A 144,179-nucleotide genomic window follows, 5' to 3' on the forward strand; every position below is an offset into this window, starting at 1 on the left:
CATTTCAAATGTCCAAAGTATGAAACAATAAATTGGAAATTTCACCCTTAATTGATATTAAATAAAAAAAAACAGTTTTTTAAACTGAAAGTAAGGAGCGACATTAAAACTTAAAACGAACAGAAATTATTCCGTATATGAAAGGGGCTGTCCCCTCCTCAGCGCCTTGCTCTTTGCGCTAAATTTTTTTATTGTTTTAAAAAATAAAGTTGTGATAAAGAGTCAAAATTTAGTGTAAAGAGCAGGGCGTTGAGGAGGGGACAGCGCCTTTCGTATACGGACTAATTTCTGTTCGTTTTAAGTTTTAATGTCGCTCCTTACTTTCAGTTGAAAAAGCTTGTCTTTTTTATTCAATTTCTGATCGTTTTTTAGTTAATTCATCTTTTATTTTGGTTCATTGAAAAAGTAAACGAAATTTTTCTCCAATTCTTCAAAAATGACCCCTTAATCACAAAGGCCGTTAATTAGAATAAATAGCTCTTATGAAAGTACTAAAAAATCTTTAGCTTAAAGAGCGAGGCACTGAATTGAAGGTGAACCCAATCATATAGCTAATTTTTTTTGTTCGTTTTAAGTTTTGATGTTGCTCCTTACTTTCAGTAGAGAAACTTGTTTTTTTATATTTAATTTCTGATTTTTTTTTTAAATAATGTTGGGAAATCCGGCGGCCCCTTCATAGCAATGTCCCTTCCCCCATGAAAACTTCCTTCATGAAAATATCCCCCCATATAACCCCCGACCCACCCCCACCCCCTCCCCCTACCAGAAAAAAATTCCCCTGAAAACTTCTGTATACTTCGCAATAACCAATACTATATGTTAACATTGGGGAAAGTTCATTACTTTCAGCCCTCCCCCTGGGGGCTTTGAGGGATTAAGTTATCGTAAAAGACATAGTTATAATATTTTTGACCATGCTGAACAAAATGGCTATCTCAAAATTTTGATTGGGTGACTTGGGGAAAAAATTAAGCGTGGGAGGGGGCCTAGTCGCCCTCCATTTTTTTTTAACTTGAAAATGGCACTAAAAATTCTAATTTCCGTTCCAATGTTCCCTCCCACGATATTCTAGGCTCACTGGTTCGATACGAACACAGATTGGAAAAAAAAAAAAAAAAAACACGCATCTATGATCTTTCTTCTGGAAAGAATACAAAATTTCTCATTTTTGCAGATAGGAGCTTGAAACCTCTGCAGTAGTGTTCTCTGATACGCTTAATTTGGTGGTGTGATTCTATAATTCCATTAAGATTCTATAAATTTTAGGTGGTCTTTCCCCCTTTTTTTGAAAATCTGCCAAATTTTCTCAGGCGCGTAACTTTTGATAGGTAGGATTAAACTTGATGAAACTTATATATTTGAAATCAGAATTAAAATCTGATTCTTTTGATGTATCTATTGGTATCAAAATTCCGTTTTTTAGGGTTTCAGTTACCATTGAGCCGGGTTACTCCTTACTTACAGTTACCACGAACTGTTTGATTTTTTGCATTTTAATGTAAAAATTGTTATAAAAAATATATTTTACACAATACAGCATAAACTCGGCACAATTTTCCAATTGGACTTAATATAAAAAGAAACTAATTGCAATATGTCGTTTGTAGAACTTCATTGGATGAAAAGTTATTTTCTAAGTTCATGTTTTTGTTTAATATCAAGTATCATAATCATATACTTCAGAATGCTGAACTGACTGAAGGTCGATACTCTGACTCTGATCTTCACAAATCGGCATGCTCAATGGAGTCGCCACCAAACATTGTAAGAAGGGCTTTTGCCCAATAAAGTCTGTCCGTGAATTTGCTGTAGGGTGTATTGTCAGGTTGGGCTATTTCCCGCAAATTTCAGTATTAAATTTTCAGCTTCGTCATCAAAAATTCGCGGGGCGGGTTATTGGGCTACAATGTTTGAAATCTCGCTACTTCTGGGCTAGAAATTGAATTGACTTGAAATAAAGAAAAATAATCCCGTTTGTTATATCAATTACAAACGTTATATCAATTACAAAGAATTTACCTTCTTTGCAGTCTTAGACTACAATATAGTTATAATAAGAAAGCCAAAAGATCTTGCAGAATTTTTCTTTTTCTTTTTCAGTCATACATTAACTTCGAAGAAGGAATTTACTAAAGTTAGGAAGATACATAATTTCAAATAATACACAAAACATAGGTATATGGTACAATTTATAATACTTTCAGTTAAACTTTCAGTTTCAGTTAAACTTACTTTCAGTTAAAGTTTTTAACTGAAAGTAAGGAGCAACATCAAAACTTAAAACGACAGAAAACATTACGTATATGATTGGGTTCACCCCCTAGTTAAAATACCTCGCTCTTTAAGCCAAAGATTAGTTAGTACTTTCATAAGAGCTATTTATTCTAATTAACGGCATTTGTGATTAAGGGGTCATTTTTAAAGAATTGGGACAAATTCCAACTTTAGCTTAAAGAGCAAGGGGGCGAACCCTCTAATATACGTAATAAAAATGTATGAATATTGAAGTTCGCTACGTAAGTTAATTCGTAAGTTACGTATATTTATTACTAATAAAAACGTTCGTAATTAAAATTAAAAAAGTTTCGAGAAAGCCATTTAACCAAATAAAATTTAGATTAATATACAAATTTATTTTTAATTATTCATGTACGGTGAGCCAAAATCAAAACCTGCATTAATTCAAAAACGTTCAAAAATTGAATAAAAAAAAACAAGTTTTTTTAACTGTAAGTAAGGAACGACGTTAAAACTTAACGAACAGAAATTATTCTATATGAAAGGGACTGTCCCCTCCTCAACGCCTCGCTCTTTACGCTAAAGTTTGACTTTCTCACAACTCTTTTTTTTTTTAACAATGAAAAACTATGAGAGCTGAACGACAGTAAACTTGAACGACTTTCAGATTTGAATGCATACAATTTTATGTAGGATATGTCCGAGATACACTGGTATCTCGTATAGATACACTGGTATAGATACACTGGTAGAAATTATAAATGAAGCGAAATGTTGATCAAATTTTAAAAAACCAACACATAAAAGAGTTGGTAACCCAATATCATAAATTTATATAAAATGCTAAACTGTTATTATATTTTGAGAGTCAGATGTAAACAGGAATTTATTAAACAAAACGACATAAAGTGCACAACAAATACTGCAAGTTAAAAACTATCACTTTATCCCTAGAGACTTGAATGAGTTCTGTTTTAAGTTTTTACCTCATAATTATAATTTAGGAGTTCTTACCACATGATTATAATTTTTGTTTTCTATTCATTGGTTTCCTAACCATATTTATTAATAATGAGGTAATGATTCCGCTGAAGCCATCCACTGATTATTTTAAGTGAAACTTCAACAACTTACAGCTTAATGACGAAACTGGGTAAAAAAAAGTAGAGTATGAGCCATTTTTACCGAGTCATGTCCAACACATGACTTGATTTGAATTTTCGAAATCAAATTTCCCCATTTCAATATCATGCCCTTCAAACTTCTCTGTCAAATAGTTTTGTTCTTTTCTCATTTTTAATATGGATAAATCGATAAACTACTAAAAAAAAAAAAAAAATTAAACCCCTGAAGTGTAAGGTTTGGTGTGAGTGTTGTGCAAAAAACGAAAGATTCTACCCAGCAGAACATAAATTCTAGAATAAAAGCTCACGAGATAATTTCTCAAGGATAAGTTTTTGCCATTAAATAAAAAAGAACTATTTTCTTTTCCAGCTTTAATGAATAAACCAAGATGAATTCATTAAAAAAATGAATCTCATATCTTCCACCAAACCTCATACAGAAGGAAAGATAAAAAGTTCAATGACATTCGCAACCACAGAAGCTCAATTATTGAATGGCATACTAAATCCTTATTTAGCTTGTCCAAATATCCCTGAAACAAGAACACAAATAAGGTCTACTCTCTAAGGGACCTTCTAACAAGCAAAAAACACAGTCTCTCTTAAAGAATATTGCTTACAAGAAACAAACGAAAAAATTTAATAATAGAACAACTTGACAAGACTAAATTCACCTTTTTCTAATACTTTCCATAAATAGCTTGGTTTTATACATGAACGGGACACAGTTGCTTCTAATTTTCTCCACTTCTAAATTTCTTTTGAAGCCATCACAGCTTATAACCACTTGAGGAATGTTTCCTGTCGTAGACTGCTTCCTAACTTCTTGTTTTTGAAAGACAAAGTTCAATTTTCTTCGATGAAATCCTTGTAACATCCTCAGGAGTGAAAATATCGACTAAATTGTAACCACAGGTAGAGGATATTCAACCGCCTGAAGGGTTTACTTTCGCGTTTATTAATTCTTAAGTCATCATCTTTAAGCCCTTTATCCAAAGAGAAAAAAAGATTTATTTCCTATAAAGCTGTGGTTAAGTGTGCTTGAATTTAATTTGTTTACACTTGTAACGCATTATTGTGATCCAATTACGTATCCCTTAATTGTATGCCAGAAAGAGAAACCAATAGCCCAGCCTATTTGAAACCTAAATAACTCGGCTTATTTGAAACCTGATTGGTTCCTGTGTGGAAATTTCCACCTGATAAAAAGCCGGTGGAAATTTCCACCAGCTAAAATCCACCTGATTGGTTCCCTTGTGTTAAATACTGATGTGACGAGAAAGTACATGAGCTTTTTAAGTCATAAGTTGTATTACAAATAATATTCTGTATTTTTCTGTGTTGCCTTTTTGTCATCTTCTCAGGGAGGGAAGTTTGTGCATTAACGTTACTAGCAACTCGTATATAGGGATGCTGTCTTATTGCACATCCATGATAAATATTCTATTTCTTTATTAGAATACATACGACACCGAGCAAGTGAGCGAGGTCAATAATGAAAAGGAAGAACAAAGACACACACGGTTAGAAGAAAAGCGGCGGCATGTCAAAAATAAAACTAAAGGGCAAAGACACAAGCAGCTAGACGGCATGCGACAGCCAGCATATCAGCAAGTCAAAAATGAAAATGAAGAGCAAATAAACACGCTGTTGAAAAAACAGCTGAGGCTTGTCAAAAATGACAATGAAGAGCAAAAACATGTAGCTGGAAGACATACAGCACTAATCTAGTGAAGCCAGTTAAAAATGAAAATGAAGAGCAAAGACACACACGGTTAGAAGATATGCGACACCGAACATGTAAGCGAATCAATTAAAATCAACCTGGACAGCGAGAATAGAACGTGTCAAAACTGAAAATGATAGCGATGATTATTGGGTTTGGGATTTTTACTTGGATTAGGTCATCAAGTGCCTACCATATCTTTGATGAAAAAAAACAAAGGTTCGGCAATATATATTTCATAATGACGAAAGATAAGCCTAGGTAAAACGAACCAAACAAGTTGAAAATAACAGCGATGATGATCGGGTTTTGGATTTTGACATTGATAAGGTCATCAATGCCTACCGTAACAAAGGTGGTCGTCAACGCCTTCCATACCTTTGAAAATCAAAAACCTGAACTAGATAAATCGTTAAAAGAAAAAGGGGGTTTCGTCCCACCACCTGAACAACTAACAGAAACAAAGGTTCGGGGATATGTCTTTCATAATGACAAAGACAAGCCGAGGCAAAATTTAAAGTTCCAATAAAAAAAATGTAATTTTACAAGGGCACAACTTCTAATTTAAGATCCCTTTGGTTGGACGTCATGACATCAAGAAAAGGCTCAAATTGTCTGCGCTTAGAAGACAAGCGATAGTGAGAATCTATATATAGAAGCCTGTCGCGTGATGAGTGCCAGGGCCCGGAGGAGACGCCACCGGGCTCCCGGTACTATATATATAAATATATATTCATATATATATATATATATATATATATATATATATATATATATATATATATATATATATATATATATATATAAATGGGCAGACACCATTTTATGTCTAAAAGTCACTTACCCGAGGGAAGCTGGCTCCCTGGTACTAAATTTTAAAGAAAACACACAGCAAACTCAATTATCTACAAAGTTTAAAGCTAATAACTAGTGATTTTAGGGAATTAAATAGTGATTTTATTACCTAATGATTCTAGGAAACCTTTAAATAAACCCATCAGTAAGTAAGGTAATAAGAGTGAGCGTGGTAATTATAGGGGCATTAGCTTGGTTTGTGTAGGAAGCAAATTATTCAGTATGATAATACTTTTTAGACTTAAAGATGTTGTAGATAATTTTTTAAGAAAAGAATAGTGTGATTTTAGGAAGGTTTTAAGGATGCATCGACCAAATTTTCCCTCTCAGATTAACTGATCAAACATCTTTAGTTAGTCTTATGTTTCATGGATTACAGACAGGCGTTTGATGCAACTGATAGAAGAGCTTTAGCGAAGGGCTTATCCTTGTATGGTATACCAGATAAATATTTTAAAGTGGTAGGAAATGAGTGGTACCACTTAAGGTAGGAAATGAGGTTAGTAGCTGCTTTCGTATTAAACCCTAAGACCATAATCCCTAAGCAGTTTTTATTCCAAAAATCATCATGCAAGAACTATAGGTTTCAAGATTTATAGTTTCTGGAAATATCTAAGCCTCTTGAATCTACATTGATAATGCAGAATTACAGAGAAATTACAACCCTACCAAACGTAGAGCATAGCTCGATCTGGTATCTTATCAGAGGCAATGCTCTTACGTTGTCTCACTTAAAAGTGATGTGCATTCAACGTTATTTTTCCGGCTGCTTTGTATAGAAGAGAGATAGTGGAAACTTGATAGAAGGCTCTTTTGAATAGAAATAGGAAGCTCTAATGCTGTTTTTTAAGTCAAAGTATTCTTGGCTTTTTTTTATAACCAGGGCCAAGAAATGTTCCGTTAAGACAGAAATATTTATGACACAAATCAGGTTGCATTAATTCGTGACGTTTGATTTTTTTTTATTTTTTTTTTCAAGAAAACAGAATTCTTTGTTATAAATGAGTATGGGATGCCTTTATTTAAACAAACATATAGTTACAACAAAAAAGAAGATTCATAGATTTTTTTTTAATTTCATATTAAGATGAAGAGTATATTCAACGGTGTCTACAGATTGGCTTCGGCCGTACAAAAACTAAAATTTACGGAAAATTACAATCAATATAAACAAAAAAAAAAACATCATCCACACAAAACTTTAAAGCATATATATTAGTAAAAAAAAATTACTGTTCATATATATACCTCGTCAAACAATTTGACTGTATGTTCAAATTTTCACCAAAAGTTTAATTTCAATCCAATATTCTGGTTCTTAAGAAGAAACAGAGGAAACTCTTACATATATTCCTACAATTAGCGAACAGTAAAACTATTCCAACCAAAAAACAAAACAAAATTAATTTTTAAAACACATTTTCAGAAAAAGAAATTTTGCTACGAAATGTAAAGAGCAAAAATCTGCCTAAAAGAGGCAGAAATAACGTCACATAATAACTCAAACTTAAAACAAACAGGTGGTACTATGAATAGATTAATAGAACCCAAAAAAGAACAGAAGCTAAAATGAATAATCAAGCATAATCATGCTTAAACCCAACTTAAATCAATCTTAAAACGCACAGAAATTTGCAAATGTTTCTCAATTTATATCGGAAACATTTTGAAATATAAAAATCTTCTGGAGGACCTTCAGCACCCTAAACCTCCCTTCTCTAGGTACACCTCTCACTTCAGATAAAACAGTTCGTCGTAACGAACTATAAGTAATTAGCACCTCGGCCAAATATTAACTAAGACATACAAAAAAGGAATTTTGATAACAATTAATACATTAAAAGAATCGATTTTTATGCTGATTTTTAGATATATAAAATTGATTCAGTTTAATGTTACCAATCAAAAACTACTAGCCTGAGAAAATTTGCCGTATTTTCGTAAAAGGGAGTAACGCCCCAAACTGTCAAGCAATTTTTAAGGAAATCCACAGCACCAGAAACAGCCTATCAGAGAACCCGACTGTCGAGGTTTCAAGCTCCATTCTATAAAAATTTCTTGTTTTTTTTTAGAAAAAAGATCATGGAAGCGTGTTTATTTGTTTTTTCTCCAGGGGCGGTCGGATCGAACCAATGCTCCTAGAAGATCGGGATAAGACTCATTTGAATGAAGATCTAGTGCTTTTTTCGTTACCAAAAACACTGAAAGGCAACTAGCCCCCCACACCACAACCCTTTTATCTATAAGGCATCCCATCGAGATTTTGATATAGCTATTTAATTCAGCATATTTGAAAGGACCAATAGCTATGACATTGGGAATGACACAACCCCACAGCCTCTGGGGAAAGGGCTACAAGTTATGCAATTTGCCCATTGTTTACATATGGTATTTGTTATTGGGGAATATATAGAAATCTTTTGGAGGGAGATTTTATGGGGAGGAGTTTCCGTGGGTAGGAAAGTGTCCAGATGAATTTTCCGGGGTAAATTTTCCATTAGAGGGGGTATTTCCTGATATGATTTAAAAAATGGTAGGAAATTAAATTAAAAAAAATACAATTGAAAGCAAGGAGCAGCATTAAAACTTAGAACAAACAGAAATTAACGTGTATATACGGGGGACTGTCCCTTTCTCATCCCTCTATCTTTACACCAAAGTTTGACCTTTTGTCATTCTTCTTTAAGAAAGACTGCTCAAAAATAAGACTCTATGCAATTTGAATATTTCTAAAGAACTTGGAGAAATATTTTTAAACAACTTAGATACTTTAGCGTAAAGAGCGAGAATTGAGGAAGCGGCGGTCCATCTTATGTACGGAATAGTTTCTGTTCGTTTTTATGTCTAATGTTGCTCCTAACTTTCAGGTGAAAAAGTTTTTTTTTTTTTTTTTATGATACGATAATAGACCTGTTCATTCGACCAAGAATCGGTATTAATTATGCTCGACAACGAATATAAAATTTTTGCTTCAGCAATTTTCCTTATCAAGGCGGTCTATGAATGAATCTACTTGTGAAATTGATAACACGTACGCCTTCACGTATTACTTCCTAGCAACTGCTTATAAAACAATTCTTTTTTCCTTTAAAAAGCAATTAGGAACTCAATCAATCAATATATTATAAAAGAAAATTACGAAATGATAAACAGATGGAAAGAACTAATTAAGACACGTCAATTGTACTATTAAAACTCTAATTAGAAGAAACACCCATATTCATATTTTAGTACTACACAGTCAAAACCTTATAAATATTTTGCAGGGTGGGATTGGTATCGGAAGCTGTTTCATTGGAGTGGCTCATTATTAATAAATATGGTTAGGAAACCAAAGAATAGAAAAAAATTATAATTATGAGGTAAAAACTTAAAAGAGACGTCATTCAGGTCTCTAGGGATAAAGTGATAGATTGTAACTTGCAGTATTTGTTGTGCACTTTATGTCGTTTTTTTTAATAATTGCCTCTGTATATCTCCCTGACTCTCAAAATATAATAACAGTTGGGCATTTTATATGGCGTTATGACATTAGGTTTCCAACTATTTTTTTATGTTTTTGTTTTTGCAATTTTGATCAATATTTCGCTTCATTTTCAATTTTTTTAAACGTATCTCGGACGCAACCTACGCAGAATTGTATGCATCCAAATATAACAACCGTTCAAGTTCACATCGTTCAACCCTCAGTAAGAGCTAAATTACAGAATCATATACTCAAAACAGTACATGGGTACAAAAAAGTTACGCAAAATTCACAAATTGCACAAAATAAGTTTTTCTGCACGGTTTCACATCACAGTTCTGAACTGGCTCCATATTCAACACATCTTGAAGGATCTGTCGGGAAGAAAATCTGACATCTTGTCATCAGCCTCTTTAAACCCTTAAAGAAAGTTAGAAGACATAAGTCAATAAAGCCATGTGTTTTATGCACCTTAGTAGCTCAGACAAGACGAAAATAAATGATGAAAAACCTAAAAAATAGTGTTGCAATCGTCAAGCAATGTCACTTTTATGCGCAATTACAAGTTCTTTCTTCTACAAGAAAATTGTTCAATTTCCCGCACCACTGGTTGGCTGATCTACGGAATTTGATGATTGTTGTTATAAAGAAAGAAGAAAGAAAAAAAGACATAAAAAGGGAATTCTAAGACATTCGGTTCTAGAAATTTCTAACGTTAAAAAGCTAAGGAGTCTGTGATTAGGCAGGTCTTCAGTGACATAAGATGCTACCCATGCTAGACGTTCAATTATTTTTTTGTTCAACAAATCAAAAAAGGAAATTAAATGAGGGAAATGATACGAAATAGAAAGCGCATAAATTTTACTCAATTTTAATAGGGCGATTTAGCTTTCCTATAGTTAAGAACACGTTATTTTTTCTTCTGCCACTTCAACTTTTGAATTAAATTAGATTTAAAAAACACCTTTTTTCAATCGAAAGTAAGGAGAATTATTGAAAATTAAAACGAACAGAAATTAATCCGTGTATCAGGGGAGCTGTCTCTTCATCAATCCCTCACTCGTTACGCTAAAGATTTTTAATTCTTTAAAAAAAAACTTCTAATTCCAATTCAACGGCCCTTGATTTTCAGCAGTCGTTCTCAAAGAATTGAGACGAAAAATCAAACTTTAGCGTAAAGAGGGATGGCTTCAGGAGTCGCAGTCCCCCTCATATACGGAATAATTTCTGTTTGTTTTAAGTTCCAATGCTGCTCTCTACTTTCAGTTAAAACAAATTGTTTCTTTTTATTTAATTTCTGATCGTTTTTCAAATCATGCCCAGGCCTATCCGAGATATGGTGTGGTACTCGCCCCACACCTCCCATTTCTTGCTATTAACTTTTATGTATTCATAATTTTCGATTGATTGGTAGGATTCGTAGCGTTCGGCTTTTTCAGTTTTTCTGCCTAAGAATTAAAATGTTAGATTATAATTGAAATTTTTGAAAAAAATTTGAACATTTAGTCAAATTTTTGATGAACAGTCTATTGTTGAATAAATTCTTAACAATTTTTTCACTACATAATTCCATATGGACGCAAAGAGGTATTATTGTTCATATGGATAGAAACCCTGCGTGTCCTTTGATCTTCTACGCGGCTGAAACTCGTGACCTCTAAAATAGGGCTCTCGTGATGTTTACTTACTCTCCATACACATGTTTAAATACATTGTATATAAACAAAAAAAGGAAATATAACCATTTCAAATCACTGAAAACAAAGCTCCTGGTTGCACTTGCATACACCCCCCCCCCCCAAGAAATTTCCTGGTGAGGCTCATGATGCCTTGCCTCATCTTTTTGGCCTCTGTAAAATTAGGTATGTGAATGTTACATCTTGTACAATGTAGAAAATGGAGGAGCTTTGCAATAGGAGGAGCACGTTTTACACCCTCTCCCCTCTCGGCTAGCATCAATAATATATATGTGGACCAGAATTTTTGCAGGAATCAAGGGGAATTGGTGGTCAATCTCACCCCCTCCCTCCTTTTCCAAAACTCATTCAATATTTATCTAGAGGCTTAATGAAATTTGTGATATTTGGACTTTAAAATCGGTTCTTTAAGGCACTTACCCCCTCCCCTACAAAATGACCTACTACCCCTCCTTTATAAAAGCTGATGCGCGCTTACAAATCACTAGCTCCCCCCCAGTCTCCTGTCAAAAAAACACATATGCAAATCAGCTGCAGTTATTTAAATTCCGTTGTACGATGTTTTTGTAAAAAAATTATTTAATTTCCATCCTCTCAAAAAAACAAGTTCCATTGTATAGATCAAACCGCTTCCTCCTTATGCTGTTTAGTTTCCAAGAAAAATGGAATTTTTTTTTCTCTTAACTGGGTTTCGTCCTCTTTTCTCACTCACGAGATTCTAAAAAAATTTGAACTTTTTATGCCAGAATTATTTTTATTATATTTAAGATAGGCCTCATAAAACTTCGGCAAATGGACTTTTGAATTAGCACACACATAATGCAACCATTTTCGATCAATTAGAGGAATCTTTCGTACATTCTCAATCATTCTCGAAGACAATGTGCGATTTATCCTCTCGCTTTGGGTACGACATTGCCATGTATATTTTCCATAGAAGAAATCACGGAATTAGTTTAATGGCAGTTTACGGTTCGGAAAACGGGATGAAGTTGAAACTTTCAGGTACTACAGGGGAAAAGTGGGACAAAAGCAGTTCAATTATGTATTTAAGAGAGGGAGATGGGGTTAAATAACGTTTTGTCTCTGATCCACGAAATACTTTTGCACTACTTCAACAAGATTAATCTCGCACAGTTAAGTAGCAAGGTACATAAAAAGACTGCATGTCTTGCCAAATTATCAAAATAGCGTTTTTACAATACCTCGGGTACGGCTTGGGGTATCAATTTGAAACTTTCAGAAACTGCTAAAAGGGAGGGGAGGAGTGAAAATTGAACAATTACTTTGGGGGACAGATGGAGGCAAATCAAAAGAGACTATATGCACCTAAGCAATCAAAATACAATGTGTGCAATCTCTCATAAACGGCTCGAGGAATGGAATTGAAGCTTTCAGGTAGTGTAGGAAAAGGAAGTAGAGAGGGGCAGTCGGAAATTCAATTTTGTGTTGGGGAAAGGTGCTTAATGTGTTTTGCCTCCGGTCAACTTCTACGTTTTCACGCTATAAGCTGCTATAGGACTTAGAATCTATTATCATTTAAGTATGTGTTGATAGGTTATCAAAATAGCATATCTAGATTATCTTGGGGACGACTTGAGAGATCAAACTTAAACTTCCACAGTATCTTCTTTTTTGGAAGGGGCATTTAGACCTTGAATTTTAACTTGGGGAAGGGGCAAAGAAGAGCTAAACATATTTTGTCTAAAATTTGCCTGAAAGCATTGGCACTTTAAGCCCCTGTGGGACTAGGCCCTGTGGGATCTATTCACGGTGGAGTAGCAGCGTAAATCGAAAGATACTCTATCTACCCCGGTTAACAAAATAGTGCATGTACAACACCTCATGAACGGCTTAGGAGATCGAGTTGAAACTTTGAGAGATGATGCACGGTGAGGTGGACCTATAGTTTTCACTTCGAGAGGGGCAGAGGTAAATCTAAAAAGACACGATGCACATCCAAATTATCAAAACACCGTATTCATAATGCCTTAGGAACGGGGTTGAGGAATCACCTCAAATTTTAGTAGGGGAGGGGGCTTATTTTTTTTTTTTTTAGTGGGAAGAGTGGTTAAAATTGTTGTATACAATCCATTTAAGCGTTTATGCAATAAAGGTCTATATAAGAATTAGAACTTATTCCACGCTTAACTAGCGAGGTAAGTCCAAAGACACTGCGTACCACAAGGTGAGCAAAATACCATATCTGCAATATCTCTGGATTAGGTTGGGAATGAAGTTTAAACTTTCAGAAAGTGTTACGGAGTGCATGTAGACCTAAGATTCAGAATTGAGGAGAGGAGACAAAGGCGGAGGCCTAAAAAGCAGATTCCCCTAACGTTTACTGTACTATAATTCTCTATAGGACCTATAATCTGTTCACAGATAAGTAGGAAAGTAAAAAAAAACTATGTTCAGCCAGGTGATCAAAACGGCGTTTTATTTCCGAATGAAGTAATTCGGAATTTTGATAATAAATAATAAACCTCTCCTAAAAGGCTTTTCACGCTGGTTCTGTACTTGAATCTCCCTCTCCATTCAACATTATTAATTTTTGAATAGCTTACTTATAATTATGCGATGACTGTAAAATATGATTATGATGGTTTTACGGATTTTCACAGTGGCGTGGTGTGAAAGAGCTAGTTTAAGCAGAATAATGTTATACGTTATTTAACGTAACTTATCCACTGGGTATCCTAACTGAGTAAGGAGTTTATATAAAAGACAAGAGGGAGCTAGGATAAATCCATGCTACTGAATCAACTACTCGGCAGTAAACTCAATTTTAGGATAATGTCAATTTCAATCTCAGGACAGAAAAAATCAAAAAGCTGAAAAATAAAACTCGAAATACCATCCAACTAAATTTTATTATAATGACTGAGTTTGACTCAATTTGGTATACCTCAATTAGTACTAATTACTCAATTTGGCAAGCCTATAACTCAATTGGTGCAACTCAGTTAGTATTACAGATTCAATTGGTATCAATGACTCATTCCAGTATAACTCAAATGAGTACAATAATTGAGATTATAGTTTGCACAAACGACATAAGAGAGCAATAGTAAATCCATTCAGCACCATCAGCTACAGGATAGATAGTTTAATTTCAGACTATGGAGAGTGAAATTAAAGAACTGAAAAAATTAAAGTGAACACACAATCCTACATAAATTTATTATTTACTATATTACTCATTGCGCGTTGTTGTATTCTCAAAACAAAGAAAATTCAAGAAAAATTTCCACATGGCAAATTCCCCGGCGTATTAATAATGAGCTTTGAACTTCCAAAATATTTGAAAATTTGCCCCGTGGACACTTCTCTCCCCACGAAATTTTCCCTCTCCATGCTAATCCAACCCGCAAAATATTCCTCTTCATTGGGGAATCGAATCCACTAATCTGAAAACACGATAATGCACTGAATCGATAACCCCGAAGATCCATTTTTTCAAACGCCATGCTTTCCAAAATAGTTAATTCCGGACTGAAGAAAGTTGTCCTCTATCCTACATTTAAATAAACTACATAATTAATTTATTTTGGTTAAATATGCGTCGTAAAAAGTCGCAAGAGTCGTAAAAAGATTTGCAAATCGAATTCATTTTTATCTGAAAAATTTTATTTCAGTTTATGTTTCGTATCATTCCAGGGATGTTTAATGGGCCGTAGTCCAAATTGCCATTCTCTCTGCAGGTCGCAGCAGAAATACAGCCCTGATTCATACCAAAAGCCTCCTTGCGTGTTTGCATTTGCGTTTTGCATTTCATGTACTTGGCCACTAGGGACCAGACCAAAAATATCCTAGATTTGATCAGTTATTTAACAGTATTAAACACAACATTTGCTTTAGAGTTCAAACGATCGCGTCCACTTAACACTTAAGTTACCCTAAAAGAGCACATATTTCAAAATATCTAAAAATAGTTTAAAAATAAATCGTTCCTATTAAAGCAAAAAAAGATACAAAATCAATCAACAGGTCCAAAAGAATACAATAGCACATCAAGAATTTACATCTCGTTTTAAGTAGTAAAAACTATCCATTTCAATTATATCTTATTTCGAAATCGATCCAGAACGCCAGCCTCTGAACTGAAGTTGAAGAAAAAATACAAAGACTTCCATTTCAATAAGTTCAATCTTGTGTGGAATTGGACACTAAGAGAGAGATGAGCACAAAAACAATTTTTCAAGAAGTTTCTCCCAAAGAAAACAAAAAGACAAAAGATTTTGCAATGACAAAAATAGATGAAAGCGTCATGTAATAGGTCATTGTTAGAACATACAAGAATTCTAGAACATGGAAAAAATGAACCAGGACTGAAATGGGACAATTTCAGAAAAGAAGCTATTTTTTTCCAAGAATTGGTTTACATTTGACAGATCAAGGAAATATATAAAGCACTTTCAAGGACTGTAATTTGAAGGGCGACAAAGATAAGCCACAAGAGCAATAGATTGACTGCTGGTTGACCAGAATAGGTTTCTACAGCAGAATCCGCACAGTTTCAGTTACTTGACAAGTCATCATTCTTCCGATTTTACCTCGCCCAATGATATAAAAGAAAATGGATCGCTTCTGTTTCAGAACAGAGTTGAATATACCATGGACAAACGTAGCTTCTTCTCTAGGAGGGGGGATAAATAAATAATGAAATAAATAACAAATAACGACAAAAATGAACATAGCAAAATAGTTTAGCAAAATAGGTGTCAATTTTCTACATTAGTTTCAAGTGCTTCGAATTTATATAGAACTATTATCATACAAAACTAAATAAAGGTAATATTTTCCCCATAATTAAGATATTCCAATATGTACTGTTGGTTAAATTCTTCACCTGAAATATTTGTTCCCATGCTCAGTTTATTCTCATTGCCTATTGATTGTCAGGTATATTCAAATTTTCAACAGCAATTCAAGTCCTTCCCCAAAGTGATCGGTTTGAATATAAATATAATGCAGGCTTCACATTTTACTATCCTTTTTACTAACATCGAGGAACTGTATGTATGAATGTACTGTAAGGAATATTTTATTACTGATCAAAACGTACAAAACTATATTACTGATGGCATAGAAAAGAAGAAAGAGAAGGAAAAAGGAAAAAACCACAATTTTCATGATACAGGAAACAATTTTCAACAATCTTCCCAAAAGGAAACCTATTACTTAAGTAATATTAAGCAAATTACGAATAGGAAAATAAATAATTTTTATCAAGAGTAAGCAATTGGAATGTATTGATTATTGAGAAAGTATTCCTTTTATTTAATTTTTATGGTAGTTATTCTATACATTCCTCACTCTTATATATTTTATTTGCATAAAAGCTATGTCTTTATGCTTCGTTGGCATCGGACGGGCGGTTTGGTGTTGCAGTAGGTTTTTAGTAAAAGTAGCATAAATCTGAATACAAATATACATATATATAATATGTATATGTATATGTATATATATATATATATATATATATATATATATATATATATATATATATATATATATATATATATATATATATATATATATATATATATATATATATATATATATATATATATGTATATATATATATATATATATATATATATATATATATATATATATATATATATATATATCCATAGTTTTTAAAGTATAACACGTAACAATATATATGTATTATAAAATATATACTGGGAAGTAGTTTACGCTGCGTAGTGCTTCTTAGTCTCTGCCATTCAACTGAACATTACCTGTATATATTTTCGCTGAGTTTCGTCGTTTAGCACATGGGCGACTTTCTGTGAGAAAATACCCTCTCTCCCTGGTCGAGCGTGGATACCAACCATAGTGACACCAATAGGCCAAGCAGCGTTGCCAATAGCCATCCTTAAATAAGCATCATTTGCCTGAAATTTGAGAAATAGTTTTAAGGAGCTAGACAGGACCACTTTTTTTTCAAGCTCATTACTTTGGTCGAGAGAAGGAACCTCCTGTGCCTTCGTTTCAGAACAAAGGCCCTGTCTGTTGCCCCATTACGTTCCATCATCACTAAACCCTACTCCCCGCCCGCAACAGACTATCCCGTATAAAATCCCAAAAAGTCCACAAACTGACTCCCATCCCAGCAAAACATGATAGACATCGCAAGAGTTTTGTTCCCAGTTTTGTTAAGTTGTATAATAGCCAGGGAAACTAGTCATTACTTTTATTGCTATCTATTTATCTTTTTATTTTTGACTTTTTAACTTATTTTTGACTCATCTTTTTTTGTTTTTGTTTTTTGTATTTTGTTTGGATTATGTTTGACGTGAAGGCCAATGGATTATGTTTGACGTGAAGGTCAAATTCTTTCGATATGATTTATACATATATATACTAGTGCTATTTGTGAAGCAAAATTCAAATTTGGCAGCCATTCTGTGAAAGAAATTTTTAAATTAAATTCTATTCTATTTTACAGGACAGGAAAACAAAAAATTTTCTAGACGAAAAATATACAAAGCTTTAATTACCTGAAACCACTCTGTGTCAAAATAGCATAGCAAGAATATCTTGATACGACTAAATTAAACAGGCCATTATGTCAAGAGCTTAGCATTAAAATGAGCCATGTCCATTTTTACTTTCCACCCCATTTTCACTTTCCACCAAGACTTCGGAAAAAGGATTTTAACTGTAGTTATTTAACCTCTAGATCACTTATTTCAAGTTTTTTTGACTTGGGTAACGTAAACTGAATGTTATGAAGACCCAATTGTAATACTCAAAAGTTGAATAGGTTATCAATTAAATTTATTACACTTTGATAAAAATTTATCGAAAGTAGAATTCCTGTTCATAAGCAGATTGATAGAGTTAGAATATTTTATGGAGATGAATCTGGAAGCACGGAAGGCAGTGACTTAATTTTTTTCTGTTTAATTTTTTTGGCAGGTAGAGGGGGGGGGTATATGGTCCCTGAATTTTAAATATGTATATTTATCTATCTAGTCTTAACCCTGACTCTTGTTGTGCATTTTCCTGCAGAGTAATATTCATGTTTTATATATTTGTTGGGATTTGAATGTCTGACGGTTTCAAAACATTAGTAATTCAAAAGTTCCTGCATTCAAAACATCTCAAAGTCCATCCTTGGCACTGAGAGTTTTCATTAGTGTTTTGTTTGCCAAAAAAAAAAAAAAACTTCAAAGTACGCGAGAACTTGTTGAGACATTACGACTGGTACCTATAAAAAATTTCACCCTAATTCATAGTTTAGGTAAATTAAATAGGAAATAAAATATAACTAGCACCATTACACGAATGCACCTCGCAATTATCGGCGATGGAGTGAGGCCAAAATTGTTCCTGACTCTAAACTCGATTTTCATTCACTTGGTTGGAGCTACCGTTGAACTTGTGGTATAAATACATTAGTGCATAATATTTGTTTCCAGTTCAGTACAGTTTGGAGGGGAGGCGATGAAATTATCCCTCAATAGTTTTTTTAAAATACATTCTTCTTTTTTAAAGCTATTTTTCTCTTTTAAAATCTCCCTTTTCTGCTCCCCCCCCCCCCTCCCTAGGGTTTGGATAGGTTAGGCAACAATTTCTCCAAGCAGCGAAGTCCCCACTACGCATTATTAAGGTATTTTTGTCAATAATGTTCAGTTATTTTTTATATCTTCATTTTTAATAATCGAAAAAATCAACACCCTACATTTTAGTAAATTGGTGGCATTGGTTAAGTATCTTGATCATTAGTCAATATTTGAATTTTTTTTCAAGCATAAGGAATAGGTGCTGAGCTATGGTGTCACTAAATCTTTCTGAGAGTTTTAATATATGGCGTATATGATTCAGTTCATTTGTTTATGTTTGGTGTGGGTCATACTCAAATAGAAGTGCTGAACAGTTTCTCCAGTAGTCATACACTTGCGGGTTCCGCAGGTGAAAAAAAGCTGTAGATACCAGTGAATAGATTTTCTTTTCTTGTTTTTTTTTAGTATTACTATAGTTTATTTAATCCTAATCTAAGATTTGTACTATAATCCGATACTGGTCCCGATCTGTTCCGATACCCAAATAAAATCCCTTTGCCACTCTGTTAAAGAGGTGTCTGTGAACGTTTTTGGGGTGAACATCCAGAGTTTTAGCTATTAAAATTCTTTCTAATCGTTGACGAATTGGATAGCTTACAAGCAGAGGATGTCAGGGCCACATGATTGACGCAAACTTTTCCATGATTTCCCTTAGAGTTAGGTAACTTGAGTATGCGACTTTTAGCATGAGGTGAACAAACCCAGGGCCAAATTTTTATGCAAAATCAACTGAAAACAAGATTCAACAGATACTTGGCTATAGAGTCTTTAGAATACTTATTACTATTGGATCTGATTCCCGAAATAGCATACTTACACGGCTTTAGTAGAGTGCACAAGGTCACAAAAAAGGTCATAACAACTACATAAAATTAGAAAAGCTTTTCCACAAACTTCCCAAAGACGCCTGGAGTTAAATTTAAGTCGATATACTTTTTTTCCATTCTTTCTTTTCATCTCTTTTTTTTCTAATCCCTTCTTTTGAACTTCTCTCCGTTTCATATGTTCAAAAAATGTGTAGTTTTGTCGTTATTTTTTTCATCCTGATTATGCTCTTTTCCCCAAAACTCGATAATCTTCACTTCTTAAAGAAAACTAAGCCATTTTTTACATCTTCCTATAATAATTAATGACACAGCCCGCGCCCCATCACATGCCCCCAGGTAGTCGCAGGCGCGCTTATATACAATCCAAATATACTTTAAAAACTCATTTTTAGGCAAATCTGCCGGATGTATGTTCAACACATAGATGCGGACGCCGTTCCAATGAATTAAGGCAGAGTTCTTTCTCTTCCCCCATGTATACACAGGCAGAAATACGCGAATATCCTGCACGAATTGGCTGACTGCAAATATATATAATACTGTATTGAATAAAGTTGTTTGTTTTTTTAGATTCTGGTCACAGCTTTGACTTTATATTTGAAACACAGAAATTATAAGACAGGTAATATTTACTGCTATATAATTCCTGTCCAACAAGTGTCCAATGATTTCTGTCAGACTTTCTTGAATGTCAGGAGGGAGATTATTCTGTCTAAGTTTCTTCATCAAAGGCCTCAAATATGATTGGGTTTGGGCATAGGTCGCAGACTGTAGCTTTCCCTTCACTGCTCGTTTCACCACTTCTGTTCGGTTATTGAGACCAATTCCCCATTTCTGAAGAAGAAGCTGAAAAATAAACAAAGACTAATGGAACGCTCCAAAATTCAATTATCATTAACGGTAACTAACTATTTCTTCTATTTTTGTTCCAAGACTTCAGATTACAAAAAAAATATATAGACAATTTGTTTTACTCTAAGTGCAGAACAGACTACAATGCATTATAAGGAACTTAGAGGATAAATTTTGTGTAATATATCACTCTCGGCTGAAGGTACTAACCGTTAATTAATAATAATGGAAAGTCTCCTTAATAATTTGCTCTGTCATTTTCTGTCAACGAGTAACCCTACATTTGCTTTAAAAGGCATAATTAGCAAAAATAAATTTACTTTCAGAGGAAAATAGAAATTACAAAATTTAACACTTGCACATCATGGCAAATGACAATTTTAATGGCAGAACGACCCTTTTTCTCAATTAAAAAAACAGTTGAACAGTTTCTGTTCTATTCTATTTTCATTAAGATTACTTGATTTCTTAGGCCCCCCCCCCCTTTTTTCAAAAATCAGGCAAAATTTCTCAGGCTCGTGCTTCAGTTTTGAGGAGGTATCTAAACAGCACGATAGAAATTGGTTTTCCCCGTTCACTCTTTAATTTCACCCTTAATTAGTGTTGGGCGATAATTTGATTAAACGATATATCGATATTTTTAATATTGATTTCGATATTTCTTATCATTTTTTTTTTTGCTCAGATTAACTAAAGGGTTTGCCAAAATTCAGAAACAAAGCAATTCAATAACAAAGAAAACATTTTACACAGTTTTTTTCAAAATTTTGAATAAAATACAGAAAACCCTCTATTTCATTAACGAACATAACAAAAAACACTTATTTGGAATTTCTCGGGCTCGAGATAACGAAAAATAAGCCCCTGGCTACTTTTGGCTGTTCATATTAGCAACATGTCAATATTTTCCACTGAGAATTGGTTCATCCTTTTAATGATTAAATAAATAAAAAATCGTTTTTTTTTTCAACTGAAAGTAACGAGCAACACTAAAACTTAAAAGAATATAAATCGTTCCGTATATGAGGAGTATAACCCCTCCTCAATACCTTGCTCGTCATGTCAAAGTTTATTTTTGTATTACAACAATGTCATTACTCTAATTAGATAGCTCTTGTGTTTCAGGAGTTCTTTTTAAGTAATTGGGGCAAAAAGTAAAAATTAGCGTAAAGAGCGAGGCATTGAAGACGGGGATTGGCCCTCATATACGGGATAATATTTATTCGTTTTAAGTTTTAATGGTGTTCCTTAAGTTTAGTTGAAAAATTAGTTTTTTATTTAATTTGTGATCATTTTTCAAATAATTCCAGAAAATTCGCCTTTTGTGTCCATGGAATATCCCCCCCCCCCCCAAGATAATTCCTCCTTGGAAAGCTCCTCTCACGTAAGATGCCCCAGACAATTCCATCCCTGCTGAAAACTCACCCAAAAAACTTCTTGCCGACAATTCCGCCAGGAAAATTATTTTTAGCCTACTTATTTTTCTTCTAATTTTTAACCGTTTTTACAAAAACACACCGGAACTTTACTGGAAATTCTCCCCTCCGAATTTCTCAACGGAAAGTTTGTCCGCATGAAATTCCCGCATGGAGAATCTCTCCCGCGGAAAATCTCCTCCCCCCCCCCCCACACACAGAAAAATCCCCTAGACAATAGCAACTCCTTTTAAAGTTTTCCCTGGACATTTTTCCCAGAATATCTCTATATGTAAAATTAAATTTGCAAAGAGAAAATAAATCAAATGAAAGAATTTTGTATAAGAATTCTGGTAAATTCCCCTTGTATAGCTACCCTTTGAAAGTTCTTCCTCGGAAACCTCCCTCCCCATGGAAAATTCTTCCTTGGAAAATCCCCATAAAATTAACTCTCCCCAAAAACGTCTGTTAACTTCCCAATAACAAAAACTATATGTAAACACTAGACAAATTTCATAACTTACAACCCTTTTCTCCACGGACTTAAAGGGTCGTGTCATCTCCAGAGGTATAATACTTGATACTTGGAATGATATTTAACCTTTCAACTATGCTGATCAAAATGGCTATCTCAAAATTTTGAGCGGATGACTTTGGTAAAAGAAGGAGCATGTGAGGGAGGGGAAATCTAGTTGCACTCCAATCCGTTCGGTCACGAAATGGTAAGCTAGAACTGTAACTTCCGTTCGAGCAAGGCCTCTTCTGATTTTATCTGAATGTTAGTTAGATAAAATCATCCTTTTAAAAAAAAAAAAAAAAAAAAAAAAAAAACAGAACAAATAAACACCCATCCGTGATCTTTCTTCTGGCAAAACCTACAAATTTTAAAATATTTTCAGATGGAAGCAAGAAAACCTTACAGTATGATTCTCTGATATGCCGAATCTGTGATTTTTATTAAGATGCGTTGACTTTTTAAGGGCGTTCCCGCCCTTTCTCATAAATCATACAAGTTTTCTCAGTCCAATAACTTCTGATGGGTACATAAAACTTGATGAGTGTTATATATCTGGAGTCTGCATAAAAATCCAATTCAGTTTATATCTGTTATTATAAAAATTTCGTGCTTTACAGTTTTTGGTGCTATTTGTCCGAGTTGCTCCTTACTTACAGTATGTTTCCACGAACAATTTGTTTAGCTAACCAGGCTTGGAATCCATTTTCAGAAAGGACATTGATGGCGGTCATAAACAATAATTTTATGACAACTTTGTATTGGTATTTCTGGGACCCATATTACATTACTTCCACGACTTGAGTGGCTCAATTTTTCTTGGAACTGAAGACTCCCTACTGAAAATCTAGAGCCGTGACGGATGCAGCTGCTGCCGAAGCTTGTCTTGCATTGACTACTAAAACTTCATTATGTGGTCCCCACAAACTGGCTTGATTCTGTAGTGGCTGAATCACAGGGACTGTCACAGCACTTGCATCTGCTGATACATATTCAAGTGAGGCCAAATCCATGTATTTTGCTATGTTACTCACAACTTGGAAAAGATCGTCAGGGTAATATATAATTTCTTGAAACGCGAATTGAGGTATGCGTCAATCATGAAGTGTGTTCTGAACAAGGCCTATAAGCTAAGAAGGTATTTTATCTAGCAAAGCCTTTTGGAGATTCTCAGCAACATTTGAGAGCCCACCCTCACTAAACGTAGTTTAAGAACGGGCTATGCCATCTTATGGATACAGTTGTGCATGCTATGTATCTTCATATATGAGTCGGTATGCTGAATTGATTATTCTTCTTCTCGGCCATTTCCGAAACAATTTCTATGTTGGATCTTTTCTCCTGGACGTTCACTAGTAGATACCAGAAAAAGCCGAAATAATATCGTTTTCAATATCGATATTTACGTTTCGATATTCGAGTACGATATTTGGTGCGACATATCTATATATATATATATCAATATCGATATCCGATATCGCCCAACAGTACCCTTAATTGGTCCTAAAAGTTTCAACTTAATACTCCGAGCAGTTCTTTGGAAATTTTTGATCCACCCTTTTGACAGCCGTTTGAAAAACAAAATATGTGTGAAATGTATTCACCTTTCTTACTTTCATAAATAATAAATTATTAAAACCTTAAGGAAGAAATGTCAGTATATGTCAATTAAACTGACAATTCACGGTCATCTGTTTTTTTTTCTTTTTTTTTCAGTAAAGCGCAAATTATGTTCTGGTCTTCAGAAGGCATGTGGGTTATCAGCCCTACTCATGTTGATTTTTGCTTGCTTTGAGTTTGAATCGGCTATTTGTTGACACTTCTGTTCGTTTTGAGCTTCACTTATTTATTGATATTGATTTGTGGTAGTTTTACACTTGAAAGAATGTTTTACCTTATTTTTGCTCATTCTTGGCTTAATGGAGCTCTTTACTTTTCTTTAAAACATACTTGTCTTGTGGAAAAAGTTTTTTAAAGTAATGTTGAACAAAACACAACCTTTGAACCAACTTACAAAAGGATGTATAATAAGCTTCCGGTAAAAAACGGAGAAAAAAATAAGCTTCCCGTGAAAAACAGAGAAGCCGAATAAAGACATTTATCTTGTTACCAGTTGCTTTTAAAGGGGAAATAGCATTATATGAGCACTATAGTAGCTGCAAGTACATGTCGGCTAATGCATTAATAATAATTTCATTTGTTATTCATCTCAAAATAGTGATCTTCAGCCATGTTACTCATCTGTAGTTTAAAATGGCCAAAAATATTTGATATTTTTAATACTCCCCCTCCCTCCCCAATTACAACGAAAGAATAATACCATAAAAAAACACGCATCTAAATTACATACAAATCTACTAACCTTCAAATACTGATATATAATCTTACAGTCCAACTCTCCATCTCCAGAGCCTAAATTCTTTGCCATATCCAGTATTTCTTCAATACTGACCACATCACTTTGAAATTTTACATCAGCAGATGTGGCTGGCTTTGGACCCTCTGAGTTACCTGCTTCATCCCCAGATGATGTTTCATCTTTGACCAACATGTCGTTGAGGTAGACCATGTCGACACGTTCCATAGCTTCTTGGAAGTCGTTTCTTTGTCCCTATTAGACAGATAGCGTAAAATTTTACATCTTTGAAATTGGGTCTAAACAGTAAAAGTCCACTTTTAAATATCGAGGGGAAGACCAAAAAATTCCTAAATTTTTAAATTCTAAGTTCTTAAATTTCTTCTTAGATATTGAGGATATGAGAAAAAATTCTTAAAGTTCGTGGTAAGATTAAAATAACGATAATAATGTTTTGTCACATCGACCACGTAAAGGGAGGATCTTTTTTTCCTTTTTTTTCCTTTAATTCCGACGATTTTTTTTTATCTGCAAATGATTTGCATGCATATGACAATGCATCACAGATAAGATTCCAACTTACATAAATTCGTCTAGTTTGTAGTAACTAAATGAAGCTTTATTTATTAACTTCAAAATTTTGATCATGTTTTCCAGTGTCCCGTGAATCTGGTGTAGTTTTGTGTCACTATTTTTCTTCTTTTTTTTAAGTGCTTGGCCGTATTTTTGGTATTTCAATGAAAAAAAAAGTTCCCGAAAAACTATGACGATTAAACGTAAAAGTTTAACTTATAGAAATGTTATATTGTAGTTTATTTATTTATTTCTAGCAATTAGTATAATTTTGATTTGTATAATTTTTAAATCAACTATATTAAAATACGCAAGGTAAAATGCTACATGATTGGTAACCCAAGTCAAATTGTTCCAACTGTTTTGGAGGATTTTCCCAATTATACGAAACTGTGCATTCATTAACTCTATTCACACATGCGCAATTCCCCCAAAACATATTAAGTCAAAACAAAGTATGTTTCACTTTTGTTGTTTGTGTTTGTTGTCTTTAATGTTATAATGTTTAGTGCGACAAGTTTTGTAGAGCTTACCGCATTTGGCAGTAATAAATAACTAGTAAATATTTTTACGTGATATATCTTTCATAATTAATTCACAAGAACATAGAAATTTTACCAGCATCATCGGTCAAAATTTGGTTGTATTACGATGCGTCTATTTCTGGTTCATGACAATACTGAGTTCACGTACACCATTTTTGCCATATGAAAAAAAATTCTATTTAATTTTTCCTAAAAGAATTAAATATACACATAGTAGGGAACCGAATCTGGATTGTCTTCGCAGGCTAATTCTTGCTTGCTTATTCTTCATCTTTTTTGTGACTAATGCAATGATTCACAACGTTGGGCACTAGCCCCATCCGCAGAGCATATAAGTATTTTAGTAGGACATGAGTTCAACATGAAATTTTCCCAATTTGTTATGGTTTTCTTTCCTTTTACTGCAATCATTAGGACAATAAATGTTTAATCGAATATGGGTTTAGTGCAGCGAATAATTTGTCATTGAAAAAAAGAAATGAACTGGATATGACCAAACACAGAGAGATTAGGCTTAGGCAGACTGAATTTGGGCATAATATAAAATTAGTTCGTAACTAACACAATACACAAGGACCTCACTAACTAACTAATTTTCACGATCAAATTACAATGCAAAATGAAAAACTTTTATTCAAAGAGTATTTTTGTTTTTCACCACAATTGATGTAAATTTTGTAACTATGAAAAATGAAATTTCGCAGGGAAGAATGAAGATTTTCAAAAATACCCAAAATTGGTTGGGAACTACTGGGTTAATGGGATTAATGGTGCAGAATACAAAATCTGTCGGTAGCAAGTATAGCACACAAGGATCCCATTAACAGTGATTTTGCGGCGATTTGATGAACAAAATATTATACAATGTAAAAAACGTTCATTAAAATAACTTTCGGTTTCACCCGAATTATAGCGAATATTGTAATTTATAGAAAGGAAATATTGGAGGAGGATATGAGGATTTCCAAAAATACCAAAGTGGGGCAAGACGCGAAATCGGTCGGGTCATGACAATGACGATTCAATGACGACAGAGGTCAGGTGCGGTAGCAGGAATTCATTTTGAGGACCAAAATTCCTGGAGGGGGATATACAAATAGAAAAAGTCGAATTATATAGGAAATAGAAGAAACTGTAAGAAAAATAGTATAAGACTCTAGATTATGGGGGACGAGATGCAAATTTCAGAATTTGGAAATGAAAGTTGTATTAGGCTATCTTGCATTATCGTGATCGGTTAAAGCAAAAAATCGGGTCGGGTGAGCACAGTCTGGCTGTAGTACTCTGCCCATTATTACGTGTTAAATATACTTGTTACCAACTTAACATTATAAGCCCTGCTTTATCAAATTTAATTCTAGAAACATGTACTGCCACCTGTTTTCATGAGATACGCTAGATGGGAGTAGAGTTTCTTGAGAAGCGATTTCCACTCTTCTGTTTTAAGTTATTTGGTTGTTCCTAATCGACAGAAAAAATCTATCTTGAAAACAAGCCTAGTGATGGCACCACACACGACCAGTGTTAAAACCTGCAGCACACGTGTACTATTTTCAGAACTTTAGTGCAAAAATAGAGAATTAATAGTACTAAAAAAAAGTAGTTCTTTTAGTCAAATTTTATTTTTGAAAGCAGTACAGTTCTTTAAACAAATCTATTTTTTTATACATTGATATAGATAAAAAGAATAGAGACCAGCAAAATATCACGGTCACAGAACCGCACCAACAACTGGATTCAAGCTATAATCCAGTTTGTATTTAGTATTTAGGATTTAGGACGAGTATTTAGGATTTAATTTTCAGAATGAAAAAATAAAATAAATAGACATCAACAAGCGAGAACCTGGCCTCTGTTCCTTTTTGATCTAATAGCACTTAGGGCTTTATTTTAGTGGAAAGGCAATTCTACTCAGGATTAACTGAAAAATGGCTTAGAAAATTCAAACTACTAAGAATAGTGAAAATGAAACAGGATTGTTGTTATGTAGAAACCTAAACAACCGTATACATCTTTAAATATTAGCAAAAATCGAGAATTCAGCCTTAAATCAAAAAGACATCAATATAACAATGTCGTTCGGTAGTAACAGGCACCGAATTTGAAAAAAAGAAACATGGGCGAAAAATCAGCACAAAATAAGATGAAAACATATTGGATGAAATAGCTTCAGAAAGTTTAGCTTTCCTTTGAAGGTATAGTTGTCACTGGGAATCAAAATTGTTTATACAGGATTTTTTTTACAGACGAATAACGTTGTCAAATTTAGCTAGCTAGTCTTGTTTATTTATTTTCACTCATCAACACGGCAAAATTGGACAAGTGGCACAAGATTAGTAATATCATAATCTTGGAACAGTCAAAAGAAAAATCTTAGATAATCACGGTTTTCAGGCATAAATAGACGGAAGATGGGTCCACGGGGTAATTTTTATGTTCTTGGCCAGTTAACAAAAAGTCTGACCCTCCCATCAATAAAGCTGATCTGAAGAACAGTTCTCATTAATTTCCCCATCCTCACAATAAGTGAATAAACAAACTTAGACTCCAACGGAACTATTTGAGAAGGAGTCTCTATAATGCTCAATGACAAATGACAGTGGCAAACACTTGAATTTGATGTCTCTTACTATCCTTTTTAGCAATACTTGGTAATATGATTTGCTTAACGTCAAATTGGATTCTAATCTCAAGAGAGAAATAGGAAATACATTAAGTAATTCAACATTTAGCAGTGTTCAAATTTTCTTTTTCTCTTTTTTTATTAAGAAAAAAAAATATTAGGATATGAAAACACTGAAAAAGAAACGGTTTTTGAAGAAGAAATTAATAAGCATTATTCTTGAAGTTATTTGACGAGTAAATTCCTCGGGAGAACTAAAATGTTTCTCAGTGCTTCTATTCTAAACTTTTTTTTTTTTTTAGAACGACATTTATCAACACAAGTAAAAAGGTTATCACTGAAAGCAATAAAATTTTGAAAGACAAAATAAATACTTAAATGAAAACAAGGTTATGTCGATCTAGTATATGCCAGGAATGATAAAAAATGTCATATATTAGAATCAATTTCAAGCTAAAACTTTGAATAAAAGCAATCAATCACAAGAAACGATTATTATTTAACGAATTATGCTTTGCGAAATAATTCTGAATCTATTTCTTTCAAAAATTTATACACTGATAGTTGGCATGGACTGCAAATGACAGGAGTACTAAGACAATGACCTTGTCAAAACTTGTCTACGACTTAAAAGAACAAATTTAAACAAATAGAAACACTGCCTTACCCAGGGGTTTGGTTACCCGGTTTAACCCAAAGATTTTGCCCGATTCATAAAAAAAGTAACCAAAATGTATTCAAACAAAGTTTTGTTGCATTTTGTAAAGTTTTTGCTACCCCCTCCCCCTAAAAAAAATGCCCCCCCCCCCTGAACAAAAATCCTGGATGCAGTCTTGAATAGAAAGGGTCATCTATATACCGGAGCAACATAAGTAAATATAAACTAACACTGTCAGAACACTTCCCACTCAAATAGATGCAATAGCTATTTCCAAAATAACCTTAGTTTTCTGACGATATTATTTCTTGAAGAGTAAGCGATTATACGGATCGAAAAATTAAAGCCAAATCTAATTTTTGAATATTTCTCAATAGATAATAAAAACGAAAAATTTATAACCAACACAGTTAAAAACCTGCCAAATCAAATACAAAACAAAACGTTCATAAGTTATATTATCGGCATAATTGATTTCAGACTTGTCAAAAAGTAGTTGAATATAGTTTTAAAACAAAGGAAGTCTGAACAACGGATTTCTTGAATCTGCATAATCGGTGAATTATATAGACAAGAAATTATAGCAACAATTTTGTCAATCTATTAACTTTCGGGAGGGACACAAAGACCCAAAGACCCGCTTCCATCCTACCAAATGAATATTGGATGGAATTTGCAGCAACAAAATGAACCAAATTTCAGAACTAGAACGCTTTCTTTCAGTTTTACTTTTTTAAGCTCAGTATAAGACTCATTTGCTATAAGAAGTAAGATAGCTTTCTAGAAAGGGGAAAAGAATATGGGGGAGGGCAATTAACACCTATACTCTATATTTGGAAAATTACCATTTTGTATATTTTTTTCAAAGAAACTGAACAAATATACTAGATTTTCGTGAGATGGAGCCACTGTCTTGCGTTCAAGTGCACTGAGAATAACGTATTGACTTTTTCAGATATTAAGCTTTGTGAAAAAAAAACTATGAATGAAACTGGCATCTAATAAATCCAGGTCCGTCTAAAGAAAGATGGCTCTCCAGGCAATTGCAATAGATATCAAAGAGGTTTCTTTAACAGGTTGTGTACCGAGCAGAAGTTGTTTAAGTGGCCATAAACTAAGATTCAATACCAAGGCTTCTAAACCTCTGTAAAATCTAATATATTTTTCGCACTGAATAAATTAGATAAAGCAAAATATGAAGGGAGGGAGACAGAGAGCAAAAGAGAGGGAGATATTAGCACCCCGTCAAGCTGATATGTACACTCAACAACTCGGTTTAATTTTTTTCCCGCCTCAGACCAACTAAAATTAAAAAGAAGTTCGTTTTATTCCCTTGCACGGTTTTTCCCCCAAGACGTTAGAATTTGGATTCCTCCCGCCAAGTTTGGATTCTATTCAACAACTGAGTCGGGCTTTAAAGTCAATTAAATAGCAATGATGACCAGTGTCTACCGAGAAGCGCAGAAAAGTGTGACGGGAACCTCCCATCTTCAATTACTGTCCTGGTTGCAATGTAACAAATTACTGTCCGGTTCAAATTACGCCACTCCAGATAATCTACTCTTATTTCTTAAGAAAAAAACAAATTCTGTTGTTCTAGGGCAGTATAAACTATCATCAAACTTGCCCTAGGATTTGCATAACACTAATAGTTTCTGCTGCAACTTGGCTCTTTTTTCTCTTTCTTTTCTAAATCCAAAATCTACGAAACAGCAAAAAATAAATAGAACATTACATGTATTAATTCAGGTTCCTGAATCTCTAACCTTCGCAACCTCCTGAAGGAATCTATTTCGAGTTCACCAAACAATGTAATAGGCTCATTTCTGTCTCGCAGCCGTCGCATCACCTCTTTTCGAGGAAGCTCAGAAGCTTCAACGTCTTCCTCCCTAGCTGCAGAAACTGAAACGATATAGGCAAATTATTTGTCATATAGAAAGAATAAAATACGAAGCGTGGCCCAAATTTAAGGGGAATACTCCAGAAATTGCATTTTTGTGGCTTAATGTCTGCATTTTCGAACAATCCCAAGCTCTTCATGTACCCCCTATGGGGGAGGAAAGCCTTGGACACTCCTTAAGGAAGGGGGTCTATGTGAAGACATGAAAGAGTCAGATAAGCTTAATAGAATGATTATTTAAAATATGACACCGTTTATTATTTCTATCATCTTCACACTATTATTATAAATATCATCTTCACACTAAGCCTTGTTTTCAAACTGTTCTTCAATAAAAAAAAGGTTATCATAGTCTGTCTTTCCTTTTCAGTACTTCCATTAATTAGAACTATCTGCCATGGTAATTCAGAAGGTTAGCTACAAAAGATAACTTTTACAGAAGAATCGCAAAGAAAACTGTCAAAGTTGTTAGAATGGATGATAATAATCCTTCTTTTAAGGGAAAGATGAAAGGGCCTATCCCCCCCCCCAAAAAAAGGAAAATTCACTATTAGAGTCAAATTTAATTTTGGGAGATGGGGGCTTTAAATTGGTCTTAAGGGACTTTTCATAATCCTGCTATTTGCAGGTACATATCGTCACTGTTATGCCTAGAAGTCACATCTTACATTTTCATACTTCTGACATAATTGCCAAAGGCCGTTTGCTAAGCTGCTCTTAAAGGAAGGAGCAGCAGGGCAAATTGTGTATTAGAAGAACCAAAGTGTAGTTGAGCATACATTGCCCAGCTGACACTCCCTTCACGAACAACTTAGCAAATGGTTTTGGTAATCATATTGATAATTGGTATGTTTACGTAATTATATCAGAAGTGTGAAAATGCATGATACAACCTTTAGGCGTGACAGCAACTTTGAGTTCCTTATATACAGCACTGCTTCCCGAGCTTTGATTTTACGAGTTGGCAGTATTTTGACAGTTTGGCACTTATTCCCTGTCTCTTTTAACATTAACTGCAATTCTTGGATTTCATTTTCAACCCAAAGGAAAAAAAGACCCTTGATCAGTAAGCCCTCTATTTTCCTAAAAAGGTATGACAGGTTAACAGTGAGGCAAAATGATCTTTTACGCCAGTCTGATTGCTGGCCATAGTTAGAAAAAGGTGTTTAAGCTCATCTGGAGCTATGGTTTATCAGTTATCAATTGGTCATCCGATTTTCCATCCTCAAGACACAACAATTGGTCTCTTAAAAACAAAACGAATTGATGCAATTTCAGGCTCTCCAAAGATAGGTCAATCTACATTTTTTAAATTTGTATTTCTTCTGTGTTGTGTTTCGTTTTTGATGATTAAATTCTGGACCTTCAGCAATTTTATTTTCGGTTCATGTTTTGGCAGATAGTTTAAATTTAAACCAACCTGACGATGACAATCAGATCTTATTCCGATAAATAAAAACCTAATTAACAATCATGCGGTGCAGACTATTTTTGGCGGACAGATTTCAAAACATTACCCTAATCATAGGAAAATTTATACAAATGGACCTGTCCATGGTGAGAGATGGAGCAGCAGCATGCATTCCATCCCTGGACTTTAATCTTTGTTTTCTCCTTCCTTTGGGATCCTTCATTTTGTCTGCTAAATTGTGTGCCATCCACCTTGCACTAGATGCCCTTATAAATTATTGCTTAAGAGTCTGAAAATATACTTTGTTTAACTGACTCCAAACCTGCAAAGCTTTTGCTCCAAAATATTAATAGAATCGCCAATGATAATGACATATGTAATATAAGAAGACAGCTACTGAACCTTCAGGATAAATTCCATCAGATATATTTTCAATATGTCCTAAGCCATAAATGCACCAAATTTAATGATACTGCTGCTTTACTAGCAACCAAGGCCTCCTCCTCAAACCGAAGCCCTTCCCCTAACCTCGATACAAGAGACATAATTAGGCGAAGATACAAATTAAGTCACAGTAAACTGATATCATCATCCTTCCCCACAAGACTGAATACTGTGCTGTATTTCTGACTGAAATCAGGCACCCTTCTTCTCAACAGTGTGCTATTTAAATGGAGGTTACATCATCCTCTGTTAGGTCGTATCTGCTTCTCAACAGATGAAACAATCCACCATGTCTTGTTTGAACGCCAGCCATAGGACAAGGAGACTATTACCCTCAAGCGCCTCTGCTCCATGGCTAAGATACCTAACGCTTCCATACTTTCATCCCAGTGCTGTAGCCAGTGTAAAAAAGAGGTGACAGAACTTGCTTTTTGTTTTCATGGACCTCCTGCTTTATAAAGAAGAAGACACGGAAAAGAACAGGTCAGAATATTGCTCAATCGAAGCCTGAAAATTTTTTGCTCCAGGTGAGCTTAAATACACGCAATATAATCCTACGTAAGTTTAGAAAAAAAAACACTGTAGGCCTAAATGAAAAATTCAAAATCTCGGGTAATAAGTTGGTAAAAGGATATTTTTTGATGAAGTAGAAACACATCTAGCTGAGCCTTTGTTATAGAATGTCAATCGGATGATTCAGTTGTTTTTGTGTTGGTGTCATATAATAGAGTTAGGCTACAGTACGTTTTCCTGGAATCCTTGCACTTCCACATCAAAGGTTTCATATAAGGTTCAAAGCAGAAGAATTATTTAGGCCGTTTCTCAAAATTAATTATTTAGTATTAATCTCCATCCTTCTTTTTAGATGGGTGGTGGATGTTCACCTCCTCGTGCATTCCAATTTCTTTTCCGCATTATCTGATATCTAATCAGGCAATAAAATTATGCTTGAAGTGCAGTAGCAAACAAAAAATTAATGTTAAGTCTATATATGAACTTGAAATATCGGATTTTATTAGTAGATCATTAAAGCTAATTAGAAGCATCTTTAGAGTTTTTTAAGACACTGTGTTTTTCCCTGAAAACTAAAGAGCAAATTATAAACATAAAACGAGCAGACATTTAGCTGTAGCTTCCCTTGGTTATGTTCTAAGGGTGGTGCCCACCTCCCCACAAACCCCAGAGAAGCTAGAGTGTCCTTTACATTTTATCGAAAACTAAATAAATAGCTAAAATTGAGAGTTCAATTTAGCCATTTGGGCTTTCAATACACAAGAAAGTGATGGATTTAAAAGGAGAAAGAATGATAAAAACTTATTACATATTAAATCAGTAATAGTTAGAAGACAGTGTGCTTAAGCTCACCTACACCTATAGATATGAGGCATCAACTCTTCTTTCAAGCTTTAAAGAAGAATTAATGCCTGAATATCTGAAATTGTAGGTTGGCTTAAACACCTTCTCGTAGCCTTTAACGGTGTCGAACAATCACACTGGCCAAACAAATTATTTCAGACCAGTAAAACAAACTGATTTATTCAAACATGCTGATATTAAAAAAGAAAATCGTGTAAGGTTTTTTTTGTGTTTTTTTTTAGGGTTAAACAAAGAAAACTGTAAAAAAAAATTGTTCTAGGTAAAGATTACCCTTATTTGTAACAGTTCCGGTTTATTTTAAGTTTGGCTTAAAAGTGTGGCCTTAGCACCAACTGTTAGCCCTTTAACGATTCAGATTGAAATTCCTTGTATGACTCTGATTTACAACAAGGTGCAACATGCTCATCATTTGTGAAACATGTGTTTAATATGTTATGACCTTGGATGTACAGGTTGTATTACAATGTAGGCTACATAGGCCATAGGTTAATAATCTACAAGGTCAGAATCATTTTGGTACAAACTTTGTTAGATACCCAATACCATTGGTGAAATATATACAGTGTGCATTTTGATCTTAGATTCCTACATTTCATGATTAGACTCAGATTTGTAATCAGTCAGCTCCGAAGCCCTTGACCATCAACTTTGTGAAGATAAAATACTATTTGAGAAATATACACTTATTTATTTATTATTATTATCATTACTTAGGAAAGACGAATGGTTGAGACGAGTCTCAACCATTTTCAACCACTAATACTTAATCATTACGATCATTTCTTAAATAATTAAAGAATGATTATTAAAAGTCAAAAGGTATAGAATAAGTCTATATGATTGGACTTGCAGAGGGGGATGTCAACCGGGCACGGGGTCATTGATCACACTTTCAGCTATCAACCCTGAAAATATTTACATGACTCTCGTTTCAAGAATGTCCAACAACAAGATAAATTCACCGGCAACTCAGAAGTAATAGACTTGAAATCAATAATCTAAGAATATTCAATTGCCGGCTGTTGTGAAACTAAACACTACTAGTGAAAAACGTACTTATTATGTTTCAGTTTTGGGTTTCTAGATAGCAATTTTAGCCTCAGATTTATATTTAACTGAAAACGTGAAAACTTTTTCCACTGGCTAAAAATCGCCATTGTCTTGGCTTATTAATATATTTTTTTTTTTTTTCAAACACAAACAACCTGCAATTACATACCATCTTTCTCGTTTCCATTGTCTTCTCCGCGTTTAGTAGTCAAAAGACCATGCCTCTTCAAATAGTCTTCCTCTTGTTTAGCCACAAGGTCTGCCCTCCTAAAATATTTCTTATTTGGTGCCTACAAGACAAAAAGATTAAAAGAAAAAAAGGATACTAAGCTGAATAAAACTAAGATATAGTAAAGATAACTGTTTTTTCATGAAGATGCACAGCAGTGTTAAGCACCTATTGATGATTAGCATTAATTTGCTGTAAATCAGGTAGAATTGGGTAATGTTAAAGGAGTGCAACAGTGGCCAGTCTGGGGACTATTTCTTGTGAGATGCAAATCTATATGGTTGCTAATAAAATTAGATGGAGTTAAATGAAATGACCATTAATTGAATGATGCTTTCAGATAAATGTCCCTTCCTATTTTTTTTTTTTTTTTTTTTTTTTTTTTAATTTATGTAACCAGAACAAAAAGGTGATTAATAATGAGTGGAAGATGTCAGATTACAACAAGTTATTATTAATACCTTCTTCTATTTAACAGCAGGCGGGCTTTTCAGTATAACTATTTAGCCCTTTTCCTTTTGCTTCACTCTGTGGGCTACAGAGCTACTGGCTTGATTGCCTCATATTTATTAGATATATTCAGATATCTTTCAGCAGATCTTTCGACTCTAGGAGTTCAAACATAAGATGATAGATGTCGATTTCTATGCTCTGCGTGCAGGTACAGTTGGCTAGGCTCTTGGCTGATAGTGGGATTTTGTGGTGTTTGAAGTATTTTAACAGTTTACAAAGCAAGGTATGTTGTGCAGACGTCAGCATATTACATTCAAATAGGCAATGGTCAATTGTTTCATTATTCATATTACAATGCCTGCAAAGAGGGGACAGGGGAATTGAACCACTTGAATTAGAAAGCTTATATGAGAATGCAAGGAAATTTAGTCCATTTGTTCCAGAACGAATTCTATGATAAATTTTAGAAAGATACTTATTGGGAAAGGGGGAAAGGATAGGATTAATCTTATTAAAATTAATATCTGATAGCCTCCATCGGTAAATATCTCTAATTGGGATTGGTCTCCCACTTGGCTGGTCAATATTTATAGAATTTTTTGCTATTTCATCAACCTGATGATTACCACTTATGCCAGAGTGGCTAGGAATGTACTGAAAGTAAGTTTTTATGCCACTTGAAGCAAGATTATCAATAATACTGAGACAATGATAAGTGTCAATGTCCAACTTATATTGAGGAGCTGAGGCCAGCAACTCAAGGCTTGATAAAGAGTCGGAATAGATGATAATATTATTCGAATTTTCAATCAAAGGTTGGTTTTGCTTAAGGTGTTCTAATGCCATGATTATGGCATTTAACTCAGCAGACATTATAGATAAATTATTAAATAATCTCTCTCCCATTGCAATGTTCAGGTGAGGAAGGAAAACACCACTTGCAACTTTCTCATCCATTTTTGACCCATCAACAAATATTTGGAAGTGATTTTTATAGGTAATTGTATTAAGTTCTGCAAATTTTTTCTGGACTAAAGCAATGGGGGTTAAATCTTTATTCCATTTTGAAAATTCAGTATTTATTATGGGAAATGACCAATTCCATGGAGGGGATTGGGGGAAAGTAGGTGCAATAGACTTTGCTGGTACAGGGAACTTCTTTTGAATATTGGCATACTCATCTGCAATACCTCTATACATGGCTGGATTTCTTAACCAATTATGTAATGTGTGTGAGCTATTTGATTCAATTTTTGTAAGCTGTTTTATCAAGAGAAAGCTACGTCTCTCCCTTATTGTTGTTAATCCACTCTCCATAAGCAGAAACTTGGTGCTTGTGGGTTTCCTAAGACCAAATATGAGACGTATTATATCATTTTGTGTTGTTTCAATTTTTTACATCTGGGTCTTTGCACATGCACCATAGACAATTAGCCCATAGTCAATATGGGGTCTTATATGTGATTTATAAAAGTGGAGTAAGGTTTTCTTCTTACAACCCCAGGGTGTGGAAAGAAGTCTTTTTAGTATATTTGCTTTTCTATAACATTTTTTTATTGTGTTTGAAATGTGGAGGTGGAAATTAAGTTTTTGGTCAAGCATGAGACCTAGGTAATTAATATTATTATCTTCTGGAATAGTTGTTTTATATCGTTAGTTTTGCATTAACATGGTTTCGCTTCTGGTGAAATTGGATTGTTTTTGACTTGGTGGATGCAATAGGTAAATCTGAATGTTGAGATAATTTATCAAACTGGAAAAGTGACTTTTGCAGATCTGACTGTGCTATCTGAAAGGTGTTGCCAGATGACCATAGCACCAGATCATCAGCATATTGAAGATTCGTGTGGGGTAGGTTCATGTCCCAGAGATATAGGGCGAAAAGGAGGCAACTGAGGACTGCTCCCTGAGGTAGGCCTTTGGACATTGTCTTTTGGGGTGAAGAGGCTGAACCAACACAAACAATGAAACTTCGCACTTCTATGAAGGATTTAATAAAGGATACTAGCTTAGGAGGTACTCCAAGGTTTGCAAGTTTATTTAAAAGGATTTGGTGGTTCACATTGTCATAAGCTCCTTCAAAATCTAGGAAAGCTGCCACTAGGATATTATTTTTTGAGAAAGATTCATTTATTGCATTTGTTAGCAAAATGAAAGCATCTGTTGAGGAGTGGTATTTCCTGAATCCAGTTTGAGTGTGTGGGATCATGTTATTTTTCTCAACAAACCAGAGGAGTCTGTGATAAATCATTTTCTCCATTATTTTCCCCATCACATGTGTAATCATTATGGGCCTATAAGACTCAGGGTTATCTTTTGGTTTATTTTTCTTTAGGATTGGTAGGAGGGACGAACATTTCCATATATTGGGGAACCTAGAAGATGCCCAAGCGTGATTATAACAATTTAGCAGTTCTTGTTTGTATGAAGGTGTGAGATTCTTTATCCATGTAGGGTGTATATTGTCATAGCTACTGCTAGTTTTGGACCTAATATGATGTATTGCATTATTCAATTCATGGATTGAAAATGGATTAGTTATGTACTCAGATCCTGGGCGTGGTTGGCAACAAGGGTTCATAGGAATTGTGGACAGTTTGCGTTGATTATTTGATCTTAGCTTATTAACAAAAAGAGTTGCAAATAGGTTAGCCTTTTCATTATCATTGTCATAATGGGTATTATTATGTATAAGCTCATACAGGAGTGGGTTGGGAGAAGTCTTTTTTCCACATATGTGGCTTATGACTTTATGTATAATTGGCTCATTTGTTTCTCTGGAGAGATTATTTGCAAAATTATTCCAGTATTTATATTTAGCATCTATTATAGTCCTTTTTAGATTAGATTCTGCTTGTAATTTTTTTAAATATGTAGTAGGTGTTGGTTTTTTTATGAATTTTGTCCTAGCTGCCTTTTTTATCCTCCATTTATTTAGGCACTCATTTGTCCACCATGCTTTAGGAATTTGTTTAGGGAATGTTTTCTTAGGTGTTGTCCTGGGGATAGCATGATTAGCTGTATTGATTAGTAAAGATGTCAACGCTTCAGCATGTGTGTCAACTGTTGTGTTAGAAATGCATGAACTTTGGGTGAAACTTTTAATTTCATCATTTAGCTTATTTTGGAAAATAGACCAATTTGCTTTAGTGTTGACATATTTGGATGTATGAGATAAAGTTTCAGCAGGTTCATTTAGGGAGCAAACTATAGCAAAGTGGTCTGTACATAGACTATCAATTTTATTTATGTAAATTTTGTTCAAAAAATTTAAAGACACAATTTGTAGGTCAATTGTGGAGAAATTGCCACTTTTGGGGTTGAAATAAGTATTCAGGTTTGGAGGAGTAGCAACAACTAATTCATTATTATTTGAAGTCATATGCTCAATAAATTTACCAGCTTTATTTGCTGGTTTATTCCCCCACAAAAGGCTGTGGGCATTGAAATCACCACAAATAATGATATTTTTTAACATATTAGAATTATTTATATAATTAAAGAAATCCTTGGCATCTGTAGTTTGGCCATTAGGGTTATAAAAGCTTATTATGTAGGTTTTTAAATTATTCAGCCAAACACTTATACCATTTACATCAACATCATTTTCAAAATCTGGAAAATTGATGCCACAAAATTTTATATTATTATTAACTAATAAAGCTACACCACCTCCTTTTCTCTCTGAAGATCTATCCTTTCTCAGGATAGTATATCCCAGAGACTTAATTTGTTGATTTTGGGTTAAATGAGTTTCCTGGAGGCAAGCAATATTAATTGAATCATTATTAATAAATGATATTAGTTCATTTAGATTATTTTCTGTGAGTGATCTTACATTCCATTGGAGTATTGATAAATGTTGTGTTATTGATTTATTCTTCATATGACTGTGTATCAATGTTCAGCTTTGTTAACAGTAAAGCAAGATCTTTTTTTGCTTGAATGAGCATATCATCTGGGATGTAGATTTTTGCCAATTCTGCAATAATTTTTGTTTTCTGGAGTGGATGTATGTTCATGGCCTGAACTGCATTACAGTTTAGAATGAATAAGTATATATTTGGGGATTGCATTTTTGGTAGTGCATCCTGTTTGTTTGTTAAGGGATTGATTCCTGGTAGTGTTTCTGGTTTGTTTCGTCTTGGGAGGGGGGGCCAGGCTGACCTCATATCACTGGAAAAGGAGGCTTGTTGGCTTGATGATTCCTTCTGATAGAGATTTGAGCTAGGGGGCTTAGAAGATGGTGTTTTATATGGGGTGCTTGATGCATTGAGGGCGTTTGACTTGGGGGTTTTGGTTGGTTTCATTACAGGCTTTATTTGCTATTGTTTGGCAGCATTTGCTTCCATCGCTGCGAAGGGGATGGGATGGCCTTCTCTGTTGATATTTGGAGTGTTAGAGCACTTTTCTTGTATGCAGGGCATAAAGATTTATTTGTAGATTCATGAGGACCTTTTCAATTGATGCATGTAGGCTGAGTGTTGTTGCAAGTTGTCAGCTCTTTAGGATGGAAAGATTTACAATTACTACACTCTTGGAGACTTTCATTGCATTTGTTTGTTGTGTGTCCCAGTTTGAAACACTTCTGACACTGAATAGGCTTAGGTTTGTATTCCTTGTGTGGTTTGATTTGCCCAAATAGGAATAATTTTTCTGGGATATCAATTTTATCCTTCAGTGTGAATAAGAAGGATCTACTAGTTTTTAGGCCATTAGAGTTGGGTTTTCCAATTTGGGTAACATCCTCAACTGGGATTGTGTTTCCAGCCCTATCTGAAAGGCCTTCTTTTAACTCATGAGTAGATATCTCTGGGGGAACATTATAAACTACTATTTTTGTTGGTGATTGTTTAGGGTTCCAATTAGATGCAATAATTGGGTTATTCAGAAGGGATTTAAGGTTAATTATTGTATCTGCTGATTTCTGATCTTCTACAGCTATTAGCAGAGATCCATCACGGTTAATGTTAAGAGAAAACATTGATTTAAGCAGTTTAAAAATTGCAACTCTTATTGCAGTGATCAATTTTATTTCAAAGGGGGTAGTGGGAGTAATTTTAAGGTAAATTCGTAAGTTTTTGGAGGGAGGATCTTGGGCAGGGAGAGGGGAAATGCTTTTAATTGGGGAGATTTTTTTCCTTTTTTAGAACTTCTAGAGAGGACCTCTTGAAACCCATTATCATCTATGGTTACATTAGCCCCAACACTTATCATTGTCCTATTCTCCGAATTGGAGCTATCATTAGAACTTTGAGATAGGGTGCTTGACCAGCCAGGATGGGTATCTTTCACTATGACACTTTCACTGGAATTTGATTTGGGATCTGGGGGGACTTTTTTTTTTGGAGGACTTCTAATCATTGCCTATTGGAAAAAGCTTTAAACACAGAAATAAAACTAAAACAAGAAGGGAAAATAGATGATATCAAACAGTCTGCACTATACTATGGGGGAGGATAAACACCACAGTATAGCCCTGAGGATGTCTTGAGCAGAATTGGTTTGGTACAAATGCTGATTAGAATAGATAATAATCACAAGAAAATATATTTCGATTTTCTTAAAAGGTTGCTGGGCTTTCATCAGCCCAGAGTTAATACCTTAACTCTGAGAAGGCAGCATATTAGGGTTCTTCTCTAGGAGGATACTACCCAGGTATAATATCCCAGAATTCCACAAAAAAGCAGTTAGTCAATAAATAGATTTTTTTAGAAGCCATAACCTGGTCTTTAGCTGTTTCTTCTTCATATGTGTCAATCATCTAAGTCAACACTCACAATCAAAGAGGCTTAGACAATATTTGAAGTTTCAATGAAGGGGACAGTCTTTTTCTATTTCAGAATAATTCTTATTTAAACGTTGTTGTCTTAGGTCTTCCCATAGAAGCTGGCATATAAAGTGAAAACATTGCCTTTCATAACAACATCTCCAGTATTTTGGGCCAATGATAATCCAATGATAACCCCAAAAATTCAGCAATCTCCTCAAAATAACATCCAAGTGTCATTCTCTGCTGTCTGCATCTTCTGATTCCATGAGGGACCTAACACCAAGCACCATGGACTAGGTCGCCCTTGCCCATCTTTACTATGCCATTAACCTCACTGGCTGACATTATTATCCAGCTCTTTTTATTTATTTTTTTTGTCTTTGTCAAATCAGTCTCTTTTTATTTAAAAACACAAAATAATGGGTCCCAATATTTTTTCGACATGAAGCAGGCAAAATATAACCAAACCAGCAATGTAACTTCTGTGTCTATTTCCCCCTTGTCTGCTTTATTGGAGTTGATTGACATTAATTGATTTTTTGGATTTGATACTAAATGCAGTTGGATATTAAATAATCTGGATATCGCTTGGATATTATATAACCAAAATAGTTACTAGATAGATAAGTGAAATAAATTATAACAAGCAAAATTAAAACCTGCCAAATCAAATATAAACCAAAATGTTCAGCAGTGATATTATATGCTTAATTAATTTGAGACTAATCATAAAATAGTTAAATAATTTTATACTCTCAAAACAAAGGGAGCCTGAACAATGAATTTTTTGAATCTGCATAATCAAATAAGGGAGGATCAAGTCTGTCTAGAAAGTTGACGACCCCTTTTACTTTTCTTGCTTGACAGATTTATGGATACAAGACTAGCCTGACCTATAGATAGAATCACCACTCGGATAGGTTTTTTTTTCTCATGTTCAAACAGTTTTGAGCAGAATCACAAAATATCCAGCTGTTCACCATAGACAAACATTTGAATTAGTTCTGGTACATGTGTTATAAGACCCAGAAAATTGAAACATCAAATGGTTGTAATGAGATAAAAAATTTCAACTCCAACAATCACAGACAAGTATTTTAACATAGAAAATAAAATTTAACTTTACAATTTAAGGCAGAAGTTCAAACCCTAGAAACCATCAAAACAAGCAATTTTAATATTAAGCAATTTCAACACTGCAAAAGAGAATACAATCTCAGTTTCCATTTCAGTGCCTCGTGTGTGTTGCAAAACTCACAAAAAAAAAACATCTACAAGTCCCATATAAGATTACTTGTCAGATTTTACACTCAATGCATTGTAACCTATCAAGGCTGTCCAGTATATTTATAGAAAGCCTTTTGCATTAAGTAAAATTGCTTGTTAGATTTTTGCAATGTTCATTGCAAAAAAATGCATCTATTTGTCAGTTTCTTTTGCAACAATCTTCTAAAGTTGCAATCGTAGTTGTTTCTTTATTCCACCAAAAAAAGTTGCTTGCTAATTTTACCATGTTTTACTTAACTTGCTTTCTCTGTCTGTCTGTTGGTTGCCAAAATTTGAGATGCTTATTTTGACTCCTTCCTCTCATCTGATTTGGCTCATTCTGATATATTTGAAACTCAAAAATAATTAATTAAACAACAATTTAGTCACACTTTAATGATAATAATCAAATCATGATAAAATTATTTTGACAAGCATTCTTGCCTTTAAGCTATTTTTACATACAAGCAGAGATGACAAAGAAAACAAAGATTTCATAATAAAAACTGATACAAATTAATTTACATAACATAAATTAGATACAAATAACATAAATTTCAGTTCAGTATCCACAAGTTGAATGTCCCACTAGAGATTAATGAAAATTATAAAGGAAAAGATTCTTTGTCCTCTTTTTAAGTGTAGTGGTCTATGAATACTAGAATTCACAAAGACTAATTGAATGGCAATCAGTGGTGTAGCCCCAGCATTTTATTGGTGGAAGAGGGGCAAGAGTGGTCCATATTTCGATTGTCAAGGAGCAAGGGTTATATAATAATTGTTTTCTCCTAAATATTGGGGGGGGGGCAACTGCCACCTCTTGAACCTACCCCCTAAACAACGCCCCTGTGACAATCAATGTTTTGGAAAATTGTCCTCCTTGAAATTTTAGGGTCGTCTCAGTTCAGCCTGATAAAAGGTTAAGTATCCTGTCCAGATTCACATGATGCTTTTCTTTTTTATTTCCTGTAAATGTTTCTTTTATGAAATGGTTTAATTTTTTGTGGTTTTAATATAATATGTATTGAAGAACTAAGTAGCCCCAATTTACACAATTTAAGACCAAAAAGAGTGAAATAGATACTTTCAAAAAACCGAATTTTACAAATGGACTAAAAAGGGGAAAATTAAATTTTAAGCTTATTAAATTTCAATATATACCTACTCATTTAGATATTGAAGGAAACGAAAAAGCAGACAAGATAGCTAAGCGAGGATTAAAAAGCCAAAATGAAACCAGTTAAACCTCTAATTATAAGGGATATAACTAGATTAAAACTGAAAACATTCAAGGTTCAAATAGAGATTAAAATCTCTATTCTAATTAAGGCGACCAAACTTATGGCCCTTTCCAACCTGGATGCAATCAGTCTGGTTTCATCTCCTGTGTACACATACAGCTAAACTCAACCACAATTTTTTTTCATATAAAAATAAAGCAGGCAAATGGAGAAGGTACCAGTAGCCCATTTTGTAGGTACTGTAAGCACACAGAAGAAACCTCTGAGCACATATCATTTAATTGTAAAACATTGGAAAGGAAACAAACCAATTTCTTCAATTTGCAAACTAAACTAGAACTGAAATCAAACCCACTGAATGATATAGAAACTTTAAAACAATCTTCAAAAAGAGGTTTTTCATACATGCTTTTAACCTGTTATTGGAACTAAACCTTCAACACCATATATATAGTTGGTCAAAATGGACTGACTTTACTGAATTGGATAATCCATTCTATGATGTTGCCACATATTTTTATCTAATTAGCTGATTTACCATCTTTACATATTCATCCATATTTTGTATATTTAATTTGATAAGCAGTGTTTACAACAATAGTATTACAGCATTTACTATAATGGTAACATATTGTTTATTATACAAGAAAAACTATGTAGTAAGGCAATATCTCATTCAGCCACAATTGAATTGTCCCAAAAAGAGGATTACAAATTTATTGTGAGAAAAGAAGAACAAACCAAAGATTCAGACATTGCCAACCCAAGAGGGGCAAATGATCTGATTTTCCTGACACATGGCTCAATTGCCTACAGTTAATTGATTGATTTATAAGAAGAATCTTATATTCAAATTCCCGAATTCAACTTGTGTGATAACTTGGATAACCCTGAATGATGTAGAGGAGTTACAATATATGAGAAATATTATTCGTGAGGACAGTGAAAGACAGAAACGTCTGCTTAACATTGTGGCATATTGAATACCAGAATCATGTGAAGAGGCTGCTGACATCCAAATGTTTATTCAGGACTCTCTTGCCAAATCATACAACCTGTCATCTGTCAAGGTCCTCAAAATACAGCAACTTTGAAACAATTCTCCAAAACCAAGTAACTGCCCTAGGCCTGTTCTATTCCTCACAGACAGTTACAGGAGATTTTAACTAAATCAAGAGAGCTGAAGGAGAACGTGCAGCTTCACTTTGATTGCACAAAGTCAGAAAGAGAAAAGCAAAAACTGAATCAGGCTTCAAAAAACGGGAGAGAAATGGAGCATTGACTCCATTATCCACTGAAATAAGCCAAACTGTAAATAATTTGTTTTCTAGTAGTATTAGTATTGATGATGATATTACTAATACTTTCCATTCTTGCTCAAGCTCAACAAACATAAGTTATAAAAGTTTACCAACTGCAATACACAATAACAACTTAGTCACTGGAAAGAAACTGTTGAAATTGCTTTACACGAGCATTAATATAGTGACAAAAAAGTTTCCGGTACTGAAATTGGCAGCCACCAATGAAGATTATGATATACTGTGTATTTTTGAACTGGCCCCCAAGAACTCCAGCAATCCACTGGCAGAAAACCATATCAGGATACCTAGATATTACCTGGTCTCAACTTTGTCTACTAACCCCAGGAGAGGCATTGCAATCCACAAAAAGGAAGGATCACAGGTTATAGATTTATCTTTCAATTATGAGTATTCCCCATGAGTTGAGAGAGTTTTTTTCAGTATTATTAATGACGGAAAACCATTACTGATAGGTTGTATATATAAAGCCCGAGGTATCCAGATGCCCATGCATCTTACCAAGCTCTAATTCAGTTGGCTGAACAAGCATCCAATAATGATAATCAGGACTTAATTCTTCTTGGAGACCCAAATCTACCAGATGTCAAATGGGTTGAGAGAATGGGTTATCAACAAAGCTCCGATGTCGGTAACCCATTTGTTGAATACTTGGGTAGCAATAGCTTATATTAGGTAATAAACGCCATCCCTTCTAGATTTGACAATCACTAGCAACCCAGGATTGTTAGTGAACACTGAGTTCCTCCCCCCTATTGGTGCCAACGACCATGTCTGTATAAGCCATGACTTGCTGCTTAGTCAACAAAAAAACAATTGCACTAAATGAACTTACACCAACTACAGCAAAATCAGGGAGATAATACAGGCAGTAGAATGGGACCAAGTGATTGTCAAGGGAGACATTGAGCTAGCCTGGCAAAATTTTATGAATACTCTGCTCCAAGCTGAGAGGACATGTGCTTCATTTTCATTGGTGAAGGCACCAAAAACACTGCCACAACTGAACCGGCCTATTAAAAGGGCTATGAACTGTAAGAAGGCTTTTTCAAAATATAAGAGATGCAAATGCACACATCACTGGGATTAGTTTAAAGGAGTTAGGAATAAACTGAGGCAAATAACTACCCACTGCATAGCTGACTATGAAGATAACTTGGCATTAAACATATAAGACAACCCAAAGAGGTTCTGGAGACACGTATCTGCTAAAGATAAGAGTAGACAAACTATGCCATTCCTGCTCAACCCTGAAGGAAAAAGCTGGAAGATCTAGAGGACATCACAAACTTGCTGAACAACACATTTGCATCCAATTTCACAGTGGACCCCTTTGACAAGCCACCATCCCCTGCCCCCAGGATGGTCGAGCACCCTATGCCAAAAATTACATCACAATGGACAAGATTAAGAAAAGGCTGAGTAAACTAGACCCCAACAAAGCTAAAGGTCTAGATGGTATACATCCCAGGCCCCTTAAAGAACTTGGAGATATAATAGCAGAGCTGCTCTGTTTGCTATTCAAGCTGTCTCTTCAGACTAGTAGCCTACCTGCAGATTGGTGGACAGCCATAATTACTCCAATATTCAAGAAAGGATCTAGAACCCAGCCTGAAAACTATCAACCTATTAGCCTGACCTCAGCTGAGGCCAAACTTATTGAAGGGACAATTATGCAATTACAGCGCATATGACCAAGAACAGCTTTCTTTTTGATGGTCAACAAGGCTTCATGAAAAGTATGTCTACCGAAATAAATCTGAAACTAGGTGATGAATTTATAACTGATCTGCTGGAGCAGGGTTTCCCAGTTGACATGTTCCTACTGGATCAGGCTAATGCCTTTGATAAATTGTCGCACTGCTACCTGATGATCAAGCTGTCAGTATATCAGATAGACAATGATGTTGCCCAGTGGATTCAAAGCTTCTTATCCAACAGAACCCAGATTGTTGCTGTATATGATGAAAGAGATGACCTCATCTATTCCACACCAGTTCACGTTAAGAGTGGTGTCCCCCATCGGACCAAACTAGGCCCAACACTGTTTAACCATTGCATAAATGATGTTCCTGAGGTGGTCAAGAAAGGCTTGGAACTGTATGAAGACGATTCCAAACTCTTTGGTCCTGCAGCCTCTATAGAAAATTGCTCTTCTCTGCAAGAATATCTCAATAACCTCTGTCTGTGGGCAACAACCTCGACGCTTGAGTTCAACCCACACAAATGCAAAGCCCTTCGTCTTGGTCCAAACAATCCCCATCATAGTTATGACATGATTGACTCTGCAGGTGCCAATATGCCCTTTCAGAGTGCCGAGGAAGAACGTGATCTTGCGGTATTAATTGACAATAAGCTTAAGTTTCATAGTCACTGTCAGAGCCAAGCTGCTAAGGCAAACAGGGTCCTTGGTTTGATCAAGCTTTCTGTAACAAGCCACCAACCAAGAGTTATCAAGAAGCTTTACACAGCCCTTGTTTATCCCCATCTTGAGTTTGGTATGTTGGTTGCCAAACCTCCACTTTAAGTTTGTCATGGAGATTCTTGAGAAGGTCCAGTATAGAGCAACCAAGCTCCCTTTTGCAAAAAAACAAATCTTCTACAAGCAACAACTAGAAAAGCTTGACCTACCTACCCTAATGTACTGTAGAGAGAGAGAGATGTCATCCTTGCATTTAAGATGATGACCAGTGACATCATCAAGCCCGTTTTTGATCATAATGAATACACCAGACCACAAGGAAATCCCATAAAACTGCATCATAAATTTAGCAGAAAGCATGAGAAGTGCAACTTCTTCACCAATTGCATTGTTCCACTGTGGAATTCACTTAGCAAATCTACCAAGTTGGCCAGATCAGTTGATAGCTTCAAGGTTGGTGTTGACCATGATTGGAGTGGCAAGTCATTGAAGACACATTGGGACAAACCAGCATCATGGAGTAGAATCTATTAGATGCCACAGCCCCCTTTAACCCCCAAGTACACCCAGCCACGAAAATATATAGTGAAGCCAACAACAAAACCAAACTGTCCTGTAAATATGAAAATTGTGTTAATTGTCCTGCTGTTATGAACTGTTGTCCTGTGTATGTGTAAATAGTGATAATCCAACTATGACATGAAGATTATCAAGTCAACGTTACCTGGCCGCATCTACAGGTTCTTCAACCTTAGTTGCTAGAAAATACAATTTAAGATAACATAGTGTGGAACTAGACTGAAGGCTAAAACCATGAATTACCCTCTTATTCATTCCACTAGTAGCTGGGTTGGAAATCATTGTTTAAATGTCCACATTGGATCTGAATTGTTTATGATAGGTGTATTTTATTGTCCATCCACCCCTGATCAATTTATTTCACACTACATCTATATGTAATCTGTTGCCCAAAATTAATTCCCATGAGGATTCAAATGTTTTCTGTTTGGAGATTTTAACTTGCCTGATGTTGATTGGGTTGAAGGCTAGAGCTCCCCCCCTCCCTGAAAGTAGTCCATCCTGTGTCACTACATTTTCCCCTGTCAACAATCCATTGATACAGATTCTAGACCAGCCAACAAGATTTAGGCACCAACAGCAACCTTCCTTGCTTGACTTAGTTGTAACAAATGGTCCTGAAAGAGGTCTCTCTATGTCTTACCATCCTGCTCTTGGAAGCAGCGACCATGTCTGCATTGTTACTAAGATACAGATAAATAATGAGAGGAAGAATAAGATAAAGAAACTGTTCATGGATTATGGACAGATAAGGCAGGACATAGCCAAGGTCAAATGGGAGGATGTTGTTTTAAGTGGGAACATTGACAGAAGCTGGGAAACATTCAAGTTAACTGTTTTATATGCTAAAAAGAGCAACACCAACAAGAATTGGTCTTTCCCACTTAAAACACTTTCATACCTGCCACAGGAAGTAAAAAGAGCAATGAGGAAAAAGAAAAGAGCTTCAACCAAGTCTGTAAAATGTAAATGTGATAACCACCATGGCATGTTAAAGAAACATAGAAACATGATAAGAAATTTGACTTTGAAGGTTGAGAGGGACCATGAAGAGGTGATTGCAGAGGACTCTATAAACTAAACCCAAAGATGTGGATACTTGACCAGACAGCCTACACCTAACACTGTTAAAAGATACAGCTGAATACATTGCCAAACTGATTACTACAATGTTTGAGATAAACCCCACTTCCAAATGATTAGAAGCTGGCTAATTATAAGCCAACACACAAGAAAGGGGGTCATCAAGTCATATAATTTTGGGACTAGACTCTAAAATATTGGTCTAACAGTGGATGTTATATTGTTCAACCAAGCCAAAGCCTTAGAAAAAGTTCAACACCAACTACTAACTTTGAAATAAAAGGCATATTAAGTGCATGAAGATATTGTACATGGATAGAAGCCTTTCTAACTGGCAGGACTCAAAGGTGTTGGTGTATAACTGCAATGGCAATGCTGCCTTTTCTGAACTGCAACCAGTCAAGAGTGGAGTACCTCAGGGGACCATCCTGGGTTATAATTATTTGGCATGTACATCAACAACTGTACAACCAGCTTGAAGACTCCTTTAACACTATATGCAGATGATAGCCAGCTTTTAGGACTTTAATGTGTTAATATTTATTTATTTTCCCCAGAGGCACTTCATATGGAAGGGGCAGTTGTAAAAACTTCAAAGGGGACTCATTTGATTGCAGATTAAAAGTCCTAGCTCCCATTTATGAGCCAAAAGGGATTGGAGGGCAACAAGTCCCCTCACCCCCCCTCCCACACACACTGTTTTTCTCCAAATGCATATGATCAGAATTTTGATATATCCATTTGGTTTAAAATAGTCTAAAGGTTACCTGCCATGCCTCCAGGTTCAACAGCCCCCCTTCCATTGCCCAGGGCAAGGACTGAAAGTTATGCAAGGTTCCCATTATTAGGATATAAGGTTTTATAGGAAGGGTAGTCAAATAAACTTTGGAGGGGGCTCATTCAGTTGGAAATCAAAAGTTCCAGTTCCCTTTTGAAGATCTAGCCTGCTTTTCCACCAGTTGTTACCAAATGAATTGTTAGTGACTACAGTGTTTTAGAAAGTTCCCTATTCCAGATCAACAGCCCTTTTAATTTCTGATTGTTTAATTTCTGACATGAACTACAACAACTACAACAGCAACTGGGAGGTGTGAAAGTGAATAAAGGACTGTTGACCAAATTTGTGAGAAAGAACATTTATTTCTACCCATATTTTACCATACTTGCTTATACTTGATATTAAGTTTTATTTTAAGAGGTTTTCCCTTGTGTTTCACTTTATTTACCTGAATTTTGATGTTAGAAAAATTTTTTATTTTATATTCCCAAGGGACTTGTCCTTTGTCTGCTAATAAACAGCTGTTTGTTTGTTTAAGGCCAATAAGGCCAAGCTGAATTCAGTGTCCTTCTCCTTCTTCCGAATTTGCAGCCAGCAATAAAGCGCAGTTGCCAAACGCTAAATACTAAAAACACCATTGATTACGTTGGCTCGTCCGTTTTTGCGTATTTTCGGTGGATAATTTTTGCAGAAGGGAGCAATAGCAAACAAGCAAGAGGCCGAATTGGTACCAGCGGGATTTTAATCCTTAAACTGCTGGGAATAGGTGATTTGACTATTGCACTTCCCACATTCTGTCTACCTCGAAAACTGTCAAGGCAATAAATTTAGCGTTCTGAGCATCAACAAGATACAATACTTTCATTTGAGCGCCAGGAGAGGAAAAGCTAGCAGAAGAGGCAAAAGTACCTGTGGCAAGTGCTCTAGTGGTATCTGCCGAGAGTTATTTGTCCAAGAGAATTGATAAACTTCCGCTATTTATCCCGAACCAGAAATGGCAAGCAAACGGATGCGTGTTAGCCTGGTGAAGGGTACGGACAAGTGTGCAGCCTGTGAAGACAATTGGATGAAGGTTCTAATGCTATGAACTTGATGATTGTGAGCGATGGCTGTGTGCAGAATGCCTTGATCTTCCGAAACCAGAATATATTTTATTAACAAAGATGACTCTCCACATGGGCTGTGAGTGGAAATGTTCCATGAGCAAAGGCAACCCAAAAGGCAGTGTTAATGCCTCAGAAATAGCGAAAATTGTGGACAGTAGCATAAAAAGGTCACTAGGTGGTCTTGGTGACACAATAAAGAACCTGGATGTGAAAATCAAAGAAGCGGTTAAAGACTCCTTTTTGAGCTTGAAAGATGAACTGAAAGCTGAAATAGACACTAAGTTCACCAGCCTTGAAGATAGAGTACGCTCCCTGGGCAGCACTCGGGAGCTGCCACAGACCAAAAAGTGTTGAAAGACCTTGTGACTGCTGAAACAACTGCTCTAAAGGAAGCCCTAAACAAACAATTTGAAAACAGGGTGAAGGCTCTAATCTTTTAAGACCATGACAGACAGAAGACAAGATTGAATATAGTGGCCTTTGGAGTTGCTACTCAAACTGATGATGCCCAGTTTGTCCGCGAGCACCTAGCTAACGAATACGGCTTACCTGGTGTCCCTATTTCAAACGTCTGCTGCCTAGAGAATCCCACTGTCTCCATAACCCAAAATCCACTACGCCCACCCCCAATCATGTTTGCTGTCCCAAACTTCAAGATCAAGAAGCTGATTCTCCAGAAATCTTTTGAGAAAAAAGGGACAGTTCAGTTCAGAAATGATGTATCGAAAACAGACCGTGACAAAAGGCAGAAGTTATATGAAGAACTATACAGAAGGCGGGCAGGTGGTGAATCAAATATTGTGATTAAAGGCAACAAGATTGTCCCAAAAAACTTCCAGCAGCCTCCAGCTACGCTGGGGTCGCAGGTGATGGAGATCTAGGAGTTGATACCTGTCAAAACAATGTAAATAGTACTGTACATAGAAACTTTAGTGTGAGTGATTCAAACGCAAGCCCCACATTTGAGATCAATAATGATGAATTGTTTGCAAGTGCATTATCAAGTAATCATAGCGGAGAACCTTTGGACAGTTCCACTTTTGAATCTTGTGAGTCGGAATTTGGAGATATTGGTGATGCCCATATTGAAAATGAAGACGAACTATTAATGCTTTACAGTAACATGGATTGCATACCCACAGAAATGGACGAAATAAAAGCTGTAGTTTTAGCAAGGCCTGAAGTGAGTGTGTGTGCCTTCACTGAAGTTAAACCAAAGTATACTTCAGTGCCACTGACTGATGTGCAAATCCAGATCACTGGATTCAGAATAATCTCAAATCTGTGGAAACCACAAGGAAGAAGAATTGTCCTGTACGTTAAATCATCACTGAAGGTAGGAGACCTTAATCTTGGTTCTCAGTGAGCCGTGGGTGGAGCAGGTCTGGATAAAAATTGAGCTAAAGAGTCACCCCTTAATTATAGGTTGTATTTATAGAAGCCCAAGCTCTCCCTGTCAGAAAAGTTCTCACCTCGTGATTGCAAATTCTATAAGTTCGGTGATGAGTTGTCCTTGCCATAATATTGTAATTGTTGGAGACTTCAACCTGCCTCAGATCCAATGGATTAGTGGTTATGCTGCCACAGGAGATAATGATGACCAGATTCGCACACTCCTCGAATGCCTACAAGAACATTCATTGTACCAGACAATCAATTTCCCAACTAGGTACAGAGAGGGCCAGAACCAATCTCTCTTAGATCTCCTATTTGTCAAAGATGAGGAGGCAATCCAAAGTATAGACTCAGAGCCACCTTTTGGCGCAAGCAACCACATAGCCATAACTTGTCGACTAAAGTTGTACCCGCAGACAAATAATTTTAGAAAACATGTGTTTACAAATTACAACAAGGTCAGGCAAGATTTGGCTAACCAAGATTGGTCTTTTGTCAAAAAGAATAATGTACAGGGAGCTTGGCTTGAGATGAAAAGGGTCCTCAGTGAGACAATCGCAAAACACACAACAACCACTTGGAAACAAAGACCAAGAACACTCCCTTTCATCACACAAGAAATCAAACTAGCAGTCCAGAAGAAGAAGAAGTTCTGGAGAAGGTACAAGGAAGTCCCATAACAAAATTCAGCCTGGACTTATTTCAGCCCGGCCAGCAGCAGCAACCTTTTAAGAAAATCGAAATATATTTTCTTGTGATTATTATCTATTCTAATCAGCAGTTGTACCAAACCAATTCTGCTCAAGACATCCTCAGGGCTATACTGTGGTGTTTATCCTCCCCCATAGTGTAGTGCAGACGGTTTGATATCATCTATTTTCCCTTCTTGTTTTAGTTTTATTTCTGTGTTTAAAGCTTTTTCCAATAGGCAATGATTAGAAGTCCTCCAAAAAAAAAGTCCCCCCAGATCCCAAATCAAATTCAAGTGAAAGTGTCATAGTGAAAGATACCCATCCTGGCTGGTCAAGCACCCTATCTCAAAGTTCTAATGATAGCTCCAATTCGGAGAATAGGACAATGATAAGTGTAGGGGCTAATGTAACCATAGATGATAATGGGTTTGAAGAGGCCCTCTCTAGAAGTTCTAAAAAAAGGAAAAAAATCTCCCCAATTAAAAGCATTTCCCCTCTCCCTGCCCAAGATCCTCCCTCCAAAAACTTAAGAATTTACCTTAAAATTACTCCCACTACCCCCTTTGAAATAAAAATGATCACTGCAATAAGAGTTGCAATTTTTAAATTGCTAAAATCAATGTTCTCTCTTAACATTAACCGTGATGGATCTCTGCTAATAGCTGTAGAAGATCAGAAATCAGCAGATACAATAATTAACCTTAAATCCCTTCTGAATAACCCAATTATTGCATCTAATTGGAACCCTAAACAATCACCAACAAAAATAGTAGTTTACAATGTTCCCCCAGAGATATCTACTCAGGAGTTAAAAGAAGGCCTTTCAGATAGGGTTGGAAACACAATCCCAGTTGAGGATGTTACCCAACTTGGAAAACCCAACTCTAATGGCCTAAAAACTAGTAGATCCTTCTTATTCACACTGAAGGATAAAATTGATATCCCAGAAAAATTATTCCTATTTGGGCAAATCAAACCACACAAGGAATACAAACCTAAGCCTATTCAGTGTCAGAAGTGTTTCAAACTGGGACACACAACAAACAAATGCAATGAAATTCTCCAAGAGTGTAGTAATTGTAAAGCTTTCCATCCTAAAGAGCTGACAACTTGCAACAACACTCAGCCTACATGCATCAATTGCAAAGGCCCACATGAATCTACAAATAAATCATTATGCCCTGCATACAAGAAAAGAGCTCTAACACTCCAAATATCAACAGAGAAGGCCATCCCATAACCCTTTGCAGCAATGGAAGCAAATGCTGCCCAACAATACCAAATAAAGCCTGTAATGAAACCAACCAAAACCCCCAAGTCAAATGCCCCCAATGCATCAAGCACCCCATATAAAAAACCATCTTCTAAGCCCCCTAGCTCAAATCCCTATCAGAAGGACTCACCAAGCCAACAAGCCTCCTTGTCCAGTGAGATGAGGCCAGCCTGGCCCTCCCTCCCAAGAAGAAACAAACCAGAAACACTACCAGGACTCAAGCCCTTAACCAACAAACAGGATGCAATACCAAAAATGCAATCCCCAAATATATTCTTATTCATTCTAAACTGTAATGCAGTTCAGGCCATGAACATACATCCACTACAGAAAACAAAAATTATTGCAGAATTGGCAAAAATCTACATCCCAGATGATATGCTCATTCAAGCAAAAAAAGATCTTGCTTTACTGTTAACAAAGCTGAACATTGATACACAGTCATATGAAGAATAAATCAATAACACAACATTTATCAATACTCCAATGGAATGTAAGATCACTCACAGAAAATAAGCTAAATGAACTAATATCATTTATGAATAATAATTCAATTAATATTGCTTGCCTCCAGGAAACTCATTTAACCCAAAATCAACAAATTAAGTCTCTGGGATATACTATCCTGAGAAAGGATAGATCTTCAGAGAGAAAAGGAGGTGGTGTAGCTTTATTAGTTAATAATAATATAAAATTTTGTGGCATCAATTTTCCAGATTTTGAAAATGATGTTGATGTAATTGGTATAAGTGTTTGGCTGAACAATTTAAAAACCTACATAATAAGCTTTTATAACCCTAATGGTCAAACTACAGATGCCAAGGATTTCTTTAATTATATAAATAATTCTAATATGTTAAAAAATATCATTATTTGTGGTGATTTCAATGCCCACAGCCTTTTGTGGGGGAATAAACCAGCAAATAAAGCTGGTAAATTTATTGAGCATATGACTTCAAATAATAATGAATTAGTTGTTGCTACCCCTCCAAACCTGAATACTTATTTCAACCCCAAAAGTGGCAATTTCTCCACAATTGACCTACAAATTGTGTCTTTAAATTTTTTGAACAAAATTTACATAAATAAAATTGATAGTCTATGTACAGACCACTTTGCTATAGTTTGCTCCCTAAATGAACCTGCTGAAACTTTATCTCATACATCCAAATATATCAACACTAAAGCAAATTGGTCTATTTTCCAAAATAAGCTAAATGATGAAATTACAAGTTTCACCCAAAGTTCATGCATTTCTAACACAACAGTTGACACACATGCTGAAGCGTTGACATCTTTACTAATAAATACAGCTAATCTTGCTATCCCCAGGACAACACCTAAGAAAACATTCCCTAAACAAATTCCTAAACCATGGTGGACAAATGAGTGCCTAAATAAATGGAGGATAAAAAAGGCAGCTAGGACAGAATTCATAAAAAAACCAACACCTACTACATATTTAAAAAAATTACAAGCAGAATCTAATCTCAAAAGGACTATAATAGATGCTAAATATAAATACTGGAATAATTTTGCAAATAATCTCTCCAGAGAAACAAATGAGCCAATTATACATAAAGTCATAAGCCACATATGTGGGAAAAAGACTTCTCCCAACCCACTCCTGTATGAGCTTATACATAATAATACCCATTATGACAATGATATTGAAAAGGATAACCTATTTGCAACTCTTTTTGTTAATAAGCTAACATCAAATAATCACAGCAAACTGTCCACAATTCCTATGAACCCTTGTTACCAACCACGCCCAGGATCCGAGTACATAACTAATCCATTTTCAATCCAGGAATTGAATAATGCAATACATCATATTAGGTCCAAAACTAGCAGCAGCTATGACAATATACACCCTACATGGATAAAGAATATCACACCTTCATACAAACAAGAACTGCTAAATTGTTATAATCACGCTCGGGCATCTTCTAGGTTCCCCAATATATGGAAATGTTCGTCCCTCCTACCAATCCTAAAGAAAAATAAACCAAAAGATAACCCTGTGTCTTATAGGCCCATAATGATTACACCTGTGATGGGGAAAATAATGGAGAAAATGATTTATCACAGACTCCTCTGGTTTGTTGAGAAAAATAACATGATCCCACACACTCAAACTGGATTCAGGAAATACCACTCCTCAACAGATGCTTTCATTTTGCTAACAAATGCAATAAATGAATCTTTCTCAAAAAATAATATCCTAGTGGCAGCTTTCCTAGATTTTGAAGGAGCTTATGACAATGTGAACCACCAAATCCTTTTAAATAAACTTGCAAACCTTGGAGTACCTCCTAAGCTAGTATCCTTTATTAAATCCTTCATAGAAGTGCGAAGTTTCACTGTTTGTGTTGGTTCAGCCTCTTCACCCCAAAAGACAATTTCCAAAGGCCTACCTCAGGGAGCAGTCCTCAGTTGCCTCCTTTTCGCCCTATATCTCTGGGACGTGAACCTACCCCACACGAATCTACAATATGCTGATGATCTGGTGCTATGGTCATCTGGCAACACCTTTCAGATAGCACAGTCAAATCTGCAAAAGTCACTTTTCCAGTTTGAAAAATTCTCTCTACATTCAGATTTACCCATTGCACCCACCAAGTCAAAAATAATCCAATTTCACCGGAAGCGAAACCATGTTAATGCAAAACTAACTCTAAATAAAACAACTATTCCAGAAGATAATAATATTAATTACCTAGGTCTCATGCTTGACAAAAAACTGAATTTCCACCTCCACATTTCAAAAACAATAAAAAAATGATATAGAAAAGCAAATATACTAAAAAGACTTCTTTCCACACCTTGGGGTTGTAAGTACAAAACCTTACTCTACTTTTATAAATCACATATAAGACCCCATATTGACTATGGGCTAATTGTCTATGGTGCATGTGCAAAGACCCAGATGCAAAAAATTGAAACAGCACAAAATGATATAATACGTCTCATATTTGGTCTTAGGAAACCCACAAGCACCAAGTTTCTGCTTATGGAGAGTGGATTAACAACAATAAGGGAGAGACGTAGCTTTCTCTTGATAAAACATCTTACAAAAATTGAATCAAATAGCTCACACACATTACATAATTGGTTAAGAAATCCAGCCATGTATAGAGGTATTGCAAATGAGTATGCCAATATTCAAAAGAAGTTCCCTGTACCAGCAAAGTCTATTGCACCTACTTTCCCCCAATCCCCTCCATGGAATTGGTCATCTCCCATAATAAATACTGAATTTTCAAAATGGAATAAAGATTTAACCCCCATTGCTTTTGTCCAGAAAAAATTTGCAGAACTTAATACAATTACATATAAAAATCACTTCCAAATATTTGTTGATGGGTCAAAAATGGATGAGAAAGTTGCAAGTGGTGTTTTCCTTCCTCACCTGAAAATTGCACTGGGAGAGAGATTATTTAATAATTTATCTATAATGTCTGCTGAGTTAAATGCCATAAACATGGTATTAGAACACCTTAAGCAAAACTAACCTTTGATTGAAAATTCGAATAATATTATCATCTATTCTGACTCTTTATCAAGCCTTGAGTTGCTGGCCTCAGCTCCTCAATATAAGTTGGACATTGACACCTATCATTGTCTCAGTATTATTGATAATCTTGCTTCAAGTGGCATAAAAACTTACTTTCAGTACATTCCTAGCCACTCTGGCATAAGTGGTAATCATCAGGTTGATGAAATAGCAAAAAATGCTATAAATATTGACCAGCCAAGTGGGAGACCAATCCCAATTAGAGATATTTACCGATGGAGGCTATCAGATATTAATTTTAATAAGATTAATCCTATCCTTTCCCCCTTTCCCAATAAGTATCTTTCTAAAATTTATCATAGAATTCGTTCTGGAACAAATGGACTAAATTTCCTTGCATTCTCATATAAGCTTTCTAATTCAAGTGGTTCAATTCCCCTGTCCCCTCTTTGCAGGCATTGTAATATGAATAATGAAACAATTGACCATTGCCTATTTGAATGTAATATGCTGACGTCTGCACAACATACCTTGCTTTGTAAACTGTTAAAATACTTCAAACACCACAAAATCCCACTATCAGCCAAGAGCCTAGCCAACTGTACCTGCACACAGAGCATAGAAATCGACATCTATCATCTTATATTTGAACTCCTAGAGTCGAAAGATCTGCTGAAAGATATCTGAATATATCTAATAAATATGAGGCAATCAAGCCAGTAGCTCTGTAGCCCACAGAGTGAAGCAAAAGGAAAAGGGCTAAATAGTTATACTGAAAAGCCCGCCTGCTGTTAAATAGAAGAAGAGTCCCATAACAACAACAACAGCAACCGTACAAGAAAATCAATATATATTTTCTTGATTATTATCGCTTCTAACCAGTAGTTGTACCAAACCTATTCTGCTCAAGTCATCCTCAGGGCTATACTGTGGTGTTTATCCTTCCCTTAGTATTGTGCAGAGGTTTTTATATAATCTATTTTCCCTTCATTTTTTTTTTTTATTTTTGTGTTTAATGCTTTTTCCATTAGGCAATTTTAAGAAGTCCTCCAAAAAAAAACGTCCCCCCAGATCCCAAATCAAATTCCATAGTGAAAGATACCCATCCTGGCTGGTCAAGCACATTATCTGAAAGTTCTAATGATGGCTCCGATTCGGAGAATAGGACAATGATAACTGTAGGTCCTAATGCAACCATAAATGATGATAATGGGTTTCAAGAGGTCCTCTCTAGAAGCTCTAAAAAAAGGAAAAAAATCTCCCCAATTTAAAGCATTTCCCCTCTCCCTGCCCAAGATCCTCCCTCCAAAAACTTACGAATTTACCTTAAAATTACTCCCACTACCCCCTTTGAAATAAAAATGATCACTGCAATAAGAGTTGCAATTTTTAAATTGCTTAAATCAATGTTCTCTCTTAACATTAACCGTGATGGATCTCTGCTTATAGCTGTAGAAGATCAGAAATCAGCAGATACAATAATTAACCTTAAATCCCTTCTGAATATCCCAATTATTGCATCTAATTGGAACCCAAAAAAATCACCAACAAAAATTGTAGTTTATAATGTTCCCCCAGAGATATCTACTCAGGAGTTAAAAGAAGACCTCTCAGATAGGGCTGGAAACACAATCCCAGTTGAGGATGTTACCCAACTTGGAAAACCTAACTCTACTGGCCTAAAAACTAGTAGATCCTTCTTATTCACACTAAAGGATAAAATTGATATCCCAGAAAAATTATTCCTATTTGGGCAAATCAAACCACACAAGGAATACAAACCTAAGCCTATTCAGTGTCAGAAGTGTTTCAAACTGGGACACACGACAAACAAATGCAATGAAATTCTCCAAGAGTGTAGTAATTGTAAATCTTTCCTTCCTAAAGAGCTGACAACTTGCAAAAACACCCAGCCTACATGCATCAATTGCAAAGGTCCACATGAATCTACAAATAAATCATTATGCCCTGCATACAAGAAAAGAGCTCTAACACTCCAAATATCAACAGAGAAGGCCATCCCATACCCCTTTGCAGCAATGGAAGCAAATACTGCCCAACAATACCAAATAAAGCCTGTAATGAAACCAACCAAAACCCCCAAGTCAAATGCCCCAAATGCATCAAGCACCCCATATAAAACAACATCTTCTAAGCCCCCTAGCTCAAAGCCCTATCAGAAGGAATCACCAAGCCAGCAAGCCTTGTTTTCCGGTGAGATGAGGCCAGCCTGGCCCTCCCTCCCAAGAAGAAACAAACCAGAAACACTACCTGGAATCAATCCCTTAACCAACAAACAGGATGCACTACCAAAAATGCAATCCCCAAATATATGCTTATTCATTCTAAACTGTAATGCAGTTCAGGCCATGAACATACATCAACTACAGAAAACAAAAATTATTGCAGAATTGGCAAAAATCTACATCCCAGATGATATGCTCATTCAAGCAAAAAAAGATCTTGCTTTACTTTTAACAAAGCTGAACATTGATACACAGTCATATGAAGAATAAATCAACAACACAACATTTATCAATACTCCAATGGAATGTAAGATCACTCACAGAAAATAAGCTAAATGAACTAATATCATTTATGAATAATAATTCCATTAATATTGCTTGCCTCCAGGAAACTCATTTAACCCAAAATCAACAAATTAAGTCTCTGGGATACACTATCCTGAGAAAGGATAGATCTTCAGAGAGAAAAGGAGGTGGTGTAGCTTTATTAGTTAATAATAATATAAAATTTTGTGGCATCAATTTTCCAGATTTTGAAAATGATGTTGATGTAATTGGTATAAGTGTTTGGCTGAATAATTTAAAAACCTACATAATAAGCTTTTATAACCCTAATGGCCAAACTTCAGATGCCAAGGATTTCTTTAATTATATAAATAATTCTAATATGTTAAAAAACATCATTATTTGTGGTGATTTCAATGCCCACAGCCTTTTGTGGGGGAATAAACCAGCAAATAAAGCTGGTAAATTTATTGAGCATATGATTTCAAATAATAATGAATTAGCTGTTGCTACCCCTCCAAACCTAAATACATATTTTAACCCCAAAAGTGCCAAATTCTCTACAATTGACCTACAAATTGTGTCTTTAAATTTTTTGAACAAAATTTACATAAATAAAATTGATAGTCTGTGTACAGACCACTTTGCTATAGTTTGCTCCCTAAATGAACCTGCTGAAACTTCTTCTCATACTTCCAAATATATCAACACTAAAGCAAATTGGTCTATTTTCCAAAATAAGCTAAATGATGAAATTACAAGTTTCACCCAAAGTTCATGCATTTCTAACACAACAGTTGACACACATGCTGAAGCCTTGACATCTTTACTAATAAATACAGCTAATCATACTATCCCCAGGACAACACCTAAGAAAACATTCCCTAAACAAATTCCTAAAGCATGGTGGACAAATGAGTGCCTAAATAAATGGAAGATAAAAAAGGCAGCTAGGACAGAATTCATAAAAAAACCAACACCTACTACATATTTAAAAAAATTACAAGCAGAATCTAATCTAAAAAGGACTATAATAGATGCTAAATATAAATACTGGAATAATTTTGCAAATAATCTCTCCAGAGAAATGCATGAGCCAATTATACATAAAGTCATAAGCCACATATGTGGGAAAAAGACTTCTCCCAACCCACTCCTGTATGAGCTTATACATAATAATACCCATTATGACAATGATATTGAAAAGGCTAACCTATTTGCAACTCTTTTTGTTAATAAGCTAACATCAAACAATCAAAGCAATCTGTCCACAATTCCTATGAACCCTAGTTACCAACCACGCCCAGGATCCGAGTACATAACTAATCCATTTTCAATCCAGGAATTGAATAATGCAATACATCATATTAGGTCCAAAACTAGCAGCAGCTATGACAATATACACCCTACATGGATAAAGAATCTCACACCTTCATACAAACAAGAACTGCTAAATTGTTATAATCACGCTTGGGCATCCTCTAGGTTCCCCAATATATGGAAATGTTCGTCCCTCCTACCAATCCTAAAGAAAAATAAACCAAAAGATAACCCTGAGTCTTATAGGCCCATAATGATTACACCTGTGATGGGGAAAATAATGGAGAAAATGATTTATCACAGACTCCTCTGGTTTGTTGAGAAAAATAACATGATCCCACACACTCAAACTGGATTCAGGAAATACCACTCCTCAACAGATGCTTTCATTTTGCTAACAAATGCAATAAATGAATCTTTCTCAAAAAATAATATCCTTGTGGCAACTTTCCTTGATTTTGAAGGAGCATATGACAATGTGAACCACCAAATCCTTTTAAATAAACTTGCAAACCTTGGAGTACCTCCCAAGCTAGTATCCTTTATTAAATCCTTCATATAAGTGCGAAGTTTCATTGTTTGTGTTGGTTCAGCCTCTTCACCCCAAAAGACAATAACCAAAGGCCAACCTCAGGGAGCACTCCTTAGTAACCTCCTATTTGCCCTATATCTCTGGGACATGAACCTACCCCACACGAATCTACAATATGCTGATGATCTAGTGCTATGGTCATCTGGCAACACCTTTCAGATAGCACAGTCAAATCTGCAAAAGTCACTTTTCCAGTTTGAAAAATTCTCTCAACATTCAGATTTACCCATTGCACCCACCAAGTCAAAAATAATCCAATTTCACAGGAAGCGAAACCATGTTAATGCAAAACTAACTCTAAATAAAACAACTATTCCAGAAGATAATAATATTAATTACCTAGGTCTCATGCTTGACCAAAAACTTAATTTCCACCTCCACATTTCAAACACAATAAAAAAATGTTATAGAAAAGCAAATATACTAAAAAGACTTCTTTCCACACCATGGGGTTGTAAGGAGAAAACCTTACTCCAGTTTTATAAATCACATATAAGACCCCATATTGACTATGGGCTCATTGTCTATGGTGCATGTGCAAAGACCCAGATGCAAAAAATTGAAACAACACAAAATGATATAATACGTCTTATATTTGGTCTTAGGAAACCCACAAGCACCAAGTTTCTGCTTATGGAGAGTGGATTAACAACAATAAGGGAGAGACGTAGCTTTCTCTTGATAAAACATCTTACAAAAATTGAATCAAATAGCTCACACACATTACATAATTGGTTAAGAAATCCAGCCATGTATAGAGGTATTGCAGATGAGTATGCCAATATTCAAAAGAAGTTCCCTGTACCAGCAAAGTCTATTGCACCTACTTTCCCCCAATCCTCTCCATGGACTTGGTCATTTCCCATAATAAATACTGAATTTTCAAAATGGAATAAAGATTTAATCCCCATTGCTTTTGTTCAGAAAAAATTTGCAGAACTTAATACAATTACCTATAAAAATCACTTCCAAATATTTGTTGATGGGTCAAAAACGAATGAGAAGGTTGCAAGTGGTGTTTTCCTTCCTCACCTGAGAATTGCAATGGGCGAGAGATTGTTTAATAATTTATCTATAATGTCTGCTGAGTTAAATGCCATAATCATGGCATTAGAACACCTTAAGAAAAACCAATCTTTGATTGAAAATTTGAATAATATTATCATCTATTCCGACTCTTTATCAAGCCTTGAGTTGCTGGCCTCAGCTCCTCAATATAAGTTGGACATTGACACTTATCATTGTCTCAGTATTATTGATAATCTTGCTTTAAGTGGCATAAAAACTTACTTTCAGTACATTCCTAGCCACTCTGGCATAAGTGGTAATCATCAGGTTGATGAAATAGCAAAAAATGCTATAAATATTGACCAGCCAAGTGGGAGACCAATCCCAATTAGAGATATTTACCGATGGAGGCTATCAGATATTAATTTTAATAAGATTAATCCTATCCTTTCCCCCTTTCCCAATAAGTATCTTTCTAAAATTTATCATAGAATTCGTTCTGGAACAAATGGACTAAATTTCCTTGCATTCTCATATAAGCTTTCTAATTCAAGTGGTTCAATTCCCCTGTCCCCTCTTTGCAGGCATTGTAATATGAATAATGAAACAATTGACCATTGCCTATTTGAATGTAATATGCTGACGTCTGCACAACATACCTTGCTTTCTAAACTGTTAAAATACTTCAAACACCACAAGATCCCACTATCAGCCAAGAGCCTAGCCAACTATACCTGCACACAGAGTATAGAAATCGACATCTATCATATTATATTTGAACTCCTAGAGTCGAAAGATCTGCTGAAAGATATCTGAATATATCTAATAAATATGAGGCAATCAAGCCAGTAGCTCTGTAGCCCACAGAGTGAAGCAAAAGGAAAAGGGCTAAATAGTGATACTGAAAAGCCCGCTTGCTGTTAAATAGAAGAAGAAGAAGTCCCAACGCAGGCTAATCATGACAAATTCAAACAAATACAAAACAAAGTCCGCTACCTTACAAGAGAAGTTACTAACAAGTATGAGGAGTCTTTAGCTTCAGCATCGAAAACAAATCTAAAGAAATTTTGGAAGTATGCCTCCAATCAAAAGCCCAGAAAACACTCGATAACCGAACTCTCAGTTAATGGGAATACCATAAGCAACCCTGGAGATATAGCTGAAGCTCTGAACCAGCAGTTCAAGTGAGTTTTTACACCTCCAGATATTGACCACTTGGCACAAATTACTGAATATGATATTCAGAAACTAATCCAAATTATTTCTATCGGCACTTTGGATGTTGAATCTCAGCTCAAAAGATTGAACCCAAATAAGTCAGTTGGCCCTGATGCGGTACACCTGCGAACTTTGAAAGAGGCTCATGCAGAGCTTACCCTCCCCCTAGCAAAACTGTTCCAGAAGTCTCTTGACACGAAACAAGTCCCTCAAGATTGGAGAAATGCAAATATTACACCTGTTCACAAGGGTGGAAGCAAGAACTGTGCTGCCAATTACCAACCAATTAGCATCACCTTGACAGTCAGTAAAATCCTCAAAGGAATTGCAAACAATGCTGTTATGAAACACCTGATTGACAATAAACTACTTACCAATAGCCAACATGGATTCAGATCTGGTTGCTTGGTTGAGACAAATCTTATTGACGCATATGATTGTTTCACCAAACTGCTAGACCAGGGTATCCCTGTTGATATGATTCTATTAGACGTTGCAAAGGCTTTTGACAAAGATTGCCATTATTGTTTGAAGGCTAAACTTTTAGCTACCGGGATACATGTGGAGGTTGTTGAATGGGTTATGCAGTTCCTCTCAGGAAGAAAGCAGAGAGTTAGAGTGTTTGGGGATAACGTGCAAGAGTTTTTCTCAGAAGTTGCTGGAGTTGATAGTGGCGTGCCCCAGGGAACGATCTTGGGCCCAACACTTTTCAATATTTACATTAATGATGCTCCATGGGCTGTAAGAAATAAGATGAGCTTCTATGCCGATGATGCAAAGCTTATTGGACCCTCAGAGTTGTCAGCAACTAGAGCCACCATACAGGAAGACCTGGATGCACTTTCCCCTTGGGCCCGCCAATGGAAGCTTGAGTTTAACATCCAGAAGTGCAAGGCGGTATATTTTAGGAAAAAGAATGAGAAGTGGCAGTACCATATGAGTGGGGTGGATGGCTCTAGACAATCAATTGGTTCCTCAGTAGCTGATAGAGATTTGGGAATAGTTATCGATGAAGAGTTAAAATTCGAAAAACACACCCAAACATCGGTTGCCAAAGCATCTCAGACCCTTGGAATAATTAAGCATACAGTACCCAGCAGATCATCTAAAGTCATGGCAAAGCTGTACAAGGGTCTTTTGCAACCATTGCTGGTATTCGGGATGTGTGTTGCCACGCCTCTGAATAAGAGTGACCAACAGAAAATAGAGTCTGTTCAAAGGTGTTCAACCAAAGCTACTGATGGATGCAAGAACCTTAACTATCCATCCCGCCTGAACAAACTACAGCTCCCAACACTCGTCTACAGATGGCGGAGGGATAATGTAATTATGACTTACAAGCTACTGCATGCTGATTCCTCTTATCAGAGTCCTTTACAACTTGATAAATCATTCAGGACAAGAGGGCATAGTAAGAAGCTGTTCAGGAAGAAAGCTCATAGCAGACTCCACAACCCCTACTTCTCCAATAGGGTGGTGGGCCCCTGGAACAATCTTCCCAATGCAGCTGTCACTGCTCCCTCTGTCAATGCATTCAAGATTGCCATTGATAAGAATTGGTCCACCAAACCATGGAAAACAGAGTGGGACGCCGCCAAACCAGTGACTCCCCATCGTCACTGACCAGCAACTCTACAGGATCTTTCCTTATTTTGCTGGACAATGCGATTTAAGGTAATTGTTTTTCAGATCATGCCCAGACTTAACTAAGATATAATGTGGGCTACCAGCCCAGTAAACCCACAATTTATTGCTGTTAAAGTATATATAAAACTAATTGCAAATTGGTTGGTAGCTTCTTGCTTTTCAGTTTTCTGCTTGAGAATTCAAATATTGGTTATAAGTTGGACAAAATTTGATTATTTAGTTACATTTTTTTCTTTGGCTTCTCAATTTGAGGGGGGGGAGATTTTCTGGGGGGGGGGGGAGATGCCAGCTCCCATATATTGATATGGTTGTTCAAATTATGTTGCTATCAACTCTATTTGCTCTTTTAAATAAAACTGAAGATCTTACATGTTGATATAGAGCTAAGATTTTATTCCTATTCTATTATGGTAATTTCCACAGCCAATTACAAAACTTGCATTGAAAAAGATAAATTCTCAAATTTAACCAAAATATTAAGCAGTTTTCAGTAGGGTGAACCAGGGTAATTCTGGACAGTGGGTAATTCCGGACACCCCCATTTATCTTGCTAGCCCCTCGTTAAATTTCTTTTGAAAAAATCACAGAGGTAGTGCCAAGACTCTTGTTTATGACTCACTATAACTGATTGACAACAGCTAGCAGGTTGGGGAGACAGTCAGTCTTGAACTGGAGTTGGTCGGAGAAACTTCGATGAAAAAGTACATATGGTGTCAGTTTTTTTGCATTTGCTAGTGAACGGTGTAACTTACGGATTTTGTTGTTTTACCATTCAAAAGGGTTTTAATTAGGGCATTAGTGTGATTTTTTGCAGATTTTTATCTCTAACGGTTTATTCGTAGGTTAGGTGTCCGGAATTACCCATTTTCTGACCCCAAACAGGGTAATTCCGGACAGATGGTGAGGCATAATTCCGGACACAGAGGGGTATTTTTGGACATGGGAAAACGTGATGCAATCAATTCCTTTTCATTGAATTTTGACCTCTGCCTCCTGGAACTGTGTTCTATTAGAGATTCTCGAGTTTCTAGCAATGTAGCATGAGTTTACTGAACTATTTTCAGGAAAAATAGTTTTCTTTAGGGCTGATTATCTGCAACTTTCATTAGTTTTGGTTTCTTTCAGTGCAAACAACTTTTCTTCTTTTCTTCTTATACCTTTTCTTCTTTTACCTTTTACATTCTCGACAACTTTTCTTCTTATACCTTTTACTTACCCTTGCTTTAACTTTCAGATGCCGAGGACACAGTACAGCCCAGAAGATCTGGACAAGGCGTCCAGACATCACTGGACATCATCGAAAGTGGGAGCAGGTAGACCTACACAACTGGATTTAGATGAAGACACTCGCAAAGTGCATCAAAACCATGGACAAGTGGGTTGTTGGAATATCCCAAACTGATATAGTCGCTCTTGTAGGCAAAAATGTGAAGGTGAACAATATGAAAACCACTTCGAAAGATGGTGTTTTTGGTTTAGACTCGTGAAAATAATTCAAACAACGACACAAGATTAGTCTCAAGAAGCCTGAAACCAAAGAGAATTCAAGATACAAAGCCGAAAATCCGTTCTTGATCTACGGATTTTTTTATCTTCTCTCAGAAATGTTGAATGAACTTGAACTCCTCAATAAGCCCCACTTCATGTACAACCTGGACAAGACAAGCTTTTGTATTGATCCTTTAAGAACCAAAGTCATGGGACAGAAGAACTCGCCAAGTTTCTGCCAAACTGCTGGAACAGGGAGAGAAAACACAACAGTTCTCGGTTGCATCAACGCTGCAGGGGCAATTCTTCCCCCCTGATCGTATTCAAAGGCAAATCTGTGTGGTCCACTTGGACATCCGATGACGCTTTGCCTGACACTTCATATGCTGCCGCAGAAAGGGGTTGGATGACGGCTGACGTGTTCTACAACTGGTTCAAAGGCCAGTTCATTCCTGGCGTTGGGCAAGAACATCCAGTTCTGCTTCTTGTTGACGGTCATGGCTCTCATTTGTCGCTGCAACTTGTGCAGCTTGCAATGAATGAAAATATCACGATCCTGGAGCTGCCACCCCATATGACACACATGCTTCAAGCTTTAGATGTTGGCGTATTCAAGGCTTTCAAAACCACGTATGACCAAAGGCTAACCAAATGGGCAAGGAAAAATGTTGGAGAGAAGCTACAGAAAGCAGATTTTGTCAAGACGATAAGTGAAATTTGGAAACAAGCAGATCCAGTTCTAATCCAGAAAGCCTTTGCATCAACTGGAGTTTATGATCCTAGCGTACCAGAGAGAGCCAACCGTGCGAAAATCAACAGAGAGCAGTTTGACCCGCAGAAACTCAGGGCTTACGATGCCTTTCTTGAAGAAAAAACAAGCAAAGAAACCAGCAGAGAAGTCAACAGCCAATAGGATTAGTGTTAGAGTCCAGAGAGAAAGTGACAATCTGACCGTCAACATCAACATTTCTTCCCCTGAGAAGAAACCACCAACTCCAATGAAGAAGACCTTTGAAGAGCTCCTGTTAGAGAGTGTAAGAAGAGAGCCGAGAAGTGAACCAGGGCAGTGGAAAAAGATCACTGAGAAAGCTGCGGAAGTGATCACTTTTAAGGTGTATTTAGAGAAACTTTAGAAGCAACAGGAGGAAAAGGAAAAGGTAGACAGAAGAAAACCAAAGCGAAAGAAACCGGTGATACCCAGACCTCTGGTGCCAAAAGCAAAAGATGAATCTCTCACAAGAAGCGACCTCCCCAGTTCCCTTTTCTGACACCGAAAGCGAGTCCGAGATACCGTATGCTGACACCAATGATGACATTTCTCTTGAAGAGACGTGTGTTCTTGATGACCTCGATCAGCCTGGCCCTAGCAAGAAAAAGATCGAAACAAAGCTTGACCATTATTATGCTGTGTATTACGACGACTCACCTTATTTTGGCAGAATTGTGGAATTTGTTGATGAAGGGGGCGTTAGGATGAAGTTCCTAAAGCTTGACTCAGCAGCGACGTACGAGTTTAGCTGGCCCAAGAACAATGACATCACAGACGTCGCAGAAGAGTTTATCTTGGGAGGGCCCCTCACTCTGAAGGGCACTGGACCCTTCACTATAAGCGAGCCTCGCGAAATGGTGAAACGCCACTAGGAAAGGAAAAACAGCTATGGAAAAAAGCAGTGATCACCTAGTTCCTCTGTGTTTTGGTTCTAAACTTGTTTTTATCAGTATTTCAAGTCGTCTTTTGTATTATTTTTACCTTATTTTTAATATACGAATTTCAAGGAAGTTAGCAGATGGATTCTGTAGTTGCAGGAGATGAGGGCCCAGGCCTTCAGGTCCCCCAGTCCTTCAGAAGACTATTTAAATGCTGGCTCGTGGTGGTATAATCACTTTATTATCAAATTATCGTGAGAATCCATGGTTTGACACATTGGAAAAATGAGATTTGATTTTCAGAAAAACAAAATCACGACTGCAAAGCTGAATAACTCCGCTAGTTCGGAAGGTACGTGCATGAAATTTGGAAGAAATATTGATTCTCGGGTGCTCATATCACCAACCAAAGCTAAGACTTTTTACTCCTTCAGGTACAAAGATATTGACCTCGTCCAGAATTACTCATTTATTGGTAGCTAGTTCCGGACACCATGGGAAAATTTCAAATGAGGTCACCAACCCCCTTTATAGTTCGAATTTTGGATGTTTCTAGCTCTCGTATGAAAGCTAACAGTCTGTACTTTCATACGAATCTGATTTTATGACGAGATTTTAAGTCTGCTGGTAGGAGGAATTTTTTGAATCCAAAAAAAAGGTCAAAGTGTCCGGAATTACCCTGGTTCACCCTAGCCAACAAGTATTTTTCTTTTTGGGAATTTCAAAATGCATAAGATTTTTTTTAGCTCATTTGATTCTGATGGAACATAAATTTTTCATGGATACTCTTGGAGTATCCATGAAAGTAACAGTAATGTTAACAGTAACAGTAAACAGTAATGTTAAAAACACCTCAATAAATCAAACTGCTAGCACAAGATTAGCATTCATATGATATTATAAAATAAAGTTGATAGGAAATAAAAAAAAACATGCAATAAATCTATCCAGAAACCTATTTGAACAGTATGAGTAGGCTATAGCAGAAGCAAGCAATTCAAATCCAAAATGCTCTTAGAATTAAGCCTCAGCCTGTAAAGCTGACAGACACTCAGTTATGCAACTTTGCTGCAAATAGACAATTTATGTTTGGATCTACTTCACCCAATAATGTCCTTCTTCCAACCCTCCTCCCTCACCTATACCATCACAGTCCCTATGCCTTCAATTACAGTCAATAGGGTAGATGTAGAGACACGCCTAAAAAAGTTGAACTTAAACAAATCAGTGGGACCTGATGGTGTACACCCAAGGCTTCTTAAAGAATTGCATGTTGAACTGTTCAGCCCAATCACTCAGCTTTTTCAGTAATCCCTTGATGTAAAGTGTATCCTGCAGGATTGATGCACAGCACACACAACCCCTATACACAAGTGTGGTAGCAAAGATAATGCAAGTAATTACTAGCCTATTCTGCTGTTGGGAAGCTAATAGAAGCAATTTTTAATGTCACCAATCTTCTGGACCAGGGGTTCACTGTTGACATCATATAACTGGATTTGGCAAAAGTGCTTGACAAAGTCTACTGTAGAAGACTGCAAATCAAGCTCTAAGCTACAGAGATAAATGAGGATGTGGTTAAGTGGGGATGCAGTTCCTAACTGATGATAAACTATTTGGTAAATTTTTACCAAATCATATTATTGACTTACGAATAAAATGTACATACCACTCAATGCCTTTTTTATGCTCTTTCCAAATATAATAATCATTTTGTCGGAAATGAATTTTGCCCCCACCCCTATATACCAATTCATGGTATATATTTGCATATTAGGGGTGGAAATATATATATATATATATATATATATATATATATATATTACAGTCAATATATATATATATATATATATATATATATATATATATATATATATATATATATATATAGGGGTGGGGGTAAAATTCCTTTCTGACAAAAACAATTATTATATTTTGAAAGAGCATAAAAAAAGGCATCAAGTGGTATATTCACTTTATTTGTAAGTCAATAATATGATTTGGTAAAAATTTACCAACTATTCCTAATACATGGGAGGACATTTTTCTCCAAGGTGGCAAATGTTGGAAGTGGTGTGCCCTAGGCCACAGTATTGGGTCCAAACCTATTCCCTCAGTCAAAGGTAAATTTCTACCAAATCATATTATTGACTTGCACTTAAAGTGAATATACCACTTGATGCCTTTTTTTAAGCTGATTATGAATAGGCCTATAGGCTAGTAATCATTTCTATTGGAAATGAATTTCAGCCCCCCTATATATGCCAATTCAGGGTATATATTTCTACAGCCTAACCTAACCCTGAATTGGCATATAGGCTATAGGGGGGGGGGGCTGAAATTCATTTCCAAAATAAATGTTTATTTTATTCATAAACAGCATAAAAAAGGCATCAAATGGTGTATTCACTTTATTCCTAACTCAATAATATGATTAGGTAGAAATTTACCCAGTAAAAAAACAGTGACCCCTACCAGCATAGATGTGTTGATGTTATCAGTGGACAGGGAGTGGCTCAACAAACAGTGATGCACCATTAGGGATGGCACAGAGGAGTAAAATTTTCACTGAAGCTATTGGAAACAGGATTTGTCCTGTTGATAGCAAGCGTGATTTAATGTATTTGATATATTTGTCACACACTCTAGCCTTGAATCCATTCCTAAGAACTATAGGCTATTCACCTAGCCTAATTTCCAAGGTAATAAAAAGACAACCATCTAGAACTTTGTCAACCCCTGTTCCTTAGCTTATAAAACACTATCTTACCAGTAAATTTTGTTCTTTTACATGTTGTCGTTTTCGCATTATTTCAGCTTTTAATAGGCCTATGTCCATTTTTGACAATTTGTATGTCGCCTATTACCAAAATTCTATCTAGTTAAGATATAATTGGACATGAAAAGTTGAGAAACAAATCAGATTATGAATCATAGGTAGCAGTCAAAATGATTGAAAGTCTAGAGAACCTGAGGTCTTTGAAAAGACGTCTTATGACTACTAGCAGTGGCGGATCCAGGGGGGGTGATGGGGGCACACGCCCCCTAAAGTAGTGCAATTTACTTGATTAACGCAAGTTTGCGGTAATTAAACTTGCTCCTAACGCAAGATTTTCGGATCAACCTATTTTGCCCCCCCCCCAAAAAAAAAAAAAATCCTGGATCCGCCCTTGACTACTAGACTGTAAATAAAACCTGGTTTTTGGTATCCAAAATTTAATTAAAATATTGATCTTACTCAGTACTGTTCAACACTTAGAGCCTTTCCCAATAACGCCCTGCACTACAAATTTTTATTTGATCTTGGTTTTAATGTTTTCCTTTGAACAAACTACTTTGAAAATGCTTCAATGTTTATAATCACTGAGTCCGAATGATGTTTCAATAATGCCCGTCCAACACTTCAGCATTGCTCGACAGAATTGAATGTTAGGAGTTCCTATCTTTTTTTATGAGTAGGCTATTGTTTGCGTATTTTTTTTTAATTACTACTACTACTAAAAACTCACCACAGACCAAGCCGCCTAAGCCCAACACAGCTATGCACGCTCCTCCTCCATCCCAATTTATTAAAGCCTTCCCTTTTACACCATCCCACGAAGTTCCCATGTCCTTTAAATAGTTCTTTATGACATCCTTCAACCCCAGGCGAGGACGACCTGCTTTACGTTTAGCCTTAGACGGTGGCCGAAAAGAACAATCTTCGGCATTCTGTCATCCTTCACCCGCTCAGTGTACTTTAGCCGTCTCACTGTTTCTTTCATTATGTCGCTGGAAAGTGGGATTGAACTACATTTTTCGTACAGCCTATAAAATAAGTACCTAAAACAGCACATTTCAATGCCCAAATTGTCTGATTCTCCATGAGCCTTCAGATATATATAGGAAAGGATCTAGGGGGTGGGGATAGCAGTTAATCTATCATGTCCCTTCATTATATCAGATTCAGATACATATAGATATATATATTATTCAGATATATATAGGAAAGGATCTAGGGGGTGGGGATAGCAGTTAATCTATCATGTCCCTTCATGTGCCTTGAAGAGTGCATTTAATGCCCAAATGTAGGGGTAGGGTGATAGTATCACTCTCATTGCTACAATCTTTTTCTATGTAATATAAATTTTGCATTCACATGTCTACCAGCACAGAGAGAGGAAAGGCAAGGCAGGGCATCATGAGTATTGCAAGGAAATTCTTGGGGGATCAGGAGTGACAGGTACTACCAGAAGCTTTGTTTTTGCTAATTTTAAATGGTAATTTCCTCTTTTCTTATATAAAATGTATGATAGGCTACAATGTATTTCAACATCAGAGAACACTGTTGTGGATGTCATGATGGCTAGACAGAGTCATACAGAACTTTTATCGAAATGAACGATAATACCAATCTCCATCCACTAAAATTTCTTAAGTAAAATTATTATTAAGAACTTATTCAACAAAACTGCTGTTCATCAAAAAGAAAGATCACAGATGGGTGTTTGTTTGTTTATTTCCCAGTGCCCTTTTTAAGTGACCAAAAAATTGGAGGGCAACTAGGACCCCTTCCCCGCTCATTTTTTCTCCAAAGTTACCTGATCAAAATTTTGCGATAGCCATTTTGTTCAGCATGGTCAAAACATCTATTAACTATGTCATTGAGGATGACTTAACCCCCCACAGTCCCCAGGGGAAGGGCTGCAAGTTATGAACTTTGCTCATTGTTTAAATATAATATTGTTTATTGGGAAGAATACAGATAGTTTTCTGGGATATTTTTTCTGGTGGTGGTGGTGGGGGAGGGGTTTTTTGGCAGGGGGTTACATTGGAGGATCTTTTCATGGAGGAATTTCTCATGGGGGAAGATAATTGTTCATGAAGAGGACGCTGGATTTCCCAGGATTATATAAAAAAGATCAGAAATTAAATTTTTTTAAACAAGTTTTCCCAAGTAAAAGTATGGAGCAACATTAAAACTTAAAATGAACAGAAACTATTACGTATATGAGGGGGTCCACCCCCTCGTCAATACCTCGTTCCTTAAGCTAAATTGTTTGATTACTTTCAAAAGAGCTATTTATTCTAATTAAACGGCCTTTGTGTGTGATTCAAGGGTCATTCTTAAAGAATCGGAACAAATTTCGAACTTTAGCGCAAAGAATGATATATTGACGAGGGGGCGAACCCCCTCGTATACGTAATAATATCTGTTCGTTTTTTAAATTTTGCTCCTTACTTTCATTTGACAAAAATTCATTTTTTAAATTAAAAAAATATCATGAAAAACACTTGTCACTAAGTTATGCGCAAACTGGAAAATAAAAACTGCCGCTTGATAATCACTTAGTTGGCCCACGTTGAGCAAACATAAAGACTGAAAACAAGCAGTTGTATCATTCACGTCTTTGACATAGTTGCCTGTGACCCTCACAGCTTTGTGCTGAAGAATTTAGACTCTTTTGAAACTGTTTTGAAAATTGCTGCTCCATATCAGACAGTCATACTAGGTATATAGGTAAAGAATTGAATGATAAATCATGCGTAGAACCCGCTTTGAAGAAAAAATGCTTCAGTTTACGCAGCATTCCAACTCCTCGGGCAATTTTGGCAGAAATAACATCACTGTGATGCTTCCATGAAAGACTTGAATCAATGAAAAATCTCAAGTACCACACGATCTGAAACTTGCTGGACAGGCTTCCCAGATAACATAACAAGACCACTAGCATCAATTGGCATGCCTACTCTGCAGAAAGTATTAAAAAAAAAATTTGTAAACGTTAACACACAGTAAGATAAAGCTCATAAAAAACCTCCAGCCTTCTTTACGCATCATTACCTTTCAACACAAGCTCTTTGATCAATAGAGAAAAGTTTGTTTTTAGAAGAAATACCTTAAAACTCAATACATTGATATGTGTTTACTACTTTTTTTTCTCCTTGTCATTTATTTTCAATTCTTTTACTTGTAATAGAACTTATTCTAGCAGAACTTATAGTACCATCTGCAGTCTGATAAAGTATTGACAGTTTTTAAATAGGTTAGCAGCTGCATGGATAGCTAGTACACTCACAAATATTCTCCGAACATAATTTTGTTTTATAAGGTAAAGTATAGTTAGCGAACTTATACCTAATGATTTCCCTTTATCTTGATATTTTCTTTGTTTATATGTCCTCGTAGGTATTTCGATTTAAGAGTAATCTTCTTCCCCAATGCTCAAAAAACCATCAAAGTAGGTCTTTTGCAAACTGGGCTTATAGACTTGAGTTTAAGCAATAAAAATGGATCAGCATTATTGCTAAATTGTCCTGGGAAGTACAAAGCATGAAAAAAATAACATACTTAATGATCCTTTCAATGAAAATATTTTCCGTACACACTTTTTTTAAGTAGATAAAGCCCTGTTATTTAGAAATAAGAACGTTTTACCCCTTGGCAGTGTCGTTACTAGCCAAAATGTTGGGGGGGGGGGCAAGAGAGTTTGCCGACTGGCTGGCCATTTTTACCGACTATTTTTTGTCAATATAATTAGAATAATGTCCATTTCGAATACAATACGCAAATTCATTGCACGAGTCAGTAAAACCGCTGCATTTACCAACCGAGATTTAGATTTCGGTACATATTATGTCACTATTTGAATGCTCATTATTTAACCAAACAGCAAGTTGTGGCGCCATCTTTAAAATCACAGCAGGCGTCGGTAAACTGCTGTGTTTACCGATTAAATTCAAAATTTCTGTAGATAACATGTCAGTATTGTTGTGGCCTTTATTGAACCGAACAAAGAATTTTAGCGGCGTCGTAAAAATCGTGGCGCAAGGCACCACGATTTTACCAATTTTTTTTTTACCGAGTGATCAACAACATTGGGGAGGGGGTAATCCCCTCTCCCCCCATACGTCACGGCCCTGCTCCTGGAGTTCTTTCCTAAGCCATAGCCACGTGTTTTGAAATCCATAATTTCATACACTAACATTTTAGTAGGGCCTGCGTCATCCATTTAGTTTCTTCTTATTTTTAATGATTTAAAGTCATTTTATTCTTTTTTTTTCTTTTTTGATTTAAATTCCACCTTCTCTCCTCTCGGTGACATGTTAATCTTTTTCACTTAAAATCTCAACCTCTAATGTCACCTATACTAATTTAGAAACTTCTTTTTATTTTTTTTTATTTTTATTTTGGGTAGGCAAAGATATTTGATGAAAACAAGGTATACTACTATAAATTACCAAACCACGAAAAACCATTCCCAGTTTTGTAGGGAGCCCTTCCACAATAAGGAACTAAGTGGTGTTCCATTTAGTTCCCTTTCATCAGTGGGAACCTTTTTTATCGTGGAAATACTTTAATAATGCAAAAACAAATGTTTTTCTTGAAACCTTGTTCTCAATCAACTATACATCATTCTCTGTCCTCCCAAACTTTCCTCAAAACCTTATCAAACTTAAGAGGAGTAAAACGTAGTGCCCTTACAATATCTTTAGACACTCCATTCTAATCCTCCTTTACAAACTCACAGTTAAACTACTAAACTCTTTTTAATACCCTTTCGGCTACTCAAAATTCATACCTTAACCATCAAAATATAACTTAAATTCATCTATCATAAACTAACTTCCTTTCCTCAATTTTATAAAATAATTAAAATTCTAAACTATTTATACTTTAAAACCATTAAATCAAAAATTTCAATTTTAAAACTCAATTTTACTTATCCATTCCACATCTACGTTCTCCCTCCATACTCGACTCCATCTCAAATAAGCCACTTAAAAAAAAAATACGTTTGAAATGTTTTCACCTTTCTTACTTTCATAAATGAAAATTTTCAAAACCTTAAGAAGGAAATGCCAGTATATGTCAATTAAACTGACAATCCAGGGTCATTTGTTTGTTTGCGTTTTTCAGTAAAGCGCAAATTGTGTTCTGATCTTGAGAAGACATAGGGTTTATCTGCCCTACTCATGTTTATTTTTTCTCGTTTTGAGTTTGACTCGGCTAACTATTGCAATTTCTGTTCGTTTTGAGTTTCATTTAATTACTGATGATGATTAGTATTATTTTTACGCATTGATGATTATTCGACTTTTTTTCTTCTCATTCTTAGTTTAGTGGGGCTCTTCACGTACTTTTAAAATTTCGTCCTGTGGGAAAAGATTTTTAAATTAATCAGTAGTAAGGTCCACTTAATTCTTGACATGCGGTTAGCCGATATTGAAAGCTTTGTAAGCATCCTTGTCGGAGTTGAATTGAATATATTCAAATATGTATATTAATAGACTTGAATGGCCAAATTCGAAATACATGTATTGTTCAATCAAATACAATTGTAAGAGGTTCGAAATTTTGGACCTTTTCATTTGTACTCACACCACTGCTAAAAATCCCTTTAAAATTTCCCTTGTAAATGTACCTAATATTTAAGTTAGTTACTGGCTTAGCTCGATGAAGAAGGCCAATACTCGGCGATATTGAGCAATATTTCCTCAAACAGGTCCTTTCCATCGTGTCTCCACCGCCATTAAATCTCACAAAGTAGGTGACAAACAACGAACGTCTGGCCCCACGCTGTAGGTTTTTACGCGTTTTGCCAGACGCCACGTACTTCCAATTGTTCATGTGTGTGCACCAATGTCAGGATCGACGAAGTTGTATGTATGACTTACTGTGCAGTATTCATGCCCTAATTTTTAGATCCTTTATATGCTTGCCTCCTGTCTGATATAATTTAAATAATTTAAACAAGTTTTTTCAACTGAAAGTGAAGAGCACCGTTAAAACTTAAAATGAACAGAAATATTACGTATATAAGGGAATTCGCCTCCCTGTCAATACCTCACTCTTTACGCTAAAGTTCGAATTTTGTTCCAATTCTTTAAGAATGACCTCTGAATCATAGAGGTTGTTTAATTAGAATATATAGCTCTTTTGAAAGTACTAAAAAAAAAACTTTAGCGTAAAGAGCGAGGTATTGCCGAGGGGGAACTCCCTCATATACATAATTGTTTCTGTTCGTTTTAAGTTTTAATGTTGCTCCTTACTTTCAGTCGAAAAAACTTGTTTTTTTAATTTAATTTCTCATCGTTTTTTAAACAATGCTGAGAAATCCGGCGTGTCCTTCATTTAGAATTCCCTTTCCCCACGAAAAATTCCTCCATAGAAAGATGCTCCCACGTAACACCCCACCCCCCCCCCCCCAACCGAAAAAAAAACCTGATAGTGTCTGTATACTTCTCGATAACCAATGCTATATGTATATTAAATAACAAAAACAAGTTTTTTTCAACTGAAAGTAAGGAACAACATTAAAACTTAAAACTAAAAGAAATTATATATGAGGGGGGTTGCTCCTCCTCAACACTTCGCTCTTTACGCTAAATTTTTTAGTACTTTTAACAAATATTCTTATTGTTCAAATTAAAAGAACATAGTATTTCAGGAGTCAGTCTTAAAGAAGTAGGACAGAACCAAGACTTTAGAGTAAAGCGTAATGTGTTGAAGAGGAGCAACTCTCCTTATAAACGTAAAAGTTTCTGTTCGTTTCGAGTTTTAATATTGCTCCTTATTTTCAGTTGAAAAAACTTTATTTTATTTAATTTCAGATCATTTTTTAAATAATGCTAGGAAATCTGGCTACACCTCCACGGAAAAATCTCTCCTCTTGACCGATTTATTTTCTAGATTAGTGGTTCTCAAGTTGTGGTACGCGTTCCCCTTAGGATTACGCGTTTTTTAGGGGGTACATGGCCAGCCAAGAAAAACATAAGACAACCCTTTAATTCTAGGACTGGTAATTTTATATATATTTTAGCTATAGTTTACGTAGTAGGCCTATCGGTAACTGAAAAGGGGTACCCAAAATGTTTTCTGGGTAAAAAGGAGTACAGTGTCTAAATAAGTTTGAGAGCCACTACTCTACACAATTCAATCCTGGTGAAAATTTACCCCGGGCACTTACCCTTAACATCTCCACGCGTAAAATTGAATCGACAAAGAAATAGTAAGACATACGACGAATCTGGTATAGAAATTCTGACAAATTTCACCAGTGTAAAATTTCCCTTGAAAAATTTACCCTCTGAAAACTTTCCTCCCCACGACAAATTGTCCCCATGGAAAATACCACCTGTAGAAAATTCGCCCCACTCACCCGAAAAATGTATGCATACTTCCCAATAGCAAATACTACACGTAAGCAATGGGCAAATTTTGTAACTTAAGGACCTTTCCCTTAAGTTATTGGAGGGGGTCATAAAATCTCCAAAGGTTATTTATTCGGCCTTTAATTTATAATGAACAAAACGGCTATCTCAAAATTTTGATCGGACGATTTTGAGATAAAAAGGGCCGTGCGAGGGGGCCTAGTTGCCCTCCAATTTTTTTGTCACTTAAAAAGGGCACTAGAACTTTTAATTTCCTTTCGAATGAGCCCTGTCTCAATATTCTAGGACCACTGAGTCGATACGATCACTCCCTGATACGCTGAATTCTCTGAAGGGTTCCCTGATACGTTGATTTTGATGGTATGAATTTCTTTAAGATTCTATGACTTTTCATTGAGCTGGGTCGCTCTTTACAGTTCGTTACCACGAACTGTTTACTATCGGCAAAGTTCATGGCTTGCAGCCCTTCCCCCGGGGACTGTGGGGGGCCTAGTTGCCCTCCTTTTTTAATGGTCACTTAAAAAGAACACTAGAACTTTTAATTTCCGTTCGAATGAGCCCTCTGGCCATATTCTAGAACTACTGGGTCGATACGATCATCCCTGGAAAAAAACATACATCCGTGATCTTTCTTCTAGCAAGAAATACAAAATCCCACGTTTTTGCAGATAGGAGCTTGAAACCTCTACAGTCAGGTTCTTTGATACGTTGAATCTGATGGTGTGATTTCCATTAAGATTTTATGACTTTTAGGGGGTGTTTACCCCTTTTTTTAAAAATAAGGCAAATTTCCTCAGGCTCGTATCTTTTGATGGGTATGACCAAACTTGATAAAACTTATATATTTGAAATCGGCATAAAAAATCCAATTCTGTTGATGTCACTATTGGTATCAACATTCTGCTTCTTAGAGTTTCGGTTACTATTGAGCCTGGTCGGTCCTTACTTAAACTTTGTTGCCACGAACTGTTTGATAATTGTCCCTGTTCTATATGTTCCTTAAATATGGGTGACAGCTGAGCCGCGGAAAGTTCTGTGACGGCTGCTAAAAAACCCTTACGACTTTCTTGACACACTCCTCCGAATCCAAATTGTTGTGGGGGAAAACGTCCGACTAAGGCCCAAAACACACTTGGCGTTTTTTACCGATCGGATTTTTTCCACCGTCGTACCAGTAGAGGTGCATAGGACGGTGTCGCGACGTGCACATTGGGTGGTAAAATAAACGATCGGTTTATGTGACGTCGACTGTAGCAATGCAGCTACCCACTGTTACTACAATACACGATCAGTAAAATGAACGATCGTTTTTTTACCGCCTCCGCGGAACTGGTGGTCTATGTGACTAAATACACGGTTACACGCTCGTAGTCCATTCTGCTGACGACCGCTGTTTTGTTTGCATTGAGAGAGTGTGTTTATAGTGAGTATATCATGCGAAAAATGGAAGTCATAGATGAATTTCTTTTCCTGGAACGGGAGAAAGCAGTTGTAAGAAAAAAAAAAAAAAATTAAAAATGCTTGAAAATTTGATTAGGAAGTTCCCAGAAATTCAAGGAAGTTTGAAGTGCCAGTGATTTTGGCATAAATCAGCCCGTTCCCTTTGACCCTAAACAAACCAAAGCCTATTTATCATAAATACAAAATGAGTATTAATCTAATTTATGTGTCCTAGACTAAATACTATCATGGTTAAAGCGACAGCTGCAACCTACTAAAGAGCGAACCACAGCCCATATTAACCAAAAGTGAAAAAACATGTTTTAAAAAAATCTGCCTAGTGAAACCAATTGCATCTGACACTAACTCAGGAAAAATAACTATTATTTCGGTTCGTCTTAAAAGTAAAAGTTTATTGCGAAAAGAAATTTAAGGTGATTTCGAAAAAAAGCCTCAAACCCCTCGAAAATGGCGTCAGGTTAAAATGAAAAGTGTACCATTGGAACCAACACGGTCGAAAACATTATACAGGGAAATTACAGTCTCCCTCCTTGAACAACGAGGGAGATCACTTTTTTACATTTGTCTCCCATTATTTTCTTTATTTCTTTTTTTTTCAACAGGCCTAGCGGGCTGCAAGTCCCCTCCTTAAAAAACAAGGAAAATCACTTTTTTGCATGGGTAGCACTGATCTGTCTCCCTTGTTTCTGTTTTGTGTTTCTCCAGGCCTAGCAGGTGACCAGAACATCATAGAGAGATGCTGATTGGCTCATACAAAAGCTATTTCTCATATCTACTTGCTTTATTATAAATTTCGCCATCTGCAAGTGCCATATGGCTTTAAAATTGCACTTTTTGTGCCATTTCTCAAGGGGTGGCACTAGCAGGCTACCAGAACATGGTACACAGATCTTTTATAGCTCATATAAAAGATATTGCTCATATCTACGTCCTTCTTATAAATTCCACCATCAGTAAGTTCCAAATGGCACTAAAAACGGCACTTTTGGTACCGTGTCTCAAGTCGAAAAGCTGGGGCTATTGGGCTAGTAAAACTTATAAGCATGATGTTTAATGGCTCATTTGAAAGCTATTGCTCATATCTACGTGCTTTTTATCAATTCTACCATTCGTAAGTGCAATATAGCACTGAAAACAACACTTTTGGTGCCACTTCTTAAGTGGAAAATCTCTGAAGTACAAAAGAGAAACTACTGTAATAGTTCTGTTCCAGAACCATATACAAGAGGTTTACAAGAACCCCTCCCAGCTCTCTCCCAGTAAATATTATAAATCTTCTGCTCATCAGTAAGCTACTGAAACATAAGCAGGCTACCACAGATAGATGTTTAATGGCTCAATTAAAAGCTATTTCTTATATTTACTAGGTTTTTAGAAATTCTACCATCTACTATATTTCACAGATTCAATATTAACGGGAGAATTTGTAATGAATTCTTTGTCATGGTTGAAGCACTAGCTGCAACCTAGTAAAGAGCGAACCACAGCCCATAGCAACTAAAATTTTAAAAATGTTAAAACGGTCTTTTTTCTTCTTTTTTTTCAGACCTAGCGGGTTACTAGAACATCATAGAGAGATGTTTAAGAGCTCATCCAAAAGCTATTTCTCATTTGTAGGTGGTTTATATAAATTCTGCCGTCTGCAAGTGCCATATGGCATGAAAAAAGGCACATTTTCTGCCGTTTTCTCGAGGGCTAGCGGGCTAACAGAACATCTTAGATAGATTTTTGATAGCTCATATAAATAATATTGCTCATATTTACGTTCTTTCTATAAACTACACCATCTGCAATTTTCATATGGCACTAAAATGGCAATTTTGGTGCCATGTCTCAAGAGGAAAAGCTGGGGCTAGTGGGCTACTAGAACTTTTTAGAGTGATTTTTAATGGCTCATTTGAAAAGTTTTGCTCATATCTTCGTGCTTTTTATCAATTCTACCATTTTTAAGTGAGATATAGCACTGAAAACAACACTTTTGGTGCCACTTCTTAAGAGGAAAATCTTGGAAGTATAAAACATTATCATTATAATAATTATGGTCCAAAACCCTTAAATGGAGGTTTTCAAGAACACCACCCGCAAATTCTTGCTCAAAGCCCCCTTAATATGCTACGCAATTAGTCCAACAAACACCAATATATTCAATTACAATATTTGACGCGTGATTCTGTTAGTACAGCGCTAGATTTCAAATTAGATTATCATGCGTTCTATGTATGCGTTCAATATTACTCATTGTTGGTATTAAAGCTGGCGAGACCAAAATGCTACCTGATAAATAAATCCAATATTTCTGTATGCTGTTCAATTACTTTGCGGTTGTTAAAAAAATATTTAATTTTACCCTTATTTTTTTAAGATAACTGTAATTGTATACTGAAAGTTACTGATGTCACAACTGGTACAAGACAATGAAAAGCTTTATAGATTCGTTTATTTTTGTCAGGCTACGTACTCACTCTTGACTTCCATATCAATAATCCTGTTTTTTATACTTGAGTTTTGTGTTTTCAGTAAAGCCCTAGTTTTCTATAATCCTAAAAGCATAGGGAAACATAGTTAGTTGGTTTATTTGTGCTAGTTTTACTGATATATATTAGATAGGCTGTGAAGTAATAATTTTTGTCCGTTTTAAGTTTTAACTTTGCTCCTTACTTCTCTCGGAAAAACTTTGTTTTTTAAAATTAATTTCAACAAAAGTTGAATTCATATGCATTAAGGAAACTTCTGGTTATTGGTTTTCAGAATATCTTCTGGTTTAACTTCCCACCCCCATGCCTGCCTGCACGTCCTGACAACCCACATGAATATAAGGGGTTAAAATGTATTTTAAACTTGCATCTTGTCAGTCAGATATCAAAAGGACGTATCTCCATAATCGTAAATTTCCAGAACAGCAGAAAAAAAACACAATTTTTTAAATTCCCCTCCAATAACCGTAAAACAAAAAAACGGATTGGTACATATTTAGCTTAAATATGGATCTGTATGTTTTGCACGGTTATCAGAGGGGAAATAAAAAAGTTGTCAGGTTTTTTTCTGCTCTTCTGAAAATTTACAATTATGGAGATACGTCCTTTTGCAACCCGACTGACGATCTGCTTAGCAGGCCACTGCTTTGAAAATTCAACTTACCTCAAGAATTACATCAACTGCAGAAGCAAAGCCATTTTTTGCTACGTGGGAGGCAGTAAACTGATTCCAGCTTGCTTAAGACACCTCATTATATAAATTAATTTATTATGTAAATTATATAATAAATTATTATTTCATCAGCTTCATTATATAAATTAATTTAAAAAACAAACTTTTTCCGAAGGAAGTAAAGAGCGAAGTTAAAACTTAAAACGAATAAAAATTATTACTTCACAGCCTGTCTAATATATATCAATAAAACTAATACAGATAAATAAACTAATTATGTTTTCCTATGTTTCTAGGATTATAGAAAACTAACGCTTTGCTGAAAACACAAAAGTCAAGTATACGAAACAGGAATTTGGTTTTAGAGTCAAAAGTTAGTATTAAAAAGTGAACAAGAACTTTCAATTTCCAATCAAATGAGCCCTCTCTAAAGTTTATACGAGTATCCCTTCCATAAAAAATAATATGAAGGATTCGGAGAATCCTTAAATTAGAACCCCTGCCCTGAGGGCTGTGGGGGAGTTTTCATCCTCAAAGACTTAATTTCCAGACCTTAAAACTACGTTTAATAAAATGGCTGTCTCAAAATTTTGATTGGATGTGTTTGGGGAAAAGGTGGGCGTGAAAGGGGGGTTAGTGGCAATCAAATCACTTTCGACTATTAAAAAAGGCACTAGCCCTTTCAATTTCCAATCGAATGAGTCTTTTTTGAAGTTTCTACGACAACGCCTTATATAAAACCTTATATGCCCCCAGGGTGTAACTTAAACCCTTGCCCTGAGGGTTGTGGGGGAGTGTCCTCCGCAAAACATGTTTTCTATCTGGAAATCAACTACGTTGAACAAAATGGCTATCTCAAAATTTTGATTGAATGTGTTTGAGGGAATAATTGGCGTGGGGGGGGGGGGGGGCTAGTTGCCCTCCAAACAATTTCGACTATTAAAAAGGGCAATAGCCCTTTGAATTTCCAAACGAATGAGCCTTTTTTGAAGTTTCTACGACAATGCCTTCTATAAAAACCTTATATGCCCCCACAGCGTAACTTGAAACCCTTGCCCTAAGGGTTGTGGGGGAGTGTCCGCCTCAAAAAGATATTTTCTATGTAAAACCCGACTACGCTGAACAAAATGGCTATTTCAAAATTTTGATTGGATGTGTTTGGGGGAATGATGGGCGTAGGGGGAGGGGGTGCTTGTTGTCCTCCAATCACTTTCGACTATTAAAAAGGGCAATAGCCCTTTGAATTTCCAATCGAATGAGCCTGTTTTGAAGTTTCTACGACAACGCCGTCTATAAAAACCTTATATGCCCCCAGGTCATAACTTAAACCCTTGCCCTGAGGGTTGTGGGGGATTATCCTCCTCAGAAACATATTTTCTATCTTGAAATCAACTACGCTGAACAAAATGGCTATCTCAAAATTTTGATTGGATGTGTTTGGGGGAATGATGGGCGTGGGGGGGGACTAGTTGCCCTCCAATCACTTTTGACTATTAAAAAGGGCCCTATGCCTTTGAATTTCCAATCAAATGAGCCTGTTTTGAAGTTTTTACGACAATGCCTTCTATAAAAACCTTATATGCCCCCAGGTTATAACTTAAAACCCTTGCCCTGAGAGTTGTGGGGGATTGTCCTCCTCAAAAACATATTTTCTATCAGAAAATCAACTACGCTGAACAAAATAGCTATCTCAAAACTTTGATTGGTTGTGTGTGGGGGAATGATGGGCGCGGGGGGGGGCTAGTTGCCCTCCAATCACTTTTGACTATTAAAAAAGGCACTATCTCTTTGAACATCCAATTCAATTAGTCTTTTTGGAAGTTTTTGTGACAAAGCTTTCGATAAAAACCTCTCATAACCCCAGGACAAAAATTAAAACCCGAGTCCAGAAGATGGTGGAGGAGTGTAATCATCAAAAATATGATTTCTATTAGGAAAACAACTCCGCTGCGCACCACAACTATCTCAAAACTTTTAGTGGATGTGTTTGGGGGATGAAGGGCGTAGGAGGGGGGGGGGGCTGGTTGCCCTCCAATCATTTTGACTATTAAAAAGGACACTAACCCTTTGAATTTGCAACCGAATGAACCTTTTTTGAAGTTTCTTCGACAACGCCTTCTACATAAACCTGATATGCCCCCAGGGCATAACTTAAAACCCTTGCCCTCAGGGTTGTGGGGGAGTGTCCTCCTGAAAAGCATATTTTCTATGTGAAAATCAACTACGCTGAACAAAATGGCTATCTCAAAATTTTGATTGGATATGTCTCGGTTACTGGTGGGCGTGGGGGGGGGCTAGTTGCCCTACAGTCTCTTTTGACTATTAAAAAGGGCACTAGCCCTGTGAATTTCAAATTGAATGAGCCTTTTCTGAAATTTCTACGACAACGCCTTATACAAAAACCTTATATGCCCCCAGGGCATAACTTAAAACCCTTGCCCTGAGGGTTTTGGGGCATTGTCCTCCTCAGAAAATATTTTCTATCTGGAAATCAACTATTCTGAGCAAAATGGCTATCTCAAAATTTTGATTGGATTTGTTTGGGGGAATGATGGGCGTTGGGGGAGGGGCTAGTTGCCCTCCAATCAATTTCGACTATTAAAAAGGGCACTAGCCCTTTGAATTTCTAATCGAATGAGCCTTTTTTGAAGTTTCTACGACAACGCCTTCTATAAAAACCTAAAATGCCCCCAGGGCATAACTTAAAACCCTTGCCCTGAGGGTTTTGGGGGATTGTCCACCTCAAAAACCTATTTTCTATTTGAAAATCAACTCCGCTGAACAAATTGGTTATTTCAAAATTTTTTTGGGAGGTGATTCTGGGAATGATGGGTGTGGGGTGGGGGGCTAGCTGCCCTCCAATCACTTCCGATTATTAAAAAGAGCACTATCCCTTTGAATTTCCAATCGAATGAGCCCTTTTTGAAGTCTCTACGACAACGCTTGCTATAAAAACCTTATATGCCCCCAGGCCATAACTTAAAACCCTTGCCCTGAAGGTTACAGGGGAGTGTCCCCCTCAAAAACATATTCTCTATCTGGAAATCAACTACGCTAAACAAAATGGCTATCTCAAAATTTTTATTGGAGATGTTGGGGGGACTGCGGGTCGTGGGAGGGGGGGCTAGCTGCCCTCCAAACACTTTTGACTTTACAAAATGGTACCAGCCCTTTGAATTTTCATTCGAATGAGCCCATTTTTATGTTTTTTCGACAACACATTCCATAAAAAACTTATATGCCCCACGGGCATATCTTAATACCATTGTCCTGAGGGTTGCGGGGGAGTGTCCTCCTCAAAAAAATATTCTCTATCTGGAAATCAACTACGCTGAACAAAATGGCTATCTCAAAATTTTGATTGGATGAGTTTGGGGAAATGATGGGCATGGGGGGGTCTAGTTGCACCCCAATCACTTTCGACTATTAAAAAGGGCACTAGCCCTTTAATTTCCAATCAAATGAGCCTGTTTTAAAGTTTTTACGACAGCGCCTGCTATAAAAACCTTATATGCCCCCAGGGCATAGCTTAAAACCCTTGCCGTGAGGGTTGTGGGGGAGTGTCCTCCTCAAAAATATATTTTCTATCTGGAAATCAACTACGCTGAACAAAATGGCTATCTAAAAATTTTGATTGGATGTGTTTGGGGGAATGATGGGCGTAGGGGGGGGGGGCTAGTTGCCCTCCAATAATTTTCGACTATTAAAAAGGGCACTAGAAGTCTTGATTTTCAATCGAATGAGTCCCCTTTGAAGCTTTTACGGCGACCTCTTCCATTTTAAGTGCCTCTGGGAAAAAAAAATAATAAAACATTGGAGCCGTATGGCCTTAACTATAGGCAACGCTATAGCGTTGCCTCTGATACTCTGGGGATATATATGGTTCCTATTGAAGGATACTCGTATAAGCTTCAGAGAGGGCTCGTTTGATTAAAAATAGAAAGTTCTAGTTCACTTTTAAAGAGTCAAAAGAGACCGAAGGTTAATCTAGTCAACCCATGCCCTTTTTCCCAAACCCATCCGTTAAACATTTTGAGATAGTAATTTTGTTAAAAATAGTTCAAACATCAGATAATAATAACTCCGAGATTGACACAAACCCATTTTTTCACTTTGATATTGTTACTTTGATATCAGTTTTAATACTTTGATGAATGTTTGATTTTTTTTTAAGTTTGATTTTGAAATAAAGAGTTTTTAAAAACTTGAAATTTTTTGCAATCGAAAACGAACAAAAATTAATTAAAAAAAAACTTTCCGAAAAATAAGTTTTTCAAAAAAAAGGCCATTTTAAAATTAAGCTCAGCAGATACAAATACCTTCTAAAATTCAAAATCAAAACGACTAGAAATTACTATTAAAAAATAAATGAAACCCAAAACGAACAAAAATTAAATAAGTAATTATAGCAAAAACATTGAACAAGTAATAATATAAATGGACAAATATATTTTAAAGCGAGTAATGCTTAGATTGAATATGAATATCAAGCTTAAAATGAAAAAAAAAATTTCCTACTGAAGTATAAATGAAAATTAAAACGAACAGAAATTAAATAAACATTCGATGCAAACAAACATACAATAGATATTGATGTAAATTAATAAATAAATCTTAAAACGAGTGAAACTTAAATTGAATATGCAAATCAAGCTTGAAACGAACAAAAATCACCACAGACAAGAGTTTCGGTACACACAAATCAGCATCGATAAGTAAATGAAACCCAAAACGAACAGAAATTAGAATAAATAACCGAGTCAAGCTCAAAACGAGCAGAAATTAACATGTGTTGGGCTCAAAACCCCTATGCCTTCCCAAGGCCAGAACATAATTTGCACTTTACTGATTAAAATACCAATGAAAATGTATTCTTAGTTTAATGTGAATACACTTAAATTTAGTAATTAGAATATTAATATTATTTAATTTGTTAAATATATAGAAGTAAAATAAATTGCATTTTTCAGTAATGTGAAAATTTTGTCCTTGACTTGGTAAGGCATCGGTATTTTGAGCCAAACTTATGTTAATTTCTGCTCGTTTTGAGTTTGACTCGGTTGTTTATTGTAATTTCTGCTCGTTTTGGGTTTCATTTATTTATCAATGCTGATTTGTGGTAGTTTCACGCTTGGTAGATTATTTGATCTTATTTTCGCTCATTTTTTATGTAATGGAGTTCTTTACTTTTCTTTGAAAAACTTATTTTGTGGAAAAAGTTTTTTTAATTAATACTTCCAAATAACCAATACCATATGTAAACAATGGGCAAAGTTAATAACTTATAGCCCTTCCCCCAGGAACTGAGGGTCAATAAGTCATCTTCAAAGACATATTTATTAGATTTTCGACTATGCTGAACAAAATGACAATCTCAAAATTTTGATTGTGTGACTTTGGAAAAAAAAATTAGCGTGGGAAAGGGCCAAGTTGCCCTCCAATTTTTTGGTCACTTAAAAAAGGCTCTAGAGCTTTTAGTTTTCGTTCGAATGAGCCCTTTCACGATATTATAGGACTAATGGATCGATATCATCACCCCAGGGAAAAAAAAATTAAATAAACACGCATCCGTGATCTTTCTTCTGGCAAAAAATACAAATTCCACATTTTTTCAGATAGGAGCTTCAAACATCTACAGTAGGGTTTTCTGTTACGCTGAATCCGATGAATTGATTTTCCTTAAGATTCTACCACTTTTAGGGGAGTTTCCCCTTTTTTTCGAAAATAAGGCAAATTTTTCAGGCTCGCAACTTTTGATGTGTAAGACTAAACTTGATAAAAGTTATATATGTGAAATCAGCATAACAATCTGATTCTTTTTTATGTATCTACTGGTATCAAAATTTCGTTTCTTAGAATTTGGGTTACTATTGAGCCGGGTCACTCCTTACATACAGTTCGTTACCACGAACTGTTTGATTATCGCCATTAAAACTAGCACACAGGCTTCATCGCAGAGTGAAATTTGAAGGTTCAATTCAAAACTGTTGATCTTTCAAGCTAAATTTTTTGGTTGATTTGTAGTTGAAAAGTGTTTAGTTTTAGTTAATTTCTTCCACTTAAAAAGTGGCACCAAAAGTGCCATTTATAGTGCTATATGGCACTTATGGATGATAAAATTGATAAAAAGCACATAGATATGTGTAATAGGTTAAAAATAAGCCTTTCCGGGGTATGTTTTAAAAATAGAGTGCATGCCATTTGCAAAAATAGTGGATTATCTGAAAAGTAATCATAAGAAGGGACAAACCAATGTTGAAAAAAAAAAGTCCAAGCTGGAATCGAACACTTGATAATCCAATTTGAAGTCCAGCGCTGTACTAACAGCCTCTAATAATGTAATTTAATATATTAGTGTTTGTAGAACTTTAAATTGCGTAGATTATTAAGGTGGCCTGGAGGAGGAACTTGTGGGAGGTGTTGTTGCAAACCTCCAGTTAAGGGTTTTGGACCATAATTATTACAATGATACCGTTTTATACTTCCAAGATTTTCCACGTAAGAAGTGGCACCAAAAGTGTTGTTGTCAGTGCTCACTTACAAATGGTAGAATTGATAAAAATCACGTAGAAATGAGCAAAAGTTTTCAAATGAGCCATTAAACATCACTCTAAAAAGTTCTGGTAGCCCACTAGCTCAAGCTTTTCCGCTTGAGACATGGGACCAAAAGAGCCGCATTACTGCCAGTTTAAATTTCCAGATGGTGGAATTTATAGGAAAAACGTAGATATGAGCAATATTTTTTATATGAGCCATCAAAAATCTATCTATGATGTTCAGGTAGCCCGCTAGCCCCCCCCCTTGGGAAGCGGCATAAAAAGTGCCTTTTTTTGTGTCATATCGCACTTGCAGATGGCGGAATTTATATACACCAAGGTATATATGAGAAATAGCTTTTGAATGAGCTCTTATATATCTCTCTATGATGGTCTAGTAACCCGCTAGGCCTGGAAAAAAGAAGAAAAAAGGACCATTTTTACGTTTTTTTATTTTTAGTTACTACGGGCTGTGGTTCGCTCTTTACTAGGTTGCAGCTAATGCTTCAATCATGACAAAGAGTTCATTGCAAATTCTCCCCAGAAACTAGTTAACATTGAAATTTGTGAAATCTATTAGATGGTAGAGTTTGTAAAAACCTAGTAAATATAAGCAATAGCTTTTAATTGAGCCATTAGACAACTAGTCTACGATGGTGTGGTAGCCTGCTAATGTTTAGCATTAGCGAAAGTAGCTTACTTAGTAAAGTAGCTTACTGATGAGCAGAAGATTTATGAAATTTACTGAGGGGGCTGGGAGGGGGAGTGTACAAAAGGGTTCTTGTAAGCCTCCAGTCAAGGGTTCTAGAACATAACTATTACATTAGTACCTGCTTTGTATTTCAGAGCTTTTCCACTTAAGAAGTGGCACCAAAAGTGTTGTTTTCAGTGCTACAGGTATATCACAATTACGAATGGTAGAATTGATAAAAAAAAAAAATCATGTAGATATGAGCAACAGCTTCAAATAAGCCATTAAACATAAATCTTATAAGCTCTGCTAGTCCAATAGCCCCAGCTTTTCCACTTGAGACATTGCAACAAAAGTGTAATTTTTAGTGCCATTTGCAACTTTCAGATGGTATATTTCATGGGAAGAACGTGAATATGAGCAATATCTTTTACATGAGCAATGAAAAATCTGTCTACGATGCTCTGGTAGCCTGCTAGTACTACCCCTTGAGAAATCAAAAAGTGCCATTTCAGTGCCATATGGCACTTGCAGATGGCGTAATTCATAAAAAGCACATAGATATTAGAAATAGCTTTCGAAAGAACTCTAGCTCTATGATGTTCTGGTAACCCGCTAGGCCTGGAGAAGCAAAAACAGAAAAAAGGGAGACGGATCAGTGTTACCGAAGTAAAAAAGTGATTTTCCTTGTTTTTCAAGGAGGGGGACTGCAATATCCCTATACAAGGTTTTCGGCCATGCTGATTCGAATTGTACACTTTTCATTTTGATCTGACGTAATTTCGAGGGGTTTCAGGCTTTTTTCAAAATCACAATAAATTTCTTTTCGCAATAAACTTTTACTTTTAAGACGAACCAAAATAACAGTTACCATTCCTGAATCAGTATTACATGTAATTTTTTTCACGAGGCAAATTTTTTCAAAACGTTTTTTAACTTTTGGTTACTATGGGCTGTTGTTCGCTCTTTACTAGGTTGCAGCTGCCGCTGCATCCATGAAAAATGCTTCAAAATATTTTTCATTTTTTCTGGTGCCATTATGGAAGTATTTTACCACGTCGGAACGTCAACAAATTCGGCATGTCTTTTTCAAATTTTGTAAGTATTTTCTTCGTGTTCCTATTTGGTCACGTAACAATTGTATTTCCAAAGGTTATGGAGTTTTTAAAGTATGTGATAAGATGGATGTTTCAGAAGGCAGATTCAGACATCGATCTGAATCAGTCGTAGATTTTCCGTTGGGGTGTATTAATCGTTAGTGAGTCATTGTTAGTGTATTTATACAGTGTTTGCGATGATAAGAGATTTTATTATGTGTATATCTTTTTCCATACTCCTTTAAGTGCATTTTCCTATGCATTGAGGGTTCAAACAAATTAATTAATTAGCTTAAATTACCAAAGGAATTAATTGCAAAGAAGGTTGGAAACTATTAAATTTGACCTATCTTTTATATCCCAGACACAAAATAAGGATTTTACTCACTGTCCAATGATTGATTAACATAAATTGTTAATCAAAATCAATTGTTATGTCAGGTCTGCGATTCGTCGGTAGATCTTTTACCACCCAGTGTGTAAACGCTATATTATTCTGGAGCGTCACCCGTAAAAAATCCGATTTCTAAAAAACGTCAATTGTGTTTCGGGCATAAGAAATCCAATAAAAAATAACATTTTAGATGGTGGTATACGCATAGTCATTAAAAGAAAATTGAAAGTAATTTAATAATTTCTAAGTAAAATTTTAAGATAATTCAAGTAATTCGCATATTAAATAATTAGAAGAAAATGCGGATAATAAGGTTTACCTCGTCCCTAGCGATGCACTGGACATGAAGAGCTAAATATATGAAAAATGAGACACTGCTTTGAAGCTTAGTACAGTAGCAATAATTATGTGACGAATGCAACCGCAGTAACTTTCTTCAATATGAATCCTATTCATAGTCTTGCTTTTTCGTTGATTAACTTTTTCTTGGAAATTTCTATCCTTTTCGTCAAATTATGGTACTCCCTTCTTAATTGGTGGATTTATGTTTTTACCACCCTTTTTTCTTCCTTCATAATGGTTCCTCATCCAATCGAAAATCTTTTTCTACGCACTAATTCACGCAGTGACTGATAAAGGGGGATCAATAAAAAGGGGTACGCATTCTTGACAGCTCATTTCTGTTTTCTCATATAAAATACAGCCGGGAATTTAGCCTACAATTTCCACTTGATGATTTGCGTCTTCACCACGACGACAGTTCATTCTATTTCTTATTTCTCTTGAGAATAGCAATAATGAATAACACTAGCAAGTCCGTTGCTCCGTAAAATGTCATAGAAAATAATAAATTTCTACAAAGTTTTTGATATGGAAAGACGTGTCATTTTTTATCATGTTCAAATCAACTACTGGGAGCAGACAGACGAACCAAGAAATTATGCTGTAAAAATAATGAACTCTTAGAGAGGTCTTGCGATCGTTATTACTTGCAAGAAGTTACTAAATAAAAAGAATCAAGATTTGTTTTTCCGCAGTTTAAGAGATGTAAAAGTTAGAAGAAAGATTTTATTATATGTATTCTTAGATTTCACCTTGAAATGTTATTGCGAAATCCTTTATTTAATTCAAAATTATAAACAATTCGCACATGTAGCAGAGCTTATTTACTCGTATAAAGTGAAAACATGACATCAACGTAACTTTACAAATTAAGAGAAAACAAACAAAAAAAATAGTTGTTTACTCTAGTCCAGACCTAAAACCTGATCATATATACGCCATAAAACAAATTACAATTACAAACTTCTGAATTTCCGAGAAACCCAATGTGACTGAAACAATTTGAACATAATATTTCTCAATCTTTTTCTCAGAATGGACCAAATTACTTGAATTTTCAATTTCATCATCTGAATTAATAAAATACTTAAGCCATGTATATATGAAAGAAAATCTGATCTGGTTGTGAAAACCATAGAAGTGTTTGAAGGTTCAATATTTGGTTTGTGGATACTATTTTGAACTATTTATACAGGTTGAGATGTTATGGACTTGGTTTCAGATCCGGCTGGATTATCTACCCCTAAGATATAGAAAAAGGGCTGATGAAAGGAAAAGGCTGACCTCCGATGCGGTTTACTCTTTCCCCGAAAGTTATTTCGGGGTTGATGATATTGCCTATATCCTTGCAGAATACCAGCAGCCTCCTTATCTGAGGGGAATTTTGGGTGTAATATTTTCAAAATCCCAAGGATCCTGCAGACAACTGTAAAAATGAAAATCATTCAGGCTTGTATAATATGTTAATGAGTTGTTGAAAGAAAGAATACAAATTTCAGTTGGTTGTTATTGTTTGTTCTTCGGCGGGAGCGAGAGGTGGGGAACGTTTGCAATTCTGTCATGTATTATGTGCTTTGTACTTACCGTGTATGAATATTCTGTTGTATGGCCTCTGTTGGCTTATAATAAATCATAATTACGGAACATAGTTATTATTACAGTGATCAAGTCAAGAAACGTATTTATAAGATGGAATTTGGGAATGCCTGGAATTTTGAAGTTAAAAAGCTGAAATTTACCTGCTGCTTTCGATTGTAATTAGGCAGGGTCAGTAAGAAATATTGTGAAATCAACCCGCAATGATATGTATGACAACTCCATAATAAATAAAAAGAAGAACGAAAAAGACTAAACAACAATCAGGTATATTTGTGGTTTCCTGCTTCCATGCACGGTTGCCACCCGGTAAAAAATCACTAAATTTTTGTGTTTTTTGGTGGATTTAGCGATTTTCTTCAATAATCTAGTGATTTACCTGCTGATTTGGTGATTTTTTTTATTTTTAGGCAAATAAACAAATCACTAGAAATAGTGATAAATCACTAGGAGTGGCAACCTTGCTTCCATGAAGAACTAATATTTGCTAGAGCAATATGCAACTGCTGAAACAACTTGGCTAATGCACAAACTTCAGTTTGCTCATCAATGCAATGAAAAATATTGTTTAGCCTGTTTTGGGGGTCTAGTAAATTTGTAAAAATTTCATGAGAATATGGCAGTTTTCATTTTGTTCGGGATTAAAATTTCATAGGAATTTACTGTAAAAAGTCTCTGGGCATAGGTAACTGCCCCAAGGGAATAGAGCATACGCCATTTCAATACATGGGGCGATTGACTTGGGCATGTAAGAAATAATTAATAGTTCGTGTTACCGTGATTGTCCGAAATATGATTAATGTCGAGATTCACCGGTGAATGTCCGAAATTCCTTTTTCTCTACTTGGATTCAATTAGCTTTGCGAGTCAGCTTTTTCAGTCTTATGCAAGCTGTGATGGTGAAAGTTATAAGTTAGGTTAGGTTAGATCATGTTAGGTTAAATTTGCCTCTAAACATAAGCAATGCGTTAAAAACCTAAGCTAAACTAACCCAACCTTACCTTACCTCACCTAATTTAATCTAACCTTATCTGTCATCATCAAACCTTGCATTAAATTGAAAAAGTTGACTGGCAGCCAGGGTTGCCACTTCAACAAAACTACTGGTACTAGCCAGGATAGCTCAAAAGTACTACCACGACAGAAAAGTACTAACATCCTGCATAAAAATTTGCCGCGTGTTGCGCTTCGCGCAACACGCGGCATTTTAGCCCCGTAGTTTCTCTTTGGCTTATCATATAAGCCAGAGTAATTTTTATTTGTTATTTCTGTATAGCCAGTCGAACACTGACTTCCGATATGGCAAAAAGGGCCACTGATATGGGAAGCAACTACATTCAAAATCATCGAAGTTATCTCTGGATGTTCACTATGAACGGTCCGTAATTGCCTAGTAGGGTAATAGGGCGTCCAGACTATCCGTTTTCTGGGAAAATAGGACAGAAAACTGGAAGCAGGAAAAGTAGTCAAGATATGCAGTTTTTTGAAACAAATCTTTAAAAGTTTATCAGTTATCCGTATCAAGCATGTTTTTTTTTTCTGATTCAAAATCTGAAAAAAAAAATTAAGCATCAGTTAGACAATTGACCTTTTTTCTGTTTAAGAGCTACTACTTTTAAAAGCTACTTTTATTTATCACTTATTGTCTCTTTTTTGGCACTTTTTCAGGAAAAGCAGTCCACACTAACATTTTCTGTCTCATTTTGCCTAAATGGGACTAAACGGGGGCAACGCGCAAAAGGCGTCACCCTAAAAGTTCAGTAAGAGAATTTTATTTACAGATCTTTACAGTAATAAAATATTATTTAAGCTCACGCTTCCACTTCCTCGCACTCCTGACTAGCTCTGTTGGAATATCCCAAGTCTCGGGATTCAGTACTTCCCTTCTGATATGCATAATATCGGATATTGTTTCTGGCAGTAGTCTGTTCCGAAAGAGGTCCGAACTAGCTTTAACAGCGAAAACTGACGTTCGGCCGAAGCGCTGCTATGAGGCAACGACATAATACCCTTTATGAATATAGGTAGGTGAACAAAAGCAGTCCCCAGCACCATCCTTGAGGGCGGATACTGAATTCCAAAATTCCAAAACTAACACTTTCCCTTCCCCTAGCTCTTTCTTCAAGAATGGTAGTCGCCTCCACTCTCTGTTTAGGGCTTCAGCTTCCAGCAAACCATTGGAACAGTCCTTGAATATGCGGAAAAGAGGGATTGTAGAAGGAGCTGATCCGGATAAAGCAATTTCTGGAGATAACCAGTCTAGCATTCGAAGCAAGGTCTTCACTGTTTACTCTTCGCTTTATTTCAGAGCACAGCTTGATATAAAACGCAAGGTAATTTTTCCATGTCGCAGCTAGCTGTCTGTCTTGAAGTTTCCGACTTTCAATCTGATCAATTGCAAAGAGCTCAAATTCGGCTCCAAAATGCATATCCGTCTCCAGAGCTGTGAAGTTTCTTGGGTTTGAAAAATCTATTTCGAAGACTGAACGAATGGCCGAAAGCTCGTCTTTGTATAATTCCTTGCCAGTTCGGAGAGAGTATTACCCACCGCTTTTTAAAAGTTTGTGAACTTTCACTTCTGTGCTCTGGAATTCAAGATTCAGGCCGTTTACAATAGGAAGAGCGTAATTTAGAAAAAGATAATAAAGCTTGATTTCGGGATCGATCAAAGGTGTATAAAGCTTCGTAGCCGTTTGAACCCAACCTTCATTCGCAAGTATGGCGAATAACAACGTCAGAGCAGTCCACTGTTCCACCAGCCTCTGAGAGACGGCCTCAAACGCTAACCAGCGAGTGGCAGGATGGGTACAGGAGTGCATGCTCGGCTACTTCACAGAACTTTTGGAATTCCTTATACTCACGGAGTCGTTTGGCACTATTCGATACGTACGTGTATATATCATTGCTGAATCTGACGATCTCTGTAGGTAACTGCTCACAAGCACAAGCAGAGCATATTGCAAAACTGTAACAGATGCATCCAAAAATAGCCTGCCAGGGAATATCTTTCTTTATGAGGGCTGCACGGCCGTGGTTTTTCCCAAGCATGACATTTGCATTATCAGATGCAAACCCTATATTGTTTTTTATTGTCATCTTCTTCTCACTTAAAGTCTTATAGATCAAGTTTTTAAGGCCCATTGCTGTTGTATCCCCAACTTCTGGAATGGCCAAAAAGTCTTCCTTGATTCCGCATGTAGTGTTGTCATAGTAGCGAACGATGATGACTAAGTATTTTGTCCCATACTTATCAGTGCTTTCATCAACCATCAGCGAAAAGAGCGATTTTTACAATCTTGAGCTCAGCTGGCTGATCGCGTAAGGGGCAATTACTTTTTTGATTATTCCAGTGCTTTTAGTTTTTCCATATGCAAGAAGCTTTACTACTGATGAATCAGGGATAAATTTTTTCAGCAATGCGGGCAAGCTGTCCATAATACTCATCTCCTTGGATTTTGATGCTACCCAGGCTGACATTGCCAACTCTAAAGCTGTCACCTGTTGGCTAATTAGTTCTCTTTCCTTTGCTGCTCCCGATAAAGTAAACTCATTGGTTTGGTTATCAGCAATACGCACTTGGTTCTTCATACTAACAACTTTGGATATGTGACTTTCCCTCAGTGTATGTCTACGTAAATGGGATAGGCCACCAGTAATGATCTTTTCGCAAAACCTACACCCCAAGATTTTGTCCTATCCCTTGGATATCTTTGCAGCCAGACCTGCAAGTCTTTATCTTCTATCCATTTTGCACTTAATTTCTGCATTTTCACTGGCTCTGGTGGTTTATTTCTGCTGATTCTTCGTTTTCTCACATTTAATAGTTCATTCTCTTCACCTTCAATGTCATTTGCAGTTTCTACACAGTCACTGGCACTTGTTTCTGTTTTATTGGATTCTTCTCCAGAGTCATTAACTATATAGAGAATCTTTATAAGAGCAGCGACTCTAACCGGTTTTCCATATATCAAACCAGTGGCGTAACTGAGGGGGACAAGTAGGGGCCCTTTGCAGCACAAGTTTAGTTTTTATGGGTATTTGCTTCTCTAAAAGAGGTATCTAAGAGAAGAAGAAAGAAAAATAAAAGAGATAAAGAAACTTCTAGATCCTAAATTTCAAAATTTTTTGAATATTCACTGTATAATATTGCTCTTAGAGATTATTTGCTTCCTGACAAGGATGTTTCAGGGGCTAATTTAAAGAAACATTAAAACTGAGCTAGCTGAGCCAGACTTTTCAATTTCATGCTAGACTTTTTCCAAGTGTCATGGTCACTTTGTTAACATTATACCCCCCTCCTATTCTGAGGTCCCATAAATAACTGTATAAATACATTTCATCGTTTTGTCGAATCTTGTGATGACATTCTTTCTTGTAATATTCTTACATGTTCTTTCATATTGTAAAGTGAGAATTTGATAGGTTGATTTTTTTTAAATATATTCCTAGAGATACATTCCACACCATTAGGGGGGGGGGTACATTTTCAGAAAAGAGGCCATTATATTTGGTAATAGTATAAAATAAAGAATTGAATGGTACTGCTTTTGTGTGTTTAGCGTGTTTCCTTCAGAAAAGGACAATCACTAAATATTTGGCATTAGAAAAAGGCAATTAGACTTTTGTCCATTATTATGGAGAAAATAAACACCCTTGTATCTGTTAGGGTAGGCTTAAAGACTGGTTACTAGGGACCACGTAGGTGGGGCTGGGGTCCAAAGCACCTGAAGATGTAAATTTCTTCGAATTTCTTGGCATTTCTCTATTAAATTATAGGTTTTTTATTATCCCCCCTAAATTTTTTTAATTAAATCATTTGCAGTTCGTTTTTATTAACTCACTGATCTTTCTGTTCCGTCTTCCATTTATTTCTTTGTACCACAATTTTTTTAATTTGTGAATTATTTTTCAACCACTCACGAATGTTCAGTTACTTTCCACTTTTATCAGTAAAGCACAACGGTAAGAGCACTTCCTGAGGCTGTGTTAACTTAGGTTTTAATCTTGGATTAGATCTAGATATTTTTTTGACTTCGGACTGAGAACCATTAACTACATTCAAATATTTTTTCAGAACTCTAGAAACATGAAGTTGATATCAATTTCCTGGCCAAAAATCGAATTCGGTTTTGCATAATTTGATCTTTTTTACCTGTTTTCCTCAATTCATCGACTTTTCGTTTATGCATTTAAAACCTAGATAAATTTTGTGTTTACGTTATATAAAATCCAATGCTTTTTTCGCCCCTCATTTTCGTTTATATTATTATGTTCTTGAGAAAAAAAAAATAATTCTCTACTTTTAGTTCATTTTGAAAATGAGTTTAATTTTCTTTATTGTTTGACCTCCTCCCCTAAAAATTCTTTGTACGTGCCTGGACTTGTGAAACCCATCAAAACAGCTATAGGCTAACATTCTTGGGGTTGAATTGTGTGGTTGAAGAAATAATTTTCTTTCATTTCTTGCTTTCTTTTGGTTGGGAGTTAAGATTAAAATTACAAACCGAAAAAAGGCATTCTGCGTAAAATAACTGCTGTTTCGCAAAGGAACTGAAAACAATGATTGAAATATTTTTTTTTTAATACAATAAAAACAAAACAAAAATTCTGTCACTCAGAATTCCTCAAATCTTCATGTTGGAGCGATGCAAATTTAAGGCTGGAGGAAGTGAGACTGAGACCAAGCCACTCTAAAAAATTAAACGGGAAGGGAGCAATTAAAATGATTTTTTGGGTCTTTAAGAAGCTGGATTTATTAAGATCGGTTTTTATTGAAATTTAACAATAAAAAAAAATCTAGTTTGTTATCTTGGTTATCATTGTTGGTTATCATTTCTAATATGCTTGTAAAATTGCCCTTTTCGGTCTAAAGTACTATTTTTGACAAAAAGTATTGAAAAAGTACTGCTTTTGCAGAAAGTATTCAAGAAGTACTACTTTGATCACAAAGTACTAAAAGTAGTACTTTGGTACTACCCGTGGCAACTCTGCTGGCAGCGCTGACTAAATCCAAGGAGAAAAAAAAATGTATTTCGAACATTCACCGGTGAATCTCGACATTCGCAAACTTGCGGACATTCACAGTAACATTCGTAATGTGTTCTATAAAAAACCAAAATATTTGTTATTATCATATTGGGATCTGATCAAGTTCATAAAGATGAGCCGATAAAATGAACATTGGCAACCTTTATCATTATTTGCAAGTTAGCATATACCTGTTGGACAGCAGTATGTCTCCTATGCAAGATCTTCCCTCATCATCATATATAATTGATAGTCATAGTAATTTGTAAGAGGTCTATCGGATATAAAATTAAATTTCTAATGCCCTTAAATCGATCTTAGGTCAACCGAACAACCCGTCAATATCCCAAGTAACACTGATCCCTCATTCCAACCCGACATGGCATCAGATCAAAATTTCAAGGTAGGTATTTAAATCAAAACGGCCAAAGAATCCAGAAATATACCTCCTGGTCTGTGACATGATAAGTGCAACCACAGGAGTAAAAGCCGCAGGCTATACAAATAACACATATAAAAAGGTTTATTTACATATATAGCCTAATGGAAAACTGTGGACACGGTGCATCTTTTTCAAATGAGATTCACACGAAGATTTTAAAACAGTTCGTGATAACGAACTGTAAGTAAAGAGCAACGCGGCTCAATAGTAAACGAAACTCTAAAAAACGGAATTTTGATATCAATACGTAAATGAAAAGAATTGGCTTAGTATGCCGATTCAGCGTATCCGAGAACCCTCTTGTACAAGTTTCAATAGTTTCAATTTGTTTTTGTTTGTTTGTTTGTTGTTGTTGTTTTTTCCAGGGATGATCGCATCGAACCAATAGCCCTAAAATATCAAGAAAGGGCTTCTTCGAACTGAAACTAAAAGTTTTAGTCCCTTTTTAAATGACCAAAATGATTGGAGGGCAACTATCCAAACCTCCTAAGCCCCCTTTTCCCCAAAAATCATCCCGTCAAAATTTAGAGATAGTCATTTTGTTTAGAATAGTTGAAAAGTCCCAAAACTATGCCTTTTGAGATAACATGACCCCCTTCTTCCAGACCCTAGAGATTAGTTCTTAAGGTATAAAATTTGCCCATTGTTTGCGTATAGTATTTGTTATTAGGCAGTATACAGACATTTATCGCGGAGTTTTTTTGTGCTTGGGGTTAGTTTCCATAGGAATGATTTGCCGTGTGGAGGGAAATTTGTAGCGTGTTTGGATCTCCGGGAAATAGCTTCCACAGAAGGGAGGATTTCCGGAGTAATCGGAAAAACGATTAGAACTTGAAGTCTTTTTCAAATTGAAGTGAGCCAAGGAGAATTTTTCAGGCTGTATCTTTTGCAAGAAATTTTACGGAGGGGGGGAGGGGGTTCAGAGAGCATGGAATTGTCCGAAAAGAATTTTACGGGGAGCCAGATTTACCGGCATTATTTGAAAAAACTATCAGAAATCAAACAAAAAAACGAGTTTTTTTAACTGAAAGTAAGGAGCAACGTTAAAGTTCAAAACTAACACAAATTAATCCGTATATGAAGGGATTGCCCTTCTTCTCAATACCTTATTATTTACGCTCAGTTTGACTGTTTGTCCCAACTTTTTAAGAACGACTCCCGAAACACAAAGCTCATTTAATTAGAATGGGTAGCTCTTATAAAAGTGCTAAAAACTTTAGCGTAAAGAGCAAGGTATTGAGGAGGGGTGGAGGCAACCCCTTCATATACTGAATAATTTCTATTCGTTTTGAGTTTTAATGTGGCCCTTTACTTTCAGTTGAAACAAATTTTTCTTTTTGTTTAATAAATTCACAATATTCAAATAATGTCATAAAACAGTGGAGTCCCTAAGCCTTACACATCCCCATAAAGCCTCCTTACTTTGAATTTTCCTGATGGTAGTGTCTCCCTAAATATGGCACTGAAGGTAATACTTAACCTAGATTAACCAGCAAACCCGTATAGAGTACTTGGTCTTTCCAAAAACTTATACCTTATCATTCGTGGGTATATGTGCCCCAGCACCGAGAGTAGTGGGGCTATATCAGATCCCATGAGTCAGGTAGGGAAAACCTTCTCCAAGATGCAGGTGCTATTGTTTATTTAGTCTATTGCGCACAGGTGGTTGTTACATCATAGTTTGGCATATGTTATTGTATGCATGTGCAAATTTAAATGTAGATGACCTAGGTTCTATGCACATTTAAATGTCTAAAATCCTACGGGCCATGTACGAAAAACCCTCAAGGTATTTCCTAAGATGCTAGTCAAGTGAGGAACTCCTGCATGTAAAAAAAAGATCTTATTACCCATGCTCGATGCTCCATGCTCCATCTCATTTGTTCAAAACCTCCCTCCTTACACCCTCACAAGAAGTTCCAATCTTCCCTAAATCTTTCCTTACGAAATCCTCCCACCCTAATTGGGGATGACCTGTTTTTCGTTTGGCCTTGGATGATTGACCGACAAGGACGATCTTTGGCAATCTGTCATCCTTCGTTCTCAGAACGAGTCTAAGCCATAACCTTTCTCTCATTATAGCCCAAGAAAGCGGGATTGGATTGTTTGTTTCGTGCACCTTAGTGTTTGAAATACTGTCAGTCAGACGGAAACACAAAACAATCCGTAGACAACTTTTCTGGAGTAGTTATAACAGATCCTCCTCCGTCTTTGGGAGCGCCCACGCTTCAGAAACATACTTACCCATTGTAATCACTGCAGCTTCTAACATTCTAATCTTGGTTTGCAGACTTGTTCGCAGACTATTCTTCCAAACTTTTTTCAACCGTGAAAAAACACCTTGGGCCTTGGCTATTCTACTTTGGAAATTTTCACTGCACCCCCGTATTTACTAATTGTACTATCTAATTTAAGTAAAGTCATTCACTTGATCGATCTTCTCGTTAGCCAACATCATCTCTTCACATCTGCTTATTCCCAGTTTTAGTGACTTAGTCTTCTTAATACGAATTTGTAAACCTATCCTTGCACCTTGAAATCTCAGAACCTCCAAAAAAATCACACTTTTTATTAGCATTTTCATATAGGACGCTTAAATCATCAGTAAATAATAAGTCTAGAAGACTTTAATTCCCCATTTGATGCATTATCTCTCCATGAACTTGGAGTATTTTCTCTACTAAAACTTGAAGTATTTTCGCTAATCTTCCTAGCTGCATTTATAACTTTCCTCCCTAAGACACCATTTGCGACTTAATAAACTAATTCTAAAACTAGTCCATCCATCTTCAACATTGTTAAATTTTTGAATCTGCAGTTTAGGATTCAACTGTTCCTGAATGTTTTTCTCGAATTTACATCCTGCAGTCTACTACCATTATTACTTCCCGGAAGGCAGAATTCCTAAAGTTCAGCTCAAGATTAACCTCAGGCACTACTAAATGGTGATTCTTACTTTTAATTAACTTTAAAAAAAACTAGTTTTTTTAACTGAAAATAAGGAGAAACATTAAAATTTAAAACAAACTGAAATTATTCCGTATATGAAAGGGGCTATCCCCTCCTCAACACCTCACTCTTTACGCTAAAGTTTGACTCTGTCTCACAACTTTATTTTTTAAAACAATAAAAAACTTTGGCGTAAAGAGCGAGGCGTTGTAGAGGGTACAGCCCCTTTGATATACAGAATACTTTCTGTTCGTTTTAAGTTTTAATGTCGCTCATTAATTTCAGTTAAAAAAAACTTGTTTTTTTTAGTTAATTTCTGAACGTTTTTAAACTAATATACCTTTGATTTTGGCTCACCGTACACGAATATTTAAAACGAAATTTGCATATTAATTTTCCTTTTTTTGGCTAATTGGCTTTCTCGAAATTTTGTTCTGACGTAACTTACGAATTAAACATTATAAGCCCATTCTTTTGATACATCTATTGACATCAAAATTCCGTTTTTAAAAGTTTCGATTACTATTGAGCCGTATCGCTTGTTTTTTTTTATTGTTTTTTTTTATTACGCATATGTTATTACGTATATAAGGGGGGTTCTCCCGTTAGTCAATGCCACGCTCTTTACGCTAAAGTTAAAATTCTGTTTAAATTACAAACCCCTGAATCACATAGACCGTTTAATTAGAATAGATATATCTTTTGAAAGCACTAAAAAAAAAAACTGTAGCGTAAAGAGCGAGGAATTGACTTGGGGGTGAACCCCCTCATATACGTAATAATTTCTGTTCGTTTTAAATTCTAATGTTGCTTCTTATTTTCAGTTGAAAAAACTTGTTTTTTTTTTTAATTTCTGATGGTTTTTTAAATAATGCTGGGAAATCCGGCGGCCCCTTCATAGAAAAGTCCCTTACCCCAAGGAAACATCCTCCACGGAAAGATTCTCCCGAGTAACCCCAAAAAAAGTCCACCAAAACAAGTAAAACCCAGAAATGTATCCATCAATCAGAATCCTGTGCAAATGCTATTTCGTTCATTAGGCTATAATTTCTTCAAGGGGTGCCACTTCCCAGTGTTATCCTGCAGCGCTGTTTGCAGTCGCGGTTCTAGCTAGGCAAATCCGTGATAGGTCCATCCTAACGCCACTATGAGGACACACAATCAGGATCTCCCTTCAGTTTTGGGGATCACGATTTTTAAGATGTCCTAATTTTCTCAAAACACATTCCCACATGCCACTATGGCAATGAAGTGTGCAATCTTTTCTTTTGTGCGCCAGTCTGTATTTGGCTCCAAGCCTCAAAGTATTGACTGCAGATGCAAGGTGTAGGTCTATTCTTTGATGATCAAATAATCTTATTGTGCAAAGCACTGGAAATAAAAGTGCATTTTAAGGAAATATAACACCATATTCCGAAAAAGTGACATCATACAAGAACTATGTCCCCCTCCCACGCCTGGAATAAGTTCCTGTGGATGCTTATTAAGGGGGAAAATTTTAGAGTTTTACAGAACTGCAATGGAATGGACACATTGGAATGACTATCTTAAAACTTTAACCGGATATCTTTGGGGAAAACGGGCCGTGGGAAAGGGACTGGCTGCTCTCTGATCACTTTTGACTCTTAAATACAATGCACTAGAATTTTCGATAGAATGAGCCCCCTTCGAAGTCTTATACGACTGCCCCTTCCAAATGAAGTGGTCCTGGGAAAAAAGTTAATAAATAATGAATAATTAATTGAAGCCTGGTGGCTCTTCATTATAGGCAATCCTAAAGTGTTGTTTCCGATGAAAATTATTTAAATCAAACTCAACTGCAGTAAATTTATCATATTTTTAGCAAGCCAAACTGTAAAACAAAACTAACCAATTACGTTTTCATTGAAAATTGTCTTTAATAACTCTTCCTTATTTCTATTATGTGAATAAATCCACCAAATTGTCTCATGAGGGATAAACCACCAATGCAATGCAATAATCGTTTGTTTTGATTTTTGTCATATTTTGTGTTTTATTCCGTGCCTGAAGCTAGTAGAACCAATTTCTTTTTTGATTATCTACCAATAATATAAAAACCCTTAGGACCAATCCCCAAGCTCTCATATCAGTTAACATAAATAATAGTGAACCCTTCCCAGAGCTAAATCCAAATAACGTAAAAAGATCTCAGATCAATAGTAAATTTGATTGGTTCCCTTTCCCATCTATTCTGTCACCCTTCAATCCTTCGAAATTTCTAGCCAAATAGAATTGGTTCCAACAAAACAAAGAATCGAAACTTGTCCTAGATTTTCCCCAATTATTCAAAGCTCCCCCACTGCCTTGCATCATTATGAAAAGTGGGAGGAAAGAAAGGGGTAAGGATAGAGGAGAAATCAAGGACGAATTGAAAGGCCTAGAAGGGTTAGAAATCGATAAATTATGGGGTGTTTATCATTTCACTAGAGAATTGTTGGAAACGGGAACTTCTCGTGAGGATAAAATTTATCTCTCAGTATATCTTGTAAGCCGTCATATGGAACGAAAGTAGTATTTTTTAACCTTAAAGCATCAGAGGAATAAAAATGAAAATCCCTGATATCGAAAGAAAATGTCATTAAAGTCAGGCACGAGGTTTGGGGGAAGAATAACAGGGTCATGACCCCTTAATTGAAACTAGAAAGTTTAGTTAAGTTCAAAACCACTAGAAAAAAAATTCTGCCCTTTAGGGAAAAGCGAAGCAATATCCGTGAATTTTAGTTCACCTTCAAGCTTCTTGTTATAACAAAGAAAATGACACAACTGATAACAGTTCGAGCCCAATTAACCAAAATTACAAAAAGTTCGAATTATGAAGATTTTGTTCTAATTTGAAGATCAATTTAAATTCATCTTGCCGTAAAACACAGAAAATAGACTTTTAAATTAAGAAGCGAAAACAAAAACTAAAATTATTTGACAACCCAACGAACGTATTTCTAACTATACTTCATGGGTCATAAAATAAGCTTTATTAAAAAAAATTAATTGCCTAAGTTAACCTCAAATAAAATGAATTATTTAAAATAATATAAGAAATAAAACAAGGATTTTGTATAAAATAATATGAAAATTATATAAAATAATAAGGCAATTTTTGCCACTGTTTTAAAGTAATTGGAGTTAGTTATTTCCCAAGGCATATGATAAATTTTTCTTTTAACATGTTTATCCGTTTCTATGTACTGAATGCTTCCCGGAATCAAAAGCGTTTTAAAACGCGTTTTGGAAAATAAACATATTTTGGGAAAAACAGTTGTCATTTGAAGCTGAATCAGAAATGGTAACTAATATTACAATTATTCTTAATAGTAAAAGTTTACTCTAAATGCAAATTTTTTCAAAATTTCGCAGAATCCAGAGCCCCTCGAAAATGGCGTCGGATCAAAATGAAAAGTGCACCAATGTAATTATCTACACAGAAGAACTGCAGTACCCCACCTTGAAAAACAGGCAAAATAATTTTTTGCATGGGATGCAGCGGTGTGCCACCCTGTTTAAAAACTTATTTACCTCAGGGGTGATCGTATCAAACCTGTGATAATAGAATATTGGGAGGAGGCTTATTTGAAAGGAAATTTCAATATCTAGTTTTTTCTTTCTTTAAAGTTACAAAAGAGATCGTACCAAAACAAAGTGGTGTGTTCTGCCATTTTGTGCCAGAAAACATCAGTTTTTGCCCAAAGTGAGTCAAAATACGGAGGCTTGGAAATTTCAAGATAGGCAATCGATTTTCATGGTATAAAACTCTCATTTTGACGATTATATTATTCCCACCACCGTCTTGGGAAAGAAGGGAAATCCCTATTTTGCATGGTCGGCATATATCTCCTTGTTTATTTCTAATTTTTTTTTCTGGCGGGGCTAGCTGGCTACCGCAAGATCGCAGAGATATTTTAACTGCTTATTTGTATCCGTCTACGCGCGTCGAATTCGCCTTGTTAACTCCATCATAAAGTGTCATATGGCACAAAAAATAACACGTTTTGGTACCACTTCTGGAGTAGAAAGGCTGAGAAGCATAATAAGGTTACCACTATTATTTCCATGTTCAGAAGCCATTAACAGAGGGTTTACAGTCCCCTCTTCTTGCATACTCCCTCTCCCAGGCTCCTGAAATAAAAACTAAAATAGGTATTTTGCAAAAAAAAAAAACACACAATGAAAAAAAAGTGTTAGTTATTTTTATATCCAACATCATGAAAACAATTGGATGTTTTATCCGAGGGGCTAATAACTGACCGTAACAGGTGTCCCTTCCTTCGTGCCTCCGGCTGTGCCTCCGTGCCTCCGGCACACCTGAAACAGCGTGTTCCTGGAAGCGAAGGAACACAGTTTTATCTTTGGCTTATGGAAAGCGTACGGCGCTTTTTTTTACGACGGCAAACTTTCTCCTCTTAAGATAGTCCAGGAAGTGTGTGAAAAAAAAAGGGCCTAACCCGGAACAAATTGCAATAGAAATGATTCTTTGACTACCCAACTGAGAAAAATGTGCTGATACCGAATATGCAAAGTTTGCTCATCTAGCTGTTTCACAAATACGTTTTTTTTGGGTTGAGGTAAATAACGAGGAGGAGAAATATGTCTTTTGCAGAAATGCGTAAAACCACGAAAAACAATATGCATTTAGGAGTAATAAAGTATGCTGAATCTGAAAATGATCTCCAACTGCAAGGATAAACAACGGTTATCAATATTTAAAGGGGAAGTATGCGGGAGGAGGGTGAATTTTCTCATCTAGTGTTAAACCACGCTGAATCTGAAAGAAACCGGTCTTAAAATGTAGAATGACAACTATCACCCGTTTTGATGGTTTAATTAACGATTAAAGCATTCTCAACTTTTTCAGTTATATAATATACAAATATGATAAAAAAAACGAAATATCAATATTCATAGATCATCTTTATGTTCGAGATCATCAACTCCGAGAAACTCAGTTGTAACACAGTTCATACAACTTGTTCCCTTGCAAGCTCCACAGGCCCAGGTGCATTTCATGCCATTTCTTTTGCAAGTGCATCGCATATTTGAGCAGTCGGTTTTGCAGTTGCAGCGAAAAACTGCAAGGAGAGTGTTGAGGGCAGCGGGGAGTTCACCAAAAATAGGGCTATATAATCCATTCTGAATTACCCAACCGAACTGGCCAGGGTCGAGATTACATCCCAGGGTTTTCCGCGATTCAACTTGCAAATAAGCTCGAAATGAGTAGAAGCTGCCCGCATCACTGGTGGGAGAGAGAACTTTAGACGCAACATACGAAGCATATGCTGTAACTTTCTCGATGAATTTGAGATGATGCAACTGATTGAGGGCTGAAATTGAGCCTGGGCACTTACACAAAAGCATCATTGCTTTCTCCCCAGCTGCTGAAATGTCGTGCTTGGTGGATAGTGGGTCCATAAAAACTTTAGCGGATTCGTAAAACTCGTTGTTTTTTATCAGAAGCTGTTGTCCCGCTGACTTCCCAATGCCATAGACACGAGAAGTTGAATCGCACACAAGGAAGGCGTGGACATACAGGCTTGTGCTGCATATACGAGATCCAAGTTTGAGTTTCGTTGCATTTATATCCCAAATTCTATTCTTTGAGATTTCAGCTCGAGGTTTAGAGTAAAAGTAGATCGCTTGGCTATATGTCTGTGCGTGATAACAGAGGAGTATAAGCAGATCTGTGTCGTCTCCAACCAGGACAGTAGGCCTAAGAGAAGCAGATTGAACTGCGGTTAGAACAATGAGAATATCAGCGTCCCCTTCGGCTTGGTATACCTGACACCCAGCTTTGGTCAGGTACTCACTGGTCATGGCTATGATTGCTTGCTTATTCTTGAAGTTGCTTAGGAACACTTCTTTCTTTGTATAACAGACCATATTCCTGCTAAAATTGATCTGCAGGCACGATCGTTTCCCTTTCCGTCTCAAATGGGTGATGTCTTTGATTGAAGATGCTTGGTCGTATCCGTCAAAAACCACCGACGTCCTTTGCGCCCCATATTTCCGTGCAACGTAGTCAACGTACTTCTGGCAGATACTATTATAAGTTGAGTTTTTTTCCCAGGGAATTCTCTGAAGCAGTTCTCCACTATCAAGAACTATATGCTTATCACTGAAATTTTTGACGAAGTCTTCAGTTTTCAGCTGCTACTCTGCAACTAGATACCACATCGCATCGGCGAGGGCAGGCTTATCGGCTGTTCGTATAAGTCCGTTTGTTTCAAAAAGTGACGGAGGCGGTGAACACAATTCATACTTAAAGTATGACTCCAAATCATCTTCGCTATTTCCAGCCTGTATATCATGCATTCAGCAGAACCCGTTTCTATGGAAATCGGCACCAACATTATCTTTGGCTTTGACTCAGACGTCTTCACAAAGCTGAAGTCATTTATGCAGAAGAAAGGGTTCCACTTTTTTGATGTCTCGTCAGCATCGCAATCATCATGTTAAAAATGGCACCTAAACCCAAAACTGACCTCAAGACCATAACCACCACCATCGCCACGTTATGTGTGTCAACAGAAGGAATTTTGTTTAACATTTTTCAGAGGTAGTTGTTATTTTTTTTTCCCCTCCCCTCCTCCTCTCCACTTGGTGATATTTTAATACAAAAACATATAAATCTTACAACTTTATGCATTATCATATTACCTAAACTTCAAAAAAAAAAAAATTATTATATACTAGTCAATTTATTAGTGGACATGAAGGCACACTGCCATTTAACTTTTTCTTGCCAAATATCTATCGCTCCCCCCGTTCCAGGGTGTCCTCTCCCCTCTAGGAGACGCTTTTTCGGTGGCATTTTTACTTCAATTTCTTAAAATTCATATCCTTCAATTTTAACAAATACGAATTCGAATTTTAAAGGTGGTCATCCAAAAGGCTTACTCTTACAACTTTAAGATGTTTTAACACAAAAAAAACTATTTGCTCTCCCGTAGACTGGGCGTCCTCCATCCACAAGAAACCCATTCTTGTGGTGTCACTTTTTTCCTTCTTTTTTTCTTTTTTTTCAGCCCTTTTTACGACCAACCTTAATCAACAAAAAAACCAAAATACAACAAACCCATCAACAAAAAACCAAAAATAACCTTAATACCGACGTGCATGAGGGCACAGAACTGAACAGAATCTTGAACCATGTCTCCTACAGACGAGGAGGCCACCCACGGCGGGGCTGGTCCTTCCAGCTCAAGTGCGTTTGCCCCTCACCCCCCATTCGCTTGAGTTCTTGATATAATTTTATGAGTTTCAAATACATTCTGAGATCTTGGGCAGTGAAAGCGATGAATACCATTGAAAAACTTGCTCTGCTCAGTAGAAAACGTAGTATTAGAAGACCTAGTGTTTATACTTGTTCTAACTAACTTTACTTTTATGTACTAAAACTCATTTGTCCATTTTCTTAGGGTTGTCATTTGAGCTGTGATTATCGAGATGATTACTGAAACGTACCAATAAATATCTGAGAAACTAGTTATTTTTTTTAGTTGGTTGCTTTACTTAGCGCACTTTACTAATAACTCGGTAGTAACAGTTTTTCTGACTGTTGCTTTGCAGTTTTCTCTTCAAATACCCAAAGGCCTGGGTTCAATACCAAGAAAGTTGGATTCTAAGTACATTCGGGAAAAAGGGATCTGCGCTTCCTCCGGATTCCTTCGTGTCAAAGCAGCAGATTCCTTTTTTTTTTAGTACAATTAAGAATCTAAGATCCAAGGGTGCGTCTTGGCGCATCCACTGAACAGAAAAGTAGGTATGATAAAAGGGAAAGGCACGTGCGAAGACGTGATAAAAGGTAACTTTTACCGCTGGCCAAGCCATATTGAATAGGGCTGCGAAGCGTGACGTCAATTCTTGGGCGGGAAATTCAAATAACGATGAAACGTGGATGTGTAGACACGTTTTTTCGGATTTTTGGCGAATTGTTTTGGCCAAAATATTTGTCGTAGATCATACTCATCCACCAGAACGTTTTCACGTCGAAATAATACTAGGAATATTGACAATCAGTTGTTAGTTACAACTAGAAACCACGTTTCACGGTACTTTGTATTTCGTACCTTGCCTGTTACGTCATCACTGCGCAGCCCTATGTTGTATAACTTAAAACCGTGTTCCGGGATTTTTTTTGAAATTTTGAGATTTTTCTTTGAAGAAAATTCGAAATTTTATTTTTGAGCTGGTGGCAACGCTGCATGCGTAATAGGAAAAAGTGACACCCTCAGTGCCATCGTAGGGTTACCTAGTTTTTGCATGAATATCAACAACTTGCAGTCCTCCGTTCTTCTTCTTTAGGTACATATCAGTTGTTTTCAGTCTGGGGGATTCTTTTCCTTGCCAAATAAACCCGTAAATGATTTTTTCCAAGTTTTAAAAGGTCTTTTTTGAAGGTGCTGAAATATTCAACAGATACCGAATAACAGGCAAGCTGTATATATTTACATATTGCGCCCTTTGGAATATTTTATAAATTTCCTTCCCTGTCCATTTTTAATGCCTCCGGCGTGCCTCCGGAGGCATGTCTCTGGCTTGCCTCCGTGCCTCATGCCTCCAGGTGTCCCTCAAAATGCCCAGTTGTTAACCCCTCGGTTTTATCTGTGAATTATCAAAATACCGATAACAACATACCCTTTAGACCCTTTAGTCATGGGACAAAGGGTCCAAGGGTTATGTTGACTGTGAACTAAGTCATGTGACTATCTCGTTTCAAATTTTAACGGAAGCAGGAAGTAAAACAAATATATAATATCCTATTTAAATAAAAAATCATATAATCTTCTTTAGTTTTATTACCAGGATTTTTTTTAAAGTTTTATTGTCGGTATGTAGAAAAAAAGTTAAAACAAGCAAAAAATAAAACTTTTAAAAGCCAAATTTTTCTTACAGAAACAAACAGCGAAATTAAACCAATATATGAAGAATCCTACAAACTAGGACTTCACTGAAAACCGAGCTTTATTGGATCAGAGGCAACGCTGTAGCGTTTAGAAATTAAAAGGCTAGTGCCCTTTTTAATAGTCGAAAGTGATTGGAGTGTAACTAGCCCCCCACCCCCCCCCCACGCCCATCAATTCCCCAAACACATCCAATCAAAATGTTTAGATAGCCATTTTTTTCAGCGTAGTTGATTTCCAAATAGAAAGTATGTTTTTGAGGAGGACACTCCCCCACAACCCTCAGGGCAAGGGTTTTAAGTTATAACCTGGGGGCATATAAGGTTTTTATAGAAGGGGTTGTCGTAGAAACTTCAAAACAGGCTCATTCGATTGGAAATTCAGAAATCTAGTGCCCTTTTTAATAGTCAAAAGGGATTGGAGGGCAACGAGCCCCCCCGCCACGCCCATTATTCCCCCAAACACATCCAATCAAAATTTTGATGTAGCCATTTTGTTCAGCGTAGTTGATTTCAAGATAGAAAATATATTTAGAGGAGGAAACTCCCCCACAACCCTCAGGGGAAGGGTTTTAAGTCATGCCCTGGGGGCATATAAAGTTTTTATAGAAGGCGTTGTCGTATAAACTTCAAAACAGGCTCATTTGATGGGAAATTAAAGGGCTAGTGCCCTTTTTAATAGTCGAAAGTGATTGGAGGGCAACTAGCCCCCCCATCCCACGCCCATCATTTCCCCAAACACATCCAATCAAAATTTTGAGATAGCCATTTTGTTCAGCGTAGTTGATTTCCAGATAGAAAATTTATTTTTGAGGAGGACACTCCTCCACAAACCTCAGGGGAAGGGTTTTAAGTTATACCCTGGGGGCATATAAGGTTTTTATAGAACACGTTGTCGTAGAAACTTCAAAAACGGCTCATTCGATTGGAAATTCAAAAAGCTAGTGCCCTTTTTAATAGTCGTAAGTGATTTTAGGGCAACTAGCCCCCCCCCCACGCCCATTATTCCCCCAAACACATCCAATCAAAATTTTGAGATAGCCATTTTGTTAAGCGTAGTTGATTTCTAGATAGAAAATATATTTTTGAGCAGAACACTCCCCCAAAACCCTCAGGGCAAGGGTTTTAAGTTATGCCCTGGGGGCATATAAGGTTTTTATAGAAGGCGGTGTCGTAGAAACTTCAAAACAGGCTCATTTGATTGGAAATTGAAAGGGCTAGTGCCGTTTTTAATAGTCGAAAGTGATTGAAGTGCAATCACCCCCCCCCCCCGCCCCACGCCCATTATTTCCCCAAACGCAAGTAGAAAGGGGGGTACCAGCACAGAAAGTACCACGTGGTTTATGGTTTTTGTCAGTGAGAATGAAAAAACAGGAATTTTCTCACTTGGAAAAACAGGAATTTTCTCACATTTATGTCTGTTTTCATGGATGGTTATGTGTGTTGGTCAATTTATTTGATGTTTTTCATGGATGGTTATGGATGATTTATGGTTTTTGTCAGTGAAAATTTGAAAAACAGGAGCTTTCTCACATTTATGTCTGTTTTTATGGTTTTTTGTCAGTGAGAATGAAAAAACAGGAACTTTCTCATATTTATGTCTGTTTTTATGGTTTTTGTCAGTGAGAATGAAAAAACAGGAACTTTCTCACATTTATGGATGTCAACAGCAATTCATGTCTGTTTTCATGGATGGTTATGGATGATTTATGGTTTTTGTCAGTGAAAATGAAAAAACAGGAACTTTCTCACATTTATGTCTGTTTTCATGGATGGTTATGTGTGTTGGTCGATTTATTTGATGTTTTTCATGGATGGTTATGGATGATTTATGTCTGTTCGTTGTCAGTGAGAATGGACATGCTCGACGTGAATGTTATGAGATTGTTAGGCGAACCTAACCTGAGAACTTGATTTACATAATCGGCGGGGAAATTATTGATTCACGAAGGGGGAATTAAGAAACATTATGGTTTCTTTGATCTTTAGGCTAACCTGACCTGAGAACTTGATTTACATAATCACTAGGGGAAATTATTGATTCACGAGGGGTGAATTAAGAAACATTATGGTTTATTTGATATTTAGGCGAACCTAACCTGGGAACTTGATTTACATAATCGGCGGGGAAATTATTGATTCACGAAGGGGGAATTAAGAAACATTATGGTTTCTTTGATCTTTAGGCGTACCTAACCTGAGAACTTGATTTACATAATCGGCGGGGAAATTATTGATTCACGAAGGGGGAATTAAGAAACATTATGGCTTGATTTACATAATCGGCGGGGAAATTATTGATTCACGAAGGGGGAATTAAGAAACATTATGGCTTCTTTAATCTTAGGTCTGAGGGATAAACGTTCTTTAGGTCAGAGAGAAAAATTAATATTCTATTTTTAAATAGGGCGTCATTGATCGATAGTGTCAGGAATCATAAATGACATCACTTGTTATCTTGGAATTATGTGGGAGTCTAAAGAGATAGAAATTCTATTTTTAAATATGGCTTCACGGAGCTTTAAGTCGGAGAGATAAATTGATATTCTAACGAAACCTTAATAGTTTAGCTAGGAACATTTATGAGATGAAGAGATTAACTTAGGAAAGGGTTTCTTAGAAATTTGAAATGTGAAAGCACAGATATGCCAAAAAACAAAAGGAACACGCAGAAATTACTTTTAGGGGATTATTTGGGCGAAACGGTTTTAGACAGCTTATGGAATTATTTCGGTGAAACAGTTAGAGACATTTTAAAAGGTGATTTAAAGGATGATTTTAGAAGAGAATTTGAGGGTAAAACTCTGTGGTCGTTATAATACACAAGTTCCATTTGAACGGTGTTGTGAGGTCCTCTACCACAACCCAAAGGGTTCCGATCCCCCTACCCGGATCCAAAGGGTTCCAATCCCTCTACCCCAACCCCGAAGGAAGCCCCGGTCCCCAAGGGTCCCCCAAGCTCCCAAAGGGTCCCGATCCCCCTACCCCAACCCCAAAGGGTTCTAATCCCCCCACCCCAACCCCGAAGGAAGCCACCGGTCCTCAAAGGTCCACTGGGCTCCCAAAGGGCCACCCGGCCCTCAAGGGTCCCCCAGACCCTCCGGGCCCCAAAGAGCCCCTCCACCCCCCCCCCCTTTGGTCCCCAAAGGGCCCCCCTCCCTCTCCCTCCCTCTCCCCCTCCTTCACATACCCTCCCCATCCCCTCCCCCTCCCCCTCCTACCCATCCACTCCCTCCTCCCCTCCCCTCCTCCTCCTCCCCTTCTCCCTCCCCCTTCCCTTCCCCATTTTTTAATATTTTTTTTGTGCATTGAGACACAGAACGACCCTTCCCCCGGCCCCTCCCCCCAAAAAGGTCCCCCGACACCCCAAAGGCCTGATTTTTCAAACTTCATTTTGAATTTCTTTCGTTGAAATGCAAGAGTTGGAATATTTCAGTAGTGTTTGGTTGTGGTTTACCTTGTCACAGTTACATTTTCTTGATTTTTCAAAAGTTCATTTTGAATTTCTTTCGCTGAAATGCAAGAGTTGGAATATTTCAGTAGGGTGTGGGTGTGGTTTACCTTGTCACAGTTACATTTTCTTGATTTTGCAAAGTTCATTTTGAATTTCTTTCGTTGAAATGCAAGAGTTGGAATATTTCAGTAGTGTTTGGTTGTGGTTTACCTTGTCACAGTTACATTTTCTTGATTTTTCAATTTTTTGAATTTCTTTCGTTGAAATGCAAGAGTTGGAATATTTTAGTAGTGTTTTGTCGTGGTTTACCTTGTCAAAGTTACATTCTGTAACTTGTAACTTGTCACAGTTACATTTTCTTGATTTTTCAAAGTTCATTTTGAATTTCTATCGTTGAAATGCAAGAGTTGGAATATTTCAGTAGTGTTTGGTTGTGGTTTACCTTGTGTAGTGTATGGTTATGGTATACCTTGTCACAGTTACATTTTCTTGATTTTTCAATGTTTTGAATATCTTTCGTTGAAATGCAAGAGTTGGAATATTTCAGTAGTGTTTGGTTGTGGTTTACCTTGTCACAGTTACATTTTCTTTTACCTTGTCACAGTTACATTTTCTTGATTTTTCAAAGTTCATTTTGAATTTCTATCGTTGAAATGCAAGAATTGGAATATTTCAGAAGTGTTTGGTTGTGGTTTACCTTGTCACAGTTACATTTTCTTAATTTTTCAAAGTTCATTTTGAATTTCTTTCGTTGAAATGCAAGAGTTGGAATATTTCAGTAGTGTTTGGTTGTGGTTTACCTTGTCACAGTTACATTTTCTTGATTTTTCAAAACTCATTTTGAATTTCTATCGTTGAAAAGCAAGAGTTGGAATATTTCAGTAGCGTTTGGTTATGGTTTAACTTGTCACAGTTACATTTTCCTGATTTTTCAAAGTTCATTTTGAATTTCTTTCGTTGAAATGCCAGAGTTGGAATATTTCAGTAGTGTTTGGTTGTGGTTTACCTTGTCAAAGTTACATTTTCTTGATTTTTCAAAGTTTATTTTGAATTTTTTTCGTTGAAATGAAAGAGTTGGAATATTTCAATAGTGTTTGGTTGTGGTTTACCTTGTCAAAGTTAAATTTTCTTGATTTTTCAAAGTTCATTTTGAATTTCTTTCGTTGAAAAGAAAGAGTTGGAATAATTCAGTAGTGTTTGATTGTGGTTTACCTTGTCACAGTTAAATTTTATTGTTTTTACAATGTTAATTTGAATTTCTTTCGTTGAAATGCAAGAGTTGGAATATTTCAGTAGTGTTTGGTTATGGTTTACCTTGTCACAGTTACATTTTCTTGATTTTTCAAAGTTCATTTTGAATTTATTACGTTGAAATGCAAGAGTTGGATTATTTCAGTAGTGTTTGGTCGTGTTTTACCTTGTCACAGTTACAATTTCGTGATTTTTCAAAGTTCATTTTGAATTTTTTTCTTTGAAATGCAAGAGTTGGAATATTTCAGTAGTGTTTGGTTGTGGTTTACCTTGTCACAGTTACATTTTCTTGATTTTTCAAAATTCATTTTGAATTTCTATCGTTGAAATGCAAGAGTTGGAATATTTCAGTAGTGTTTGGTTGTGGTTTACCTTGTCACAGTTACATTTTCTTGATTTTTCAAAGTTCATTTTGAATTTCTTTCGTTGAAATGCAAGAGTTGGAATATTACAATAGTGTTTGGTTGTGGTTTATCTTGTCACAGTTACATTTTCCTGATTTTTCAAAGTTTATTTTGAATTTCTTTCACTGAAATGCAAGAGTTGGAATATTTCAGTAGTGTATGGTTATGGTATACCTTGTCACAGTTACATTTTCTTGATTTTGCAAAATTCATTTTGAATTTCTTTCGATGAATTGCAAGAGTTGGAATATTTCAGTAGTGTATGGTTATGGTATACATAGTCACAGTTACATTTTCTTGATTTTTCAATGTTTTGAATTTCTTTCTTTGAAATTCAAGAGTTGGAATATTTCAGAAGTGTTTGGTTGTGGTTTTCATTGTCACAGTTACATTTTCTTGATTTTTCAAAGTTCATTTTGAATTTCTTTCATTGATATGCTAGAGTTGGAATATTCCAGTTGTGTTTGTTTGTGGTTTACATTGTCACAGTTACAGTTTATTGATTTTTCAAAGTTAATTATGAACTTCTTAAGTTTTATTTCAATAGTTTGAATTTTTAAGTCGCGTACGTTGATTGTATTCATTGTCACATTTACATTTTATTGATTTTTCAAAGTTCATTTTGAATTTCTATCGTTGAAATGCAAGACTTGGAATATTTCAGAAGTGTTTGGTTATGGTTTACCTTGTCACAGTTACATTTTCTTGATTTTTCAAAGTTCATTTTGAATTTCTATCGTTGAAATGCAAGAATTGGAATATTTCAGCAGTGTTTGGTTGTGGTTTACCTTGTCACAGTTACATTTTCTTGATTTTTCAAAACTCATTTTGAATTTCTATCGTTGAAAAGCAAGAGTTGGAATATTTCAGTAGCGTTTGGTTATGGTTTAACTTGTCACAGTTACATTTTCCTGATTTTTCAAAGTTCATTTTGAATTTCTTTCGTTGAAATGCCAGAGTTGGAATATTTCAGTAGTGTTTGGTTGTGGTTTACCTTGTCAAAGTTACATTTTCTTGATTTTTCAAAGTTCATTTTGAATTTCTTTCTTTTAAATGCAAGAGTTGGAATATTTCATTAGTTTTTTGTTGTGGTTGACATTGCCAAATTTAAATTTTCTTGATTTTTCAAAGTTTATTTTGAATTTCTTTCGTTGAAATGCAAGAGTTGTAATATTTCAGTAGTGTTTGGTTGTGGTTTAACTTGTCACAGCTACATTTTCTTGATTTTTCAAAGTTCATTTGAATTTCTTTCGTTGAAATGCAAGAGTTGGATTATTTCAGTAGTGTCTGGTTTTGGTTTACCTTATCACAGTTACATTCTCTTGATTTTTTCAAAGTTCATTTTGAATTTCTTTCTTTGAAATGCAAGAGTTGGAATATTTCAGAAGTGTTTGGTATTGATTTACCATGTCACAGTTACATTTTCTTGATTTTTCAATTTTCAGTTTTTATTTCTTTCGTTGAAATGAAAGAGTTGGAATATTTCAGTAGTGTTTGGTTGTGGTATACCTTGTCACAGTTACATTTTCTTGATTTTTCAAAATTCATTTTGAATTTCTATCGTTGAAATGCAAGAGTTGGAATATTTCAGTAGTGTTTGGTTGTGGTTTACCTTGTCACAGTTACATTTTCTTGATTTTTCAAAGTTCATTTTGAATTTCTTTCTTTGAAATGCAAGAGTTGGAATATTCCAGTAGTGTTTGGTTGTGGTTTACCTTGTCACAATTACATTTTCCTGATTTTTCAAAGTTGATTTTGGATTTCTTTCGTTGAAATGCAAGAGTTGGAATATTTCAGTAGTGTTTGGTTGTTTTTAACATTTTCACAGATAAATTTTAATGATTTTTCATAGTTAATTTTTAATTTATTTCGTTTAATAGAAATAGTTGGAATATTTAAGTATTGTACTGTTATTGTTTAAATTGTCACAGTTACATTTTCTTGATTTTTCAAAGTTCATTTTGAATTTCTATCGTTGAAATGCAAGACTTGGAATATTTCAGGAGTGTTTGGTTGTGGTTTACCTTGTCACAGTTACATTTTCTTGATTTTTCAAAGTTCATTTTGAATTTCTTTCGTTGAAATGCAAGACTTGGAAAATTTCAGTAGTGTTTGATCATGGTTTACTTTGTTACGGCTACATTTTATTGATTTTTCAAAGCTCATTTTGAATTTCTATCGTTGAAAAGCAAGAGTTGGAATATTTCAGTAGCGTTTGGTTATGGTTTAACTTGTCACAGTTACATTTTCCTGATTTTTCAAAGTTCATTTTGAATTTCTTTCGTTGAAATGCAAGAGTTGGAATATTTCAGTAGTGTTTGGTTGTGGTTTACCTTGTCAAAGTTAAATTTTCTTGAATTTTCAAACTTCATTTTGAATTTCTTTCTTGAAATGCAAGAGTTGGAATATTTCAATAGTGTTTGGTTGTGGTTTACCTTGCAAAAATTACATTTTCTTTATTTTTAAAAGTTTATTTTTAATTTCTTTCTTTGAAAAGCAAGAGTTGGAATATTTCAGTAGTGTTTGATTTTGGTTTACCTTGTCACAGTTACATTTTCTTGATTTTTTAAAGTTCATTTGAATTTCTTTCGTTGAAATTCAAGAGTTGGAATATTTCAGTAGTGTATGGTTGTGGTTTACCTTGTCACAGTTACATTTTCTTGATTTTTCAAAGTTCATTTTGAATTTCTTTCGTTGAAATGCAAGAGTTGGAATATTTCAGTAGTGTTTGGTCGTGATTTACCTTGTCACAGTTACAATTTCGTGATTTTTCAAAGTTCATTTTGAATTTCTTTCGTTGAAATGCAAGAGTTGGAATATTTCAGTAGTGTTTGGTTGTGGTTTACCTTGTCACAGTTACATTTTATTGATTTTTCAAATTTCATTTTGAATTTTTATCGTTGAAATGCAAGAGTTGGAATATTTCAGTAGTGTTTGGTTGTGGTTTACCATGTCACAGTTACATTTTCTTGATTTTTCAAAGTTCATTTTGAATTTCTTTCGTTGAAATGCAAGAGTTGGAATATTCCAATAGTGTTTGGTTGTGGTTTACCTTGTCACAGTTACATTTTCCTGATTTTTCAAAGTTTATTTTGAATTTCTTTCACTGAAATGCAAGAGTTGGAATATTTCAGTAGTGTTTGGTTGTGGTTTACCTTTTCACAGTTACATTTTCTTGATTTTTCAAAAGTTCATTTTGAATTTCTTTCATTGAAATGCAAGAGTTGGAATATTTCAGTAGTGTTTTGTTGTGGTTTATCTGGTCACAGTTATATTTTCTTGATTTTTCAAAGTTCATTTTGAATTTCTATCATTGAAATGCAAGAGTTGGAATATTTCAGTAGTGTATGGTTATGGTATACCTTGTCACAGTTACATTTTCTTGATTTTTCAATGTTCATTTTGAATTTCTTTCGTTGAAATGCAAGAGTTGGAATATTTCAATAGTGTTTGGTTGTGGTTTACCTTGTCACAGTTACATTTTCTTGATTTTTCAAAGTTAATTTTGAATTTCTTTCGTTGAAATGCAAGAGTTGGAATATTTCAGTAGTGTTTGGTTGTGGTTTACCTTGTCACAGTTACATTTTCTTGATTTTTCAAAGTTCATTTTGAATTTCTTTTCGTTGAAATGCAAGAGTTGGAATATTTCAGTAGTGTTTGGTTATGGTTTACCTTGTCACAGTTACATTTTCTTGATTTTTCAAAGTTCATTTTGAATTTCTATCGTTGAAATGCAAGACTTGGAATATTTCAGCAGTTTTTGGTTGTGGTTTACCTTGTCACAGTTACATTTTCTTGATTTTTCAAAATTCATTTTGAATTTCTTTCGTTGAAATGCAAGAGTTGGAATATTTCAGTAGTGTTTGGTCGTGGTTTACCTTGTCACAGTTACATTTTCTTGATTTTTCAAAACTCATTTTGAATTTCTATCGTTGAAAAGCAAGAGTTGGAATATTTCAGTAGCGTTTGGTTATGGTTTAACTTGTCACAGTTACATTTTCTTGATTTTTCAAAGTTCATTTTGAATTTCTTTCTTTGAAATGCAAGAGTTGGAATATTTCAGTAGTGTTTGGTTGTGGTTTACCTTGTCAAAGTTACATTTTCTTGAATTTTCAAAGTTCATTTTTAATTTCTTTCGTTTAAATTAAATATTTGGAATATTTAAATAGTGTTTGGGTGTGGTTTACATTGTCAAAGTTACATTTTCTTGATTTTTCAAAGTTCATTTTGAATTTCTTTCGTTGAAAAGCAAGAGTTGGAATATTTCAGTAGTGTTTGATTGTGGTTTACCTTGTCACAATTACATTTTCTTGATTTTTCAAAGTTCATTTTGAATTTCTTTCGTTGAAATGCAAGAGTTGGAATATTTCAGTAGTGTTTGGTAGTGATTTACCTTGTCACAGTTACAATTTCGTGATTTTTCAAAGTTCATTTTGAATTTATTTCGTTGAAATGCAAGAGTTGGAATATTTCAGTAGTGTTTGGTTGTGGTTTACCTTGTCACAGTTACATTTTCTTGATTTTTCAAAGTTCATTTTGAATTTCTTATTTGAAATGCAAGAGTTGGAATATTTCAGTAGTGTTTGGTTGTGGTTTACCTTGTCACAGTTACATTTTCTTGATTTTCCAAAGTTCATGTTGAATTTACTTCGTTGAAATACAAGAGTTGGAATATTACTTTAGTGTTTGCATGTTGTTTGTCACAGTTGTCACAGTGTCACACCTTGTCACAATTACATTTTCCTGATTTTTCAAAGTTTATTTTGAATTTACATATGTAAAATGAAAGAGCTGGATTAGTTCTGTAGTTTATGGTTGTGGTATACCTTGTCACAGTTACATTTTCTTGATTTTTCAAAGTTCATTTTGAATTTCTTTCATTGAAATGCAAGAGTTGGACTATTTCATTAGTGTTTGGTTGTGGTTTACCTTGTCACAGTTACATTTTCGTGATTTTTCAAATTTCATTTGAGTTTCTTTCATTTTAGTGCCGTAGGTGGGCTCTTTGTATATTTGTTGTGTCGTGTTTAACGTGTATAAGTTACATTTTCTTGATTTTTCAAAGTTAATTTTAAATTTCTTTCGTTTAAATGCAAGAGTTGGAATATTTCAGTAGTGTTTGGTTGTGGTTTACATTGTCACAGTTACATTTTCTTAAACAATGTCACATTTACATTATCTTGATTTTTCAAAGTTCATTTTGAATTTATTTCCTTGAAATGCAAGAGTTGGTATATTTCAGTAGTGTTTGGTTGTGGTTTACCTTGTCACAGCTACATTTTCTTAAACCATGTCACAGTTACATTTTCTTGATCTTTCAAAGTTCATTTTGAATTTCTTTCGTTGAAATGCAAGAGTTGGAATATTTCAGTAGTGTTTGGTTGTGTTTTACCTTGTCACAGTTACATTTTCTTGATTTTTCAAAGTTCATTTTGAATTTCTTTCGTTGAAATGCAAGATTTGGAATATTTCAGTAGTGTTTGGTTGTTGTTTAACTTGTCACAGTTAAATTTTATTGATTATTCAAAGTTAATTATTACTTTATTTCAATTAACAGCAAGAGTTGGAATATTTCAGTAGTGTTTGGTTGTGATTTACCTTGTCACAGGTACATTTTCATGATTTTTCAAAGTTCATTTTGAATTTCTTTCGTTGAAATGCAAGAGTTGGAATATTTCAGTAGTGTTTGGTTGTGGTTTACCTTGTCACAGTTACATTTTCTTGATTTTTCAATGTTCATTTTGAATTTCTTTCGTTGAAATGCAAGAGTTGGAATATTTCAGTAGTGTTTGGTTGTGGTTTACCATATCACAGTTACTTTTTCTCGAGTTTATAAGTTTCATTTTTAATTTCTTTTGTTGAGATGTAAGATTTGAAATATTTTACTGGTTTATGGATATCGTTTCCCATGTCACAGTTACATTTTCAATTTTTTTCATAGTTTAGTTTGATTTTCATCCGATGTGATGCTAGATTTGGTCTTTTTCATAGGTGTTTTGTCGGGTTTTTCCATGTCACATATACATTTTATTGATTTTTCAAAGTTCATTTTGAATTTCTTTCACTGAAAAGCAAGAGTTGGAATATTTCAGTAGTGTTTGTTTGTGGTTTACCTTGTCAAAGTTACATTTTCTTGATTTTTCAAAGTTCATTTGAATTTCTTTAGTTGAAATGCAAGAGTTGGAATATTTCAGTAGTGTCTGGTTATGGTTTACCTTGTCACAGTTACATTTTCTTGATTTTTTCAAAGTTCATTATTTTTCAATGTTCATTTTGAATTTCTTTCGTTGAAATGCAAGAGTTGGAATATTTCAGTAGTGTTTGGTTGTGGTTTACCTTGTCACAGTTACATTTTCTTGATTTTTCAAAGTTCATTTTGAATTTCTTTCGTTGAAATGCAAGAGTTGGACTATTTCAGTAGTGTTTGGTTGTGGTTTACCTTGTCACAGTTACATTTTCTTGATTTTTCAAATATCATTTTGAATTTCTTTCGTTGAAAAGCGAGAGTTGGAATATTTCAGTAGTGTTTGCTTATGGTTTACATTGTCACAGTTACATTTTCTTGATTTTTCAAATTCATTTTGAATTTATTTAGTTGAAATGAAAGAGTTGGAATATTTCAGTAGTGTTTGGTTGTGGTTTACCTTGTCACAGTTACATTTTCTTGATTTTTCAAAGTTCATTTTGAATTTCTTTAGTTGAAATGCAAGATTTGGAATATTTCAGTACTGTTTGGTTGTGGTTTACATTGTCACAGTTACATTTTATTGATTTTTCAAAGTTCATTCTGAATTTCTTTCATTGACATGCAAGAGTTGGAATATTTCAGTAGTGTTTGGTTGTGGTTTACCTTGTCACAGTTACATTTTCTTGATTTTTCAAAGTTCATTTTGAATTTCTTTCGTTGAAATTCAAGAGTTGGAATATTTCAGTAGTGTATGGTTATGATATACCTTGTCACAGTTACATTTTCGTGATTTTTCAATGTTTATTTTGAATTTCTTTCGTTGAAATGCAAGAGTTGGAATATTTCAGTAGTGTTTGGTTGTGGTTTACCTTGTCACAGTTACATTTTCTTGATTTTTAAAAGTTAATATTGAATATATTTCTTTTAAATGAAAGATTTGTAATAATAAAGTAGTGTTATTTTGTGTTTTAAATTGTCAATGTTACAATATATATATATTTAAAATTTAATTTTGAATTTCATTCCTTGAAATGCAATAGTTGGAATATTTCAGGTGTGTTTTGTCGTGGTCTACCGTTTCAAATTAAATTTCTCTTGATTTTTCAAAGTACATTGGAATTTCATTCGTTTAAAAACAAGATTTTATATCTTTAAGCAGTGGTGTATCATTGTCTTACATATAACAGTTACAGTTTCATCATGTTTAATAGCTCATTTTGAATTTCTTTATTTGAATATAACTAGTAGGACTATTTCAGTAGAGTTTGGTTGTGGTTTACCTTGTCACAGTTACATTTTCTTGATTTTTCAAAGTTCATTTTGAATTTCATTCCTTGAAATGCAAGAGTTGGAATATTTCAGTAGTGCTTGGTTGTGGTTTACCTTGTCACAGTTACATTTTCATGATTTTTCAAAGTTCATTTTGAATTTCTTTCGTTGAAATGCAAGAGTTGGAATATTTCAGTAGAGTTCGGTTGTGGTTTAACTTGTCACAGTTACATTTTATTGATTTTTCAAAGTTCATTTTGAATTTCTTTCGGTGAAATGCAAGAGTTGGAATATTTCAGTAGTGTTTGGTTGTGGTTTACCTTGTCAAAGTTACATTTTTGTGATTTTTCAAAGTTCATTTTGAATTTCTTTCTTTGAAATTCAACAGTTGGAATATTTCAGTAGTGTCTGGCTATGGTTTACCTTGTCACAGTTACATTTTCTTGATTTTTCAAAGTTCTTTTTTAATTTCTTTCGTTGAAAAGCAACAGTTGTAATATTTCAGTAGTGTTTGGTTGTGGTTTACCTTGTCACAGTTACATTTTCTTGATTTTTCAAAGTTAATTTTAATTTCTATAGTTGAAATGCAAGAGTTGGAATATTTCAGTAGTGTCTGGTTATGGTTTACCTTGTCACAGTTACATTCTCTTGATTTTTCAAAGTTCATTTTGAATTTCTTTCGTTGAAAGGCAAGAGTTGGAATATTTCAGAAGTGTTTGGTTGTGGTTTACCTTGTCACTGTTACATTTTCTTGATTTTTCAGAGCTCATTTTGAATTTCTTTCGTTGAAAAGCAAGAGTTGGAATATTTCAGTAGTGTATGCTTATGGTTTACCTTGTCAAAGTTAAATTTTCTTGATTTTTAAAATTTAAATTTTATTTATTTAATTTTAAATCCAGTGTTTGAATAAGTAATTATTTTTTTGTTATTGTTTAACTTTTCGCAGTTACATTTTCTGGATTTTTCAAAGTTCATTTTGAATTTCTTTCGTTGAAATGCAAGAGTTGGAATATTTCAGTAGTGTTTGGTTATGGTTTACCTTATCACAGTTACATTTTCTTGATTTTTCAAATTCATATTGAATTTCTATCGTTGAAATGCAATAGTTGGAATATTTCAGTAGTGTTTGGTTGTCGTTTACCATGTCACAGTTACATTTTCTTGATTTTTCAAACTTCATTTTGAATTTCTTTCGTTGAAATGCAAGAGTTGGAATATTTCAGTAGTGTTTGGTTGTGGTGTACCTTGTCACAGTTACATTTTCATGATTTTTCAAAGCTCATTTTGAATTTCTTTCGTTGAAAAGCAAGAGTTGTACTATTTAAGTAGTGTTTGATTGTTGATTACATTTTCACATTTGATTTTTATTTATTTTACAAATATAATTTTAAATTATTTATTTTTAAATAAATTTTTTTTAAAATTAAGAAGATTTTTGTTATTTTTTTAATTTTAAAATGTAAAAATAAGTTATTTTTAAAATTTAATTTATATTTTCTTTCGTTGAAATGCAAGAGTTGGAATATTTCAGTAGTTTTTGGTTATGGTTTACCTTATCACAGTTACATTTTCTTGATTTTTCAAATTCATATTGAATTTCTATCGTTGAAATGCAAAAGTTGGAATATTTCAGTAGTGTTTGGTTGTCGTTTACCATGTCATAGTTACATTTTCTTGATTTTTCAAACTTCATTTTGAATTTCTTTCGTTGAAATGCAAGAGTTGGAATATTTCAGTAGAGGTTGGTTGTGGTTTAACTTCTCACAGTTACATTTTCTTGATTTTTCAAAGTTCATTTTGAATTTCTTTCGGTGAAACGCAAGAGTTGGAATATTTCAGTAGTGTTTGGTTGTGCTTTACCTTGTCAAAGTTACATTTTCGTGATTTTTCAAAGTTCATTTTGAATTTCTTTCGTTGAAATGCAAGAGTTTGAATATTTCAGTAGTGTTTGGTTATGGTTTACCTTGTCACAGTTACATTTTCTTGATTTTTCAAAGTTCATTTTGAATTTTTTTCGTTGAAATGAAAGACTTGAAATATTTTAGAAGTGGTTGATTGTGGTTTACATTGTCACAGTTACATTTTCTTGATTTTTCAAAGTTCATTTGAATTTCTTTCGTTGAAATGCAAGAGATGGAATATTTCATTAGTGTCTGGTTATGGTTTACCTTGTCACAGTTACATGCTCTTGTTTTTTCAAAGTTCATTTTGAATTTCTTTCGTTGAAATGCAAGAGTTGGACTATTTCAGAAGTGTGTGGTTGTGGTTTACCTTGTCTCAGTGACATTTTCGTGTTTTTTTAAAGTTTGTTTTGAATTTCTTTCGTGGAAATGCAATGGTTAGATTATTTAAGTAGTTTTTGATCGTATTTTACATAGTCACAGTTAGATATACGAGATTTCTAAAAGATCATTTAGAATTTCTTTCGTTGAAATGCAAGAGTTGGACTATTTCAGTAGTGTTTGGTTTTGGTTTACCTTGTCAAAGTTACATTTTCTTGATTTTTCAAAGTTCATTTTGAATTTCTTTCGTTGAAATGCAAGAGTTGAAATATTTCAGTAGTTTTTGGTTATGGTTTACCTTATCACAGTTACATTTTCTTGATTTTTCAAATTCATATTGAATTTCTATCGTTGAAATGCAAAAGTTGGAATATTTCAGTAGTGTTTGGTTGTCGTTTACCATGTCACAGTTACTTTTTCTTTATTTTCAAACTTAATTGAGAATTTCTTTCGTTTAAATGCAAGAGTTGGAATATTTCAGTAGTGTCTGGTTTTGGTTTACCTTGTCACAGTTACATTTTCATGATTTTTCAAAGCTCATTTTGAATTTCTTTCGTTGAAAAGCAAGAGTTGGAATATTTCAGTAGTGTTTGCTTATGGCTTACCTTGTCACAGTTACATTTTCTTGATTTTTCAAAGTATATTTGAATTTATTTCGTTGAAATGCAAGAGTTGGAATATTTCAGTTGTGTTTGGTTGTGGTTTACCTTGTCAAAGTTACATTTTCAGGATTTTTCTAATTCTTTTTGAATTTCTTTCTTTGAAATGCAAGAGATGGAATATTTCAGTAGTGTTTGGTTATGATTTACCTTATCACAGTTACATTTTCCTGATTTTTTCAAATTCATATTGAATTTATATCGTTGAAATGCAAAAGTTGGAATATTTCAGTACTGTTTGGTTGTCGTTTACCATGTCACAGTTACGTAGCCTACGTACGCACGCGTGCGTAGGCTAACCTAGCCTAACCTATCTTAACCTAACCTAACTTAATTTAACCTAAACTGACCTAATCATAGTCCTAACGTTTTATATGTCTTTCACATAACCTAAGCTAACCTATTTGAAGTGTGCATGGTCTAACCTAACCTAATCTAACCTCACTTAATCTAGTCTAACCTAAACGTTCTCACCGGACAGGGTTAGGTTAACTTATCATGAGTACTCATGATAAGCACATTTGTGTACATATGTATACATATGTGTACATGTGACAAGGTAAACCACAACCAAACACTAGTGAAATATTCCAACTCTTGCATTTCAACGAAAGAAATTCAAAATGAACTTTAAAAAATCAAGAAAATGTACCTATGACAAAGGTAAACCACAACCAAACACTACTGAAATATTCCAACTCTTGCATTTCAATGAAAGAAATTCAAAATGAAGTTTGAAAATTCAAGAAAATGTAACGTAGACAAGGTTAACCACAACCAAACACTACTGAAATATTCCAACTTTTGCATTTCAACGATAGAAATTCAATATGAATTTGAAAAATCAAGAAAATTTAACTGTGATAAGGTAAACCATAACCAAACACTACTGAAATATTACAACTCTTGCATTTCAACTAAAGAAATTCAAAATTAAATTTTAAAAATCAATAAAATTTAACTTTTAAAATTAAAAAAATAACAAAAAAATTATTAATTATTAAAAAAACTTATTTAAAACTAAATAATTAAAATATATAATATTAAAGTCAATAAAATTTAACTTTAACAAGGTTTCCCATAACCAAACACTACTGAAATAATCCAACTCTTGCTTTTCAACGAAAGAAATTCAAAATGAGCTTGGAAAAATCAAGAAAATGTAACTGTGACAAGGTAAACCACAACCAAACACTACTGATATATTCCAACTCTTTCATTTCAACGAAAGAAATTCAAAATAAACTTTGAAAAATCACGAAAATGTAACTGTGACAAGGTAAACAACGACCAAACACTACTGAAATATTCCAACTATTGCATTTCAACGAAAGAAATTCAAAATGAACTTTGAAAAATCAAGAAAATGTAACTGTGACAAGGTAAACCACAACCAAACACTTCTGAAATATTCCAACTCTTGCATTTCAACGAAGGAAATTCAAAATTAAATTTGAAAAATCAAGAGAATGTAACTGTGACAAGATAAACTATAACCACACTTTACTGAAATAGTCCAGCTTTTAAATTTCATTGATAGAAATTCAAAAGAACTTTGAAAATTCATAACCTGGAAATGTGAAAATCTCTAAACCCACCAACCACTTCTGAAATATTCCAATTTTTGAATTTCATTGAATGAAATTCAAATTGAACTTTGAAGAATCAAGAGAATGTAACTGTGACAAGGTAAACAATAGCCAGACACTACTGAAATATTTCAACTCTTTCATTTCTAAGAAATAAATTCAAAATGAACTTTTAAAAATCACGAAAATGTAACTGTGACAAGTTAAACCACAACCAAACACTACTGAAATATTACAAATCTTTCATTTCAAATAAAGAAATTCAAAACGAAATTTTAAAAATCACTAAATTTTTACTGTGACAATTTAAACAACAAAAAAACGCTTCTGTAATATTCAAACTCTTGAATTTCAAATAAAGAAATTCAAAATGAACTTTGAAAAATCAAGAAAATGTAACTTTGACAAGTTAAACCACCACCAACCACTACTGAAATATTCCAACTCTTGCATTTCAAGGAATGAAATTCAAAATGAACTTTGAAAAATCAAGAAAATGTAACTGTGACAAGGTAAACCATGACCAAACACTACTGAAATATTCCAACTCTTGCATTTCAACGAAAGAAATTCAAAATGAACTTTGAAAAATCAAGAAAAAGTAACTGTGACAAGGTAAACCACAACCAAACACTGATGAAATATTCCAACTCTTGCATTTCAAGGAAATAAAATCAAAATGAACTTTGAAAAATCAAGAAAATGTAACTGTGACAAGGTAAACCACAACCAAACACAACAGAAATATTCCAACTCTTGCATTTCAAGGAATGAAATTCAAAATGAACTTTGAAAAATCAAGAAAATGTAAGTGTGACAAGGTAAACCATAACCAAACACTACTGAAATATTCCAACTCTTTCATTTCAACGAAAGAAATTCAAAATGAACTTTGAAAAATCAAGAAAATGTAACTGTGACAAGGTAAACCAAAACCAAACACTGCTGAAATATTCCAACTCTTGCATTTCAACGAAAGAAATTCAAATGAACTTTTAAAAATCAAGAAAATGTAACTGTGACAAGGTAAACCACAACCAAACACTACTGAAATATTCCAACTCTTGCATTTCAAGGAATGAAATTCAAAATGAACTTTGAAAAATCAAGAAAATGTAAGTGTGACAAGGTAAACCACAACCAAACACTACTGAAATATTCCAACTCTTGAATTTCAACTAAAGAAATTCAAAATTAACTTTGAAAAATCACGAAAATGTAACTTTGACAAGGTAAACCACAACCAAACACTACTGGAATATTCCAACTCTTGCATTTCAACGAAAGAAATTCAAATGAACTTTGAAAAATCAAGAAAATGTAACTGTGACAATGTAAACCATAATCAAACACTATTGAAATATTACAACTCTTTCTTTTCAACGAAAAAAATTCAAAATGATCTTTTAAAAATCAAGAAAATGTAACTGTGACAAGGTAAAACACAACCAAACACTACTGAAATAGTCCAACTCTTGAATTTCAACGAAAGAAATTCAAAATGAACTTTGAAAAATCACGAAAATGTAACTGTGACAAGGTAAACCACAAGCAAACACTACTGAAATAATCCAACTCTTGCATTTCAACGAAAGAAATTCAAAATGAAGTTTGAAAAATCAATAAAATGTAACTGTGACAAGTTAAACCATAACCAAACACTACTGAAATATTCCAACTCTTGCATTTCAATGAAAGAAATTCAAAATGAACTTTGAAAAATAAAGAAAATGTAACTGTGACAAGGTAAACCATAACCAGACACTACTGAAATATTCCAACTCTTGCATTTCAACTAAAGAAATTAAAATGAACTTTTAAAAATCAAGAAAATGTAACTGTGACAAGGTAAACCAAAACCAAACTCTACTGAAATATTCCAACTCTTGCTTTTCAATGAAAGAAATTCAAAATGAACTTTGAAAAATCAAGAAAATGTAACTGTGACAAGGTAAACCACGACCAAACACTACTGAAATATTCCAACTCTTGCATTTCAGTGAAAGAAATTCAAAATGAACTTTGAAAAATCAAGAAAATGTAACTGTGACAAGGTAAACCACAACCAGAACACTACTGAAATAGACAAACTCTAGCAATACATAAAATCAAATTCAATATGAAAATAGAAAAATCAAGAAAATGTAACTGTGACGAGGTACACCAGAACCATACTCTGCTGAAATATTCTAACTCTTGCATTTCAACGAAAGAAATTCAAAATGAACTTTGAAAAATAATGAAAATGTAACTGTGACAAGGTAAACCACAACCAAACACTACTGAAATATTCCAACTCTTGCATTTCAATGAAATAAATTCAAAATGAACTTTGAAAAATCAAAAAATGTAACTGTGACAAGGTAAACCACAACCATACACTACTGAAATATTCCAACTCTTACATTTCAATGAAAGAAATTCAAAATCAACTTTGAAAAATCACGAAAATGTAACTGTGATAAGGTAAACCACAACCAAACACTACTGAAATATTCCAACTCTTGCATTTCAACGAAAGAAATTCAAACGAACTTTGAAAAATCAAGAAAATGTAACTGTGACAAGGTAAACCACAACCAAACGCTACTGAAATATTCCAACTCTTGCTTTTCAGAGAAAGAAATTCAAAATGAACTTTGAAAAATCAAGAAAATGTAACTGTGACAAGGTAAACCACAACCAAACACTACTGAAATATTCCAACTCTTGCATTTCAACGAAAGAAATTCAAAATGAACTTTGAAAAATCAAGATAATGTAACTGTGACAAGGCAAACCACACCCAAACACTACTGAAATAGTCCAACTCTTGCATTTCAACGAAAGAAATTCAAAATGAACAATGAAAAATCAAGAAAATGTAACTGTGACAAGGTATACCACAACCAAACACTACTGAAATATTCCAACTCTTGCATTTCAACGAAAGAGATTCAAAATGAACTTTGAAAAATCAAGAAAATGTAACTGTGACAAGGTAAACCACAACCAAACACTACTGAAATATTCCAACTCTTGCATTTCAATGAAAGAAATTCAAAATGAACTTTGAAAAATCAAGAAAATGTAACTGTGACAAGGTAAACCACAACCAAACACTACTGAAATATTCCAACTCTTGTATTTCAGTGAAAGAAATTCAAAATAAACTTTGAAAAATCAGGAAAATGTAACTGTGACAAGGTAAACCACAACCAAACACTACTGGAATATTCCAACTCTAGCATTTCAAAGAAATAAAATAAAAATTAACATAGAAAAATCAAGAAAATGTAACTGTGACATGGTAAATCACGACCAAACACTTCTGAAATATTCAAACTCTTGCATTTCAACGATAGAAATTCAAAATTAATTTTGAAAAATCAAGAAAATGTAACTGTGACAAGGTAAACCACAACCAAACACTACTGAAATATTCCAACTCTTGAATTTCAACGAAAGAAATTCAAAATGAACTTTGAAAAATCACGAAAATGTAACTGTGACAAGGTAAACAACGACCAAACACTACTGAAATAATCCAACTCTTGCATCTCAACGAAAGAAATTCAAAATGAACTTTGAAAAATCAAGAAAATGTAACTGTGACAATGTAAACCACAACCAAACACTTTTGAAATATTCCAACTTTTGCATTTCAACGATGAAATTCAAAATGAACTTTGAAAAATCAAGAAAATGTAACTGTGACAGGGTAAACCATAACCAAACACTACTGAAATATTCCAACTCTTGCATTTCAACGAAAGAAATTCAAATGAAATTTTGAAAATAAAGAAAATTTAACTGTTACAATCTAAAACACTATCAAACGCTACTTAAATATTCCATCACTTGCTTTTCAACGAAAGAAATTAAAAATGAACTTTGAAAATTCAAGAAAATGTAACTTTGGCAAGGTAAACCCTTACCAAACACTACTGAAATATTCCTACTCTATCATTTCAAAGAAATAAATTCAAAATTAACTTTTAAAAATAAAGAAAATGTAAATTTGAAAAGTTAAAACAAAACAAAAAGCAAATGAAATAGACAAAATCTGGAATTACAATGAAAGAAATTCAAAATGAACTTTGAAACATCAGGAAAATGTAACTTTGACAAGTTAAACCATAACCAAACGCTACTGAAATATTCCAACTCTTGCTTTTCAAAGATAGAAATTAAAAATGATTTTTGAAAAATCAAGAAAATGTAACTGTGACAAGGTAAGCCACGACCAAACACTACTGAAATATTCCAACTCTTGCATTTCAACAAAAGAAATTCAAAATGAACTTTGAAAAATCAAGAAAATGTAACTGTGATAAGGTAAACCACAACCAAACACTGCTGAAATATTCCAATTCTTGCATTTCAATGAAAGAAATTCAAAATGAATTTTGAACAATCAAGAAAATGTAACTGTGACAAGGTAAACCATAACCAAGCACTACTGAAATATTCCAACTCTTGCATTTCAAGGAAAGAAATTCAAAATGAACTTTGAAAAATCAAGAAAATGTAACTGTGACAAGGTAAACCACAACCAAACACTACTGAAATATTCCAACTCTTGCATTTCAACGAAAGAAATTCAAAATGAACTTTGAAAAATCAAGAAAATGTAACTGTGACAAGGTAAACCACAACCAAACACTACTGAAATATTCCAACTCTTGCATTTCAACGAAAGAAATTCAAAATGAACATTGAAAAATCAAGAAAATGTAACTGTGACAAGGTATATCATAACCATACACTACTGAAATATTCCAACTCTTGCATTTCAAAGAAAGAAATTCAAAATGAACTTTGAAAAATCAAGAAAATGTAACTGTGACAAGTTAAACCACACCCAAACACTACTGAAATATTCCAACTCTTGCATTTCAATGAAAGAAATTCAAAATGAACTTTTGAAAAATCAATAAAATGTAACTGTGACAATGTAAACCACAACCAAACACTACTGAAATATTCCAACTCTTGCATTTCAACGAAAGAAATTCAAAATGAAGTTTGAAAAATCAGGCCTTTGGGGTGTCGGGGGACCTTTTTGGGGGGGAGGGGCCAGGGGGAAGGGTCGTTCTGTGTCTCAATGCACAAAAAAAATATAAAAAAATGGGGAAGGGAAGGGGAGGGTAGGAGGGGAGGAGGGGAGGGGGAGGAGGGGGAGTGGATGGGTAGGAGGGGGAGGGGAGGGGATGGGGAGGGGATGTGAAGGAGGGGGGGAGATGGAGGGAGAGGGAGGGGGCCCTTTGGGGACCAAAGGGGGGGGGGTGGAGGGGCTCTTTGGGGCCCGGTGGGTCTGGGGGACCCTTGAGGGCCGGGTAGCCCTTTGGGAGCCCAGTGGACCTTTGAGGACCGGTGGCCTCCTTCGGGGTTGGGTTGGGGGGATTAGAACCCTTTGGGGTTGGGGTAGGGGGATCGGGACCCTTTGGGAGCTTGGGGGACCGTTGGGGACCGGGGCTTCCTTCGGGGTTGGGGTAGAGGGATTGGAACCCTTTGGATCGGGGTAGGGGGATCGGAACCCTTTGGGTTGTGGTAGAGGACCTCACAACACTGTTCAAATGGAACTTATGTATTATAACGACCACAGAGTTTTACCCTCAAATTCTCTTCTAAAATCATCCTTTAAATCACCTTTTAAAATGTCTCCAACTGTTTCACCGAAATAATTCCATAAGCTGTCTAAAACCGTTTTGCCCAAATAATCCCCTAAAAGTAATTTCTGTGTGTTCCTTTTGTTTTTTGGCATCTCTGTGCTTTCACATTTCAAATTTCTAGGAAACCCTTTCCTACGTTAATCTCTTCATCTCATAAATTTTCCTAGCTAAACTATTAAGGTTTCGTTAGAATATCAATTTATCTCTCCGACTTAAAGCTCGGTGAAGCCGTATTTAAAAATAGAATTTCTATCTCTTTAGACTCCCGCATAATTCCAAGATAACAAGTGATGTCATTTATAATTCCTGACACTAAAGATCAATGAAGCCCTATTTAAAAATAGAATATTAATTTTTCTCTCTGACCTAAAGAACGTTTATCCCTCAGACCTAAGATTAAAGAAGCCATAATGTTTCTTAATTCCCCCTTCGTGAATCAATAATTTCCCCGCCGATTATGTAAATCAAGCCATAATGTTTCTTAATTCCCCCTTCGTGAATCAATAATTTCCCCGCCGATTATGTAAATCAAGTTCTCAGGTTAGGTACGCCTAAAGATCAAAGAAACCATAATGTTTCTTAATTCCCCCTTCGTGAATCAATAATTTCCCCGCCGATTATGTAAATCAAGTTCTCAGGTTGGGTTAGCCTAAAGATAAAAGAAACAATAATGTTTCTTAATTCCCCCTTCGTGAATCAATAATTTCCCCTAGCGATTATGTAAATCAAGTTCTCAGGTTAGGTTCGCCTAAAGATCAAAGAAACCCTAATGTCTCTTAATTCCCCCTTCGTGAATCAATAATTTCCCCGCCGATTATGTAAATCAAGTTATCAGGTTAGGTTCGCCTAAAGATCAAAGAAACCATAATGTTTCTTAATTCCCCCTTCGTGAATCAATAATTTCCCCGCCGATTATGTAAATCAAGTTCTCAGGTTAGGTTCGCCTAACAATCTCATAACATTCACGTCGAGCATGTCCATTCTCACTGACAACGAACAGACGTAAATCATCCATAACCATCCATGAAAAACATCAAATAAATCGATCAACACACATAACCATCCATGAAAACAGACATAAATGTGAGAAAGTTCCTGTTTTTTCATTCTCACTGACAAAAACCATAAATCATCCATAGCCATCCATGAAAACAGACATGAATTGCTGTTGACATCCATAAATGTGAGAAAGCTCCTGTTTTTTCATTCTCACTGACAAAAACCATAAAAACAGACATAAATGTGAGAAAGTTCCTGTTTTTTCATTCTCACTGACAAAAAACCATAAAAACAGACATAAATGTGAGAAAGTTCCTGTTATTCAAATTCTCACTGACAAAAACCATAAATCATCCATAACCATCCATGAAAAACATCAAATAAATCGAACAACACACATAACCATCCAAGAAAACAGACATAAATGTGAAAAAATTCCTGTTTTTCCAAGTGAGAAAATTCCTGTTTTTTCATTCTCACTGACAAAAACCATAAACCACGTGATTCGTACGGGGCTGGTACCCCCCTTTCTACTAACGCATCCAATCAAAATTTTGAGATAGCCATTTTGTTCAGCGTAGTTGATTTCCAAATAGAAAATACGTTTTTGAGGAGGACACTCCCCCAGAACCTTCAGGGCAAGGGTTTACTGTAAAAACCTAAAGCCTTCTGCGTCATTGGCGCTTCATTGAAAACGAATTACTCGTAAATTACAAATTTATTCTTTTCCAGTTCTTACGGCATTGAAAATGAAAATAAAAATTACAGTGAGAAAAAATTTTTGAGATGATGGATATGTCAACAATTAATATCATGATATGTCTAATATTCAATTTGATTTGGTTTATACTTTCCAAGACTGTTCAAGACTCATAAAGTTTTGCCATTTTTTTAACTGTGCCATTTTTATAAATAACCTTGTTAGTTTGTTATGAAAACATTCATAATAGAAGCATTCATATGGCTTCTAGGCATTTTTATTTGAGCGGAAAACTGCACCTCAAACTTTGTGGAACATGCATTTTCTTGCATGAAACACCAAAGTATAATAAAATGTCAAGTTTCAGAGTGTTCCACCACTCGCAAGCAAGTGCCATTGGTATTTTTGAATCCACATGGTCAATTTAGAGAGTAAAGGGTAGGCTAATTCTCGTAGCAGCCCCATTCCGTCGTGGTATGGTTGACATTTTCAACACCTGGCGTCCGGACTATCATATAATCTACCAAGCATACAACTACCCCAAATCAGTATCAATAAATAAATGAAACCCAAAACAAACAAAAATTAAAATAAATATTAGAGTCAAACTCAAAACGAGCATAAATTAATGTGAGTAGGATTCAAAACCCCTATGCTTTCTAAAAGCGAGAATATAATTTGTACCTTACTGAAAAGAAATTCAAATGAGTTTACTGAAAAAAATGTGCATTGTCAATTTAATATACATATGCTGATATTTATTCCCTAAAATCTTAATTAATTTTTGATTTCTTAAGGTTACAAACGTGAAAATATTTCAAAGAATTGTTTTCAGTTAAGTGCCAATGACGCAGTAGGTTTTAGGCTTCTGCAGTGAGACGATACCCAAACTCTTGTTTGTAGTTATGTTTATTCAGTTTAAACTTGATTTGCATATTCAATTTAAGTTTCACTCGTTTTAAGATTTATTTATTCATTTACATTAATATATACTGTATGTTTGTTCGCATTGATTGTTTATTTAATTTCTGTTCGTTTTAAGTTTGTTTTATACTTTAATAGCAAAATATTTATTTTCGTTTTAAGCTTGATTTTCATATTCAATCTAAGCATTACTCGCTTTAAGATGTATTAATTCATTTATATTATTACTTGTTGTGTGTTTTTTGCTATGATTTTTTATTTAATTTCTGTTCGTTTTGGGTTTCATTTATTCTTTAATAGTAATTTCTGGTCGTTTTGAGTTTGAATTTTAACAGGTATTTGTATCTCCTGAGCTTAAGTTTAAAATAGCCTTTACTTTTTCTTTGAAAAACTTATTTTTCGGAAAGTTTTTTTTAATTAATTTCTTAAAAAATTATAACTATGTACTAACTGTTATCCATATCATGGTCATTGAAAAACTACTGAGAGCCTTATAAACTGTTCTTATGTTTTGCGCAAGCTACTTATGGAGTTTTCTGCTCCCAATAATTATGCTGTTTTCGGGAGGTCGGTTTCGTGTTCTCAGTAAAGCACTAGTTTTACGATTCTTCAGATACTGGAAAATATTACGAACAAGTTTATTTGAGCTAACTTGGGTATCAATAAGGCTATCCCTTGGGAAATTTAATGGTTAGATATACTTTTTTTCAAACACAGATCAATATTTTTATTAATAAAACAAATTTAAACCGGTTTCCTACAGCAGACTTTCTTCCATGGGAACGCTCAATTTCAAAGTTTATCACAACGATTATTTTATAAAATAAACGTTGTTCATATCAAAATAATAAAATAAACTAAAATTTTATAATATTATTAAAATAATATATTATTAACTATATATTATATTATATATTATAATATATTATATTATTGATATATTATAAATAAATATTATTAAAATAATAAAATAAAATAAAATGTTCATATAAAATAAACGTTGTTCAATAAATTGCTTCAACACTGTATTTACAAAAATGCTTTTTACAGAAGTTCTTACTCCTAACATAACACTGCTCTTGTTTAGTGCAGAATTTTCAACATTATTCCGAAAAATCGCTCTTCTTTGGAACTAATAAAAAATAAGTCTTCAATAAAAGTAAAGAATGGCATTAAAAACTGAAACGAGCAGAAAATATAATGTCTTTCTCAGGGGAGTCCCATTAACACTCTTGCAATTTCAGCTTATTGAAAGGCAATGGGTAAATAAAATACTCTTGATTATTGTAAAGTTTGGCGAGTACTTTCCTGAAATCATTTTAAAATACAACAAATGTAGCCGGTTGGTAATTACAATTGCTTTACTTACCGATCCCATTTCGATAGATTTGAGCTGATCTAAACATTTAATAAACTTCTATTGTTGTTTTCTATCTTTTCAATCCATTCTTTTAAATGTATAGAAAACCCGCTAGTTAAACAGAACTATCAATTTAAACTATTCATTTGTTTTCAGCTTTGATTTGTGTTTGGCATCTTATATAGTTAGGGATTAATGATTATCCCTATTAGCTCTTAATTTTGTATGAATTGTGTATATTATTAGTTAAGTTATTTAAACAGAACTATCAATTTAAACATTTATTTTCAGCTTTGATTTATGTTTGACGTCTTATATAATTAGGGGTTAATGATCATCACTATTAGCTCTTAATTTTGTATGAATTGTGTATATTATTAGTTAAGTTATTTAAACAGAACTATCAATTTAAACATTTATTTTCAGCTTTGATTTATGTTTGACGTCTTATATAGTTAGGGATTAATGATTATCACTATTAGCTCTTAATTTTGTATGAATTGTGTATATTATTAGTTAAGTTATTTAAACAGAACTATCAATTTAAACATTTATTTTCAGCTTTGATTTATGTTTGACGTCTTATATAGTTAGGGATTAATGATTATCACTATTAGCTCTTAATTTTGTATGAATTGTGTATATTATTAGTTAAGTTATTTAAACAGAACTTTCAATTTAAATATTTATTTTCAGCTTTGATTTATGTTTGACGTCTTATATAATTAGGGGTTAATGATCATCACTATTAACTCTTAATTTTGTATGAATTGTGTATATTATTAGTTAAGTTATTTAAACAGAACTATCAATTTAAATATTTATTTTCAGCTTTGATTTATGTTTGACTTGTTATATAATTAGGGGTTAATGATCATCACTATTAGCTCTTAATTTTGTATGAATTGTGTATATTATTAGTTAAGTTATTTAAACAGAACTATCAATTTAAACATTTATTTTCAGCTTTGATTTATGTTTGACGTCTTATATAATTAGGGGTTAATGATCATCACTATTAACTCTTAATTTTGTATGAATTGTGTATATTATTAGTTAAGTTATTTAAACAGAACTATCAATTTAAAAATTTATTTTCAGCTTTGATTTATGTTTGACTTGTTATATAATTAGGGGTTAATGATCATCACTATTAGCTCTTAATTTTGTATGAATTGTGTATATTATTAGTTAAGTTATTTAAACAGAACTATCAATTTAAATATTTATTTTCAGCTTTGATTTATGTTTGACGTCTTATATAATTAGGGGTTAATGATCATCACTATTAACTCTTAATTTTGTATAAATTGTGCATATTTTTACAGGTGACAACGAGGTAGAAAGACTTTTGCAAATGTGAGGCTGTGGTTCTTCGATTAGCCGGTTGGCTGTTATAATTTCTATCTGATAACATTTTTGCCATATTTAGGCCAATATTGTTGTTTTGCCCTCTGAATTGCCACTTTTCTGTTCTGTGACGTGGTACTTTTCGTTACATAGACTAAGAATGAATGGCGAAAAGAAAAAGTGAAAATAAAAAGAGAAAATAAACATGTGTCGGATACTAATGTCGAGGAAAATTTACAAAATTTCACATTTTTGAGACAGAGGCTTGAAACATTCCCTTTAATGTTTTCCCGGCAAATCCAATTTGATGTAATTTTATAGTAGAGCAGTACTATTATTTTCGTTGTTTTTTCATCGTGATCAACGGCTTGTGGAACTGTAAAGGTAAGAGATGTATATTCCAAACTTTGTTTCGGTATTGGGCTCGTAAAGCCAACAGAAAAAGCTCAACAGTTTTAAAGTTCCGTCGGTATAAGCCTTCTAATGATATTTTATGACCATTGGCTTGTGCGATTATTCATGGTGAAAAGAGAGAATGAAACCAAAAAGAGAAGATAAACATGCATCGGTTACAATTCACCAAAAAAAAAAAAAAAAATTTCATATTTTGTAGACAGAGGTTTGAAACATTCCTCTCAATTTTTTCGGGAAAATTCAATGTGATGTAATTTTGCTGTAGAGCGGTACTACTTTTTTAATTGTTTTTTTCATCGTGATCGTCGGTGTGTGGAACGGTAATGGTCAGAGATATATATTCGAAACTTTGTCCCGGTATGGGTTCGTAAAATGAATAAAGAATTATTTCTTTGAAGATTTTTTTTTTTTCGGGTAAAATATTGAAATAATGTCAAATCCTTTGAAATTACTCAGGATTTAAACCCCTTTTAGTAGATTTGAAGCTCTTCATGACCTCGCTTCCTTCCTAGTCAACACATATTTTTAGACGTCTCTTCAAGACCGCCTGTAGTTCCTCTTGGTATCGGATCAAAATATAAATGGCTATTTTATTTAAAGTGGTTGGAAGGACCAACAATTAAGTCTCAACATGGAAATAACTAATGCAGTCCCAGAGGTAAGGGCCCCGAGTGACTGAAACGTCCTGTTCTTCGCAGATACACATTTGCAATTGAAAGGCAGCTTTACTCCACCTTGTCAACCTACTGAAACCCATTGGCCATTCAAAACAACATAAGGAATTTAAAATCCTATAGTCCCTTCTACTGCCTACATTCTAGTAGAAAGGTAGGTAAGTTGCATCCTATTTGAACCAGAAACGGCCCAAAATTTTCAATTTGATTGCAAACCCAAGCTGCAGATAGACTTGATCCAAAGTGCCCTTAGGCTCTGATTCGGTGCAAAAAAAACAAATCCTGACCCGGCTCAAAATTGAGCCGGCTCGATGCGCTCGATGCGACATGAATTAGGCTGCTCGATGCGATTGAGCCGACTGATGCGCAGGTACAGAACACTTTTGGCAAATATCTCTAAGAATAATAGACTCAAATATTTTAAAAGAAGTGCTAGAATCGGTTATAGGCCGATACAATCGACAATCATCGAGATGTTTTTTCCCTTTTTTGGGGTATAGGCGTAATCTGGCCAGTACAAAACTGTTGAGACAAAATACCAGAAGAAACAGACATTTGAAAAAGTAACGAAAGATGCTGCAACAAAAGATCACTACAATGTTCGAAGTGTTTAGCAGATATTAAATCAGCACCAGCAGAAGATTTCTATAAATTTATACTCTGCCCGGTGGTGTAAAATCCCGACTCGGTGTAAAAAGGAGCCAAGCCCTTGCTCAGTGTAAAAAAAAGTAAACTCAAGCTGTAGACAGGCTTGGTACTAAATTAGCTAATTTGTATCAAACAGTTCGTGGTAACGAACTGTAAGTAAGGAGCGACCCGGCTCAATGGTAACCGAAACTCTAGAAAACGGGTTTTTGATACCAATAGATATATCAAAAGAATCAGATTTCAATGCTGATTTCAAATATATAATGTTCATCAAGTTTAGTGCAACCCATCAAAAGTTACGCGCCTGAGAAAATTTGCTTGAATTTTGAAAAAAGGGAGAAAGATCCCCTAAAATTTATAGAACTTTAATGAACATCACACCATCATATTCAGAGTATCAAAGAACCCTACTGTAGAGGTTTTAAGCTCCTATCTACAAAAGTGTGGACTTTTCCATTTTTTGCCAGAAGAAAGATCACGGATGCGTGTTTATTTGTTTGTTTGTTTTTTGTTTTGTTTTTCCCAGGGGTGATCGTATCGAACCAGAGGTCCTAGAATATCGCGGGAGGGCTCATTCGAACGGAAATTAAAAGATCTAGTGCCCTTTTTAAGTGACCAAAAAAATGGAGGGCAACTAGGCCCCCTCCCACGCTCATTTTTTCCCCAAAGTCACCCGATAAAAATTTTGAGATAGCCATTTTGTTCAACATGGTCGAAAATATGATAAAAATGTCTTTTAGGATGACTTGATAGTAGAGATGACCCTATTGATCCCGTACGAACCAAGTGGCTTATG

General features: G+C 35.1%; 1 protein-coding gene across 1 annotated transcript; it reads right to left on the reverse strand.

Moving 5' to 3' along the window:
* Positions 1-5,925: 5,925 nt before the first annotated feature.
* Prp18 (pre-mRNA processing factor 18) lies at positions 5,926-72,685 on the reverse strand. The gene is made up of 7 exons (XM_089085668.1): positions 72,585-72,685; positions 35,401-35,521; positions 30,785-30,951; positions 24,657-24,905; positions 20,147-20,359; positions 16,857-17,012; positions 5,926-9,829 (listed from the first exon to the last, which is right to left on the reverse strand). Exons 1-7 carry the CDS (start codon positions 72,651-72,653, stop codon positions 9,740-9,742), a joined length of 1,065 nt encoding a protein of 354 aa, XP_088941794.1. The 5' UTR covers positions 72,654-72,685; the 3' UTR covers positions 5,926-9,739.
* Positions 72,686-144,179: the final 71,494 nt, after the last annotated feature.

Source organism: Artemia sp. Qi Xiang Cuo, chromosome 3 (genome assembly GCF_049724085.1).
Source record: "Artemia sp. Qi Xiang Cuo chromosome 3, ASM4972408v1, whole genome shotgun sequence".
Classification (NCBI taxonomy): Eukaryota; Metazoa; Arthropoda; class Branchiopoda; order Anostraca; family Artemiidae; genus Artemia; species Artemia sp. Qi Xiang Cuo.

Coding starts and splice junctions, on each gene's coding strand:
- Prp18 (XM_089085668.1), bottom strand. CDS start 72,653: ATGGACATAGGCCTATTAAAAGCTGAAATAATGCGAAAACGACAACAT. Junction 20,360..24,656: donor TTATATATCAGTATTTGAAG/GTTAGTAGATTT, acceptor TTTATTTTTCAG/CTTCTTCTTCAGAAATGGGG. Junction 17,013..20,146: donor TGGACAGGAATTATATAGCA/GTAAATATTACC, acceptor CTCAAATTTCAG/GCAAATGATGCTTATTTAAG.